Genomic DNA, 130,631 nt, shown 5'->3' with positions numbered 1-130,631 from the left:
AAATTGCCTGCATCTCACAGTTGTATAAATTCAAATGTAAATGTGTAAAAAAAAAAGATTATATTTCCTATATAAGGTAAACATTCTAGGTCATTAGGAGGAATAAAAATGTTTGCTTGGCAATTTTCACACCTATTTTAAAAATTTCAGTTGCCACTCAAAGTGTTAAGAACAATTAATTTATATCTATCATTTAACTGGCGCTGTCCAGAGCCGGCCCTAGCCTAAATGACGCCCTTGGCAAGATTTTGGCTGGTGTCCCCTAGCACCACCACTAGTTCGGCCTCTGACCCTGCTCCCCTTTCCCAGCACCATCAACCCTCATAATAGCAGTCATCATTTTGGTGCTCCTACCCGCAATATTTTAAATAGAAACAGTGCACACATTCGGTGCGCAGCCCAAACAGGGATGTGTTCTTGCTGGGAAGGGGCATGGCCACACAATAGTACCCCCAATTCAAATTATGCCACACAGTAGTGCAACTTTATTCACATTATATCATGCGATGGTGTCCCTTATTCACGTTACATCACACAGTAGTACCACTTTACCTTATATACATTACTCCTCACATTATTCACACTATATCCTTAGAAAAAATATTGAGAAAATATTGTATTTTAAGCACCTCCATGGCCACACTGCAACCCAACCCAGCACAGCACAAAGCAGTGTGTGCTGGGCAGAGGAGAAGAGCTGCAGCTGCTGCAGTCACTTAAGGGAAGGGGGCCCGGGGCCCCCACTGGGCCCTTCCATCAGACTTTGGCCTGGGTATTTTGTACCCCCTACCCCTATCTTTCAGCACCCCTGATAATACCACACAGTAATGCCCCTTACACATGACACACATTATTAATGTCATTATAAACATAATGCCCCTTACACATTATGCCAACCTTTATAAATGCCGTTCATACACATAATGACACACATAATGCCCATTACACATATGTTGCACATTATTAATGCCCTTATACACATGACACACATAATGCCTGTTACACATATGTCGCACATTATGAATGCATTTATACATGACACACTTAATGCCCCTTACACATACAGTATGCCGACCACTATTGCACAATCAACCCACCCACAGACAGCACTCGCACAGCCGCTAACACTGTGACTTCTGCCTCTGCTTGGATACAGATGTTTCCTCATACATCTTGCCTCAATAGGCTCCTGGCCAGTTCTGCTAACATTGGGTGCCTTTTTTGCTGAAAATTTGTCTTTTTGCATTGTTATATGATCAGGACACACAAGGAACTTCTGATGATTAAAATGCAGCATGCCTATATTCTGTGTGCCAAGGAAAAAAGACAAATGGTGTGTGTTGCGCATTCAATAGCCGCTGGTACAGGGTTTGTCAGACCCTAATTTTAAAGCAGAAAAAAGAAAGATGTGTGCCAGCGTTTGCGGTTTCAATAATTACACGGTTCTCTAAAATTGTTATTTAATAAAAATTATATGTTAATTTTTATGTATTTATATGTTAATTTTTATTAAATAATTATTTTAGAGAACCGTGTAATTATTGAAACAGCAAGCGCTGGCACACATCTTTCTATATTCTGTGTGCGACTGTGGCTGTACCTGAATACGGAATGCTATGTTACAGTGATTTCCATGAATACACTATTTCAAATGCAGATCCAGCCTCACTCACACACAGAATATAGGCATGCTGCATATCATTTTAATCAGCAGAAGCTGCTGGTGCCCTTAGTCATTCCAAACACCCTAGGCATTTGCCTAGTTTGCCTATGCCTAGGGCCGGCTCTGGCGCTGTCTATAAAATGACAGTCTGAAGAGGATTGGATGCTATGGACCACTTTTCCACTTTTCTTTTTAAGAAGATTTTATAATTGTATCGAATACCATAGGCCTCTATGGTGCTTTCCCAGTTGTATTGTGGAACCCAGTATGCCATTGAGCTACCTAAGGCATTATTTTATACTATTCTTTTTGTTAAGTGGTTTATCAGGTTTAGTCCAGTGATATAGGAAATCAGGCCTGTCCAACAGAGGCATGCTGGTACCTCCGGGGCATCTTGGGAGGCACACAATCAGTTGTCAATCAGCATTCTCTACCTACCTCCCATCTCCTAACCAGACAGTAAATGGCTGTCGTTCACTGTATGGAATTATGTGGAGATATGGTATTTGAGGAGGAGTAAGTTATGATTTATGATTTTATTTACTCCAGTGAATGGGTAAATAGGGGTCCCAGTGCAAAGCTCTTGCCTAGGACCTACAATGCTGTTAAGAGGGCCCTTTGGTAGCCACAATGAGTAACTGACCCCCAGAATTGGCTGCCACGACTGATTCAGCTCTCTGTCTGTATGGGTACATTCGCACGGTGTGATTTTATCAATGGTTGATTTTGAACATATGATTTCCCCAAAATTCAAAAAAGAATACAGGTGTATAAAGCAGTGCTAGTCTTGAAAAAGAAAGCTTAGCTATCAAAACGCATTGGTTAAGGGGGATGTGCTATATACACCTGTATACTGCTTTCTTGTGGTTAACAGGGCCAGCAGCTTAAGGCCACACACCGCGACCTCAGATAACCATTTTGATTTCCAGTCTTGCACCTCAGGTGTTAATGCACGACTATCCCTTGCTATTTTAAGAAAATACATTTTGTATAATTGAGTGAAACGCCTCCTTTCATCTGTTTTCCATACCACACATTGATTGAGCTGTATGGATACGGAGCAACCACTCTATTGACATATCGAGTAAAAGATACCTTTATGGGGAAGTCCTGTCTCGCAACATCTACCTAGAGAAATTGCTGCTAAGGATATCAGCAAATAATTGTGCCTTCTAAAAACATGGTATCACAAATCCCCAAGGAGAGTCCAAGGGTGTTAGTGGTTGCGATGCCTGACCTTCCCATCATTGTACGAGAAAAGGTGTCTCCTTGCAACATTTGCATGCCTTCGGCATATGCTTGAAGGATTGCCCACAGTACAGTTCCTGAATTTGAGATTGAAGGTGTCAATGTTGTACACCAGGAGGAGGATATTGATGCAGCTGGCGCTGAAGAGGAAGTTGACAAGGAGGATGCTGCTGATGGTGGTTCACTCAAATGAGGCACCGGGTGAGACAGTTGTTGTTCGTGGGATGCAAAAGGTCATTGCCATGCCTGGGGAGAAGACCAAAAAAAACAAGTCTTTGGTCTGGAATTTTTTTTTATTTAGATCCAGACAACAATTGTCTTGCCATATGTAGCTTATGTAAAGCTGCAATAAGCATGGGTAAGGACGTTGTCTGTGGCTATGACCATAAGCAGTCCAGGGACACCTAAATCCCTTGATCCTGTTGTATCCAAATGCCTGAAAACCACACCAGCAAGTCACTCCTCATCAATTTCCTCCTTGATCAGAATCAGAGGTAGTCCTGCACGCCATGTCACTGGCATGGTTGACTCCTGTTCTATCCGGGATTCCTCCATGGGATCTTACAGTGTTATGCCTACTACTGCTGCAGCTGCTGGTAGTCGTTCATCATCTCAGAGGGAAAGTTGGAACACCACTATTTTTTTCACTAAGCAACTGACCGTCCAACAGACGTTTGCGATAAGGATGAAGTACGGCAGCAGTCATCCTATGGAAAAGCGGATAACTCAGGCATTGACAGCTACGTTGGTGTTAGACGTGCGCCGGTGTCCGCCATTAGTGGAGTGGGACTTAGATGACTGATGGAGGTATTGTGTCCCCATCTAGTTTCTACTTCACTAGGCAGGCGAGGTGCAGCAAAAGGCCATCCAAGCCTACACAGCCACCTATGACACATGCAAAGTAGAAGGGATGCACCTGACTCAAGCGCAGTGGAGACTGATATCCGTGTTGTGCAAAGTTCTCCAGCCATTTGAACTTCCCACATGTAAAGTCAGTTCCAACATTGCCAGCTTGAGTCAGGTCATTCCCCTTATCAGGCTGTTGCAGAAGCAGCTGTAGAAAGAGAAGGAGGAGCTAAAGCGTCGCGATTCCCCAAAGCATGTAGGTCTTGAGGATGAAGCCCTTCATACGCTTTGCCAGGATAAGGGTGGTTACTTTATTAAAGTCGGAGGAATACATTCTGGCCAGCATGCTCGATTCTCGGTTTAAAGCATTATGTTGTGTCTCTGTATCTGGCGGACACAAGTCTACAGCAGTTTAAAGACCTGCTGGTCAGGAGATTTGTCTTCTGAAACGGACTGCGACACAGCAAAAACTCCTCCTTTATTTTCTCCCACACCTGTGGCTGCGAGGAAACAACTTAGATTTCCTACCCAATCCGCTATCGGTGATGCAGGGCAGGCAGGAGCGAGTGTAGACATCTGGTCCGGACTACAAGACTTGCCAACAATTGCTGACATGTCTACTGTCACTGCATATGATGCTGTCACCATTAAAAAAAAATGGCGGAGGATTACTTTGGTGACAGCGTCCAAGTAGGCATGTCAGACAGTCCATAACTGTACTGGTGGGAAAAAGAGGCAATTTGGAAGCCCCTGTACAAGCTGGCTGTAGTTTACTTGAGTTCTCCCCCTCCAGTGTGTACTCTGAAAGAGTTTTAGTGAAGCCAGGAACCTGGTCAGTGAGCGGTGTAGGCAGTTGCTTCCACAAAACGTGGAGAAGATGATGTTCATCAAAATGAATTATCAATTCTACAACAAAGACCAGCAATTGCCTCAAGAAACTACAGACCTTGGGCATGAATTAATAATCTGTGATAATCTGAGGATGTACACATTGAAATGGGTGAGGAATCAGAGGATGAGAACAACATATTGCCTCTGTAGAGGAGGTTTGTAGAGGCAGAGATGAATTGCTTCTTTTTTTGTGGGGGCCCAAACAAACCAATCATTTCAGCCACAATTGTGTGGCTGACACCGTCACTGAAATGATTGGTTTGTTAAAGTCTGTCCTATTTATGCAACATAAGGGTGGGTGGGAGGGCCAAAGGACCATTCCATTGTGCACCTATTTTTTCTGGTATTATGAGCTCTTTGGGGCCTAGTTTTTCAAACTGCCATCCTGTCTGCCGCTGCAGTGCCACTCCTAGATGGTGCACGTGTTTGTGCCACCCACTTTTGACTCGGTGCAACCTTTTAGCCTAAACACAACATTGTGACCATTGTGATACAGACCCAAACCACGAAAAGGGTGTTGTTTTGGAACAGATCCAGATCCATAAATACGGGCAGAGATACAGACCCAAAACATGAAACCCGAAAATTGCCTGGTGCACATCCCAAACAATAAACAAGCGGCATAGATAGTGAGGACCAAGGGTTGACCTGTTTATCAGACTGGCTCACCTCTGTTTCTTCCTCTTCCTTCGCTCCTCTGATATCACATTCACATCAGGAGCCAAGTTTTCTAAATGTTTGGGTGTGCCCACAAGCAGCCACAGAGCTGACACGCACATTTTTCTTTGCAAATGTAAAAAAAACCATAATATTTTGTGCTATTAACCACATTATTGGAAACAACTTTCATTTGATTAATTAGATTCCAAGGCAGTGATGGGAACCTGATAAACTTCAGGGGCAGCCGTATAACCCTTCAAAGGAGCAGCACATTTCCTTTAATCTAAGTAATAAATTAAACACATGTAATCATATACAGAGACATTTATCAGTAATAACAGCAGGCATTTTAAATAAACAGTACAAGCAACGAAAGGTACAGGAAGTATAAACTGCGCTAAATAGAGAGAAACAGTGTATAACATAAAAATGTACAGTTTAATATATGAAATACATAAAAATCAAACCAATATCAACAATGAAGCGGTAATGATATAAAATGATTAAAATTACTGCAAATCAACAATCACTCAGTACATTGGACATGAGTGTATGGATAGTCGTCCTTCCTGTGTGGTCCACCAGTACTGGGGGAGTCCTTTTGGATGTGGATTATATTGTCCAGTAAATGGGAAGTGGGGGTCTCTTCCTCTCCTTTGCCAATGTGGAACCGGGTCTATTAGGAGGTGACGTTCCTCCAGAGGTGATGTTGCCGCGGTGAGTTTGGAGAGACAGGCCACTTAGTTCGATAGTTGTAGTATTAGCCTCCACTAGAAAAGGTGGTGCCTGAATGTTAGTGGGCAAAGTGGGTGGTTTATCTAATGATGCAGTACAGGTTTTTAAAGATTCCTACGCGTTTCGCCGCACAAAGCAGCTTTTTCAAGGACAAGCAACGACAAAGTCGTTGCTTGTCAATAAACAAGTAAAGTTGGAGGCTTGGAGGAGGCCCTATAACTGCGCATGTGCAGACGTTTGGTGCAAGCGGGCATGACGAACGGCATGTTCACCATCCTGCTCACACCTAGCAGTGCGGACAGGAGGCGTGGGGTGGCGGCAGGGGGCACAGCCCATGGGCGATCCCATGGTAATGGCCTGGTGATGCGGGTGAGGGGAGCGGGAAAATGATGTCAGCGGATGTCAGCTGCCCGTCCGCCTCCCCACACAAGGCACTCGGAGATCTGAGACACTATAGAGGTTTCTCAGATCTGTGAGCCCTTGAGAAATCATTCGATGGTCGCTGACCATCAAATGATTTCTCGCCCGCACCCAAGGCTGCGAATGGGAGGGGGCAGGCGGCCATGCAGCCAGCAGGCATCGTCTGGGGGATCCGCAAGGCAGCAAAATTCACATGTATTGTATGTGGTTCAGCTGCCCGGGATTGGCGGAGTATCGGATGTGAGGTATTGCATGTGATATCTTGTGCTAGTGGATGGTAGAGTTTCTTGATGGATTTTACCATTAAACACCCACCATCATTTTATTGGAATGTCAATGACCTTAACAATTATTTGAGATTAAAGTACATTTTCTTTGGCATATCAGGGTTTAAAAACAATTGTTACATTCTAAAAATGCAACAAAAAATTAAATTTATATGGGTAATGCACAAATAATTTACTAAACATGTCAAAATGTGACAGCCTAGCAATGACAATATTCCCAGCTCATGGCTGATAAAAGCATTCAGCAGTGATGGGGTTTCATTTAATGTCAGGGCTGGTTAAATGTGAATGATATTAACTTAAAGTGAGGGCTGGATTAGGGGATGGAGGAATATTTATTGAATGTACATGTTAAGGGGTCTACACACGGGGAGATTTCAGGGCATTCTCACTAGATCACTTAGAAAATGCCCCTACATCGCTCTGTATGTAGGAGCCATAGCGTTATTACCTGGCGATTAATATCCAGCATGCTGGATAAATCTAGGCCCTGACAGATCTCTCAGCACACATCGCTTACACATTGCTGTGCAGCGCTGTATGAGAGCGATCTCAGTGTCGCCCTGTGTGTAGGCCCCATTAAAATATTAACTTAATGTGCAGCCTTGTTGTTATTCCAGGTGTTTTTTACTGACTTTATGTCTTTGCTGGTTGGAGAGAGGCTATCGAGAGAGTTCACTTATTGCATAACTTTCCAGTAAGTAAATAGTATCCATTCCTTTTTCAGAATTTGGGTTCTGATTTTTTTGTTAAAAAAGCATAAAAACTGCTAAAATCACAGAATTTTTTTTTTTTTTTTGCTCCTACGCTAGATTAACCTCAATAACATTTATTTCCACTCATTTACAGTCTATTCTGAACACCTCACAATATTGTTTTTAGGGCAAAAGGTTACACAGAGGTACAGTAGCTGGATAACTATGCTAAGCCACACAAGTGTGCGACACAAACACGTGGCTCATGTAAGAGTGGCACTGCAGTGGAAGATATGGCAGTACTAGGCACCAGACAGGTAGATAAGACAGTACTAGGCACCAGACAGTTAGATAAGACAGTACTAGGCACAAGACAGGTAGATACGTCAGCAATACTAGTATTGTGCACCAGCAGAATTTATAATAATGAATTTTATTATTAGGTACTGCTTGGCAGGGGCACTCAGTGGCACACGTCAGTGCACAAGCAGCATGGAATTATTTTTTACAGTCCCACACAGCACAAGTATTATTTTTTTATTAAATTAGATATAGCAGCCTAGTATGTAGTTGTACTACTAGGTAGGTACACTTAGGCAGTAACACTGCCAGTGGCAACAGTGGACTGAGTAAATAATACTGGCAACCTCTATTCACAGTATTCAGTGCAGGCAGCACCAGTGGACTATATATAATTCAATTAATTATTAATAATATAGCAGCCTAGTAGGTAGCACTGCCAGTGGTCACCACAAAAGGTAGTTATTATATTACACACCACCAGTAGCTTTATGCAGTGCACCAGCAGAATTTATATAATAATTAATTTTATATTAGGTACTGCTTGGCAGTGGCACTCAGTGGCACATGTCAGTGCACCAGCAGCATGGAATTATTTTTTACAGTCCCACACAGCACAAGTATTATTTTTTAATTAAATTAGACCTAGTATGTACTAGGTAGGTACACTAGGTAGGCAGTAGCACTTCCAGTGGCAACAGTGGACTGAGTAACTAAATAATACTGGCAGATTCAGTGCAGGCAGCACCAGTGGACTATATATGTAATATAATTAATTAATAATATATAATATAATATTACAGGCACAGCACAGCACCAGAGGTAGGCCCCAGCACAGAGGAGACAGTAGTACTACAGGTACACAGTTAGACTGTTCTCCTAAGCAGAGAGGAGTACACAGCAGCACTGAGGGAGACAGCCCCAGCGAATAAAATAATTAATTACAGCACAGCACACCAGAGGTAGACCGCACAGAGGAGACAGTAGTACTACAAGTACACAGTTAGACTACAAAGCAGCAAAGAAATATCAACCGAGGTTGATTAGGAGCGCTTAGCACCAGCTGTCTCACCAATAACAAAGCGGCTGCTGAAAAGGGAGTAGTCAGCTCCCTCATAAAAAAGCACAAGAAAAAACAGATAAGCAGCGCTGTACAATTATGTCAGTTAGTAACAAGTGAATCCAATTCGGCTAGTATTATATAGCAAAATTTAATGACACATATAAAATATATAAAATAAAATAAACAGTCACTCCAATTGGGAATGAAAGACAATTAAAAAATTGTGTTAAGATCAAGGTGTGGTGGAATTCCACCACACCTTGATCTTAACACATTTTTTTAATTGTCTTTCATTCCCAATTGGAGTGACTGTTTATTTTATTTTATATATTTTATATGTGTCATTAAATTTTGCTATAGACTACAAAGCAGCACTGAGAGACAGCCCCAGCGATTAAAAAATATTGCGTTCAAGGTCAAGCTCAAGTTTAAGCCCCAGCAGCAGCACCAACACACCCTCTCCCAACCCACTACTAGACTGGAGTGAAGATGGCGGGCGCAGCAGCCGCTTTTAAAGCTTCGCGAAATCCGGCGCCGGGAGATGACGTTCTGACCACGCGGACGGACCCGAGTCAGGCGGGAATCTCCCAGCACTGCTCGGAACCGGGCTCGTAATGATGACGTCCGTGGGGGCTCGGATCTCTGGAATCCGAGTCTGCACATCTCTAATTCTAGCTCATGCTGCTCTGATTATGAATGGATAGTTGCATACAACTGACAGAGGGGCATTCAACATGGCTTGAATGTTTGAGTAGTAAAGGAAGCGATTGGAGGGCATCCCATCTTATATGAAAAGGGAAAAGCTGATCCTCACCTCTACAGGGTTTTACACAGGGTTGCCTATTCTCCCGGAATGGCCGATAGGGTCCCGAAAATAGGGTCCCCTCCCGGCTCCCAGGAAAGGTGGGCAACCCTTCTGGATATTGGCGGCACTCCCGACTCTCCCTGGCCAAGGTGTTAAATTACCATGATTCATGGCTTTTTGGGGAGGGGGTGGGGCCAAATATGCAAATCACATCATTTAGCCCCACCTCCTCCTTGGAGACCCGCAAATTGCAGGATTTGCAGTGCTGGGGGTAGATCTTGATGAAATCTAGATCAGGCCCAGCCCCCTGAAGTGCTGCTGACAGTCTCCTCACCAGGCTTCTCCCGAAGAGGAGACTTTAAAAGTAGGCAACCCTGGTTTTACATCAACTGTTTTACTTGATGGCACCCGACAAAGCCATTCAAGTGTTGCTCCATTCAGGCACGCACAGCTGCTGGCAATGACAGAACATTTATGCTGTTCTATCTTTTTTGGTAACTAGTCATTGTATAAAGTAAGACTCTCTTTGTAATCACACAGCTTAAATGTACCATTATTATTATTAGTATTATTATTAGTATCATGAATTTGCAAGATACCACAGTAGTTTGAAGCAACATAGAGTAGGTAAAAACCATAGACACTGAGACAATGGGCTGTATTCAATGCTGCCGGCAAAGGGGTTTCTGCGGCAAGGGTGGCTTGTATTCGGCAAGTTTGACCTATGCTATGTTCCGGGGAAATTCCCCCGAGGGCTAGGGTTGGCGCCAATGCAGTGAGCCTGCTGCATATAGCAGTGGCCCTTGCCTTATTGACAGCCGCAATCACCGTTTCCACCTCGCTGGAAAAACCCTGCAAGGTGAAAACAGTGAGTGCAGGAGGGGTCAGTTGAATACTGACCCATGAGCTGTCATGGCGAGCTACCAGCACTGCCTGCCATCACAGCTCACCAATGGACATTGAATATACCCCAGTGACATAGAGGTAGACAAAATAGAAAACAGTGAGATTCCATTGTAATTGGAGTAGAGATTGATGTAAGGAGGGGAGATTGGTGCAGTGGGGTGCATTAATGTGAGTGGCATAGGTGGGAGTAGGGTTTATTATAAAGATGGTTTTCATAAACTTTTTAAAAATGTGAAGGCTGTGGTGGGCAATCTGATTGGGCATGGTAGGGAATATTGTTGGCATGACATTTGGCCCAACATCAGCGAACACATCCAGGAGTATAGCTGTCATTGACTATATCCTCAGATTAAGCTGCATGTACAGATGATAGAGAACATTGGTAATAACCCGCAGGAGCTTGCATCGTTAGCTATATAGTGCATACACACTGGATGATATGCATGAACTGGTCGTTATTGTGCATAGCATTTAAAAAAAATTGTAGTGTGTATGTAGCTCAGCAATGAAGCTAGGATAGATGGACGAAGGGGCTGCCAGATAGAATGAGATCACAGTAGTCAATGTGTGGAGAGAGTGCATGGAAGTTTTGGTTGGATATCAGGTTAGAATTAAATGTAAAACCGACAAGTAGTGATGTTATCCATTGCAACCAATCCAATTCTAGCTATCATTTCTCTTTTGCTTTGACTTGCACCTGATTGGTTGATACGGGCAACATCGCTACTTGTCTGCTTTAGATTCTTTAGTAAATCTACTACTGTGTGTGACACCATTTGTGACACCATTTGTGACACCAAGGCAGACTTAGGAAATTGTGGTGCTATTGATGGTGAGAGAGTCGAGGTGGGAACTGTAAGAGATGGACAGAAGATTAACTCATGGCCATGGTTGGTCTTAGGTAGCATTGGGACATAGAGCAGAAAGGCAGTTTGCTACACAATATTGCATTGAATGGGAGATGGTCATGGAAAAATATGTAGATTTGTGCATTATCTGCTTAAAGGTATTGCTGGATGAATGAGCACATTAGTCAACCAAGAGGCAGCGTTCGCAGTGAGGAAAACAGAGCATAATGGAACTCCACAATATAGTAGTAGTGGAGGATGGGTGCCAGATGACCCCACAATATAATAGTAGTGGAGGATGGGTGCATATGTTACATCTGCCCCACCTGCAGTGCACATGGTTCTGCCCATTTGAAAAGGAATTTGCTTCTGCGAGTGAACTAGAATAAGGGCTAATGTCTGAGCGTGCAGGGCAAAACTGGGGCATAAAGCAAGGCCACACACCCTCCCCAAAGGGCTAGACCCTTTTCATGTGGCCACACTTTTTTTGACGCAAGCAAAAGAAATGAGTGGGGGCGCAATTTTAATTGTTCGCTTTCGGAGCCAGATAGGCTAGAAATGGCCCTGCACTGAAGATACAGTTCAATAAAAATATGAAGCAAACACAGAAAGAACTGTAGGCCCAAAAGGTGCTGGAGTGAAAGGTGGCATGAGAAGCAGGTGCTCAATTCTGCTGAAAGCAGCGGAGAGGACCAGAAGGATGCATACTGTATGGAGAAATAACCATTACACTTTTTAGATAACTGATCAGTTTGTGTATAACGATAATTGGAAGTGAAAAACCCCACGTGGACCTTTTGACTGTCGACCTTCCCCATGCTGACCTAAAGCTTGTGTCGACATAATGACCCTGTCAACCTAACCTCATGTTGACCGTCAGTCATGCCGACCTTCATGCATGTCGACCTAGTGGTCTTGACCTAATGCTTGTGGACTTAGTTGCTGTTTATCCCACGATCCATGCCCGTTGCACTGCAGGTCGGGCAAATGTACTGTAACATGTGCAGAGGGATTTAGACATTAGAGAGCTCCAAACTAAATTCTAAATTGCAGTGTGAAAATAAAGCTGTCCAGCGTGTGTGGGCTACATGCAAAACAAGACAGTGATAGTAATTGTACATGTTTGCACCTCTTGCACTGCAATAAGGTTTGTCCAGTGCAGTTTTTGTTGCTTTATTTGCTTTGATCCCAACTCAGCGGGAAATTTACTAAGATGGGATTCTATTTCAGATGGGATGTTGCTATGGCATACCCCCCAACTGTCCCGTTTTTGCCGGACCGTCCCATTTTTTGGGATGGTCTCGCAGCCGGCAGTGTTCCATGCCGGGGGAGGGGGAGGGCAGTTGGGAGTCCCCCCAGTCTGAAAGGAATAAATGCTGTGCCCTTCAGAGGGTTCAGGAGTTGGGAGGTATGCTATGGGCAACCAATCAGATACTCACTATTATGTTCTAGAAGGTGCTAAATAATTATGTAGATTCTGATTGGTTGCCCATAGCAACATCCCATATAAGTGAAATAGAACTCCCATCTTATGCCGTGTTATGCGAGTGAGTAAGACACTGCTTTTACCCAGCATTAAAATGCCGGGGACTGCCGCGCTGGATCCCCGTTCTCACTGCACGGCAAATTCCTGGATGAAGAAGTTCTACCCGGGAATTTGCCTTTAAACACAGGTTTTTCGGCAGTGTGAACGTGTCAACCCGTGTCTGCATACCCGGATCTCAGACACGGGTAAAAAGAAGGGTTTTACCCATGTATGAGATCCGGATATGCGACCCGTTCACACTGCCAAAAATCCCATGTTAAAAGGCAAATTCCCGGGTCCACATGCTAGACCTGGGAATTTGGCTGCAGTGAGAATGGGGTATTAGTAAATTTCCCCCTCAGAATCAGCCAAAGAACAAACTCTGAAATTATTTTAATTTTCATCCACCAAAAACAAACAGCAAAAGTAATCATGGTACTTATGTAGTATCTGGGCGTCCGATTTAGAAATCAGATCGGATCGCATCGCATCGCATCGCATGCGACCAAATCGTATGCGATGCGATGGTCAAGATTTTTCCATAGGATTCAATGTTAAAATGGTCTGAGTCCATTTTAACATAGAATTCAATGGGAAAAAGGGGTCCTTTTCCTTTCCCCCCTATCCAAGTGGGCATGGAGTTGGATATAAACCTGTGGCGAGCGTAGCGAGCCACCGAGCCCGAAGCGTGGCGAGCGTAGCGAGCCCCGCGAGGGGACACAGAATACTTTTTAAGAAATATGCGTCCCCTCGCGGGGCTCGCTTCGCTCGCCACGCTTCGGGCTCGGTGGCTCGCTGCGCTCGCCACGCTATATAAAATCAACTCTATGCCCACTTGGATAGTGGGGAAATGAACAGGACCTTCTTAACATTGAATCCTATGCAAAATCACATCGAATCGCATCGCATCGCATCTGATTGTATGCCTTAAGGTAAGGCATACAATCACAAAATCGGCAGCCCAGATACTACATAAGTACCGTAATCATTTTTACAGACGTTACCTAAACAAAAAAGGCATGTGAGCATGCACCTATGTACACACAGGCTAATAGACAGATTTGCACGTAAACTTTTAATTAACCATCTTCATTTTTATATTTATGCAACATAGCAGAAGTAAACACAGGAACATTGCCAAAATCACTGTTTGTTACATCAATGGAAAATCGCCCACATTGTAGACAGCAGATTACTTTGTTAAGAACGCTTGCAGTGCATGATGTTACTGCCTGGATGCTTCTGTCAGTCCCATCGCTGTGTGTGTTGTCAGCTGTCCTATGCAAGGAGGAATCATTTCTGTTTGTTATGAGGAATAAAATTATTCATATTAGCCAGAACAAGGCTTCACACTATGGAGTCTATTAAACCATCACAAACCTCATTAATCCAACCATTGTCATTTCCTAAGGGAAGTCATTCCAGAGCTCTATTACTTTCACTTCACAAGCTCTTTCACGGAGATAGAATCCCATTTAATTTAAGGCACACTTGTTGCAGATCTCTGTACAGAATGATAAATGTCATTCCTTTTCTGAACTGTCTGGTGATGGAACGCTATTGTCTTGTGCTGGCTCCACTGAAACAGGCTGGTATTATGTGTGACACATCAGAGTTGCTGGAATTATGGTTTACATGGTATATATTGCCTGCACCACGGAACCGTTCATCCACTGTATACACGTAGTTTATGGTTTGCAACCTATAATATATACAATGAACCTTTGTATAAATACAGACACGACAGGTTGAATTACCACAATTACTCTGTTTTTATACTAACGGGTACATTTACAAAGATGCGAGTTCTATTAAAGATGGATTTTGCCCAAAGCAACAAATCAGATACAGTCATCATTCATCCATCTTCAACAGAATTCCCATCGTAATAAATTTACCCCATAGTTTTCGTAAGTGTTTTGATTATTATTATTATTATTATTATTATTATTATTATTATTATTATTATTATGTTGAATATGGAAAGCAGAGGTTTCATTACCTTTACTAAGATGGCTGTCAGTTTTAGTCCTATGCATGCACAGTGCCATCTTGATAACTGTGTTGCACCACAACAGTGGGACACAGAAGTCTTCCACTTGGAGCCTAGTGTAGACCTGATCACAGGTCAATTTTGTTCTCAAAATGGGAAAAGCCATGTGCACTGCAGGTGGGGTAATTGTTACATGTGCAGAGAGAGTTAGATTTGGGTGGAGTGTGTACAAATTGAAATCTAAATTGCAGTGTAAAAATAAAATACCCAGTAATACCCTGCACAGAAACAAAGTAACCTACCACAATCTAACTCTCTGCACATGTTACATCTGCCCCACCTGCAGTGCATATAGTTTTGCTCATTGTGAGAGCAAATTTGCACTGCGATACGGTCTGAATTAGGTCATATCTCCTCATAGTTGCCTACCCTCCTGCATTCTGCAGAAGCCTTCCTGAAATAACAGCAATCTCCTCTCTCCCTCAGTCTACCAATCTCCCTCATCTCACCTTGCCCACATTACACTGTTACATTTTGGGGGGAAAAAAGGAATGAGAGACAGATACATTTACATTGAATCTTCAGCACCGTTTTACAGCACTTTAGCAAGTATTGTAACTCTTACTAACTGCTTTGGGGCTCATCTACATTTGGATATAAGTAATTTTAAAAGATTCCTCTCAGATGTAGCACACCCATGATTCTAGGTGCCAAATTCACAATCTCTTTTCACAATCTCTTCATATATGGAACTAGACAAGCCCATTGGGTGGAGCATGACACGCCTCCAGTGGCGTAACAATAGCTCCACAGACCCCGCGGTTGTGGGGAGGCGATGTATAGGTGTGGGCGCCGGGGCCTGCGGGGCTATTGTAATGCCGCTGCCACTGCTGGGAGCTCACCTGTGGTCGGAGCCCGTAACCCGCAGAAGACTTTGCATACAAAAGGCAGTGGTTAGTCTTTTCACATTTCTGGCGCCCAGCCACTGGTGCTTTCCAGATATTTGCAGCCTTTCCAAGGACCACCTCTCCGGATATCAGGTGCCTCTGTCTCCTGTGAATAGACAGTGTGCTGAGAACAGTTAGTGACAGTAAGCCACACAATGGCAAACACTACCACCACCCCAATCTCCCTCCCCTCTACAAGGGATACTGCTGACCTTGGGCGGGAAAGCGGAACAGTCCTAAAGAAATGGGACTTTCTCGCAGAAGTTAGGAGGTATGGCTGAGGTGCTAGCTGCTTCTCCTTCATGTCAGCGGCCATTGCTCTATGTGGTAGAGCTGTGGGAACACCTGAACCATTGGAGCCCTAGGTAACCACTTAGAGTGGCCTAATAGTAGCACCATCCCTAGGTTGTGTTAAAAGAGGATTTTCAGTTTACCAGTTGCTCACACCTCAAAACAATCTGGTCTTACATGCATGGCACAATCTAAGAACATTTACTACAAGCCTATTCTAACTATAACATGAAAAGAATGGGATAATGCAAATGTACAAATCTGCCTGTCAGGAAATATATTGCTCCTGCATAAAAAAAGATGCTATAGTCATATAACTGAGTTGTCAGTGATCCCTACAACCTTACAAAATACGGCTCAATTCAGTGGGAGTTATTGGAAAAAAAGCGAAAATAAATAGTAACCTAAGACAGCCAATCAGCAATAAGTGCTGAACAACTTATTGCTACAAATAATGGAGTCTAGAACAGTAATAGGCAACACAACACACTTATGGGGTCCTATTGAGTGGATTAATGCTCAAAAGAACCGAAAATTCTACTTAATCTTGGTATTTAGTGCAAACAATACATTAAATAAAGAGAAAGGTAACTTTCTGTAATAACATATTAACTTAGCAGGTGTTACATAGTATGAAAAACAAATAATGTAATGCCTGGTACACACCAGGACGACTAGGGCCCGATCCCCTCAATCTAGATCCAATTCCGTCCAATTGGATGTAGATTGTGTGGTGATTGGGCCCTTTTCTGTCCTGGTGTGGACCGATACCGATTCGATGCGCGGTCCCGCGGGTCGGTCGGTCGTTATTCAGATCCTACCTGCTGCAGGTAGGATCTGAATAACGACCATACTGCCGGGTGCGGGTCGCCATTGGATCGGACCCGCTCACGGTGCACATCGTGAGCGGGTCGTGCCCCCCCCCCGCGCATCATCGTGAGCGGGTCTGAAGAAACACTGACGACCCGCTCACAATGTGCATCGTGAGCGGGTCGTCGTGGTGTGTACCCTACATAAGCTAGAGCTGGGTACTACAAGTGAAGGCAGTGGTGGAACTTGTGGGTTGTGGGCCCAGGTACAAAAATATATTTTAGGCCCTCCTCCACTCCAACCCAAGTTCACATTAACTCCTTGCTGGTTTGGGAAGCAGTGGGCCCCTTAGTCATCAGGGTCTCCGGTGCAAAGAACATAAAATGGTAGTTCCGTCACTCAGAGGCCTGTCTTGTGGTAGTCACTAATAGGAATAGGGAGCACTGATGATATCAATATTATTATTAGATTTGTAAGGTGCCCAGTGCCATACAGTAGGCACATATATTTAATAGGCACATACAAGGTCAACAAACTGCTGACATGAAAACGAATGGTAGGGAGGGCCATGCCAATAAGAAAACACATTACATTCTAACAGGAACAGGACATGTGGTCATAGTGAACCATGCATGGTGTTTGGAGAATATGCAGCAATGGTTTACTCAGTGACGGCTTTAGAGGTGGGACTGCAGCACAGTCCAAAGTACATAAAGGGAAGCCATCAACTCCCACTCAAAATATTGCTGCCTGGAACTCACCGGCAGTGGGTTTAAGTCCCCTATTTGAATTTTGGACTGTGCTGCAGTCCCACCTCCGGAGCCTGCACTGGTTTTACTACTTTTTTATGTTTGTTTTACATAACTATGATGCACAATGTAATTGCAAAAGCTACAAAAGTGCCTCATTGCAGCATGTTGTGTTTTCTTCCATGCTGTACATGACTGTATTGTACTATTTCATATGCAGTGCTTTTGTATCTTTAAAACGGGGAAATAATTTTTTAAGAAAATGTATAATAATAGACATTACTGCTGTATATTATATTTTCTTTTGATGATTTTGTTTAAAAATAATTCTGTCATTTATAGTGCATTTAACCATACTTGTTGTAACATATTTTTTTTATACAAGCCCCATTAATTAACATAAAAGGTGGTGACACTACCAACTCGATAGGCAGCAGTGTCAGTGAGGTATAAGCCCAGGTGCAAAGATATAATTTGGGGCCCCCTGCTCCATCCCAAATAAGTTCACAACATGCAACAACCAGTGGGTGACAGGGAGATGCAGAGGTTGACAGGGAGAGGCAGGGGGAGGCAGAGTGTGACAGGGAAAAACATTGGGTGATAGGGATAGGGAGACAAGGGCAGCAGTGAGCCCCTTAGTCCTCAGGGGCCCCGGTGCACTGCACCTATCACACCAATGGTAGTTCTGCCTCTGATAGGCAGCATTCATTAGAGCTGTTTTGGCTCTAACAAAATTCACATTTAAAAGTCATATTATACTGACTGACAGGGCCGCCATTAGGGGGGTGCTGTGGGTACAGCTGTCCCGGGCCCGGCCTGTCTTAGAGAGATGGAAGGGCAGAGGCAGCTCTTTTTGCCCACCGCACTGTCTCAGTACACTGAATGAAGCAGGTCCTGGAGCGCAGGCTTCTTCACCGGAAGTGGTAAGTGAAGTGAGGAGGGAGGAGGAGGAGGGGAGGGGGGCCCGGACTGGAAATCAATCCCGGGACCCAAAATTCCTAATGGCAGCCTTGCTGAATGATAGCCACATAACAATACGAACTTTACCCAAAGTTTCTTATATTATTTCCTTTTCTACTGTGTATTATCCCCCTCCGTTTCCATGTGTACTGTATGTTGCCAGTAGCAAAATAGGCTTTCAATTATAGAAATTATTGAACACATATGAAAAAAGATTTAAGGCATCAAATAAAGGTTGTAATAGATTTCTTTATGCAGATTGTACACAGATGTAAATTCAGCGTATCAACAGCGAAATTGCAGCCGGTATGTTTACAATAACAATACAAACCACAACTGATGAGGTCTCCTTGACTTACATTTGTTTTATATTTGACTCGTTATCCATCTGGGTTTTCATGCTGACTAACAACATGCATTTCAAATAAAAAATGCTGTTGTGCAATGAAGCCCTAAAGTGTGCGTGACTAAAAAAAATACTTGCTGATAAATCTCCATAGAGGTCACCCTTTTTTAGTTCCAGTTCTAATGATAGTTATTATTATCCTTTATTTATATGGTACCACAAGGGATCTACAGCACCCAATTACAGAGTACATAAATAAGCAAAACAAGAAAACAGTGACTTACAGTACAAGACAAAATGGGACAAGTACAGGATATATAAACTAGTGGTCATTTTTTGATGGTGGAAATCTTTGGGACCGGATGAAATACCCTCCCTATAGGGTATCTGTGAGGTCCTGGTTCAGGTCTCTTTAAAGTATTTGGATGGATCCGATAGGTCAGTGGATTAGGGGTCCAAAACTGATGCGTTTCACTGGGCAGACTCCCAGCTTCTTCAAAGGTCTAGTTACCTCATGCAGTACCTATATTTATACCTGGACCAATATGGATACTTAAATGTTACAGCTGGTTCTGATTAAAACAAATGCTTGTAATAATTAAATTTACTTAATAAAAAATAGAAGGCAGACTAAGATACAGCATACATATAATAAACCTCTTTGTAAAAAAACAGTATATTACTGTCATCAGTAGGAATCCCAAAGGATTACCACTCCGAAGAGGACAATGGAAGTGATTCAGGTTGGTTTGCAGAAGCAAACTCCTTCTATAACGGACAAAACCAACTGCATGTGACATGTAACTCTCTCTGCACATGTTACATCAGCCCCACCTGCAATGCACATGGTTTTGTCCATTAAAGAAGGAGTTTGCTTTTGCAAATCATCCTGAATCACGCCTAATATCATTGCCAGCACAGTGCCATTGACCGACAGAACTAAAGGACCCTGTAAATCATGAGTGAGTGTTGCTAACATTTGGGAAACTATAACCTTCATATACTAACTGGGTCCTTTAAAGAGGTCCAGAATAGGAATGGGAGGAGTCAGCATATACTGAGAAGGGGCCCATTGTCTTGAAATGGCCTATAAAAAAAGCGTTATATTTGTTCGCCAATGTTTTTTATGGTGATATACACAGGCTTGGTGATAAATATTTACTTACTAGGTGATTCATCGCGCCCTCCGGGCGCTCTTCACACCGTCGTGAGGGGCTACGCCCCATTAGAAGTAGAAATATATGTGAGTGTGAGATCTAGTGTAATTGAGATAGAGATCGCAGAGAGAGATAGAAAGGGATCACAGAGAGAGAGAGGGATCGCAGAGAGAGAGAGGGATCGCAGAGAGAGATAGAGAGGGGTCGCAGAGAGAGATAGAGAGGGGTCGCAGAGAGAGATAGAGAGGGGTCGCAGAGAGAGAGAGGGGGGTCGCAGAGAGAGAGAGGGGTCGCAGAGAGAGATAGAGAGAGGAATAGTCTCACTTTGCGCTGATAGTACTGTCCCAACAAAATAGGTATGAGTCCACGTAATTTCCAGTAGTTCTCTCCAAAGATTTTTCAATGTGGAAAAAACAGAAGGATAATGCAACAATATTAGGATATATTGCAATAAATGGCAGTCTCTCTCCAATAGTGTGAAGGGGACTATGAGGAATCAGTGCTCCCACAACAGCTCCCAAACGGTCCTGGGGAAATATAGGGTCACCTCACTCGTGAAAAGATAAGCGAATGCTTACATGTATGCTTACATGTGATAATGCAGGTGACTCATATCAAGGTTTCTTTCAACAGATGCGAAGTCTCACCATTTCATTCCAATAAAAACGGTATTTATTCAATATAAAACGGTGTAGGATCACAATTCATACAGCCAATGTACCATACTTGTTGGAACCCGGGTATATATGATGCAAATGATACTGAACGAAAAGTACTCCAAAATCACCGAACAGGATAAAAAGACACTTAATATATTCCTGTATATTTCCTCTTTGAAGAACAATTTCGTCTTAGACGAGTAAACTGTCCTTTAGGGACATTGTTAAGCCAGGTGTTCAGGTGATTACTGGTCTTGGGAATATACGTGTTGCAATCTGTCGGCTTATTGAAAGTGCAAGTTTCTATATTACCATCAATAATCTCTATTTGTAGATCCAAAAAATGGACTGTACTTTGGCTAATGTCAAAACTTAGTACAATATTTGCCTCATTATTGTTGAGATATGTACAAAACTTTTTAAGATCTTCCTCACTCCCCCGCCAAATAAATAAAATATCGTCGATATACCGCCACCAATGCACCAGGTCCGCACTCCAGCCATGCCCCGTCCATACGTGGGACTCCTCCCATCTTGACATGAACAGATTAGCATAGCTGGGCGCGAACCTGGTGCCCATGGCGGTACCGACTAGCTGTTTGTAAAAAGAGCCATCAAAATTAAAATAATTATTTTCTAAAATGAAGGAAATTCCCTCTACAATAAAACCTCTCATATTGGCATCCATATTACTGGTAAACAGGGTTTTTTTGATAGCCTCTATACCCAAATGGTGTAAAATAATAGTATAAAGGGATGAGACATCCGCTGTCACCAAAAAGAAATTGTCACCCCATTGTACTTCTGTAAGACGATTTAAGATATCTTTCGTATCTTGTAGGTGTGATCTTTCTACCGTTACAAAAGGTTGCAGTTGATGATCTATATATGCTGAAAGATTTGCCGTGATGGAATTGGTGGCCGCCACAATCGGCCTCCCTGGTGGCTTTTCAGCATTTTTGTGAATCTTCGGTAGAAGATATAGAACTGGAGCTGAAAAATTCTCATTAATCAAAAATTCTTTAACATTTTTGTTAAATGTTCCTTCTTCAAACCATTTTACAACAAAGTCTTGGTACACTTTGAAGATACTATTAGATGGGTCACTTTTAAGTTTCTTATATGTGACTCCATCATTGAGTCTTCTTTATAAGAAGCCAGATCCATGATTACAATGCTGCCCCCCTTGTCCGCAGGCTTAATTATAATGTCCTTATTTTTTTGTAAGGATAAGAGTGATTCACGTTCTCACTTGGTCAAATTATTAGTGTGGTTAGGGGGCAGCATTTTAATTCTGTTAAGATCCTCCAAGGCACTCTTCTGAAATGTTTCCACACAACACCCTCTGCTGTGTGTGGGATTGAATACTGATTTTTTCTTGAAGGGTTCTGAGATAATTTCATTACCGTTGTCATTAGTATCGTCGAAAAATCTTTTAATAGCCAATTTTCGCACAAATTTCTGTAGATCAATGTATAAATCAAAATGATTTATGTCATTTGTTGGGCAAAATTTCATGCCCTTTTGCAAAACCTTTTGCTCAATCTCATTTAAGACATACGAGCTGAGGTTGAAGATTTTAACACCCTTTTCTTCCTCAGTCTCGAAGGGACTATTATTAACAATAGGATTATCAGAAAACGTTCTTTGCTTCTTTTTCTTTTTATTGTTTTTGTTGCTTCCCCCTCTCTTGCCTCGTTTCGATCTATGTGGGCGGGCCTTAGTTTTTGTTTTTTCTACAACTGTTCTTTCTATTTGTTGATTACTCATTTTATCAAGGTTTAATTGTCCCTTTTTCTGAATCGTCCTCTCTCTAAAAAAGGCTTACGGGTTAGAGGCGTGTTATAACCATCCTCTCTTTGTTCATTGAGGCTCTCGAATCTGTTATATGTCTCAAATGTAGGTCTCGGAGCTTTTTTCCATTTTTCATTGGGGGAATCTGTTCTTACTTCAAAATTACGATTTCTTTGTCTGTTATGAGGAGGAACATAACTATTAAATGATCTATCCCCATCATGCGGTTCTCTCCGCCAACGGGACCGTTGGTTCAGAAAAGGTTCCACACGGTGGAAATTATCTCTTTCATCTCTATTTTTATAATAGTATTTTGAGCCTTGATATTTACCTGGAGGGGGTTTATAAGAACTTGAAAGTGGTGGAGATTCTTTTTCAGCGTTGTGCTGTTTAAATTGTTTGTTCCTAGGGTAATTTCGATTTCTTTTGTTAATAACAACTCGTGGGGTGCTAATTTGTTTAGCCCTATCTTCACATATCCTAGTTTGTACTTCTGGATGATCTCTCCTAAATTTTTTTGATTTTTTTAAGCATGAGGTCTCTCTCATTCTTTTTGATTTTTTTCCACTGTTCCCATCTCTAATTGTTTATAATCCTCCATGTCCACAAAAGGACCCACTAGTTTTTCATACTCATGTATTTGTTTTTCCAATTCCTTTAATTCTGTCCTTCGTTCGACTAGAATTAGGTCTATGAGTGCGAATGAACAATTATTTACAATTTCTTCCCACTTGGTCTTAAACATTGTAGAACCAGTATCAAAGGATGCCTTTTTGTCAATCCTGAGGCCTTTAGGTATAATATTTGCGGCTACATATTTTTTAAGACTAACGATCTCCCACCACGTCTTGTTCTCTTTCAAGAGGACATTCTCTAATTTATTCATAAGTCCCTCTAGAGTGGCATCTTCTAGATCTACATGGTGGGTATCGTCATTGAACGAAAAAGCATCCTTGATCAGTCTGTTTCTATTAACTCTATGTTGGAACATACTGCTGTCTAAGTGAAATAAACGGTGAAAACACAAGATATACAAAAGCAAAAAATTCCACCTTTGGCGCTGTATGACTTATAGCTGCAGGAGACTATAATGTTGGTCACCGGACCACACTAGATAGACAGAAAAATACAAAAGAAATAGTCTCACTTTGCGCTGATAGTACTGATAGTACATTTGCATCACACAGTATATACCCGGGTTCCAACAAGTATGGTACATTGGCTGTATGAATTGTGATCCTACACCGTTTTATATTGAATAAATACCGTTTTTATTGGAATGAAATGGTGAGACTTCGCATCTGTTGAAAGAAACCTTGATATGAGTCACCTGCATTATCACATGTAAGCATACATGTAAGCATTCGCTTATCTTTTCACGAGTGAGGTGACCCTATATTTCCCCAGGACCGTTTGGGAGCTGTTGTGGGAGCACTGTTTCCTCATAGTCCCCTTCACACTATTGGAGAGAGACTGCCATTTATTGCAATATATCCTAATATTGTTGCATTATCCTTCTGTTTTTTCCACATTGAAAAATCTTTGGAGAGAACTACTGGAAATTACGTGGACTCATACCTATTTTGTTGGGACAGTACTATCAGCGCAAAGTGAGACTATTCCTTTTGTATTTTTCTGTCTATCTAGTGTGGTCCGGTGACCAACATTATAGTCTCCTGCAGCTATAAGTCATACAGCGCCAAAGGTGGAATTTTTTGCTTTTGTAGAGATAGAGAGAGGGATCGCAGAGATAGAGAGGGATCGCAGAGAGAGATAGAGAGAGGGATCGCAGAGATAGAGAGAGAGAGGGATCGCAGAGAGAGATAGAGAGGGATCGCAGAGAGAGAAAGAGGGATCACAGAGAGAGAGAGAGGGATCGCAGAGAGAGAGAATCCCTTTCGTGGGCACCCCTCCCCCCACCCGAGACCCCCCTCCCAAAATTCGCGGGCACGCCTCCCCCCACCAGTGACACACACACACCCCAATTCACGGGCACCCCTCCCGTGACACACACACCCCCCAATTTGCGGTCACCCCTCCCCCCACCCGTGACCCCCCTCCCGAAATTTGCGGGCACCCCTCCCCCCACCCGCGACACACACACCCCCCAAAAGCCAGGCACCCTTCCCGAAATTTGCGGGCACCCCTCCCCCCACCCGTGACACACACACACCCCCAATTCGTGGGCACCCCTCCCCCACATGCGACCCCCCTCCCAAAATTGGCGGGCACCCCTCCCCCCATCCGCGACCCCCCCTCCCTAAAATCGCGGGCACACCTCCCCCCACCCACGACCCCCTCCCCCCACCCGCGACCCCCCCCCTCACGAAAGTCGCAGGCACCCCTCCCGAAAATCGCGGGCACTCCACCCGCGACCCCCCCTCCCGAAATTCGCGGGCACCCCTCCCCCACCCGAAATTCGCGGGCACCCCTCCCCCCACCCGCGACCCCCCCTCCCGAAAATCGCGGGCACCCCTCCCCCCACCGCGACCCCCCCTCCCGAAATTCGCGGGCACCCCTCCCCCCACCCGCGACCCCCCTCCCGAAAATCGCAAGCACCCCTCCCCCACCCGCGACCCCCCCTCCCGAAAATCGCGGGCACCCCTCCCCCCACCCGCGACCCCCCCTCCCGAAAATCGCAAGCACCCCTCCCCCACCCGCGACCCCCCCTCCCGAAAATCACGGGCACCTTCAGCAGGGGCTGTACGCTGAGTACAGAAGTACTCACTGTGGATGTCTGACCAGGGAGGAAGGAGCTGGCAGGAGGAGAGTACACATGAGCCACTGCAGCAAAGGCATCCTGGGTCACAGTCAGTGTGCTGGGGTGGAGGGGTTGGTGTTCAGCCGTGGGGCGGGGTTTGGGTGGTATTTGGCCAGACATGGGGAGTGGTGGGAGATTAGGGGGCAGGAGCTTTGTGTAGGACATAGGATGTGTAGAACTTGTAATGCAGGTTCTGCAGTGTGGATAACGGTGGATGGGCCTGTCAATCACCCGTGGAACCCCGCCCACCATTACCTACACTGCTTTTGAGTGACGGATCTGGCTAAATATATAAGAGATTCTTTTTCTCTTTAAGGCCAACTACCCTCTTCTGTTCAGGATTAGGGATCTGGACTTATCTCAGTGGAAGAAATATTATATATGTTGGGTGGCTCACATCAGCAAGTTAAGATTGTTCTAGCTTAACTGTTATACTGCATTTTCCAGCCCGAGTACTTAATACTCTCCATTTCCATTATGGTAAATGTATCTGGAATGATTGGAAGCCCAATATACATAGGGGATATTCTGACTGAGAAGTCTACTGATGGGGTTTTGGGACCTCAACATCTTTCTAATATCAATTTTCGGTACTTGTGTATTATCTGGGCTCCCGATTTTTTCATTGCATGCCACTACTTTTTTTTCCATTGTAAAGACCTGATTTTTAATTGTATAGTCAACCATGAGTGATTTCATACCCCCACTATCCAACTACGCATGGAGTTGATTTTATATAGTGTGGCGAGCGCAGCGAGCCACCGAGCCTGAAGCGTGGCGAGCGCAGCGGGCCCCTCGGATTACTTTACATGTATTCTGCATCCCCTCACGGGCCTTGCTGCGCTCGCCACGCTTCGGGCTCAGTGGCTCGCTGGTCTCGCCACGCTATATAAAATCAACTCCATGCGTAGTTCGATAGTGGGGGTATAAAATCACCCATGGGTGACTACAATTAAAAATCTGGTCTTTACAATGAAAAATCGCATTGCATGAATTGTATGCCACTATATTGCATGCAATGCGATGCAATGCAATGCAATGCAATGCAATGAAAAAATCGGGCGCCCAGATATTACACAAGTACCCAAACTTCTTGACGTATGGCCTTATTCAGACCTGATCGCTGTTGTGCGAATTTGCAGAGGCCTTCAATCAGATAGCCACTGCTCAGAAAGAGCCCCTCACCCCCATGCAAGTTTATGAATGACTTGCAAATAGATTGCTAAACAACTTATCAACTTGCAGCTCACTCATAGAATGATTTTCCCAGTCTGTGCAAGTGTGTGATAGAGACAGGCTTATTGAGGCCAGAGCTGACGTCACAGACCCCCCCCCCCCCCGGCACATCTGCTTTTATCTGACACTCCCAAAAAATGTCCAGTTGCCACCCACAAATGGTAACTTCCTGTTAGTCAAACCGAAAAGATTCATCACAGTTTTTTTGTTCTTTGGTTTCGTATGCGCACTGCGACCTGTAAGCATGTGCGAATTCGCACAACAGAGATCAGTTCTGAATAACCCCCTTAGTCAAATAGTTGCTTGGCACTCTGTAGCGCAGGAGTCGGGAACCTCAGGCCCGAGAGCTGTATGCGGTCCCCATAGCCGGTCTGGGTGGCCCTACCACCCGCCCGTCAGCTTCGCTGGGAGTAAAGTACAGGGGAATTCTTGCGAGAGGTCGGACGTTCTCGCGAGATTCCTCTTAATCAACAGCAACCAGAGACTGGGAGTCCTATTCAGCGGCAGCCGCCGGAGTGTGGGACGGCTGCAGCAGGTCAATTTGTAAGATAAATTTTTACATATGGCCCCCGAAGGATTTTTTTCCCCATACAAATGGCCCTTGGCACAAAAAAGGTTCCCCACCCCTGCTGTAAGGAGAACACTGGGTGGACTTGAAGGTTGATCTCTCTGAGGTGGACTCAGTCTCATTGCTGCAATGGCTGCAATGCATAAATAGACCCGGTTCTGCTTCCTTCATCTCTATGGTTGCACTTACAATATTAACCTGGAACACTTTTATTACATAATATGCCCTTTCTAATTACCCCTCTATTCAAATTACCTTATGGCAGCATCCCTCCTCCCCCCTGGCCAACCTCACCTATCTGGCTGCTGCTGGTGTAACCTGGTTTCAACACATTTTTTAGCAGGTTAATCCCACATTCCTTCTCGTATATACAGGAAGATAAAGAGTTACCCAGTCATTTTTTTATCAATACCTTTAAATTCAGCATTTTGTCAGCTACACTCTACCCTCCCCTGTTTGTCTCCGCAAACCCACACCAATGGAATGAGTTTGCATATACTGGTCCTCTCAAAAGGGTAACATCTATTACTTATATCATTCCATTGACTTTAGATTCCTTGTCCTTAACTGCCCATGAGTTAGTGGGGGAACAAGATTTCGCCTCTCCTCTTGGTAGGGAGAAACCTATGTTTACACCTGGTGGCATTTTGTTCCTGAGCATTACCACCAATTTACCTCAGTTCTGATGACGTGATTTAATGTGGATGTGGTCAAGTCTGCACTTTCTTCCATGTTTGGTGGACTTGTTCACGGATTACATTGTTTTGGTTGATGGTCCAGTCGCTTATCCTTCCTCACACCCGACAACATTGCTTCTGTGTGCCACAGTCCACCAGGCATGTAAGCATGTTAATAAAGTACACTTTCTGCTTGAGCTTAGAGACAACCTGAGTCTCCTTCTCACAGGATATCCTCAACAGGGTCTGGTTTTGTGCAAGATGGGTCTGCATCCCTTCCTGGTTTATCCTGATTAATTATTCCTCTTTCCTTTTTTTCTGGTACCTGCCCCACTTCCTCCTGATCCCCTTTTTCTGTTTATTCTTTTTTTATGCTCTTTTTCACTCCTGGCTCGCAATTTACTTTCTTATTTGCTCATCTCTGTTCATGTGCTCTTTTACTCCCCCCTCTCAACTTTATTTGTCCATCTCTTGTTGTTTAGTATTATGTTTACCTCACAAGCCCCCTATTACCTGGTACAACTTCCTTTCACATTGTAGGACATTCTCACACCATGGGTCTAATTCAGCATGGATGGCTAATCAGAGAGTTTGCAAATCCATCTATTACCAAACAACAGCGCACATGCAGCGTTCGCATCAAGTATGCTTGGGGTCAATTCGCAAAAAAATATCCCTACACATAGAAGTCACAGAGTAGGTGATGCTTTATTGACAGGGAGCTGGTGTTTAGGGGCGGAAACATGGTGTTTACTGGGTGTATTTGTGAAAACATAGGCATGCCCAGGCGTTTTTCGGGTGGGTCTCTGATGTCAACATTGACCACTTTCAACCAGATTTTTGAGCAGATTAGTGATAGCCCTAGACTGGCGCAGATGGAAAAAGCTTTTAGTTGGTTTGGTTAATGAATACATTGCTATTTGCGATGCTTTGGCAATTTTGCATGCGGTGTATTTTCATTCTGTCTCAGTGGTGGTTTTCTGCAATTTCTCTGATTTAGAGATCCATCCTGCATTAGGCCCCTGATCATCTGAGGTTATGGGTTTTGTCCATCCTGGTCACTTCCAGTGGATTGGTGCATTCAGTTTGCTGTCCTTCTTCATGCTTTGGATTCCCTAGCCTACCCAGCCTTAGGTTTTGGTTTTCAACCATGTGTGAATATTTCTTGCTTCTAATTACTTACTGCTGTGCTTATAGGTGTGTTTTCAATTATATCCTTAGTGCACAGGTTCTCAAAGTCGGTCCTCAGGACCCCACACACTGCATGTTTTACAGGTCTCCTCACAGAATCAAGTGAAATAAATAGCTCCACCTGTGGATCTTTTAAAATCTGTCAGCCAGTAATGAGTGCAGTTGTCGGGTGACCTGGAAAACGTGAACTGTGAGGGGTCCTGAGGTCCGAATTTGAGAACCACTGCCATAGTGTATTGTTTTTAATCATTGTACGCTTTCTGTCATATTGATACATCCATAACAAAACTTTATAATTTAAAAAAAGTCCATCCATAGTGTTCTTATATGTAATTGTGGAAAGCACAAACAATTGCTTTGAGATGTATACTTCTTACAATGTCCTACATCAATCTTAGGGAAGCTCTGTAAAATATATCATTTTATTCAGTATGCCTTCTTTCTTCGAAGGCACAGATATGAAGAAATGGAAATAAAGTTAGTGTTTGTAACTTATACATGAATAAGATCGCAAAAGAGATTACAGCCATATATGAATAGAATTCTAGCAATTATCCAAGTAATAATATGGAGTACGCAGCCTTTGTCTCAGAATTTTGACATGAGTGAAGAGGAACCACTCAATGTCAGCATTAGCTGCCATTAGACAAATATATAGCGTGTATGCCTCTTACATCTGTGTACAGATCTTCCATATAATTGTTGATTAGTCTTGTTCACAGGAAACAACAGGTTTGATCCAACCCTCACTCAATATATACATCAGCAGCAAATCGCTGCATTTTCCTGGATCACTTGGGTGAGTCACACATTGTATCCTTCTCCTGGCAGAGAAATAACATGATAAATAGAAAGCACTGTCCATAATTACAACGCACAATTTTCATCCTCTGTACAAATTTGGTCATTGCTGACTCCTGGATCAGAGTTCCTATTGGAAATAGTCACTGTCGGAACTGTGGTACTGTTATCAGTGGACTCAGATGTGGAATTACTTGTATCACCTGTGTGAAGACATGGCAAGCATCTTGTTTCTGTAGACGGCAAACTGGTGTCTTGATTTTGCTCTTGGTAGCATGCATCAGAAACATCTGGACAGGATGAGGCGGTCTTCAGAAGCTCTGTAGCATTTTCCGGGCAGGCCATGTGGCAATGATCACATTTGTCATCTGTCTGGAGTTTCAAGAAGTCAGGTAGAACAAGGTTCTGCTTACACAGCAGCCCACGCTGGTCATCTGCCCGGCTGCTCTGGACTCTGTTAAGCATTTCTACTAATCCTATGGAAATAAAATGCCAGTTAGAGGTTAAAGTTTGGTTGGCTAAAGGCAATCATCCGTTATGTATTGCTTTTAATCCTATAGTATATACATCATATCCAAATTTTTCCTTACATTTAACTTTCATCACTATGCAATATTTTAATCCATAAAGTAATCATTTTAAACATACCCTCAATGTCATAGTTGTTCGGATAAACTTTGTGTTTGACTTGTGGAAGTCTGATAGGCCTGTCATTCACCTTGATAGATTCTGTATGTGTCTGATGCTGAAGGTCTGACCTTGCCATATGTTCTCCAGGTTTTTCATTCACAGATTCTTTCTGTATGAATTTTAGAAGAGGTTGAGTTTGGTTTGGTATATACAGGTTGAGTCTCCCATATTTTGGGGCCAGAAGTATTTTAGATAACAGAAATGTTCAATATTTTGGAATATTTGCATACTGTAATGAGATATCTTCTGGATGGAAGCCAAATCTAACCTCGAAATGCATTTTTTATGTTACATATTACCTTATACACAGAGCCTGAAGGTAATTGTTGTATACAATATTTTTCAACTTTTTTTTGTAGTTACAAATACGCTACCGTTCAAAAGTTTGGGGTCACACAGACAATTTTATGTTTTACATGAAAACTGACTTACAGTATTTATTAACCCCTTCCTGACAGAGCTAGTTTTTGCGTTCCTGACAGAGCCATTTTTTTCAAATCTGACATGTCTCACTTAAGTGGGGATAACTTTTTTTTGCTTTTACTTATCCCAGTGATTTTGAGATTGTTTTCTCGTGACACATTGTACTTCAAGTTAGTGGTAAATTTTCGTCGATACAGTCTGTGTTTTTTTGTGAAAAATACCAAAATGTCGGAAAAAAATGGAAAATTTTGCGATTTGCAAAATGTTAAATTTTCTGCTTGTGAGACAAATAATCTTACCACTCAAAATAGTGAATAACTAACATAGACCATATGTCTACTTTATGTTGACATCATTATTTCAACTTCCTTTTAATTTTTTGGGACTCTAGGAGGCTTACAATATGAATAGCAAATTCTCAAATTTTCAAGAAAATTTCAAACACTGATTTTTTTAGGGACCAGTTCAGTTCTGATGTGACTTTGAGGGACTTGTATGTGAGACACCCCCATAAATGATGCCATTTCAAAAACTGCACCCCTCACAGTATTCAAAACAGCATTTTGGAAGTTTGTTAACCCTTTAGGTGTTTCACAGGAATTAAAACAATGTGTAGGTGAAATTTCAAAATTTCTTTTTTTTTGCAGAGTTTCAATTTTAATACATTTTTCTAACGAATACAGTAGATTTTACTAGAGAAATGTGACTAAAAATTGATTCCCCCAATTCTTTTGTTTTCATAAATATCCTATATGTGGCCCTAGTGTGCACGGTGACCAAACCACAGGCTTCATAATAGAAGGAGCACCTACTTGATTTTGGAGCCTCCTTTTTATGAGATTATTTTTTAGGCACCATGTAGGTTTCTAGGCACCATAAGATGCTAAAAGTTAGGAACCCCCCCACAAGTGACCCCATTTTGCAAACTACACCCCTCAGGGAATTCATCTAGGGGTATAGTGTACATTTCAAACCCCCAGGGGTTTCACCAATTTTGATACAACTGGGCTGTGAAAATGAAAAAAATTAATTTTTCATTTTCACAGCTCAGTTGTATCAAAATTGGTTAAACCCCTGGGGGTTTGAAATGTACACTATACCCCCTGATGAATTCCCTGAAGGGTGTAGTTTGCAAAATGGGGTCACTTGTGGGGGGGTTCCACTGTATAGGTGCTTCAGGGGTCATTCAACCAGAATCTGTGCTGCAAAATCCAAAAATCACTCCTTCCCTTCTGAGTCCTGCCATGCACCCAACTGGTATTTTTTGGTCACATGTGAGGCATTGCCGTACTCGGGAGAAATTGGGGCACAGATTTTGGGGTGCTTTTTCTCCTTCATTCCTTGTGAAAATGAAAAATTTTGAGCCAGATCTGCATTTTTGTGTAAAAAATGTAATTTTTCATTTGCACAGCCCAGTTGTATCAAAATTGGTGAAACCCCTGGGGGTTTGAAATGTACACTATACCCCTAGATAAATTCCCTGAGGGGTGTAGTTTGCAAAATGGGGTGACTTGTGGGGGGGTTCCACTGTATTGGTGCTTCGGGGGTCTTGCTAATGCGACATAGCACCCACCAAAATTCCACCAGAATCTGAGCTGCAAAATACAAAAATCACTCCTTCCCTTCTGAGTCCTGCCATGCACCCAAATGGTATTTTTTGGTCACATGTGAGGCATTGCCGTACTCGGGAGAAATTGGGGCACAGATTTTGGGGTGCTTTGTCTCCTTCATTACTTGTGAAAATGAAAAATTTTGAGCCAGAACTGCATTTTTGTGTAAAAAAATGTAATTTTTCATTTTCACAGCCCAGTTGTACCACAATTGGTGAAACCCCTGGGGGTTTTAAATGTACGCTATACCCCTAGATGAATTCCCTGAGGGGTGTAGTTTGCAAAATGGGGTCACTTGTGGGGGGGTTCCACTGTATTGGTGCTTCGGGGGTCTTGCTAAAGCGACATAGCACCCACCAAAATTCCACCAGAATCTGAGCTGCAAAATCCAAATATCACTCCTTCCCTTCTGAGTCCTGCCATTTTTTGGTCACACATGAAGCATTGCCGTACTCGGGAGAAATTGGGGCACAGATTTTGGGGTGCTTTTTCTCCTTCGTACCTTATGAAAATGAAAAATTTGGAGCCAGAACTGCATTTTTGTGTAAAAAAATGTAATTTTTCATTTTCACTGCCCAGTTGTATCAAAGTTGGTGAAACCCCTGGGGGTTTGAAATGTACACTATACCCCCTGATGAATTCCCTGAAGGGTGTAGTTTGCAAAATGGGGTCCCTTGTGGGGGGGTTCCACTGTATAGGTGCTTCAGGGGTCATTCAACCAGAATCTGTGCTGCAAAATCCAAAAATCACTCCTTCCCTTCTGAGTCCTGCCATGCACCCAACTGGTATTTTTTGGTCACATGTGAGGCATTGCCGTACTCGGGAGAAATTGGGGCACAGATTTTGGGGTGCTTTGTCTCCTTCATTCCTTGTGAAAATGAAAAATTTTGAGCCAGAACTGCATTTTTGTGTAAAAAAATTTAATTTTTTACACAAAAATGCAGTTCTGGCTCAAAATTTTTAATTTTCACAAGGAATGAAGGAGACAAAGCACCCCAAAATCTGTGCCCCAATTTCTCCCGGGTACGGCAATGCCTCACATGTGACCAAAAAATACCAGTTGGGTGCATGGCAGGACTCAGAAGGGAAGGAGTGATTTTTGGTGGTGGAATGAATGGCGGGTGCTATGTCGCATTAGCAAGACCCCCGAAGCACCAATACAGTGGAACCCCCCCACAAGTGACCCCATTTTGGTCACCAGCTTTGGGAGGGGGGCTGGCGCTGCGGCTGGCGGGGGGGTGGGAGGGGTGCTGGCGCTGCGGCAGCCGGGTGGGTGGGAGGGAGGGGGGCTGCCGGGTGGGAGGGGGGGGGGGGGGGCTGGCGATCGGTGCGGTATACGCACACACACACACACACACACACACACACACACATATATATATATATATATATGTGTGTATATATATATATATATACATATATATACATATATATACACACACATATATATATATATATATATGTGTGTGTATATATATATATATATATACACATTTGCCCATTATTTTTTATTTTATTTTATTTTTCACTTTTCCAGCAGCAGCATGATGCTGCTGCTGCTGCTGCTGCTGCTGCGGGGGGGAGGGGGGAGGAGGGGAGCGCAGCGTGCGCTCCGGACGTAGCAGTGGAGCCGCTGGAGCTGCTGCTGCTGCCGGGTGAGTGCCCGGCGGGTGGGAGGGGGGTGCTGCCGCTCGGTGGTGATCGGTGCTGCACCGATCACCACCGTTTTCTGTGTTACCGAGCGGCTTAGCCGCCGGTAACACAGGAAACGCTGTGATTGACTGTTCAGATTTGAACAGCCAATCACAGCGATCGCCGACCGGGGGGGGCACCCCTGCCCCCCCTGGGCGGCGAGGGGGGATGTCTGCTGTCAGGGACAGCAGACATCTCTTAACTGTCACCGCGTCTATAGACGCGGTGACAGTTAGACACCATGACGTACATTTATGCCATGTGTCGGGAAGTACTTCCCGACCATGACGTAAATGTACGTCAAATGTCGGGAAGGGGTTAAATGAGTTGCAAAATGAATATACAGTAACATATAGTCAGGGCTATTTTTCAGTAGGCTCCAGCAGGAACTGAGGCCCTTATTCTAGTTCACTCTTTCTGACAAAATATTTCTTAGATGGACAAAACCATGTGCACTGCAGGTGAGGCAGGTGTAAAACCCCACCCAAATCTAATTATCTCTGCAGAAGTAACACCTGCCTCACCTGCAGTGCACATGGTTTTGTCCATCTAACAAATATTTTGTCAGAAAGAGTGAACTAGAATAAGGGCCTCAGTTCCTGCTGGAGCCTGCTGAAAAATAGCCCTGCATATAGTCAAGACATTAGCAAGGTTAGAAATTCTGGGGGAAATTTAATAGGATGAGAGATTCAGAAAGTGAGAGATTTGGTAAGAAATCTCCAGGTTTTTTTAAATCGGCAATCATTTACACTGCAAAACCAGTGTGAGTTTGCAGTGTAAATGATTGCCGCTTTAAAAAAACTGGAGATTTCTTACCAAATTTCTCACTTTCTGAATCTCTCATCCTATTAAATTTCACCCAATGATTTTTATTTTAAATAGTTTTGTCCTTCAAACTTTAAAGAATGCTCCTTTTGTAGCAATTACAGCATTAAAAACATTTAGCATTCTAGCTGTTAATTTGTTCAGATAATCTGAAGAAATGTTCTCCATGCTTCCAGAATCACCTCCCCCAAGTTGGATAGGGTTGATGGACACTTCTTGCATACCGTATGTTCAAGCTGCTACCAGAAGAAGCCAGTGGGTGACCTCATCATTAACAGCTGCAGACTCTCGCAATCAGTCTTCAGAAGGAACTTGGCTTGCTCTCCACCTTAGAGACAGGGTAAGCTAGGGAAACTGTCCTAACACTGCACATCCCTGGACATATATAAAAACTAGTGTGCTCCAAACAAACAAAACATTCCTAAAAAGGAGTGTAAACATTTTTTGCAATTAAATTGCAATTAAAAAATATAGATCAGTATAGCGGATAACTCTAATTGATTTGAGTGTCAATCCCCAGAGTTTGATATCTATCATTGTTTATGGTCGTGCGATATGATACAATCCTACTGGCTAGAGGTTCAGAGTTATATCAATAATGTCCTAAAGATACCCTTTACCATGACACCCTCCTGGGCTTTGTGGAATATACACCCACAGGACATGCATACTCCCCTCACTCGAGGCAGTAAATGCCTGTTGGCCAAAATCGCAGCTGCCACAAAAAAAAAAAAACCTATTCTTTCTCAGTGGATTCACTCTGACACTATTCCCCTACAACTCATGGTCCCGAGATTAAAATACTTGTTTCAGATGGATTGGATTGAGTGTGTCCTTGACGCAGAATCCAGAGCATCAAAATTCTTTAACACTTGGCTGCCGTATATACACTCCCTTGCTATCCATGAAAAACACCATATCAGACAAGCAGTTCAGCTCACCACTTGGTATAACTTGGCTACTCTGGAAAGGGGACACCCCCCCCCCCCCTTTTAATAAATTGCTCGATGATAGGCCTTCAATGCCTGATTATTATCTATGTACATAGATGTACTTTGTTGATGTACCCACCATCCAGATCTCACCATGCCTCATGCTCAGATCATTGTCAAGCAACATTATATGTTTATTTGGCTTAAGTCCAATGGTCCATGTCACCTTAACACCTGATTGCCACCTAATTGTATGCAGACCTGCCTTGTGGTTGTGTTCCTTACATTAATCATATTGTGCCTCTTTTCGCAAACTACTGTAAAGCACCATATCGTGTCTCTTTGGGCCTTATTTTGGTTCATTCTTTCTGACAAAATCCTTCTTAGATGGACAAAACCATGTGCACTGCAGGGGGGGCAGATGTAACATGTGCAGAGAGAATTAGATTTGGGTGAGTAATTTTGTTTCTGTGCAGGGAAAATACTGACTGCTTTATTTTTACACTGCAATATAGATCTCACTTTGAAGTAAAACCCCACCCAAATCTAATTCTCTCTGCACATGTTACATCTGCCCCACCTGCAGTGCACATGGTTTTGCCCATCTAAGAAGGATTTTGTCAGAAAGAATGAACCAAAATAAGGCCCTTTGTCACACGCTTAATTGTCAAAACCAATGTACCATATGTGAACCATTGTTTTCTCACTTTAATAAAAATATATCTAAAAAAATATATATATAGATCAAGAAAAAAGACGGTTGAGTTTCACATGAAAGTTCTCTGTTTCTGGCCATTTTGAGAGTATCATCGAACCCACAAATGTGATGCTGCAGATACTCAACTAGCACAAAGTAAGTCCATTTTTAAGCTTCTGTAAAGAGCAAACTCATGTTTAGCTGTGCGAACATAATTGCACAAGGGTTGTCAAGGGTTTTCTAATCATCCATTAGTCTTCTATTGCGAATAGCAAACACAATGTACCATTAGAACACTGAAGGGATGGTTGCTGGAAATGGGCCTCTATACACCTATGTATATGTTTCTTTAAGAACCAGACGTTTGCAGCTAGTATAGTCATTTACCACATTGACAATGTATAGAGGCTCTTTCAGATTAATTTAATGTTATCTTCATTGAAAAAAAAACCAGTGCTTTTCTTTAAAAAAGAAGGACATTTATAAGTGACCCCAAACTTTTGAACGGTAGTGTATCTACTGTTAGTGCATACGATCTACCCCTTTGTGGCAACACAAAATTACTGACTCAATTTAGGTCAACATGCATTGGGTCGACCACTTGTTGACCTTAGCCATGTCGACTTGATTCAGGTGTATTTAAGCCCGGTCATCTTTCATTGGTCACCCAATGCATGTCGACCTAAATAGGATTGACCTAGTGACCATATCCCAAATTTACAACAGCAAGGAGGGGTGGCTCAACCCAGTGGTTGGAGGGTGTAAATGCACTGAGTGACAGACACCATGTGATCTCATAACCAGTTTGCTATCATAAGCCTAAGGGACAGATGCACTAAGCTTCAAAAGTGATAAACTGGAGAGTGAGAAACAGCCAGCCAATCAGCTCCTGCCTGACATTTTTCAAACACATTGATGTAGGGGGAAAGGGGGAGGACCATTGCACAGGTTTGGATTTAATCAGTCTAACAAATCCACAATTAGATTGTATGTAGAGAAGGTATTTCCAAACTGCGGCCCTCCAGCTGTTGTGAAACTATACATCCCAGCATGCCTTCCAATCATTTTAGCATTCCTAATAGCAAACATGTGGCAAGGCATGATGGGACTTGTAGTTTCACAACATCCGGAAGGCCATAGTTTGGACATGCCTGATGTAGAGGGAAGAATATTCTCTCTGGTAGTCAAAAATGTGGAGGTGCACCCTTGAGAGTAAGGTAAGTATTTAAGAAAATAGGGAAAAGGACTCTCTTTTTGTTGGGGCACTGTAGGGTCCTTTCTCTCTTTTCCTAAATTTTTTAAGCACAGTCTGTGACATGGCAGGTAGGAGCTGATTGGCTGGCTGTTTATCACTTTTGAATCTATTAGTGCATCTGGCTCTGAATCCTTAATCCATTATAGGCTTGCCCAATGACTAGCATATAAAGTGCTAACTGCACTGTTTTAAAATAAAAATATCTTTATTGAAATCCATGTTTCCAGAAACAATAAGGCATTTATGCTATGAGTCATACATCACTTATGAAGCCCACTGTACTTTACCTTAGTTTGTAGTTCAGCTGTGTTTCCTTCAGTGACTGTAATGTCTTTCATCTCTGCATGTGAAAGGAAAGAAGATTATCGGCCTTTTTCAACTGCAGTGAATTCCTAAATTATGTATGTGTAGTGATTCTTATCCCATTGCTATAAGCTTGCTGGTTGTAACTCTAGGCTAATAAATATCTAATTATAATACCCCGACAATTGTAGATAATATAAACAGTACAAGCAATAAAGAAATTACAGGCAGGCAAAATGTACAGAGTTTTTGTAGCTGAATAGAGAAAATAACATTATGTCAAGAGTGCCAACGTTGCCGTGAGAGATGGGCAAAGTATCTGATAAAAATGCCAGCCTCGCTCACAGCAATTGTTTTTTTGGGGGGTACAATATTTAACGAAACTTCTATGAACTGATCATTTGCCGGCAATAACTAAAGTGATTCATATTCCTTGACACTGGCATTTTTGGCAGATATTTTGCACATCTATCACAGCAATGTTGGCACTTACAGGGTTAAGGACTGAGGGGCCGTTTTATCACCATCTGTATCTGTGGATGCTAATGTGATAAAATTGTCCCAATTAACAATGCGACAATTAATTACCTCATACGGATGTATCAATTATCACTAATGCTGCCAGCGGATTCCCCTCTACTAGTCCCCCTACGCTGCAACCACCTCACTGCTGCTTATACTCACTTACACCAAGAGACCAGCGATAGGTGCTCCAGAAGGGCTGCTGGGGGTCATGCAGTAGCACAGGAAGACCCGATACAGCCCTCACCAGTTGTTAGGTCAACAGCAATTAGGTCGACAGCCAATAGCTTGACATTCACTAGGTCGATATTGACAAAGGGTCCACACAATCAATAGGTCGACACTTGATAAAGTTGACATGAGTTTTTCACAATTTTTTCAGTCAGATAACTTGTTTAAACTACTTTATGATACACAAGGACTATATGTTGGAACGTTAATGTGATAGGTTATTCAATTTCGCTCTCCATGCAAGGGTACGCAATATTTGAAGTAAACTACGGCCTAATATAGTTACATGGTCACAATTCTCCTTGCTAACTTTTAATATCTTTATAATTTAATAGAGGGAATAAATTATATATATTCTATGGCACAGTTTCTTACTCTCCCAGAATGCCTGAGAGACTCCTAAATACTCCTGGACTCGCATCAGCCTAGACTGGCCTCTTGGAGTGATCCATGAGCTTTATGGCACAACAAGTGAGGAATCGCATCCCTACTGTCTGATGCCACAAATCACATCACGGGGGAGGGGGAGGGGCCACCTTCATGTGAGGGACTTTCCCACACATCTGTCAATGCCTTCTCCTGCCCATTCTAAACTCCTAGATGGATTTATTAAGAAGCAAACTCTTGGGATGGATGATCTTACCAGTAAGGGTTTTCTGTAACACAAGCGTCTGTCCTGCCACCTGATTCACAGAGTTGCTTTCATCTATAGCCTGTAATTCGCCCACCTGTTAAAAGAGAAATCATGTTGCAAAATCCTAGATACAATTTGAATTTCTGATTAGACGGCCACACAGATAATCAGCAGATGTAAAATAATACAATTTGTTAGGTGTACATTTTGCAGTTTGTGCTAATGGTGAATATTTGGAGTAGACTGCACAATGTTGACTATATTTTTTTATAGTCAGTTTATATTTGATATACAATGTGTCAAGCACATTGTATGTTACATCCTTAATTATGATTCTTTATAAAGGTATATGAATACTGAAACTGTACAAATATATAGAGGTTCACAGAAGAGAAAGAGAATGAAGGGAAGATAGACTAACTTTAGGTGACATTCTAAGCCTGTTTGCTGTTCCATATGCCTTGCAGTTACTGTTTTACTGATTTTACTGTTATTTTCCATTTATAACGCTGGAGGTGACAAACAGTCCAGTCTTCCAAAAGGGAATTCATCCTTTAAGGGGCTTGCCACCTAGCAACAGCTAGTGAGCATAGGCAACAGGCCTTGGTAGAGGCGCTGTTATTTTTCAAACCAGATATGGCAGATATGAGCTGATTGGCTGGCTGTTTATCTCTCTCCATTTTAACACTTTTGAAGCTTGCTACATCTGGCCCTTATTCAGAGAGGTCAGACATTTACACCCCTCTCGGTACTTATATGTTAGTTGGGCACCCACTAAGCTATTTGCTAAGTTTTCCGCGGGGCCCGCCACGCTCGCCACCTACAGCATGTGCTGTGCTGACTGCAGGCTCAGCATGAGCGTCTCACTGACAGCATGAGAGGTCATGCTGAGCCTGCTGTCAGCAAAGCACATGCTGTAGGTGTGTGCTGCTGCTGCTGAGGGGGATGGGAAGACAATATGAACAATCCCCCTTCGACGTTAGTTTTTTCACCACCTCCAAAACATTTTGGGGGCTTGGTCGAATAGCGCTAGGTGTCACGCTGGAGCCAGCATACCTCTCGGCCCTGACCACATGTACACGCACACATACCTCCCAACTTCTGTGTTGGGGAAATAGGGACACCGCGAGCGCCCGAAAAGGGGGTGGGGCGTATGCAAATGAGGGTACGGTTTATGCTAATTAGCCGCAACCTCATTTTCATACGAGAATAGACGCTGTGCGCATACGCACAGCGTCTATTCTATTAGATTGGGGGGTCTCCCAACTGCCACCCCCGCAGCGGGACAATGCCTGCCGCGGGTGGGAAAGCGGGACAGGACCCGAAAATCGGGACTGTCCCGCTGTAATCGTGACAGTTGGGAGGTATGCGCACACACAGACATTCTAGGGTTAATTTTGTTATGAGCCAATTAACCTACCAATATATTTTTGGATTGTGTTAGGAAACCGGAGTACTGTGTCTTAATTAAAGCAATTTTCAGAGACACATTAATAACTGGTAAAACACTTATTTATGTCATTAATACTAGATAGGCTTACTAAAGCAGGTATTTTGGGGAATGCAACCTGCTTTATAGAATTTCAAAACTTAGTGGACACAATCAATATTGCACGGTCAGAAATTATTTTGCAGATTTTAAAATAAAAACCCAGAAACACAAGCAGCCATTTAACACAGGTGGGACATACGTCCAAATCTTGACTAATGCTGGCCACACATCAGACCAACTTTCTTCCAACAATCCAACTTGTTGGTTGGTTGGACTGAAAATCTGGTACTGTATGGGGGCAAATGCCAATGCTCACAAATTCAGGAAAATGGACAAAAACATTCAATGAAATTGTTTAAATCAAATAGGTCCAACTACAGTCCTGCAGACCTATTGACTGTCAACCTAGACCATGTAGACCTAATGATTGTGTCGACCTAATGACCTGTTGACCTAAAGCCATATCGACCTAGAACCATGTCGACCAACCATGTTGGTCTGATGTGTGGCCAGCATTATGACCTAACTTTAATTCAAGATTCTCCAGAACTCCAAGAGGAGCCACACATGCAGACTGGAACTTCTCGAACAGGTCTCAATCCAGATAACGTTCTCATTCACTTAGTTCTGTCTCCTTTCTCTCAACCTTTAGTGACAGATTACTTAAGGCAAAGAGCTGTATAGAACAGTTCAATTTGGCCTCAGCTTGCCACCAAAACATTTCCATCACCAAAAATGTGTAGTCACAGGTCAGATGAAGCCATAAACATAGTCCTGGAAGGCAAGAAAGACCGTGCAAGCTCTCTGCAGAAAGGTTGGACCAGTCAGATATTTTCCATAAGATGGTTCCTTCAGACCCATGTTATAGTTAAAAGCTTTAAATCTATATCTGGAACCCAAAAGGTTCCACAAGTATAATTTTTTACTTCAGCAGAATAGTTACTACAGTATATAAAACTAGATCTAAAAGATGCTTTCCGAAAACATACAGTAGATCTAAAACACTGTCTCCTGAAAATCACACAGGTTCAGTAAAATCTGTGTGTTTCGGCCATCTGCAGCAGCCCCCATTTTCACTATGAATGTCATAAATAATAAAATCCATTATAAGCTGCAGGATACACTAGTTTATTGGGGCTAAATGGATTGCCAGTGATCAATAATAACAGGTAATTGGAAATCCCTTATTGTATTTTCTCTTATCCAGATCTATCATTTCAAGTATCAAAGCTGTTTCAAAGATGCCTCTCCACGAGCATAAGCATTTGCTGCCATAGAAATAGAACTCACCATAACTAATATATTTCAGTCCTTGGGTAACACAGACCTCTTGGGGATACCACATAATTCCAAAAAGAGCACACCAAGACTTGTCATCTACAGAATTCCTTAGAAGAAATCAATTTCAATAATGATGATGAACAACCGAACCATTGCATAGTAAATTGCCTATTTATCTACCTTTACTTAACTTAGAATATCAGGTAAGATATTAAACTACTGTTCAGAACAAGTAGAAAGCCTTATAACAAAACCCTTAACTATTACAGACTGGGACGAATACTTTTGAAGAACATTAATGAGGTGCAACAGCTACCGAAGCACCTTCTAAATAGTTACCCCTTCATACTATCATGCATGAAGCATGCTATGCTGGTCATTAGTACATACACATACAGTATACAAAATACTACTAGAGAGCAAGATATCAAGACAACACTGAGTTCCTCTGGAGTTATCTCTCATCCTCTAGATTTGACCATGCATGGCTGTGAATTGTCTGTTTATTTGGTCCTGAAGTGGACTGAAATGTTGACCAACCATGAATATGTCTAACTACCTGTGATCAAACCTTCAGTAACTATTATATACTTTGGTGAGTGCCCATTTCTTCGATACTTTATCTTTGGATGTCAATCATCTTTAGTGGAGCACCCTCTGGTTGTGAGTGCAGACACTCTGGATAGATTATATATTCCCCAGTATCCAGCTATTATATTACTATGGGGAAGAGTTATCAAAACTTGGAGAGAGCCAAAAGTATGAGAGACGCCAACCAATCAGCTCCCAACCGTCATTGTTCAAACACAGCCTGCAAAGTGTCAGAAGTTGATTGGCTGATACTGTACAGTGGCCCTTATTCAGATTTGATCACAGTACAAATTTGTTCTCAAAATGGGCAAAACCATGTGCACTGCAGGTGGGGCAGATGTAACATGTATAGAGAGAGTTAGATTTATGTGAGTTATTTTGTTTCTGTGCAGGGTAAATACTGGCTGCATTATTTTTACACTGCAATTTAGATTTCAGTTTCAACACACCCCACCCAGATGTAACTCTCTCTGCACATGTTACATCTGCCCCACCTGCAGTGCACATGGTTTTGCCCATTTTGAGAACAAATTTGTACTGCGATCAGATCTGAATAAGGGCCATTGTCTCTTACAATTTTATCTCTCTTTTTGCTTTGATAAGTACTCCCCCCACCCCCATATATGGCGAATTCATATAGTGAATTCCCATATAGAGACACTATACATATTCTGAGATGGTCATAAGGCTTCATTTGTTATTTTATAGTTTGTGATGGCACTACCTATCTCACCTGCGTAGCTGCAGCCTCCATGACTTGTGACAGCCTGTAGAATAATCCTCCTCCCCTGCCTACAGGACTGTAATGCTCTGATTGGCTGCACTTTGGCCAATGACTACTACATAAGGGTGGAGTTATATTTGATGCTTTCTTACTACATACTACCTTTAATCATAATCCCATGATCCCAAGAATGGATCTCAGAAATCCCCAGATTAATATGTCTAGGATTTCAAAATGTGATTACAATCCTTAGCACAGGGACAGTAGTGCTGCCCACATACGTTTTCTACCAACGTGTCACACTTTAAGTGATGCAGAAAAAACAATGGTATTGAAAGGAATAAATAAGCTAGACCTAGTTTCTATAAAATGATTCACTTTTGCTGAGTTTGTTTTGCCCTTTTTTCCTCCCAACAGTAAATGAGGTGCACAGTATATAAGTCATAACCTCTGCTAGCTACTGACGCAGGTCCTGTCAATGCGGACGCAGGCATCATGCCTGTATTAGTAGGTGTTATGCTGGTAAAGTCTTGTGCGTGGCTGTGGACACTTGCCACAAATTAAGGCCACATGAATATATTGATATATGGCTGGACGCGTCAATTTTTAAATAGGGTGTTATTTTCTGCTAAAGTCAATAACGGACAAAGCAATAATGCCTATTTATACTAAGAACCTCTTAAAGTAATGTCCCCTCCATAATGTGTTATATATGTAAATATTACTCAGCAAACTTCACAGTGATTTCTTCATAAGGTTTACATTAAAATACTTAAACTACAGACCAGACTGCATGTTATATATAATATACAGTACTGTATCTGTTTATACATGGTGTTTGGTATTCCTGTGATGTGATGGAGCCTTTTATCCACAGCTGGCATCTATTCTACTGTACATATCAATTTCAGTTTCACAGATACACTGTTTTACGTGGACTTGAGTAAAATAAGTTAAAAGATTTGAGGGAAACACAGGAGGAGACGATTGGAGAAAAATCAAAAAGAAATGTACAGATGGAAATATTATTGGACTAAAGCCCCCATACAATACTGTGACTTCTACCCTGGAGAAGTCGCAGCCGATTCCCCCATATATCGTATGCGATCCCATTAACAACCGCCGAGAGGCTGTATTAGTCAGTGGTTTGTAAGCAGGTCCGATCTCCAACTCCAATACGCAGAGGACCCCGTATTGGATCGGAGCAGAAGTTAAACACCAGCAATTTGGACATTCTTCGCCCAATTTCTTGTCTCCATTCATCTGAATCGGGTGAAAAGTGGCCAAAGCCGTCAAGTGTAAGGCCAGCTTTAGTGCTAATATTAAGTAAACAAAATGCTGAGCATGAGATATAAGTCCTGGATAAGTCACGTTTTTAAGGTTTTAAGGAGCTGATGTGTCAAAAAAAATAGCCATCAATCATCTGAAAACATTATTACTGCATTAACGAAGTATCTGGGCTATGTAATAAAGGGATTCCCAGAAGAAGATTCTTTGTTTAATTAATCACTGTCATTTTCTTTCTTTTTGCATGTACAGATTTAACAAATACTAATTACTCCATTACACTAGGGGATGCAGTTAACATACTGGTAGTTCTCATTTCAGCAGCCAAAATTCAGGTGCTGGAATCTTGACTGACGAGCAGAACACCAGCGCCAGAATACCAACATTGCTATCAATGCCAATGCCTGAATCCAGGTGTAGGTGTCCTGATCCTAAGTATGTTAGTGATAGGACATGGGGGGGGAAAAGGGGGGGGGGGGGGTCAGTGCCAGATTAAGCCTTAGGGGGGTCCGGGGCACTTTAGACAGGGGGGCTCCCTTGCACTTGTCATTACTGGCCGCAAACTGCATGGGAGAATATTGAATATTACACTGTCAAAACACAGAGTAAAGGCAATATAAACTTGGTCAATGGGTAACTGCAGGGGGGTGTATAATATATATATATATATATATACCGTATATACTCGAGTATAAGTCGACCCGAATATAAGCTGAGGCACCTAATTTTACAACAAAAAACTGGGAAAACTTATTGACTCAAGTGGGACCCTCACTCGAGTATAAGCCGAGGGGGGCTTTTTCAGCATAAAAATTGTTCTGAAAAAGTAGGCTTATATATATGGTATATATATATATATATATATATATATATATATATATATATATATATATATATATATATATATAGATAGATACACACATACATAAATAAATACATACATACATACATACATACCACATGAAAAGCCTGTGTTTGTCCCTCTGCACATTACTCTGTAGGACTGTAGAAGACCTCACAGGCTCAGTGCTGCCTCTGATTAAAAACCCTCCCATGACTAGGTTGCTGCTGCTGCTGTCCTCCATGTGCCTGAGAAGCATGTACTGAGCTCCACCAATCAGAGCTCAGCACAAACCTCTCAGCTCTCCATTCTTGTACAAAGTGTCATGGGACACTCCCAGTAATGTACTGCAGTCAGTGTACCTTGGCACCTGATGCTGAGCACCATTAATCATTGTCACATTGGCAGATAGGTGAAGCTGCAGCCCTACCCCACTCCCATGCACAAAACCTTTAGTTAAAAATATTTTTTGTTTGGCAGCGGAAAGGTGGGGAGAAGAGTTAGATTTAGGTACTAAGGACGAAGTTAGGGTTAGGCTATGGGGGTGGAAGTTACTTATTTGGGATTCTAAGCATAGGGGTGGCACTGTCATTCTTTTGATTCCCAATTGCCAGCCTCTAGTATGTACAGTATTCTGCCACTAGTCTAATATTAAATGTGCCCATTCCAGTACCCATAACTGGTTTTAGCACATATAACAATTGTGAATATATATTTATTGGTTGACTTTATAGATAACCCCAGAGGATCCATATTGATTGTGTGGATTTTTGTGAAACAGAAAAATATCACTAGAACAAAATCTAAATTCTTGGTAATAATTGTATGACCCGAGGTTTTGTGCAAGATCTGTTATAATGCCAATTGAGACTGCACTGTTGGATCCTTATCAAGAATAGATTAAGTCCCTGTCGGCTAGAAACTTGAAGGTCATCCTTTTGTACTGACATTTATTTATCACCATGATATCCTTTTGTACAGATATTTATTTATTATCATAATATTACTGCCCTTATCTGAAGACTTTATGTTGATGGCATTGTCACTACTGAAGTAAAAAAAAAAAACAGCATTTCTCCTTAGACTATAAGTGGACTTTGCAGATTTGTCAGATTTGTTCCTTTTCCTTGCTGACAACACTCACAAGTCCCTAACGGGCTACTAGATTTTTAAGTCAATATAAGAACAATCACCTGGGGGTTAAGCATCTCCGTTAGAATCTGAGCAGGGAACATTACAGTTGTCAAATGGGACTTACTCAGAGTAGCTTGTTCATTCCTTATCTAAACACTACATTACCAGGCCTGGCGACAGGGGGGCAAACGGTACACTAGTAAGGGGCCCCACAGGTCAGAGGGCTCCCAAGAATCACAGACACAATATGAGACAAAAGTTCATATTAATACATTTTGTAGTGTCCGCTCCGCTTGTCAGCTAGTTAATTTTCAAATTAAAAAACGACGATGTTTCTGAGCTATGTGTTTTAGAACTTCGGGAGAATTGTATTGCAAAGGGGTCACTATTAACGGGCCCTCACAGGTCAGAGGGCTCCCAAGGATCAGAGACACAATAGGAGACAACAGTTAATATTAATACATTATATACTCACTTCCTCCACCCCCCCCCCCCCCCACCATATGTCACAGCCAGGGTGGGTGTTAGGGTGAGAATCACGCCTAACCAACCGGGTTTGTGGACTAAACCCAGAATCTGCTGCACCATCCCCAACACCCCACCCAGGTAGAGCACAATACAAATCCATCTCCTAACATTTATGGGTGCTAGGGTGTTCATGGCTCCCCTACAAGCTTTAAATTTATGGCCCATCCCACATACCCATGAAAAGAATAATGTGGGCTACATAATACCACCCCTTATTCAAATTATGCCCCACAGTGCAAAACAACCCAACACCTAAAAGAAATGGAACAGTGCACGCCAAAGAGCATGGCTTTGTGGGAGATGGAACTATGCACACTGTAATGCCCATTATGCATGCCACACACACTGTAAAGCCCATTACCCCATATGCAACACACGGTAATGCCCCTTACATGCTATGCCACATAAGTGACACTTACCTACATGCTCATTGCTAGGGTTTCTTGCTCTATGCCAGGGGCTTTCATGCAGAGTAAGAAATATGGAGTAAGATACAGCGCTCGGGTTTTTCTGAATTTATTACAATATTAAAACATGATTATGAACAATACATTGGCTGCGGGTTCCAGGGGATCCAAAGTGATGTGGAGCAAAAACTGGTCCGGGTGTAGTGTCCTCCGCAATTGCAAGGAGTAAATGGAGATGTGTTGGAGCTGGATGGCTATCCAATGAATGCTGGAGCAGGGGTATGGGCTCAACGCGTTTCAGCGTGTTCACACGCCTTCATCAGGAGCTGGAGGCTCCAATATTGAATGCTAGCAGGCAAACCCCTTTTAATATATTTTTTATCAGCTTTTTCATTTTTTACCTTTGAGAATTCTCATATATAATGTATTGTTCATAATCATGTTTTAATATTGTAATAAATTCAGAAAAACCCGAGCGCTGTATCTTACTCCATATTTCTTACTTTGTATCTTTTGGGAGCCTTACACCCTCCCGATACAGCAGCTATAGTTACATTGGTGGTTACCTTTTCTTTTAGCTTTCATGCAGAGTGCCAGAGGTTACATGCACATGCCCGGGGTAACATGCTCATGCCAGGGGTAACATGTACGGTGCCAGGGGTTACATTACATGTACAGTGCCAGGGGGAAGCATTTGCACTACACTCCCTGTGTCGTAAAGGAGACAGCCGGGCAGAGCAGTGGAAAACCCGTCTGTCTCTCTGAGCATGTCCATCTGCCCGTGTCTCTGCAGTGGGCTATTTAAAATGACGTGCCGGGCCCAACCAATTAGGCAGCAGTGGCTCCTGATTGGCCACCGGGTACCAATCTATGATTGGTTTGCAAGCCGCGAGCCAGGCCCGATGCGTAATAGCAGCACCGCAGAGTTGCAGACGGATGGACCTGCTCTGAGAAAAACAACTGGGTTTCCCACCGCTCTGCTCAGCTGTCTCCTTTATAGCAAAGCAGCCTGCAGCAGGCAGGGACAGACAGCGGGGCAAGGTCAGCTGGCAGAGGCGGAACCATTCTGCCTCCAAATTGGAACTGATGGAACGCTCCATTCCGGCTCACTCTAGTGTATTGGGCCCCAATATTTCTGTTGTGAACCCTTTACAGTACGGGATGCAGTCAGCATGCTGGCAATCGGGATGCCCAACCGCCGGTCTTCCATATGTATTTCTACAGTACAGATAGCTCTCCCTGTTCTACATCTATCCAAATTGCTGAAACTATGTTTACATGAAATAAATTCTGGTTCTATATCTGCACTTGAGTTGAACTGTAGCATTCCTCTACTTGTACTGTTTTATAAACATCTCATTTAGGCCACAAAATAGTCATAAATGAACAGATAATAAATAACAGTAGTGAGTCCCGTTCCCATATGCGACCAATGCACCATGGATGCTGACATTATAAATAACAGATTCCAGCTTATATTACTATGTGACACCATACCCCCTACGGTAATACATGGTTGTCAAGGTCCATTATAAACAAGAAAGGATCTTTTCAACTATGCCACCAGTAAAAAAAATATGCTCATTGTAACGCTGAATAGCATGCTTTCCCATGTTATCTTTTTATTTATTTTTTAATAGTAATGGCTGCAGTTTGTTCTAAACAGTTATTTACTTCTTCGTATTGCAGAGCACTAGATTTGCATTGAATCAGATACTGCTGAATAGAACGGAAGGGATACATATGGCACCTGGCACTTAGCATGCCGTTAATCATAATACCGACCCTGGCATCCTGATAGTGAAAAACTGGACAAGGGCTCCAACGTCTCCCTAACCCTCTCCCTTTCCCCCCCTAACCTTTCCATGTAGTAGCTATCCTAACCCCTCCCCCGCACAGCCTGACCATAACCCTCCATGCTAGTGCCTAACTCCCACGTCAAGCAGCTTGAACCTAACCCCCCCCCCCCCGCCTCCCCTTATCCTAACCCCTGGTCCCCCCACTAATGCCTAAAACTTAAACCACAAACCTACTGATTGGGATACCAGAAGTCGGAATGCCAGGGACGGTATACTGAACTCCTGAAATCCTGATTGCTGGGATTCTGATTGCTTCCCGAATGGAAGACTTGTACAGCACATGTTAGTAACATAACAATTATATTTGTAATACCCCATAGAAAATGTATTTTCTTAGAGTCTTGCTTTGGAGTTGTACAACTGTCTGCAGCAATGATTATACAGAAACTGTGTACCGAGAGCTATAGAGATTTGGGGGGAGGGGACATTACAGCACTGCTAGCAACAAGACTTGTGTGGCATAAATAATACCACCAACAGGTAAAGCTAGCATCATTTTTCACCTCTTAAAATAAATAAGAACATGGCGCTAAATTAAATAATTCCCCAAAAATTCAACATATCCAGCTATATAAACCATGTAGGACTCAGTTCAATCACCTGTGAGCAGGAAACATAAACAGCAGCTGTACTTGCCTCCTCTCATGGCCCTAATTCGTCCCAGGTTCATGGAGTTTTGTATGCAGACAAGTGCAGCAGTACTGTAACTTACATGCACCACTAGAGGACTTGTAGCTATTTGGATTGAGGCCATAGATTTCCACATAGGCAATAATGATGAGTAAATTGTTATATTAATTGTAAATAATACAAGCCGACATACTGTAAGCTATAATAAAATGCTTCTACTAACAGCAATAAATAAAAATAAACAGTGAAACTGAAATGAGTATAAAAGGTGAGTATTTGATAAATAATTGAATGAACTTGTATTTTTGAAGAGTTGAAATAAGGATTTGAGAACAGTATTGAAATGTATGAGACCACCACTTATATATAGGGATGAAAGTATTTGAATGAAAGCTTTTATATTGCAAAAAAACATAATTGTTCCATTCATAATGTATAATGTGTTCCAGCTCACAGGTAACTAACATATCTCAGCACAAATGGTTGTATTAACCACAGCCTCTACAAATACATGTTTAGATGTTCTACACATTATATCCTGAGAGCACCATTAGTAAGGAAAAATGGTTGTATACAGAATGTGGCTGCATCTCGTGATGTCTAGAAAACTGTGCATGGTGCGTCCTAGATACACAACGTAGACAGAGCATGTGCTATTGATTTTGGGCCAGCTGCGCTAAGATCCAAAAAGTGATGGAAAGTAATAAACAACCATCCAATCAGGTCCAGTCATTTTTCAAACACAGCCTGTAAAATGACAGGTAGGAGCTGATTGGCTGGTAGTTGACCACTTTCCAATTTACCGCTTTTTGACACTTAGTAAAGGGGCTTTCACACAAAGGGTGTGTCATGGGCGTATAGACCGAATTGCAACCTATTCTGTACTGACTGAGCATACAGTATGTAGACTTCTGCACAAGCATGGGACAGATGTAAATGCCATTACTAGTGATAACAGATGTTCTACTGGTTGCCTGAGCTGCTTAACACCACAAAGCATCTAGTCATACCTTTTTTAGTACAAAATTCTGGTTATCGAGTCCGTATTTCTTCAAAATGGTCTGGAGAGCCTCTCGGATGGTCTTCGAGGGCTTTGCCACAATACGTAAGCTTTTATTCAGTGGTTCAATCTGTAAACTGAGAATGCACCAAAGAGAAACTGCATAAGGTTTGTGTTTAAACACATTTAATACCCCATAATTCTTCAGCACCCACTAACCTTGAAAGGACTGCAATAGTAGTCACAATTATTTAAGTGAGTGGGACATAGGGGAGATGTATTACAACGGCACAATACATCATTACCGAGGTGAAGCAGGAAGGTACGCCGACGTGTAATATTAACATCTTGACCGCCGGTCCCCCATCCGGTGAATCCCCCTTGAGCACACAGCGCATCTGCTAGCACTACTCACATGAAATATCCTGCTCAGCCTCAAGCCGGGGACAGCGCTTTCCCTACTGTGGAGGTAGTGCAAGTGTCGGAACAGCCAGCACTGCTTACACTGCCCTGTACAGAGGCGAACTAGCATTGGTGCAGCATGTGCAGTACACCTGGGCCCCTGAGGAATAAGGGGCCTACTGCTGTTCCTGTGCCTCTCTGTCACCCACTGTTTTTCCCTGTCACATTCTGCCTCCCCTGCCTTTGCCTATCACGCTCTGCCTCTCCACGTCACCCACTGCCATGTTGCATATTGTGAACTAGGGTTGGGGTGGAGGAGGGGGGCTATCTATTATATAGCTTTGCTGATAGATAGCAGCACCCCTGTCATTTATCAAACATGGGCCCAATCATACAGGGGGATAATCTGTATAAGCACACATAGCTTGATACCACTTCTCCCCCTTAACATACAGTAATACATCTACCCTCTAAGGGCCCGATTCTCTGAACTTCAAAAGTGATAAAATAGAGCGGGATAAACAGCCAGCCAATCAGCTCCTACCTGACATTTTTCAAACACAGTCTGTGACATGGCAGGTAGGAGCTGATTGGCTGGCTGTTTATCACTCTCCATTTTATCACTTTTGAAGCTTAGAGAATCTAGCCCAAAGTCGGTTATGTGCTACATCGCTTGGAGTTAGGGAGGATTAAGGGGGAGATTCTCTAAGGTAAAAATGTGGTAAAAACCCCGTTATCAGGGTTTTTACCGCATTTCGGGATGCACTAAGCATCCCCCGCCGGGTTACCTTGGCGGGGAAGGCATCGCCAGAAAAAACTGGCGATGCCCCATAGAAGCCAATGGGCTTCTAATGTGAACCCACCGCCGCCCCGCACGGACCCCCGCCACCCTGCATCGCCCGCTCACCTGTGTCTGGGCAGCACAGAGCTGTGCTTCCCGGACCTGTGACCTCCTCCCTGCACTGATCCTCTTCCGGGTGCAGGAAGGAGGAGAGCCCGGCGCAGCCGCAGCAGCGCAGGGTGTGGAAGGGAGGGGGGATCCGCCGGGACCTGCTGGGACCCAGCGACTCTCACAGCAAATGACAGCTCTTAACGCAAGAGCTGTCCTTTGCTATAATTATCGCACATGTTAGTGCATATGTGATAATTATGTATGCAAAGAGAGGCGAAGGGGGTGGAGCTGAGCGGCGAATATTAGAGAATCTCACCCAGTTTGTAAATAAGATATTGCAGGTGAATCTCTAAGACTTATTGAGCATTAATACTGTATGTGCTGCCTGTCCTCCTCCTACACTCTCCACAGTGATGCATGATAGAGAGGTTACATCCCATAAATACCTCCCAGCTAGATTTGAAAACATTTTATGGCCAATTTACTTGTGAGCCTCTGCACGAAGCCTCATTACAACAATGCCCAGTGGTCCGCATTGCATGGTATTACTGTAGTTGTGGAACTGGGAGCACTGAAATTCCCATCAGGCTGTGCTTATTGTTATTGGATGGAATTATTGATACTTTTTCACATTTAAAATGTAATTTTTCAACAAATAACTGCGTCATGAAGCCTATAAGAATAAGAAGCAATGGTATGGTTTACATCCAATCTGTAAAAAAATAAATACAAATAAGAATGTTCCCTGTGCAGTTTGTAAATGTTGAAAAGTGGGGCATTTCCAAATATGCATCGTCAATACCTTTGATTTTGATTTAGGGACAGATACCAACTATGATTTCAGTACAATGGGGCAGATGTATTAAGCCTGGCGAAGCAATAAACTGGAGAAAAAGTGGAAGAAGATAACGCACCAGCCAATCAACTTCCAACGGTCATATTTCAAACACTGCTGATTGGCTGGTGCGTTACCTCCTTCCACTTTTTCTCCAGTTTATCTCTTCGCCAGGCTTAATACATCTGCCCCAGTATTACTTAGCCCCTTGATGGCTAACCTTGACACTCCAGCTGTTGTTGAACTACACATCCCAGCATGCTCTGCTTCAGTTTTGCTATTTGGCCATGCTCAATCTGATGCAGAGCATGCCGGGATGTGTAGTTCAACAGCTGGAGTGTCAAGGTTAGCCATCAAGGACTTAGGCAATAGCAATGTGCCAGTATGGGGCACAATGTTATACCAGAACTCATCAGATGTTTTACAGATGGACTGAACGCTGCATAGCTACTCTCTCTTGGTATCATTAAGCACCAATCAGAACAGGTACACAGGCTAGGCACTGTACTATGGTGAGGATAATGTCTATTGCAGAGTTTCCCACACTCGCCATTTCAGTCCAGGTTTTAAGGATATCCATAAAATGAATTCAAATTGACAGAATTGATATTTGGTGAAGAAACTCTACTTACTGAAAACTGATCCTGTTCTCCAGCATCACCTCCTGGTCTGTAAGAACCGTACACTCTTGATCCAGAGCCAGAGCCTTCCGCTGGAGACAGGTCAAGCACAGATCATTATGGATGTTAACAAAAAGGGTACACTACTAAAGACTGTACTCATAAACGATAATGTACATAATAACTGTTCTGAGTCTTGGGTCATGGCAATGTAGGTAGAGATGTAATAGGAGCTGATATTGGTCTGATTTAGTGAAATGTCTACATTTTCCACAAAAGTCGACATTTTGCAAAGTCAGCCAATGTAATAGCATCCAAGTTTATTAAGTTGAATGTTTTTGGCTCCAAATAGCAGTCGTCAAAAAGTCAGACCCAGATGTATTGCCCATGTAAAAGTCAGAAACAAAAGCGGTCTATAAAGTCGTACATAATTAGACCTGTTTTACTGGGGGGGGGGTTGTATTCGGCAATGTTCAAAATCAATTACAATACACAATTACAACGTTAACATAATAATTTGGTATGTAGACAAGGTAGCATACAATGATATGGGGCATGACTATATTCTGTGTGTAATTGCAACTGTATATGCATACCAAATTGTGTTAGTGTTTGGCTGAGCAACACTGTAGCATAACATTTTTTCATGCAGATAGTCACAATAATATATAGAATGCAGGAATTCTGCATATCATTTTAATCAACAGAAGCTGCTTGTGCATGTGAATAAGATTACATTTAGGGCAAAATGTGCAAAAATGACATGCCAAGTATACTTCTTGACCCTTGTCAGCATTTCCTACTTCAGGATGCCGACATTGGCATTCTGGCAACCAGCATCCCCATCTGGTCAAATGTAAGTATCCCATATATGCTTGTGCCTTTTGCTTAAAAAGGAGTAGTAGAATATTGAGATGCTTAGCTCCTTGGAGAACTTAATGGAAATACCAGCGCTAAAATGCTCTTTGCTGCTGTGCCCCCCCCCCCTAATTCTTATCCCACCCAATCCCCCTGTGTGCTCCAAAATAACTGCCATTAACCAGAACCCCAAGCGCTGGGAGGGTAGGCGGGATTATTTGAAAGCCAATCCTCCACTGCATTGTAATTGTAGGTGCTGGAACAAGGAAGAGCGCACACAGCGCCTGTCAGAGAAGTGGTATGAATCACACACCTGATTTTCCCACCCAGTACGGCCATACCATTTACACTACCCTTCTTATGACTCTCAGACACGTGATCTACAAATGTGTGGAGAATCGTTTGTAGGTGCTCAACTCCTTTTGATGATGATGTGGGCCGTAACTGTGTGACAGCAGTGCCTTGTACACAGTGCAAATGCACTGTGGGAACACCGCTGGCACACACCTAGTATGCCGGCTGGGATTAGCACATGCTTATGATTAGCTGATTGTAACTGGCTAATTGTAAATGGCTGATTGTAACCAGACTTAAATCTTTAGTGTGGCTGCTTTTTTATATGAAATTGTGGCCATCTATTCAAATAAGCCTAATGGATATTTTCATTTGGACTGCAACAGGAGAGAAACTTCCAATTCTTAATTTAAAGTAAGACAAATTATTTTGCATCTATACTGTTAATTAGTCATACTTACATGGTAAATACAACATTCATATTTTTTAATAAAACTGTCTCTTTTTTAGCATTGATATAGACATCACCACAGTATCACATTATATTATTTTGGGTACTGTTGCTTTAGTATTTACTACTAACATTTGTCAAAACACATCTCTATTCTTTTGTCACTCCTGGCATAAACATACACCTGGCACATGTGGTACTGTTTTAGAGATGGGCACATCCTGCAATGCATCTGACACAGAAATGTGTCCCTTTTCTATTAAATAAAATGCATTAAGCTTAATGTTCCAGAGCATTGAACATTTAAATAGCAATTTCACAGACACTTGCTGGACAAACGCACCTGCAGAACAAATATTACACACTTTACTCTTTCAAGGTCAGAGAACAAACTACTTTTTTACAGCACATGGCCCCTGGACATCTTACAATATAATAATTATAATGTATTTTCATTTCTCACTTGAAGTCATTGTTAATTTATAGAGCTTCCAGAAAGCACTGATCCTGAGGATAGCACTGGAAAGGTATATTGCTGCTGTGCATTTGGCATCATTACAGCGATGTAATGGGTCGTTCGTATTAGCCGTAATTAATTTGCGAGTACGAATCATCGCGGCACTGGACGCACTTTACGGCAGACTGAATTCATCAAGTGCTCGCTGCACATGAGCAAAATCTGGTGCCATTGCCAGGAATTTAAATGCTGTTAGAATTGAATTGCACACTTCGCAATTATTAGTATCACCACCTCTATGTATGGACTCTAATAGTATGAAATAATTACACTAAAAGATTCATACAGTAGCTGCATAAAAACTTCACTCAGTACATGGACTGTGTTCTATACTGTATAGTTACATTATGTGTAGTTACACTATACTGTATAGTTACATTACCTGTTTATCTGTATTATACTAATACAAATGTATCTTACACTTATAGTTAATGGAACTATACAGTATAGAACGCACTCCATGTGCTGAGTGACATTGTTATGCAGGTACTGTATGAATCTTTTAAATGCCCAATCTATGTTGTATGTGTAATTAAGGACACATAGGGCTCCCTCATGCTCAGTAATGTGCTTGAATAACTCAGGATGGGTGCATACTTTCAGATGCTTTCATAAAAGCCAATGAAATAATTATTCTGGTTAGTCTTCCTATTTTTTTAACAGTTTGCCCGTTGGATGAATTGTCCAGTTCAATGTTGTACAATAATGACCAGATGCGCTGAATTCCTTCTTTTGTTCAATGCATTATATGCAAAACTGTCCACATGTTCTAAAGGTTAATTAAAATACTATTCAACTATGTAATGTCTTTCCTTAGATTTTTTTTATATATTTAAAATACTATACAATTGTCTAATCATCATTGTGTGTGTGAATGTGTAAATGCATACATCAGTGTGTATTATATGTACGGACACATTTTATTAGCATGTATGAAGTATTTTGTATTTAGATCTTAATGTGTAAAAATTCAAACTCAGACCAATAAGGACATCTAGTGGTCAGATCACACATTACAGAATGCTGTCTGTATTCACAAAGGGCCTTATTTTGGTTCATTCTTTCTGACAAAATCCTTCTTAGATGGGCAAAACCATGTGCACTGCAGGTGGGGCAGGTGTTACTTGTGCAGAGAGAATTAGATTTGGGTGGGGTTTTACTTCAAAGTGAGATCTATATTGCAGTGTAAAAATAAAGCAGTCAGTATTTTCCCTGCACAGAAACAAAATTACTCACCCAAATCTAATTCTCTCTGCACATGTTACATCTGCCCCCCTGCAGTGCACATGGTTTTGTCCATCTGAGAAGGATTTTGTCAGAAAGAATAAACCAAAATAAGGCCCAAAGTTACATATATAATCTTCGGTGTAATTGCCTTAAGGTGCGTATACACACACTAGACGATATCTTAAACAATATGCACGATAATGACCAGTCTTAACGACATTTTTCCGTATATCGTTCAGTGTACACACTTGTTGCTAAAGATGTGTGCTCCGCAAGTCATTAGCAATGTCCTCTGTCATCTGCACTTGCAGCTCAGTGTGAGGATTATCGACTGCTATAATCCTGGTTGTGGCCACTGACAGTATTGTTTGTGAACCCCAGGGCCGGCTCTACCACTAGGCAGCTTTAGGCAGCTGCCTAGGGCACCAGGTTCTAGGGGGGCGCCACCAAGTCCGCCTATAAAAAAATCAAGGATGTCTGTGAGGATCCTTGTTGTACTTAATGCAGGTGGTTCAGGTGGAACCTCTACGACCTCACCTCCATACTTTCTCATGAGACATACTTCCTATGTTGCTGCCCTCTCTTCCTGTACTCTGTTGTGGGTGGCAAAGGGGAGGGTGCTGGGGGCCTCCAGAGAAAGCAGGGGTCCTGCCCACCTACATGGGGGGCTGGGAGGACCACTGAATTTTGGGAGGCTCCCTACCATTCCAGGATGTTAGGCAAGCATGCAGTAAGGGGTTGGAAAATGGTTATTGGTGGCAGGATGGGGGGGGGGGGGGGGGGGGCAGTAGGTTGAACCCACTCAGTGTATATACACACATTATAATTTGTCCAGGAGTTTATGGGAGTTCGAGGGAAATCATGAGCGATATTGTATCGTTTGCATTGTCATCTATTGTATACCCAGCATAAAAAAACATCGACAAAGATGCTTAATCTGGAACCCTATAGCAGGACCAAAATAAATGCACTAGACATTTACACAGTAGTTACATTATGTTACATTTCACAGTGTATACTTGTATCAGTTACAGCATTCTTCCTTTTGCTTATAGCATTTGTAGACCATATATTCTCTAAATTCTCCAGGAATCTAAGCACTAGTCACAATATGCTACTACTCCTTTATTAGCACAAGTATATATATATACTTGTCATGGCTCTTAAGAGATTTTTCAGAATGTTCCTCCTTTACCATCCTTCCTATATACAGTTCAGCCAGGGTCCTTTCCCAGGAACTTCACGGCTAACAAAGGCAAGCTTTCATCCTCCCAGACCCGGGAGCAGCAGCATTGTACCAGGCTGCTTTAATGTGTGACCTGTCCATGGTATTATGATGGTGACACATGGCAGACAGTACCTAATGGACACCATATACTACCTTGGACCTCACTGTAAGTGCAGCACTTCTACTACGGACATCTCTTTGCCAGTCCTCACTATTGTACTGGGCCATATGTTGGATAGTGAAAACATTTTAAAAATTAAACAACTCTTATAGGAGAACTTTATTCCTGCAAATCATTTTTTATAGGAACAAATTTGGTGCCCATCTGCCTGTCATTCACAATATTAATTCATATTTTTTATATATAATGAATAATGCCCATAGAGAGAGATGGCGCCATTGATCGTTTTGATCATTAAAGCATTTCCCTTTTGTGATGTATAATTTCATGGTCTCCATTTAATGTTAGGAATACCTGTGGATTTCCTGCTAGGTATACTTTCACATCTGCAGGACTGTACCCTCGCTTCTCACAGACCCCAGCCAGCATCTCCCGGATGGTTATGCCTGCTCTGACAGCTGTGAGCGAGGCAGTGCCATCTGGGAGGTAGACACAGCAGTATTTGATTTGCTTGGTGTCGGCATCATGTTCCATATTACTTAGGCTGCTGCTGTCATTCTGAAAGGAAAAGGACAAAGCATGATAAACTCTTGAAGAACAGTGGGGCAGATTTATTAAGCTCGGTGAAGTGATAAAGTGTCTGGTTTTTATCACCGGCCAATCAGCTCCTAACTGTGAAGTTACAGGCTTGGTTTGAAAAATGACAGGTAGGAGCTGATTGGCCGGTGATAAAAAACAGACATTTTTTCACTTCACCGAGCTTAATACCTTGTAAATCTACCCCTGTATTAGAAAATAGAAATGCCAAATACAGCATGTAAGCATGAGTGTGAGCAGATATCTTACAGTTATTAATAACAGATATACGTGTTGAGTAGCTTCTGTATAGAAAAAGCCCACTGTGTTATAATAGCCCGGTTGGATGACTTCAGCCTCTGCCAGGTGCTAAACATACGGGGCCAAATTTACTAGGGTGTAAGAATCAGAAAGTGAGAGATTTTGGGCGGGATGTATTAATATACATTGCCGCCCTTTGCCTGCCAGCCGCCGCGATGCTACCGCATATGTACTAACATATGCGGCTAGCATCGGGTTGCGGTGATGGAGACCCCCGCGATACCTGTAATGTGGTGTGCAGGGGTCTCCGTCACATCCCGGCGGCTGTCAGTGTCCCCCTGCGTCTCCTCCTCCCCCTGCAGCCGGATGTCCTCCCGCTTGTGACACCTGCTGGGGGAGGAGGAGACAATGGGGGACGGGAGGGGGGGGGGCGTGCGGACGGCGGGCGGCGATAGAAGCCAATAGGCTTCTATAGGGTATCGCCACCCAGAGGGCGAAACCCTGCCCGGCGGAGATGGGACGGGGCGGACGGGTAATGGTATATAGGAAAATGCGGTAAAACCCCTGTTTTACCGCATTTTCCCTTTAGTACATCTCTCCTTTTGGTAGAGTTTTCCCATTTTTTTTGAAAACAGCAATCATTTACATGGAAAATTAGCCTGGCTATTCAGTGTAATAGGAAGCCAATGGCCTGCCAGTCACTTCACCCAATACAATGCAGAACCCACCACATACATTGTAACCTTGACACAACCCCCATCCCAGCACCCTGCTCACTTATTTCTTTCTTTTTCTGTCTCAGGTATTTGTCCTCTTTAATGATCACTGTCTTAAAAAGAGGACAAATACATGAGACAGTTCACAAATCCACCGTCATAGGGTCCACCCGATTAAGGTCATCAGTCAGTAGGTCGACAGGTCATAGGTCGACGCATAGATCAACATGAAAACGGGCGATATGAGTTTCACGACGTGGACACCGTATAAAGGTACCGCCTCCCTCGCATGCTCACCATACTTCAGGCACCATGTCTCACTACGCTCCGCACACCATTATATTCTCCCTCTATGTCCACGTTGATAGTTAAGTATGATATAACACCTGTTCTGGAATGAAAAATCATGAAAAACTCACATCGATCTTTTTCATGTCAACCTAGTGCACGTGTCAACCTTTTGATCATGTCAACATAAGGTATGCAATACCTAAGGTATTTTTCATGCATCAACCTATGGCCTGTCAACCAACAATGGTAGATCTATTGACTGTCATCCGATTTATTGTCCACCTATCTCCAAAATCCCGCCAACTCTAACAGATCAGAAAGCAAGGAATATTTGCCACACACATGGGCACGGTAACATGCTCTATACCTCTTTGCCAGAGAATGAAGAAATTGTGCTTAGGTCCAGGCTAGCTGGGGAGTTCAGTGACCCTTCAGACTTACGGCGAGACCAGAGCTCATTGCTGGCTATGGCGTCTGTGGATATAAACGTAGAAGGGTTATTTATTCTGAGTAGGACATTTATTTTAGAGCGGGAATGGCAATTTATGTTTTTGTCATATCGAGATGTGCAAGCGTACAAATCCTTTGCTCGGCGGGGGGGGGCAAACATTCGGCCTGGCGACATTTACCTGTTCTCTAGGGTGCGAACATATACAGCCTAGCAAACTGGTCTGAATCAGGCCCTGTATATGAAATGCTACAATTCAGTAGTAAGACATGGTGTACATTCTGTTTCTATTAGGATACAGTGCAAGAAGGCAAAAGGTTCCCTACGCCAGTGAAATGTGTTTTATATTAAAGAGTAAAGATAGATAATGTCTCCCTAGTGTAAATGATAACGGCATTACAAGTTACTAAGGAATTCTGTAACCATATAAGGGCACATAGCCGTAGGTCATTTGTGAAAAACTAAATCTGAGGTGAGTATTCATATTCTAAGCTTACGTTAGTGGGTACAGTATTATTAATGGGCAGTACAATTAGCAGTGCTGCCATTCCAACCATTTCTTCAGCACTTTGCTTGTCTTTGCTCCCCCTAGGAGTACTGTAACAAGCTGTGATGTGTATAGTCACACTTCACACTGTACATGGGGGTTATTAAGATGTGATGCTATTTTGCAAGGCGGACGATAATTGAAAGACTACGCATGTGTACAGATCATAGCAAGCGTGAGGCCATTTTGAGAAAAAATCCAACTTCATTTCTGATTCCAAGCCTTTCACAAGTAGATAAACAGGAAGCCAACGTTTGTAGGCAGATGTTTTCTGGGAGGGCGTGTGACGTCAGCTCCGGCCTCGATCAGCCTGATTCTATAGCACATGCAGAGTAGGTTCTGGGTTACGCACAGACTGTACACACTGGAAAAATCATTTGATGGTGAGTGAGTTGCGAATGGATTTGCAGCTATTCGCTGATCAGCATTATTTGTGCAAGCCATTTGCACCCTTGCACAGGGCAGGTTCTCATTGTGATGCGGAGGCTGTTACCGGACGCAGGGCTCTGCTAAATTGCCCACTGCGGACAGGTCTGAATAGTTCATCGCTAATTAAACTGCCCTGTAAGTGTTTTCTGAGTGGTCATCGCACTGGGCATCATTACCTCACCTGTGAGGTGAAAACAATGATTGCAAGACTAGAGTATACACACTGTGAGATATGTTCCAGTTTTCTATTCGACCTTACTTATAGGATCGAATAGAAAATCGAATGGGCATTGAATGGTTTTTCTACATAGTGTAGTGTAAAATCGGTACTTATATGTTAGTTGGGCGCCCACTATAGTTAGTACGCTCATACCCCCACTATCCATGTCCGCATGGAGTTGATTTTATATAGCGAGCCACCGAGCCCGAAGCGTGACGAGCCCTGTGAGGGGACGCAGAAAACTAAGCAAATAGCTTAGTGGGCGCCCAACTAAAAATGTAATGGTAGATAGTACAAATCTAATGGTAGATAGTGCAAATCTAATGTGTTCACTGCAGCATTCGATTCGATGTCCATGTCCTGCCTGAAGCCAGTGATCTAATAGCAAATCTAATAGAACATCGAGTAGAAAAAAACTTCAGAGCAGGTCGAATAGTCCATATCTAAGAGAGATTGACTAGAAAACGGAAGTGAACCTTGTGTACACGCGCCATTAACATTATTTTAGTCAAGGGAGTAGTAACAGCAGAATAGAAACCTCTCCACCGTGCGTAATATTGGTGAGAAAATAAAACTGCCTGACTTCTCCAGCTCTCGGTTATGTGTTTACTCTCTGGGGAAGTGGTTGAATGCAACAAGTGAGAGAACCGGTTATGTGAGTAACTGGAGACCAGATGAAAGATAGAAATTTTAAAGCTGTGTTTATATAAATAAAAGTGTTAATACTGATAGAGCTGTGCCCTTAGAAATATTATAATCTGACACTGAGATATTCATAAGAGGTTTTAATTGCAGCTAATTTACATAAAATGCTACCCAGTCCATGCAGCTAAAGCCCCATACACACAGGGTGAGTTCTGCCTAGACTACATGCTGAGTGATGTAGGCTAAGCAATTTCTTCTGGTCATTCCAATGGCTAGAACGCCCATGCACACATTGTAGCACACATGGTAGCAGCAAGCCCTTATGTATGCAAATCCTATTATACTGCAAGCCACAGGTTCTAAAACACGGTCCTCAGGACCCCACACAGTGCATGTTTTGCATGACTCCTCACAGAATCCCAAGTGAGATAATTAGCTCCAACTGTGGATCTTTTAAAATGTGTCAATGAGTAATGATTGCACCTGTCCGGTGACCTTGAAAACATGAACTGTGTGGGGTCGTGAGGACCGAGTTTGAGAACCCCTGTTATCAGCTTGTTGATAATTAGAATAGGTACTTGTGTACTAGCACGGCGCCCATCGCATCGCAGACCATAAGGCACACGATGGCATGCGATGCGATGCGATGTTACGTGATGGCAGGCGATGTTATACAATTTTAAATTGTATGCCATTGTATCACATATACAATGGTATGCGATTTAAAATTGTATAAGCACCCTAATGGGTTTTTCAATGTTAAAAGTGCCCCCTATAAGATAATTAAACGTGATGGGTGCTTAGTATGTTAAAAGCACCCCCAACTGTTATGATACCTGCCGAGGTACTGAGTGGAACTATAGGAGGGAAAGGTTAGAAGGTCAGGCGTGAGCCCGTAGCTGGGACCGCTGTTCAGGACAGCCACAGCGAAACCTACACTGACTCTGTTGAGTCCCCCGGGCAGATGGAACACCCCTGCAGTTGCTAGGCTTCGCCTGTAGCCGCCGCATCCGAAGGAGCCGGTTAAGCCTGCTCCAACCCCGATGCAGCCAGGAGTTAGGTAAAGACAAGGGGTGAGCGATCGTCAGGGGGTGACTCAAAAGGATATTCTGACTACAGGGCCTAGCTGGAAAAGTACCCCTGACTACAGGCACCAGGCCAAGGACGGGAATAGCGACCCAGTCGCAGACACCAGAGATGGGAATGGGGATAACGGAACTGAGGTACACAAAGGCAAGAGATTCCCCAAAGCAGGGTACAGATAGAAAGGGGTGGACCCCTGCCTAACGGGAACTAGGAAGACAGACAAAGGAAGAACCGGAAAGGATAAAGGAACAGAAGGGACCGGAAAGAACTGCGGACCCACGTAACGAGAGAGAAGCCACGGAGGGATATAGAGGGAAATGCAAAATACCCGGGCTCCACTGGAGGACTTACGTGACCCACGGAAGGATGGAGAAAGTGGATCAACTGCAAGGAAGGCCCAGGAAGGATGGAGCTATCAGCAGCCACGGAAGGATGGGAATGGAAGAAGGTGCAAGCACAGAACTGCAGGGACACAGCTCTTCCAGGAAACAGGAGACCAGGAACGAACTCTCAAGGAGCAGGGGGCTGAGGTGCTGATGACCGAGGACACCAGGGACCGGGAGTTTACAGCAGGAGCTGAGAACTATAACCGGCGCCATGTTGCCTGTGTCCATTCCTTAAGAGGAATGGTGCAGCCAATCATTGCGCCGCCTTGCAGGGCCGGCCTCCGGAAGATGAATCTATCAGGATGGCCGAGGGCGCGATTCCCGGCGTCCCCTGTTGCCAGGCAACCGCTGAGTGGCTGCAGGGGAACGCCGGGAGCTGGGTGCAGTGCATCCTCGCTGGGCGGAAGTTACGTCACCCCGCCTGGCGGAAGTGACGGACGGACGCTCGGCTGAGCCGGGCAGAAGTGCCGTGTGCACCCTCTGTGCACTGGCCCGCGGCAGCCGAGCGTCCGAGACGCTAACAGTACCCCCCCTTGAGGAGGGGTCAACAAACCCCTACCACCGGGCTTGAATGGAAATTCCCGAAAGAATAGCCTCTTAAGATTGGGAGCATGCAGATGCCCATTGGGCACCCAAGACCTCTCTTCTGGACCGAAACCCTTCCAATGTACTAAAAACTGAAGGGAACCTCTCCGAAATTTGGAATCTAATATCCTCTCCGAAATTTGGAATCTAATATCCTCTCCACTTGGAATTCCTGCTGTCCCCGTACCACCACTGGGGCAGACCCAGGGTTAATCCTGCGGGGAAATTTTCGTGAGAAGAACACTGGTTTTAGCAGGGAGGCGTGAAAAGTGTTGGCGATTTTGAGGGACTTGGGCAGCAAAAGTCGAAAGGCCACCGGATTAACCCTCCTGGCAATCCAAAAGGGACCGATGTATCTTGGCCCTAACCTCGCTGAATGTTGGTGAAGTTTGATATTACGGGTGGATAACCACACCCAGTCACCAACTTTAAACTGGCAAGGACGTCTGGACTTGTCAACGAACACTTTCTCTTTAAAGGCTGCTACCTTGAGAGCCTCATGGGTTCTTCTCCAAATCACTCTGAGATGCGAGACGGAGGAAGAAGAGGATCTAGGGGCTTCTGGTTCTAGAGAATTGGCCCGTGGATGAAAACCATACACCACAAAGAAGGGCGAGGCCTTCGACTCTGAATGGTAAGCGTTATTATACGCAAATTCCGCCAATGGTAGGAAGCTCACCCAATCATTCTGTAACTTGGACACAAAACATCGCAAGTACTGCTTAAGGGACTGGTTCAGTCGCTCAGTCTGTCCGTTCGACTGTGGGTGAAAGGCCTAAGTTAAACTGGTCTTTATTTTAAGAGAGGAACAAAAAAGTCTCCAGAATTGTGCCACAAATTGTGGACCTCGATCGGGCACTATGTCGGTGGGCAAACCATGGAGTCGAAACACATGTTGCAGGAATAACCCAGCCAACTCCTTGGCAGAAGGCAACTGCTTAAGAGCCACAAAATGTGCCATCTTAGAAAATCTGTCGATAATGACCCAAATAACTTGGCACTGAGACGATACACAGGTAACCCAACTATGAAATCCATGGCTAAATGCGACCATGGCCTGAAAGGAATGGACAAGGGTACAAGGACCCCAAGGGGTCGAGACCTGGGGACTTTATGTTGGGCGCAAATCGGACAAGACAGAACAAATTCCCTGGCGTCTTGTGCCATTCCTGGCCACCAGACCACCCGGGATAAAAGGTCTAAGGTTTTGGTGACTCCAGGATGACCTGCGATTTTAGAATCATGCAGATCAGACAATACTCTGCGTCGCAGAGACTCAGGTACAAATAGTTGAGTGGCAAGTGTTTGGGTAGGAGCCTGACTCTGGGCTTGACGAATCAGGCCCTCCAAGGTCTGGTTGATTCCTGCATGGATACAGGATGGTGGTAAAATAGGAATCTTACTTGTCCTGATCTCGTGCTGGGGAAGAAAACAGCAAGAAAGAGCGTCAGCTCTACTGTTCTTAGAACCTGGTCTGTATGAGATTAAAAAATTAAACCGCATAAAGAACAAAGCCCAGCGGGCTTGCCGAGCATTGAGCCTTTTGGCAGTTTCGATGTACTGCAGGTTCTTATGATCAGTAAGAACTAAAATTTGATGAACAGCTCCTTCCAACCAGTGACGCCATTCATCGAAGGCCCATTTCACCGCAAGTAACTCTCGATTACCCACGTCATAATTGGCCTCGGCTGGCGAAAATTTCCTCGACATATATGTGCAGGGATGTAACTCCAGGGATTTAGGATCCCTGTGGGACAAAATTGCTCCGGCTCCTACCTCGGAGGCATCCACTTCCACTATGAAGGGGAGATCAGAATCTGGATGTCTCAAAACGGGGGCGGAGATGAAGGCCTGTTTTAGGGCTTGAAATGCCTGCTCAACTTGAGGTGACCAATTAGCTGGGTCGGCTCCTTTCTTTGTTAGTGCAACCAGAGGTGCTACTATAGAAGAAAACGAATGAATGAAGCGTCTATAATAATTAGCAGATCCAAGAAATCGTTGTATTGCCTTCAAGTTGGTGGGCCAAGACCAATCCACAATGGCCTGGAGTTTCTTGGGATCCATTTGGAATCCTTCGGAGGAGATTATGTACCCCAAAAAAGAGACTTGAGACACCTCAAATTCACATTTCTCAAGTTTAGCAAATAACTGGTTTTCTCTTAACTTTTGCAGGACTTGTCTAACTTGGTCCCTATGCGATCTGATATCTCGGGAAAAAATCAGAATGTCGTCTAAATATACGACAACAAATCGGCCCAAAAAATCACGGAGGACGTCATTAATAAGATCTTGAAAAACGGCTGGGGTGTTGGAGAGACCAAAAGGCATTACTAGATATTCATAATGCCCAGACTGAGTACTAAACGCCGTCTTCCATTCATCGCCCTCCTTGATTCGGATGAGATTGTAAGCTCCCCTGAGATCAATTTTAGTGAAGATGGTGGCCGACCGCAATTAATCAAAAATTACTGAAATCAAAGGAAGGGGATATGTATTTTTCACCGTGATTTTATTGAGGGCCCGAAAATCAATACAAGGCCTGAGAGAGCCGTCTTTTTTTTCCACAAAAAAGAAACCGGCACTAAGGGGAGATTTAGAGGGTCGGATGAACCCCTTCTTGAGGCTTTCTTAGACGTATTCATCCATGGCCTTGGTTTCAGGGATAGACAAGGCGTACAATCTTCCCTTGGGCAGAGGAGCATCGGGAATGAGCTTGATGCCACAATTGTAGGAACGATGTGGTGGAAGATTGTCTGCTTTCCCTTTAGAAAACACATCGGAAAAATCTACATACGGGGCAGGAATCTCGGAAATGGACACTGTAGCCTGAACCAACGGGATGTGAACACATTGTTCCGAACAGTAAGGACTCCAACGAGCAATCTCTCCGGTACTTCAGTCAATGACGGGATTGTGTTTTACTAACCAGAGGTGACCTAATACAATAGGAACACCTGGACAGGACGTAAAAAAAAACGTAATTTCTACCGAATGAAACAGCCCTACGGTAAATCGTACCAGGGGAGTTTGAAAGGAGATAGCTCCGTTAGACAGCACATTCCCGTCTAAACCCCTTAGGGTGATAAAACCATTCAGCTTGAGGAAAGGAATACCTAAACTACGGGCTAAGGAAATATCAAGAAAATTTCCTGCAGCACCATTATCAATAAAGGCGGTACTTGAAAAATTATTTTCTTGAAACGAAATACAACAAGGAACTAATAAAGAATCTTGAGAGGAAAAAAGCTGAAGGCCTAAGTGAACCCTCTCCTTGTTCACTTGGCCTGGGCTTTTACTGGCCTGACAGGACAATTACGGAGGAAATGTCCTTTGCCTCCACAGTATAAGCATAAGCCAGCACTGAACCGACGGGCTCTTTCTTCCGAGGAGATGCGGGTCGCCCCTACTTGCATGGGTTCTTCGCTGTCCTCGGGGACCAGGGGAACAAATGGAAGGGGATGTATTTGAGCCCCTCGTTCCGACCTTCGCTCACGGAGGCGGCGGTCAATTCGGATAGCCAATTCCATGAGTTTATCCAGGGAAGTGGGTACTGGGTACTGAATTAGGCTATCTTTAATGGCGTCAGAAAGCCCACAACGGAATTGGCTCTGTAGAGCGGAGTCATTCCAGCCGCAGTCATTCGACCAACGGCGAAACTCCGTACAGTAAGCCTCTGCTGGGTCCCTTCCCTGTTTTAAGGCCCGGAGGTGGGTTTCTGCAGAGGCTTCCCTGTCGGGATCATCATAGAGGAGACCTAGGGAGGAAAATAAATTCTCCACTGATGACAAGACTGGACTGTCGGCAGGGAGACCAAATGCCCAGGTCTGAGGGTCTCCTTGCAGGAGTGACATTACTAATCCCACTCGCTGAGACTCAGAACCGGAAGACCGAGGCCTAAGTCGAAAATACAGTTTGCAGCTTTCACGGAAGTTAAAAAAAGCCCTCCGATCTCCTGAAAAACGATCAGGCAAATTCACTTTTGGTTCCTGAACCACTGGCTCTGGAGATCGAACCCTTTGCTCTTGTGAGGCAACTTTTAGAGACAATTCTCGAACCATTTGTGTCAACCCCTGGACCTGATCTGCAAAAGTCTGAGGTGTGGGATTCATCTCCACACTCAGCCTGAATTTTGCTATATAAATAAAAATTTATATAACCTGTATGCCCGGTTATAATGTTATTATACCTGCCGAGGTACTGAGTGGAACTATAGGAGGGAAAGGTTAGAAGGTCAGGCGTGAGCCCGTAGCTGGGACCGCTGTTCAGGACGGCCACAACGAAACCTATGCTGACTCTGTTGAGTCCCCCGGGCAGATGGAACACCCCTGCAGGTGCTAGGCTTCGCCTGTAGCCGCCGCGTCCGAAGGAGCCGGTTAAGCCTGCTCCAACCCCGATGCAGCCAGGAGTTAGGTAAAGACAAGGGGTGAGCGATCGTCAGGGGGTGACTCAAAAGGATATTCTGACTACAGGGCCTAGCTGGAAAAGTACTACAGGCACCAGGCCAAGGACGGGAATAGCGACCCAGTCGCAGACACCAGAGATGGGAATGGGGATAACGGAACTGAGGTACACAAAGGCAAGAGATTCCCCAAAGCAGGGTACAGATAGAAAGGGGTGGAACTAGGAAGACAGACAAAGAAAGAACCGGAAAGGATAAAGGAACAGAAGGGACCGGAAAGAACTGCGGACCCACGAAACGAGAGAGAAGCCACGGAGGGCAAAATACCCGGGCTCCACTGGAGGACTTACGTGACCCACGGAAGGATGGAGAAAGTGGATCAACTGCAAGGAAGGCCCAGGAAGGATGGAGCTATCAGCAGCCACGGAAGGATGGGAATGGAAGAAGGTGCAAGCACAGAACTGCAGGGACACAGCTCTTCCAGGAAACAGGAGACCAAGAACGAACTCTCAAGGAGCAGGGGGCTGAGGTGCTGATGACCGAGGATACCAGGGACCGGGAGTTTACAGCAGGAGCTGAGAACTATAACCGGCGCCATGTTGCCTGTGTCCATTCCTTAAGAGGAATGGTGCAGCCAATCATGGCGCCGCCTTGCAGGGCCGGCCTCCGGAAGATGAATCTATCAGGATGGCCGAGCGTGCGATTCTCGGCATCCCCTGTTGCCAGGCAACCGCTGAGCGGCTGCAGGGGAACGCCGGGAGCTGGGTGCAGTGCGTCCTCGCCGGGCGTAAGTTACGTCATCCCGCCTGGCGGAAGTGACGGACGGACGCTCGGCTGAGCTGGGCGGAAGTGCCGTGTGCACCCTCTGTGCACCGGCCCGCTGCAGCCGAGCGTCCGAGACGCTAACACCAACGGCACCCCCACTATCAATGACAACCCGAAGCGTGGCGAGCGCAGCGGTACGCGTCCTCCGACCTTTTCATACCCCCACTATCCACGTCGGCGTGGAGTTGATTTTATACAGTGTTGAGAGTGCAGCGAGCGGACGCGGAATACATGTAAAGTAAAACGCGTCCCCTCGCAGGGCTCACTGCGCTCGTCACACTTCGGGCTCGGTGGTTCGCTGCGCTCGCCACACTATATAAAATCAACTCCACGCCGACGTGGATAGTGGGGGTATGAAAAAGTCGGAGGACGCGTACCGCCGCCCCTCGCGGGCTCGCTGCGCTCGCCATGCATCGGGTTGGCGTTCATAGTGGGGGTGGCGTGAGGGTGCATTTAACATTGTACGCCCCCATTAGGGTGCTTATACAATTAAAAATCGTATAGGGGCTTATACAATTTAAAATCGCATCGCATCGCTGTGCATCGGGTGTATGGCATGCGATGGCATGTGATGCGATTATATGTCGTACGACTTAATATCGTGGGCGCCATGATAATTCACAAGTACCTTAGAATATATTAATTTTAAAGCTATTTCCTTTCGAATACAGTTAGGGCAAGGACATTCACCTGTGATGTTTCCTTTCTTATCCTTCTTCTTGAAAGATCTCCTATTGGGTTTGGTGCCATCCGTCAAGTTGTCTATTCCAGTTGCCTCAACTCCAATGGGCAGAGACTTCCCTGATCTCAGCTTCTTTTTCTTAAGAGAAATACGCTTCATTATGATTATAGCACAGAACTACATTATTGAGTATCTTTCAGACATGTAAAGTGTCAATTTTAGATTGTTTGAAATAGAAGAATAAATAAACCTGAGAATTGATTGCATGTAATTTATTACTGAGATATAGCATAGTTTTTCAAATTTCCTCCTCGGACCACAGTGCATACCTTTCAGGTCTCCTCACAGAGGGGGTTATTTTGGTTCACTCTTTCTGACAAATTCCTTCTTAGATGGACAAAACCATGAGCACTGCACAGGGGCAAACGCAGGATTTTCAGAAGTGGGTTTCCAGAGGGGCGGAGCAAAGCACGGAGATGGACACTTGGCCGGGTCAGTTAAAGTATTATAGGTAGACCAAATATATTTAAATAATAATAATAATAATAAAAGAATTATATATATATATATATATATATATATATATATATAAAAACGGTAGTGGGTGGGAGTAGCACTCCATACGACTTAAAAAATAAACTCTTAGTAGACTGCTTGCAGACAACGTTTCATCGATCTTTAATGATCAATTTCCTCATTCAAGATCGATGAAACGTTGTCTGCAAGCAGTCTACTAAGAGTGTATTTTTTACGTTGTATGGAGTGCTACTCCCACCCACTACCGTTTGTATCTTCTATCTATGGAGCGGGCACCCAGCGCAGCTAAAGACTAACAGTGAGAGCCGGATCCCCACCCTTCTTGTATATATATATATATATATATATATATACATATATACACATACATACATACACACACACACACACACACATATATATATACATATATACATATATATATACATACAGGGGCGTCAACATCAGTGTAGACCCCTGGGCATAGCAATGCATTGGGGACCCTACCGATCCTCCAGCGGTAGGGGTAGGGGAAGCTTTGATGTCCCGCGGGTGGTAGGAGGTATTATATCAACCGCTGAGCGTGTAGGGCCTGGATCAGTAATTTCCACTAATTACCCCTTTACCGCACAGATGGTGGGAGATGGGGTGGGAGAAGGGGGCATTGGGATGAATGAAGGGGCCCTGATACATAACTTCCAGGGTGGTAGAAGATGTTTAATACGCAGAGGAGGGGTGTATAGTGGAGTGGGCTTATTATTCATAATTTTCTGGTGGGAGGACAGCTTGCTTGACTGCAGATATCTACAGTTCCTGGAAATAGATTTCTTAGATTTGGTACTTGTTTCCTAGCACGGCCACACCGATTTGCATCGGGGTGATCGTGTCGGAAAAATCGCGTCGGTCGCATCGTATGCGACCGACCCGATTTTTACATTGAATCAAATGTGAATAGAGCCCCTGGGACCCTATTTTACATTGGATTCAATGTAAAGTATTCCCCAGACCCCCAATTTTACCCCTCAACGCCACCCCACGATTGACGCCAACCCGAAGCAGGTCGAGTGCAGCGAGCCCGCGAGGGGCGGCGGTGCGCGTCCTCCGACCTTTTCATACCCCTACTATCCATGTCGGCGTGGAGTTGAGAATATAAAGTGTGGCGAGTGCAGCAAGCCACCGAGCCCGAAGCGTGGCGAGCGCAGCGAGCCCCGCGAGGGGACGCGTATAACTTCACGCCGACGTGGATAGTAGGGGTATGAAAAGGTCGGAGGACGCGCACCGCCGCCCCTCGTGGGCTCGCTGCGCTCGCCACGCTTCGGGTTGGCATCAATCGTGGGGTGACGCTCACAATGGGGTTGCGTAACCCATGACGGGGCCATATACAGTACAATGTGAAATGGGTCATATTGGCCCATTTCACATTGTTTCCTATGTAAAATGGACTTAATCAAGTCCATCTCATCTTGTGCCATTATAGTGGCACAAGACCGACGCGATGCTCCCCATTTCAATGTTAAAAATATTTTAACATTGAAGCCTATGGCAAAATCGGGGGCATTGCGTCGGTCGCGTCGGGGGCCATGTTAATGCACGCGACCGACGCGATGCCCCTGATTTTGCCTTTGCCGGCAAAGTGGACCTGATTTCAAAGGAAATCGGGTCCATCGCGTCCATCGTGTACCTTAACTTTAAGGTACACCTGATTTCAGGCCCGTGATTGTGGCCGTGCTAGGAAACAAGTACCTTAGATTTTAATGGAATTAAAAACTAGAGAATCCCACCTACCAAATGGTACTGGGGACTATGGGATCAGAGTTGAGTAGGCAGAGCAATCTGCCAATGAGTATATAAACTACATACCAGGTGTGTGGAGCTGGAGCAGTAACCAGCTGCTGGAAGGCTGATATCTCTGTTTCTGGGAAAAGTAGAGACAAGCTACTAGTGTCCATCAAAGAGGGAGAGTCCCAGCTTTTGGAATATACCCTCAGAAAAACTCAAAGTCAGACAGAACCTGAAATATCTAGGCTTGGATGGGGACCACTGCTTTGAAGTCAGATATCTTCGGTTCCCAAGGGCCGATTTTTAAAATTCTTGTACCCATGGAAAGAGGGGACCCTCAGCTTTCAGACTAGGACCCTTAGACTCCTGTGGGGTTTCTGGGTACTCAGAACCCCCCCTGCGTGCGCTACTGCTGCAGGGGGGGCAGATATAAAATGTGCAGAGAGAATTAGATTTGGGTGAGTTATTTTGTTTCTGTGCAGGGAAAATATGGACTGCTTTATTTTTACACTGCAATATAGATCTCACTTCAAAGTAAAACCCCACCCAAATCTAATTCTCTCTGCACAAGTAACATCTGCCCCCCCTGCAGTACACACGGTTTTGTCCATCTAAGAAGGATTTTGAAAGAGTTCAAGAAAGAGTGAACTAGAATAAGGCCCAGAATCACAAGTGAAATAATTAGCTTGCTATCTGATAAACATAAACAGCTCATTTTTGTCACATTGTGTTATGTTCAATAAGGGGCAATATTGATTAATACAAAACAATAGGGGCAGGTGCTTCATTACTGTGCACACCAAAAACAATATTGATTAATACATCTATGGTTACTCTCTGTACTATTACAACTTATAAAATGATCTGACCAAATTTGCGTTAAAATTATAAAATATTCAAACATACAAAAGGGGCTAAGGGGTGATTCTGGTTAGCTGGAGCGCCTGTAACGCAGCCCCATCAAATGTCCCCCCCGCCACTGAATACCCACGTTAATATGCAAGGGGATGAGTGTAACAAAGACACAGCCCCTCGCATGTCTCCGGTACAGGAGAAATCATTCAATGGTCGCTGACCATGAAATGATTTCTCCTAGCTTCGCAAATAAGTTACTGGGAACTGACTTTATTTGGCGAGTGCTGGGCTGAAGATGGGGCGGTTAGCAGAAATCCTGTGACGTCAGCCACCCACCACCGGCAGACATTGTCCCACCCACTTAGCCATGGGAATGCCCAGCGTTTTCATGGAGACATTCATAAACCACAGGCTCGTTCCTAATGGGCGATCCCTGTCCCTGCCGCCATTCTCCCCGCCCAAATGTATGCAAATGGCTCGGCGACTGTGCAAGTCACTGAAGCCATTCGCTAAAGGGGCCTGCATATGCGCATAATAGACCATTCGCATTCACAGTCCCTCACCAACAGAATTACCCCCTAAGTACTCTCATTGACCTGCACATTAATTATATCGTTTAGGCTTCCAACCATATCCATCTAATAAAAATGGCCTAACAAAAAGGTGAGTAAATGAGTTAAACTAATATAATTATGTAGTAGACAATAGCAACAGTCCATTTGACATTGCTTCCTTCTTACCCTCACTGCTCCAGTGGTTACAGCAGAACAGCTGGAGCTCCAACCTGTAGGATCGGAGGTAAGGCTTGGCAAAGGGCGTCCCTCCACCTCTGACATCATGCATTCTTGATATAGAGGGGACTTTACAAAGCGAGCATAGCTGTCAAACTTCATTAGGTTGTATATCTAATGGGATAAAATTATAGCGTGAGCATTCACACAATTTTATTTGCATTTCAAACAGACATGTATCTACCGTATGTCCCGTTTATACATCTGCACATTAGAGACTGTGTGATGCAGTGATAAGAAGAAAGTGAGCCAGAGGAGAAGTGGTCTATTGGCAACCAATCAGCGGCTCTATATAATTTTATATTATGTAAATTATAGATGTTACTTCAGTGCTGATTGGTTACCATGGGCCACTTCTCCTCTGGCTCACTTCTCCTCTATTATCACTGCTTCATACATCTACCCCTGAATTCTCAAGGGGCAAAGACAGATTATTAAATTCACTTCACATCATGGTGTAATGATAACCTAATGTATACACAATTTACTAGTGATGTGGGTGTGGGCATGACCAGTGGTGTGGTTCAATCACCTCAAACCATACTTTGTAATTTGACTTTCCGGGAGAAGCCCGGAGAAGACAACCAAATCTCCTGGTCAGGGGGCGGGGACAAGACTGAAGACTCAAAGCTCTGCCCCAATCCACCCAAACGCCACGATTTGCTGCTAAAATTATGCAATTTGCATAATTTTTTCACCGCCTGTTCTGTGTCCCATGCAGCAACTTATGGAGATCTCTGAAAAGGGCTCCAAATATGAGAAAATATAAAGAAGAAAATAAAAATTGTGTCGGGGATCCCAGGGGCAATTCTTCTTTTCTTTCTCCTGAGGCTCACAGAGCCTCTGGCCCATGCCCCTACAGCGTCAAACCGGGGCGTGGCCTCACAGGAAGTTGCCTGTATAGGCCACACACCCTTTCTGGCTAGCCACGCCCAATAATTTTGGGCGCGCACCTGTGTCCGTATTCAATGAACATGAAAGTTAGGAGGTATGCACTAGACCTGGGGTAGCCAACCCTAGACCTCGAGAGCTACCAACAGTGCATGTTTTGCAGGTCTCCTCACAGAATCACAAGTGAGCTAATTAGCTCCATCTGTGTATCTTTTAAAATGTGTCAGTGATTAATGAGTGCAGCTGCAGCTAGGTTGTCTGAAAAATGTGAAATGTTGGTATCTCTCGAGGGCTAGGGTTGGCTACCACTGCACTAGACATTTTATATATATATTTTATATATATATATATATATATATATATATATATATATATATATAGACTGCTTAAGCAGGCATGACTGAACACGTGACCCTGATGTACAGTATCTGTAACATATCTATTGTGGTGTCATAGAAATGAAGATACAGCATTGTAACCTGTAGTTGTTGTGCTTTAAAAAGATTAGGAGATGGATTTTCCAGCATCTCAGCCGTGATAAGGGCCTGATGATCCACATTGACTGGACACAAAGAGCTACTTGAGAGATATTCATTGTAGATCTGCCGAGACTCCTGCAAAAGCTAACACACAACAGGTGTATATCAACATGGGATTTCTATGACCTGCTTTTATAGTCTACAACATAATGTTACTGCTAATCACACAGTGCTATTTAATATAGTGGGGTGAAGAAAAAGGAGCCTGTTATGTTGTTTAATAACCTGTCATTTAAATATATCCCTGTTAGGACCATCTGTTATTCAGCAGAGCGATATACAGTAATAGTGTGTCTAGGTGTAAGATACTGTAATTGGAGAAAGAGTCAACATTCTTGGTACCGCACTGGCAATGTAGCAGTGGCCAAAGCCATAGAGGACAACTCAGTTGTGGTTATCGTACCTATGGGCTGCAGGCCCCAGGCAGGGCCGCCGATAGGGGGGTGCTATGAGGACAACTGTCCCGGGCGCTCTGACAGAGGGGTAGGGCCTGGCCTGGCCCGCTGTATCCCCGCAGAACCCCCTGCTTCTTCACTACAAAGCTGCCGCTCGCCGCCAGGTCCTTCCCTTTGGTTGGCGGCCGCCATTCCCCCTCATAGCGGCAGGCCACAGTTTGTCTGCAGCCCGCCGGAGGACACGCTATCCTTAGGACACCCGCCCCATGTCAGAGACCCGGGATACCAGGCGGCGCCAATCAGGACATCCCAGCAGTTCCCAACCAGCAGGGGCATAACTAGATATTCATAAGCCCATAGCAAAAGTTTGTAAGGGCCCCCTATTTGGCAATTGATAAATCATGTCCACTACATCCAACTGGTCTGATAAGGAGGTATGTGAGCTCCTGCAAATCAGGGCAGATGAGGAATTTCGGCTTTAGATGACCGGCACCGTTCGGGACGTGGTGGTGTATTGCAAAATTGCGGAGTTACTGGAACCCAGAGATATCCATTGCACACAACAGCAGGTTGTGAATAAACTGAAATCTCTCTGGAAGCAGTTCACCAAAGTGAATGACCAGAAGCGCAATAAAAGCGGTGCAGCTAGGCCCAATTGGGTGCACTATGACCTGTGCTACAGTGCATTTGGAAACACGGCACTCTGCAACCCAGTAGCCCTGTCCTCCTCCATTGTACCGCATTGCAGCCAGATGGACAGTAGCCAGGACAGCCATGACGTAACGACTAGCCAGGCTTCCCAGCTGTCCCCATCATTGTCACCGGCTTCTGAAGCCACGCAGATGACAGCACACATGAGCCCGGCTTCACCGCTGCTGTTTGGTGATGATGATGGATTCTTTGATGCATTCTGACAGTGTCCAAACAGCCATAGATGATGTCGTGGAAGCAAACAGTCAGAAGGCGCACCCCAATCAAAGCACTCCATTACGCTCGAATTGTAAGTAGACATTTTTTATAATTACACCCATTTCCCATAGTAAAATAAAATACAACCTGTGGTTGGGGTGGGATGGGATGAGGCCCATTATCTGTTGCAGAATGGGTACTCTTTACCTAGTAGGGCGCCCACGATTTTGATCGTGGGCATCGTTAGTAAAAAATCGCGGCCATCGCGGGCATCGCATGCACTAAAAAATCGCATGCGATGCGACCGACGCGATGCCCGCGATTTCCCATAGGGAACAATGTTAAATGTCCCAATTGACCCGATTTTCCTGTTCAATGTCTCAATTGACCCGATTTTTCCATAGGAAACAATGTTAAATGGCCCAGAGAGGCCAATTAGGCACCCTGAAGTGTGAAATGGCCCCCACAATTGTTAACGCCACCCCACGATCAACGTGAACCCGAAGCGTGGCGAGCGCAGCGAGCCCGCGAGGGGCGGCGGTACGCGTCCTACGACCTTTTCATACCCCCACTATCCACGTCAGCGTGGAGTTGAGAATAGAAATTGAGAAATTGAGCCCGAAGCGTGGCGAGCCCCGCGAGGGGACGCGGACAGCTGTGAAGCCCGCGAGGGGACGCGTATACCTGTGAAGGTGTCCGCTGCGCTCGCCAAGCTTCGGGCTCGGTGGCTCGCTGCGCTCGCCACACTTTCTATTCTCAACTCCACGCCGACGTGGATAGTGGGGGTATGAAAAGGTCGTAGGACGCGTACCGCCGCCGCTCGCCACGCTTCGGGTTCACGTTGATCGTGGGGTGGCGTTAACAATTGTGGGGGCCATTTCACACTTCAGGGGGACTATTAGGGCTCTGTGGCCCATTTAACATTGTTTCCTATGGAAAAATCGGGTCAATTGAGACATTGAACAGGAAAATCGGGTCAATTGGGACATTTAACATTGTTCCCTATGGGAAATCGCGGGCATCGCGTCGGTCGCATCGCATGCAATTTTTTAGTGCATGCGATGCCCGCGATGGCCGCCCTTCTAGGTAAAGAGTACCGCAGAATGTTGCTAGCATGCAGGTGGAAGAAGGCCACTAGCACATTTAGGCAAACAATACTGCTATTTTTATATAACACTTGGCATGGAAGTGTCTAATGCGATTGTTTTTTTTTGGGCACAAAGTTTTACAATTGTTCTCTTTTCTCAGTTGGACTCTCACATCTTTGTCTTTCATTATGAATAACATCTATATAAAAAGATGTCAAATGTATGTACAGTTTGGTGCATTTTCATTTTAATAAAGCAAACAACTGGAAGATGAATAACTGCTTTTTATTTCAAATCATTGAGGGAAGGTTTGCTGCAATGGTGGCCCTGATTCTTTCTGCACTGTAATCATGCTCACCATCATAATCTGCTGCTTCAGGTCTTTTGTATTTCACAAATGTTATGTAGAATACAGCAGGTTGCAACTACGCGGGGCATCAATTGTAGGTCCACATAGTTCCTCTTCATCAGGCAACGCCAATGTCCTTTTAAACGGCCAAAGGCGTTTTCCACTGCCATACGAGCAGAAGTTAGGGTGTGGGTGCAGGTGATCTTTTCTGTGGACAACTCAACATTTTGTGTGTATCCCTTCACGAGCCAATGTAGTAGAGGGTATGCAGCTCATCTATGAAAACTGATTTCTATAAAAAAAAAATAGAGATTGTCACTATTAATACAAAGGAGCCTTAAGTGTATAGTTACGATAAGCAATATATCACGTCTAAACCACACTAGAATAATTGCACTTTCCAAAAATACATGGGTCCATCACATACTTGCCTACCTGACCCTCTCCACGTATGATTGCCATCACCTGTAGTGAGCTAATTGTAAATGCTAAAAAAGGTGTTTTACCACAGGTGAAGGCAATCATACATGGAGACAACCAGGCAGGCAAGTCTGGTCCATCAGAGAAAAAAAAATGTGTACAATATATTTTTACCTGTCTAGGGAACAGCCATCACCCATGCTTGTCCTCAGCAATCTCATACAGCTGAGAGTTAGCAAACACTCTAGCATCATGTGCACATCCAGGCCAGCCAATAAAGACATCTGTAAAACAAATAAAAAATTTTTTAATTGTTATAGCTAAAAAAATACATTTACAAAGGTTCCTAATAAGCAAACAGTAAATATGTCCTTACCAGTATTGGTGGTCCACAACAGCCTGAAGTATAACAGAATGCCACCCCTTTCTGTTATAGTAGTCCGCGAGGTTGTCACGTGGAGCAATGATGGGGATATGGGTCCCATCTATAGCACCTGCACACTGCGGGTAACCACGCCTCTGGAAGCCTTGGATGGTGGGTGCTGTCCTTCCGGCAAACAGATGAACTGCTGGTACAGGGTATCCACAAAGGCCTGTGTCACCTGGTAAATGATCCTGCAGACCTTGCCAATCCTGACTCCAAACAAACAGGAGAGTGTGCAGTACTCTCCAGGGGTAGCATACCACCAAAGGGCAATGGCTACAATGGCATTGGGGTGATGGGCTGACAGTAGTGGGTGGTCTGCATTGTCAGGACTGGTCCAAGTAGATCCAATATATAATAAAAGGTAGCACGTGACATCCTGAAGTGGGCCATCCACTGCTCCTCCTAAAAAGATTCCACGGTCTGCATGAAAGCATCTCCGTGGCACCGGTCTCTGACCCAGATCCTGCAATCCCGCATGGTTGTCAGCCTCAAAAAGGAGGTAAGGCTAGATGATATCAGCGCTCTCGTACGGCACAAATATTGGCGGTCGAAATCTAGACCTCTCAGCCAAGAATTGTGCTCTCCTCCTCCAAGTCTGCAGCAGGTAGCACAGTGTGAGAAGCGGCTTCAAACTTTCTATTGCTGAAAAGTACAGCACTAAGTGAAACACAGCTACTCCGTCTGCCATCTTTGCTGTAATGCTGGGAGCAGACCCCACCTCCTACCTTTTCCCTTTCTTGTGACCTCATCTCAAACAGCCCAAAAGGGCATTACACGGGAATAACCCGGATTGAAATACAGTGTAAATGGGGTCTGAGGCAGGGCATGCCCTGGCAATTTCCTGTGTTCAATTTCCCTGGTCCTACCCAGCATTCTGGTGTAAAAGTGGTATACGCTGTATTGGATATACAATATTTCATATGCTGATATCATCTGCGGTTGTGTGAACCGCCACATGCGGTACGTTATACCCGCTCCTATGTATTCCAGCTTGGATTTTTAAGTATTAAAGCAATTTTATAAAGTGATTACTACACCATGGAGCGCTCCTTTTTCTTGTTGTTAAAAAAATATATATATATGTGTGTATTTATATATATGTATATATGTGTTAGACAAAGGCAGAGGAGCGCTTCATAGTGTAAAACTGTATTTAATAAAACATAACACATTGTGACAGCACATATGGTTAATATAGACTCGTACCGGATAGGTAACTGCTGTGGGCTGGTTACCACAAGTTTCAATATTGATAGCCCCGGGCAACACTCCTACCACCATCCAGACGCCGCAGGAACACGGAAACACGCTGACTACACAAGCAGTGAGAGTGGCTTGCCGAAGACTCCAAGCAAGGATAGACGCGGTTGGGAGAGCCGGGCACAGGTAGAGCTGACGTCACCAACCCCGCTCTAGCACGTTTCATATCAAACTTCGTCCTCTGTTCTCTGCCTAAGTGAAGCCAGATGCAGTCTGTGAGATTGCTCTGGCTTCACTGTGACTGGCAGTGACGTCCTATTGGAAGTCCGACCTGCCAGTCACTCAAGGACATCCCATTGGGAGGTGTTCCCTTCCCCCGGGATGCCTCTCTATGAGCCACTGTGGGGCAACCCCAAAAATGGGTTCTGCGCATGCGCAGTACCATGGGATACTGCGCATGGATGATACTGCAGGGATTCATTTGCGATGGTGACAGCGGCCAGAAGCACAGAAGCAGCGGCAGCAGATGGGGGGGGACACATTGTGGCAGCTCCCCTCCTCCACAGAACCCTTTTAAATCTAGAAGCACAGTCGCACCCGGGATTTTGTACCCAACTCTAACCCGGTAGCGACCCAGCTTGCGACACCTAATGCCAGAAAAGAGACATTACCGAAGGCAGGTCATGAGCATCTCCCAGCACCCTCTATTGCAATGAACAGTACCTGGGTCCAGCCCTGCTTACTAGAATTTACAGCTAAGTAGTGTAGTAATAAAGTGAGAAAAATATATAGGCATCACAAACTTAACCAGAAAAAAAAATCAAAAACATCAATTTGTACCATCAGCCTTTTGAGCAGGTCTGTGTTGTCTCAGACTTTGCGTCTCACCTAAGACACCCGACCCTCTCATGTAGGGGTGAGCAGGTTTGAATTTCCGAAATCCAAATACACCCGGACAGAGTACATACCCGAGCACTGTTCAGGTATTCCGTTAAAGTCCAGTGGTACTGCCATTAAAGCCCAGTCCAGTGGTTCTGCCTTAAAGTCCAGTCCAGTGGTACTTCTGTATAAATCCAGTCCAGTGATACTGCTGTATAATTCCAGTCCAGTGATACTGCTGCATAAGTCCAGTCCAGTGACACTGCTGCACAAATTGAGTCCAGTGGTACTGCTGTAATAGTCCATTGTTTCTGCCATTAAAGTCCAGTCCAGCGAAACTGCTGTATACTTCCAGTGGTGCTGCCATGTGTTGTATATAATTCAGGAGTGCTGCCATATAATTCCAGGGGTGCCTCATGTGTGCCGTATAATTCCAGGGGTACTGTCATGTGTTGTATATCATTCCAGGGGTGCTGCCATACGTCATATATAATTCCAGGGGTGCTGCCAAGTGTTGTGTATAATTCCAGGGGTGCCCCATGTGTGCCATAGAATTCCAAGGTTGCTGCCATGTATCATGTATAATTCAAGGGGTGAGCCAAGTGTATCATATAATTCATAGGGTGCTTCCCTATCAGTAAAGAGGAGCTTCCCTTTTTTTATTAACCCCTTCCCGACAATTGACGTACATTTACGTCATGGTCGGGAAGTACTTCCCGACACATGGCGTAAATGTACATCATGGCATTTAACTGTCACCGCGTCTATAGACGCGGTGACAGTTTCAACATGTCTGCTGTCCCTGACAGCAGACATGTCCGTGCATGCCCAGGGGGGGCTGCGATGCCGCCCCCCCGTCGGCGATCGCTGTGATTGGCTGTTCAGTGTGAACAGCCAATTATAGCGTTTTCTGTGTCACCGGCGAATAACGTTCGCCGGTGACACGCGATCGGAGGTGATTGGTGCTGTAAAGTACAGCACCAATCACCGCGGGGTGTAAGGGTGACACTGGTGTCACCCCACCTCACCCCGCCCGCCCCCAAAGGCCGTGATTGGTCCGTCGGACCGACGGACCAATCACAGCCATGGAGGGGGGTTTAAACTAACGGTGACTGCACTGCAGACGCCATTCCGGTCTGGAATTGCGTGCAGTGCGGTCACCGTGCCTAGCTGCCGCGATATACTGACCAGAACCTTGCAAAATACTTACCTGATCCTTGCAAATATCTTGCCTGCTTCATCACTGCTTGTAGTGTGCTGGATGCTTCCTGGATCCTGTTACTTGTGACTTCCTGTGTTGTGAACTTGTGCTGCTGCAGTGTAATAGCGTTAGTTAGATAGAGAGAGATAGAGAGAGATAGTGTCAGAGAGTGCTATATTTTGTGCTGCTGCAGTGTGATATAGTTATAGAGAGAGAGATAGAGAGAGATAGAGAGAGATAGAGAGAGATAGAGAGAGATAGAGAGAGATAGAGAGAGAGAGATAGAGGCCTAGTGACAGAGAGTGCTATATTTTGTGCTGCTGCAGTGTGATAGTTATAGATAGAGAGATAGAGAGAGATAGAGAGAGAGAGATAGAGATAGTGACAGATTGTGCTATATATTTTTTATATAACTGACTGCTGCCCCCCCTTTTGTGCTGATCAGTATAAATTAACTGATCAGCAACTTTTTGGGGGCGCAGGTTTTTTTTTATATATATATATACCTGTCACTGCTGCTGCTGCAGTGTCATAGAGTGTTAGATAGTGAGAGATAGAGAGATAGAGAGAGATAGTGACAGAGAGTGATAGAGAGTGCTAAATTTTGTGTCTGCTGCCCCCGCCTTTTGTGCTGATCACTATATCTGAGGTGATCAGCAACTTTTTGGGGGTGCAGAGGTTTTTTTTTTTTATATATACCTGCCAGTTGCACTGTCAGTTGCACCAAAGGTTGTGCACCTGCTGCCCCTCACTGGTAATCAGTGTCGCATCACTGATCACCTTTTTTTTTTTTGTGTGTGCTGTGGGGTCTTTTTTAAATTTTTTTTTTTACACACACTGTGATTTTGTGGGTGTCCTGTGGCCGCTGTGCGCTGATCAGTGACGTACATCACTGATCATCTTTTTCGGCACAGGTTTGATCTATTTTTTTTTTTTTTGATCAAATTCCTGTTGCCTTTGAGCGCTGTTCAGTGACGGACGTTACTGACCAACATCTGTGCTCAATTTTTGGCGCAGGACCTTTTTTTTTTTTTTTTTTTAACCCCTTCAAATTTTTTTTTTAACCCCTTCAATTTTTTTTTTAACCCCTTCAATTTTTTTTTTTTTTTAACCCCTTCAATTTTTTTTTTTTGTATAAAGTATTTTTTTTTTCTGCACTACATACACACTACACACTACATACCCCCCGGGTTGAAATAAAGTTTGTACCCCCCCCTACACTATACACGTGTTGAAACATTTCACTACCAGTAACACAAAAATAAAAATGGCATCCCAAATGTCATCCCAAATGTCATCCCAGTCATCCAGAAGAATTTATTCAGCGGAGGAGGCATATGCCATGCTTGCTTCTGACTCTGACACAGCCAGTAATGCAAGCGGGGAATTTGAAGGATTCGCCTTAAGCTCCTCTTCCTCCTCTGGTGATGAGGGACCCCCTCAAAGACGCCCCCGTAGAGCAGCTGAGACCCCCCCCCCAATAATTGATCTCGTATGGACCCCACCACCAGACAATTTTGAGCCCCAGGTTCCTGAGTTTTTGGCCATGCCAGGAATCCAATTTGATTCCACAGGTCTCAGAGAAATTGACTTTTTCAAATTATTTTTCTCTGATGATTTTATAAATTTAATGGTGGACCAAACTAATTTATATGCCCAGCAGTTTATTGCTCAAAACCCCACGTCATCATTTGCTAGGTGGACCCCTGTAGATGCAGTAGAGATGATGACGTTTTGGGGTCTGGTGTTTCATATGGGCATAGTAAAAAAGCCAGAAATTAGGCAATATTGGAGTACAGATGTTCTGTACAGCACCCCATTTTACCGTATGGCCATGCCCTGGGCTCGATTTGAGACGATCCTTAAATTTTTGCATTACAACGATAATGCACAGTGCCCACCCAGAGATAATCCCACCTTTGACCGGCTATTCAAAGTCAGGCCGGTCATTGATCATTTCAGTGCCAAATTTGAAGACATGTACATCCCAGATAAATTCATTTGCATAGACGAGTCCCTTATACATTTTAAAGGAAGGGTTAAATTCCGCCAGTACCTTCCCAGTAAGAGGGCAAGGTATGGCATAAAAATGTATAAGCTGTGTGAAAGCACCTCAGGGTACACTCACAGGTTTAGGGTATATGAAGGGAAGGATTCAAGAATTGAACCGCCAGAATGCCCCCCCTCCCTCGTAGGTGTTAGTGGAAAAATTGTCTGGGATTTAGTGCACCTCTTCCTGGATAAAGGTTATCACCTATATGTGGATAACTTTTACACCAGCATCCCCCTGTTTAAGGCCCTTGGTTCAAGAGGTAAAGCAGCTTGCGGTACTGTGCGCAAGAACCAAAGAGGCCTCCCAAAAACGCACATTGCCCAAGTAATGAGAAGGGGTGAAAGCAGGGGAATATGCACCGAAAATATGTTGTTGGTCAAATATAAGGACAAGAGGGATGTCCTTATACTGACAACAATTCACGGAGACAGTACCACCTCCGTCCCTGTACGAGGTACCAGTACCCACACCTCAAAACCTAATTGTATCCTGGATTACAATAGGTACATGGGTGGAGTGGATCTTTCAGATCAGGTACTGAAGCCGTACAGTGCCCTGCGGAAAACAAAAATCTGGTACAAGAAGCTGGCCGTGTATATCATCCAGATGGCACTGTATAACGCTTACGTGCTATTCCGTTCTACCGGCCAGAGGGGGACATTTATGCACTTTCAAGAGGAAGTCATAAAGGGCCTAATATTTGGGAACCAGCAGGCAGAGGGCCCCAGTACTTCTAGTACTGGCCCCCGTATTGTACCAGGGCAGCATTTTCCTGATGAAATCCCCTCCACTGGAAAAAAGGGCAGGACACAAAAAAGGTGCAAAGTTTGCTATAAAAAGGGAATAAGAAAGCAAACTATTTTCCAGTGTGACACTTGCCCCGACAAACCCGGCCTATGTATAAAGGAGTGTTTTAAAATATACCACACATCTATGGATTATTAGGTTCATAATTTCACCGTGCTTCGGGGGTCTTGCTAATGCCACATAGCACCCACCATTCATTCCACCAGAATCTGAGCCGCAAAATCCAAAAATCACTCCTTCCCTTCTGAGTCCTGCCATGCACCCAACTGGTATTTTTTGGTCACATGTGAGGCATTGCCGTACTCGGGAGAAATTGGGGCACAGATTTTGGGGTGCTTTTTCGGTACTCTTTACCTAGAACGGCGCCCACGATTGAAATCGCGGGCATCGCGGGTAAAATCGCGGTAATCGCGGGCATCGCGGGTAAATCGCGGGTACATCAAAATCGGGTACCCGCGATTACCGCGATTTTCCCATAGAGAACAATTTTAAAAAGCCTGATTGACCGCGATTTTAGCGTTAAATGCCTCAATGCCCGCGATTTTCCCATAGGAATCAATGTTAAATGGGCTACAGAGCCCAAATAGCCCCAATTAACCCTTAAATGTCCCCCCAATTTTTGTACGCCACCCCACGATCCACGCCAACCCGAAGCGTGGCGAGCGCAGCGAGCCCGCGAGGGGCGGCGGTACGCGTCCTACGACCTTTTCATGCCCTACTATCCACGTCGGCGTGGAGTTGAGAATAGAATAGTGTGGCGAGCGCAGCGAGCCACCGAGCCCGAAGCGTGGCGAGCGCAGCGAGCCCCGCGAGGGGACGCGGATACCTTCACAGTTATACGCGTCCCCTCGCGGGCTTCACAGGTGTCCGCGTGGCCACGGACACCTGTGAAGCCCGCGAGGGGACGCGCTTACCTGTGAAGGTATCCGCGTCCCCTCGCGGGGCTCGCTGCGCTCGCCACGCTTCGGGCTCGGTGGCTCGCTGCGCTCGCCACACTATTCTATTCTCACACCACGCCGACGTGGATAGTAGGGCATGAAAAGGTCGGAGGACGCGTACCGCCGCCCCTCGCGGGCTCGCTGCGCTCGCCACGCTTCGGGTTGGCGTTGATCGTGGGGTGGCGTTAAAAATTTGGGGGGACATTTAAGGGTTAATGGGCTCTGTAGCCCATTTAACATTGATTCCTATGGCCAAATCGGGTGGATTGAGGCATTTAACACTAAAATCGGGTCCATCGCGGCTTTTAACATTGCTTCCTATGGGAAATCGGGAGCATCGCGTCGCGGGCATCGCGGGTACGTTTATGGCCGGCCGCGACGCGACCGACGCGATTTTTCAGGTTTAACATGGTTTTCAATGGGAAAATCGCGGGCATCGCGTCGGTCGCGTCGCGGGCAGGCATAAATGTACCCGCGATGCCCGCGACGGGCGCCGTTCTAGGTAAAGAGTACCGCTTTTTCTCCTTCATACCTTCTGAAAATGAAAAATTTTGAGCCAGAACTGCATTTTTGTGTAAAAAAATGTAATTTTTCATTTTCACTGCCCACTTGTATCAAAATTGGTGAAACCCCTGGGGGTTTGAAATGTACACTATACCCCTAGATGAATTCCCTGAGGGGTGTAGTTTGCAAAATGGGGTCACTTGTGGGGGGGTTCCACTGTATTGGTGCTTTGGGGGTCTTGCTAATGCGACATAGCACCCACCATCATTCCACCAGAATTTGTGCTGCAAAATCCAAATATCACTCCTTCCCTTCTGAGTCCTGCCACTTTTTGGTCACACATGAGGCATTGCCGTACTCGGGAGAAATTGGGGCACAGATTTTGGGGTGCTTTGTCTCCTTCATTCCTTCTGAAAAAGAAAAATTTTGAGCCAGAACTGCATTTTTGTGTAAAAAAATGTAATTTTTCATTTTCACTGCCCACTTGTATCAAAATTGGTGAAACCCCTGGGGGTTTGAAATGTACACTATACCCCTAGATGAATTCCCTGAGGGGTGTACTTTGCAAAATGGGGTGACTTGTGGGGGGGTTCCACTGTATTGGTGCAACTTAGCACCCACCATTCATTCCACCAAAATCTGTGCTGCAAAATCCAAAAATCACTCCTTCCCTTCTGAGTCCTGCCATGCACCCAACTGGTATTTTTTGGTCACGTGAGGCATTGCCGTACTCGGGAGAAATTGGGGCACAGATTTTGGGGTGCTTTTTCTCCTTCATACCTTCTGAAAATGAAAAATTTTGAGCCAGAACTGCATTTTTGTGTAAAAAAAATGTAATTTTTCATTTTCACTGCCCAGTTGTATCAAAATTGGTGAAACCCCTGGGGGTTTGAAATGTACACTATACCCCTAGATGAATTCCCTGAGGGGTGTAGTTTGCAAAATGGGGTCACTTGTGGGGGGGTTCCACTGTATTGGTGCTTGGGGGGTCTTGCTAATGCGACATAGCACCCACCAAAATTCCACCAGAATCTGAGCTGCAAAATCCAAAAATCACTCCTTCCCTTCTGAGTCCTGCCATGCACCCAAATGGTATTTTTTGGTCACATGTGAGGCATTGCCGTACTCGGGAGAAATTGGGGCACAGATTTTGGGGTGCTTTTTCTCCTTCATACCTTCTGAAAATGAAAAATTGTGAGCCAGAACTGCATTTTTGTGTAAAAAATTTAATTTTTCATTTTCACTGCCCACTTGTATCAAAATTGGTGAAACCCCTGGGGGTTTGAAATGTACACTATACCCCTAGATGAATTCCCTGAGGGGTGTAGTTTGCAAAATGGGGTCACTTGTGGGGGGGTTCCACTGTATTGGTGCTTGGGGGGTCTTGCTAATGCGACATAGCACCCACCAAAATTCCACCAGAATCTGAGCTGCAAAATCCAAATATCACTCCTTCCCTTCTGAGTCCTGCCATGCACCCAAATGGTATTTTTTGGTCACATGTGAGGCATTGCCGTACTCGGGAGAAATTGGGGCACAGATTTTGGGGTGCTTTTTCTCCTTCATACCTTCTGAAAATGAAAAATTTTGAGCCAGAACTGCATTTTTGTGTAAAAAAATGTAATTTTTCATTTTCACTGCCCACTTGTATCAAAATTGGTGAAACCCCTGGGGGTTTGAAATGTACACTATACCCCTAGATGAATTCCCTGAGGGGTGTACTTTGCAAAATGGGGTGACTTGTGGGGGGGTTCCACTGTATTGGTGCAACATAGCACCCACCATTCATTCCACCAAAATCTGTGCTGCAAAATCCAAAAATCACTCCTTCCCTTCTGAGTCCTGCCATGCACCCAACTGGTATTTTTTGGTCACATGTGAGGCATTGCCGTACTCGGGAGAAATTGGGGCACAGATTTTGGGGTGCTTTTTCTCCTTCATACCTTCTGAAAATGAAACATTTTGAGCCAGAACTGCATTTTTGTGTAAAAAAATGTAATTTTTCATTTTCACTGCCCAGTTGTATCAAAATTGGTGAAACCCCTGGGGGTTTGAAATGTACACTATACCCCTAGATGAATTCCCTGAGGGGTGTAGTTTGCAAAATGGGGTCACTTGTGGGGGGGTTCCACTGTATTGGTGCTTGGGGGGTCTTGCTAATGCGACATAGCACCCACCAAAATTCCACCAGAATCTGAGCTGCAAAATCCAAAAATCACTCCTTCCCTTCTGAGTCCTGCCATGCACCCAAATGGTATTTTTTGGTCACATGTGAGGCATTGACGTACTCGGGAGAAATTGGGGCACAGATTTTGGGGTGCTTTTTCGGTACTCTTTACTTAGAAGGGCGCCCACGATTTTGATCGTGGGCATCGTTAGTAAAAAATCTCGGGCATCTCGGGCATTGAATGCACTAAAAAATCGGGTGCGATCAACCGACGAGATGCCCGAGATTTCCCATAGGGAACAATGTTAAATGTCTCAATTGACCCAATTTTCCTGTTCAATGCCTCAATTGACCCGATTTTTTCATAGGAAACAATGTTAAAAGGGCCACAGAGGCCAAATAGGCACCCTGAAGTGTATAATGGTCACCCGAATTGTTAACGCCACCCCACGATCAACGTCAACCCGATGCGTGGCGTGCGCAGCGAGCCCGCGAGGGGCGGCGGTATGTGTCCTACGACCTTTCATACCCCCACTATCCACGTCGGCGTGGAGTTGAGAATAGAAAGTGTGGCGAGCGCAGCGAGCCACCGAGCCCGAAGCGTGGCGAGCGCAGCGAGCCCCGCGAGGGTACGCAGACAGCTGTGAAGCCCGCGAGGGGACGCGGATACCTGTGAAGGGTGGCCATTATTCACTTCAGGGTGCCTATTTGGCCTCTGTGGCCCATTTAACATTGTTTCCTATGGAAAAATTGGGTCAATTGAGGCATTGAACAGGAAAATCGGGTCAATTGAGACATTTAACATTGTTCCCTATGGGAAATCTCGGGCATCTCGTCTGTCGCATCGCACCTGATTTTTTAGTGCATTCAATGCCCGAGATGGCCGAGATGGGCGCCCTTCTAAGTAAAGAGTACCGCTTTTTCTCCTTCATACCTTCTGAAAATGAAAAATTTTGAGCCAGAACTGCATTTTTGTGTAAAAAATGTAATTTTTCATTTTCACTGCCCAGTTGTATCAAAATTGGTGAAACCCCTGGGGGTTTGAAATGTACACTATACCCCTAGATGAATTCCCTGAGGGGTGTAGTTTGCAAAATGGGGTCACTTGTGGGGGGTTTCCACTGTATTGGTGCTTGGGGGGTCTTGCTAATGCGACATAGCACCCACCAAAATTCCACCAGAATCTGAGCTGCAAAATCCAAAAATCACTCCTTCCCTTCTGAGTCCTGCCATGCACCCAAATGGTATTTTTTGGTCACATGTGAGGCATTGCCGTACTCGGGAGAAATTGGTGCACAGATTTTGGGGTGCTTTGTCTCCTTCATACCTTCTGAAAATGACAAATTTGGAGCCAGAACTGCATTTTTGTGTAAAAAAAATAATTTTTCATTTTCACTGCCCAGTTGTACCACAATTGGTGAAACCCCTGGGGGTTTGAAATGTACACTATACCCCTAGATGAATTCCCTGAGGGGTGTAGTTTGCAAAATGGGGTCACTTGTGGGGGGGTTCCTAACTTTTAGCATCTTATGGTGCCTAGAAACCTACATAGTGCCTAAAAAATAATCTCATAAAAAGGAGGCTCCAAAATCAAGTAGGTGCTCCTTCTATTATGAAGCCTGTGGTTTGGTCAACGTGCACACTAGGGCCACATATAGGATATTTATGAAAACAAAAGAATTGGGGGAATCAATTTTTAGTCACATTTCTCTAGTAAAATGTACTGTGTTCCTTAGAAAAATGTATTAAAATTGCAAATCTGCAAAAAAAATGAAATTTTGAAATTTCACCTACACTTTGTTTTAATTCCTGTGAAACACCTAAAGGGTTAACAAACTTCCAAAATGCTGTTTTGAATACTGTGAGGGGTGCAGTTTTTGAAATGGTATCATTTATGGGGGTGTCTCACATACAAGTCCCTCAAAGTCACATCAGAACTGAACTGGTCCCTAAAAAAATCAGTGTTTGAAATTTTCTTGAAAATTTGAGAATTTGCTATTCATATTGTAAGCCTCCTAGTGTCCAAAAAAATTAAAAGGAAGTTGAAATAATGATGGAAACATAAAGTAGACATATGGTCTATGTTAGTTATTAACTATTTTGAGTGGTATGATTATTTGTCTCACAATCAGAAAATTTAACATTTTGCAAATTGCTAAATTTTCCATTTTTTTACGACATTTTGGTATTTTTCACAAAAAAACACAGACTGTATCGACCCAAATTTACCACTAATTTGAAGTACTATGTGTCACGAAAAAACAATCTCAAAATCACTGGGATAAGTAAAAGCAAAAAAAAGTTATCCCCACTTAAGTGAGACATGTCAGATTTGAAAAAAAGGGCTCTGTCAGGAACGCAAAAACTGGCTCTGTCAGGAAGGGGTTAAAAGAATAGAAAAGTTTGTTTTTATTTTTACTGCAGGAGTGTCGCCATGTGTACTGCCATGTGTATCATATCAGTCCAGGGGTACCACCATCTGTGCCATATAATTCCTGGGGTGAGCCAAGTCTGCTGAATAATTCCTGGGGTGAGCCATGTCTGCTGTATAATTCATGGGGTGCTGCCAAATGTGCCGTATCAATCCGTATAATTTCTATAGGCTTTGAAATGTGTGTGGGCCTGGTACACTCTCCTGTGCCGCTTGCATATAATAAATAACCCCAAAATAAAAAGGTTATTTTAATTAGAATAATGTTTTCAGACTTTGCCATGTGTGTGTAGTACACTCTCTTGTGCCGCCCGCATATAATAAATTAAATAATAATAAAAGGGTTATTTTTAATCCGTCTAATTTTTTCAGGCTTGGCCAGTGATGCAGGGCAGGCAGGAGCGAATTTGGAAATCCGATCCGGACTGAAGGACCTGCCAATGATTGCTGAAACATCTACTGTCATTGCATACCATGCTGTCACTATTGAAAAATGGTGGAGGATTACTTTGGTGACAGCATCCAAGTAGACATGTCTAGACCAGGGTTGCCGACCCTCCCGGAATTTACGGGAGTCTCCCGAAAATCGGGTCCTTCCTCCCGGCCCCCGGAAGGGTGGGCAACCCTCCCGGAATCAGGGGGACCCCCACTGAGCCCCCCGATCGCGGCATTTATATGCCGCAATCCGCGGGTCTCAGGGCAGGGGGCGGAACTAAAACGGCACAATCATGTCGTTTTAGCCCCGCCCCCTCCAGGGATATCAGTTATTTAGGCTATTTCCCGTAATGGGGGCGGGGCTTAATGACGTCACGGTTAAGCCCCTCCCCCCAAAATTCATACTGAAAGATTCCTCTCCGGGCTTCTCCCGGAGAGGATTTTTTGAAAGTCGGCAACCCTGGTCTAGACCTGTACTAGCAGAAAAATAAGGCAATTTGGAGGCCCCTTTACAATCTGGCTGAATTTTACCTGAGTTGTCCCCCCTCCAGTGTGTACTCCTAAAGAGTTTTTAGTGCAGCCGGTAACCTGGTCAGCGTGCAGCATAAGAGGTTGCTTCCACAAAATGTGGAGAAGATTATGTTCATCAAAATTAATTATCACTTCTTCAATGAACACCAGCAAATGCCTCCAGAGACTACAGAGGGACCTGTAATGTTGGATTCCAGCAGGACAAATTGAGAATCTGTGAGGATAAGTATGTACGTATTGAAGGGGATGAGGAATTGGAGGATGAGGATGACATCTTGCTCTGTAGAGCCGGTTTGTACAGGGAGAGATGAATTGCTTATTTTTTTGTGGGGGCCCACACAAACCAATCATTTCAACCACAGTCGTCTGGCAGACCCTGTTGCTGAAATTATTGGTTTGTTAAATTGTGCATGTCCTATATACATAACATAAGGGTGGGTGGGCGGGCCCAAGGACAATTCCATCTTGCACCTCTTTTGTAGGCATTATGTGCTCTTTGGGGTCTAGTTTTTCAAACTGCCATCCGGTCTGCCGCTGCACTACCACTCCTAGATGGGCCACGTGTTTGTGCTGCTTAGTATAGTCATCCAGCTAGCTTGGTGCAACCTTTTAGCCTAAAAACAACATTGTGAGGTGTGAGGTATTCAGAATTGACTGTAAATGAATGTTATTGAGGTTAATAATAGCGTTGGGAGCAAAAAAAAACCCTCAAATTCTGCAAATTTTATGTTTTTTTCAAATAAAATACAGATCCAAAACATGAAACAATAAACACTGAAGGGTGATGTTTTGGAACAGATCCAGATCCAAAACACTGCTGGAGATACAGATCCAAAACACGTTTCACAAAACACTAAAAGTGGTCGGTGCACATCCCGAATAAATACAAGTCCATTGAATAATCACCATTAAATAATTTGGGAGCTAAATAATTAATAATCTTGCATTCACTATGTATACCAGTATCACCATGTTAAGAATGCCCAGATTATAAAATTCTGCATACAAACTCATCTAGTATTAAATAAGACAAAAGTCTTTGCTCAAAGACTTCTGTACCTTATGTAATTGTGCACATCCTGTTTTATGAAATACAGCCACTTCCTCTACTGTATTAGATACGTTATGTAAAACTTGACACTAATGAAATAAACATATTACTGCTGCAAACATACAGTAGTTCTCTCTTGTCCACTGTTCAGCGTGCCATTAAATACAAAATCTTACTTTATACCTTTTCTCATTGAGAATATGCAATATAACCATTCAATGTGACCTTGGTATAAAGTTGGTGAATGCAAAGTACAGCAAAGCAAAGTCAGGAAACAAAGCAGATATGACAAATGTAAAAAAAAGCTTCTACAGTATGCCCCTTGTAGGTTCATTCACCCAGGGCAATCACACATGCGCCTACCAAATAAAATGAGACATACAGTGTGCAAAAGTCAACAATAACATCTGATGGCCCCTATCTACTACAGTCTGCAAAGGGGTCATTAACCCTTTGAGTGGCAAGTGAATTTGCCAAAATAGGTGTAAAAAATTGACAAGCAAACATTTTTATTTACCTTATATAGGTATAATATAGATATAATACAAAAATTTCATATTTTAATTTATATAACAAATGTGAGCAACGCTGGCATTGTCAGCAGATATTTTACACATCTTTTTACAGAGATGTTGCACTCAAAGGGTTAAACTAGTATAACATCCTTTGAAGACCTTTTGTATTGAGTATTGTTGAATGAATGTGCCTGTATTATTTCCCACCATCCTTTACTTCTACATGTCATATTAGTGTCCAAGAAGTGAGCAAACCTTAAGGGCTGTTTCACACAGTACGGTTCCTGCCGCACGGTGAAATCCCGTACGGCCAGGGAGCCGTGCCGCACTCAGCAGTTGTGAATGGACACTATTGTGTCCATTCACACGGGACGGCCACGGCCCGGCCGCACGGCTGCAGCCGGATCCCCCCACTGGAAGGGACGGCTGCCGGGCTGTGGCCATCCCTGCCATTATAAAATTCTGAGTGCGGCGCGGCTCCCTGACCGTACGGGATTTCACCGTGCGGCAGGAACCGTACTGTGTGAAACAGCCCTAAGTCTTAGTTATAGGATGACACAGTGGACACAAACACACTATACTGGTGTGCTGTAATGATGAATGTCTATATTAATTTGTAATTGTATCCTCGTAAATTGTGGCTACAGTAATGTCAATAGCCTCTCCTCCCCACCTTTGCACCAGGTAATGTCCAGCGCCGAGCTTCATATTCGATAAAAAATGGAGTATTAGGCGGGTATTCAATCCTGGGTCACGAGTGTCGGGATGTCCCGGTGGTCGTGATCCTGTCCAATTCTTGGCCCGATCGACATCAAATAGGCATGCAAGATTCAATGTGCCGCCCTCCGAGTGACAAAAAGGGGGGGTGGCCACGAGAAACGGCCATGGATGATACTTTTTGAATAAGGTACAAGGCATAAATTTCCTCTCATACATACATAATGGAGAAGTTCTGGGGTTGAGTCTTATAGTAAAACGCACTTATATTATAACTTTATAAGGTACTTGTATACTATCACGGCTCCCACGATGGGCATCGTACAGGAAAAAATGGTGATGCCATTTTTCACAGAAATCATGGACATGTGTTCAAATCGTGGAGTTGAGTATAGAAAGTGTGGCGAGCGCAGCGAGCCACCGAGCCCGAAGCGTGGCGATCACAGCGAGCTCCGCCAGGGGACGCGGATACCTGTGAAGCCCGCGAGGGGACACGGATACCTGTGAAGGTATCTGCGTCCCCTCGCTGGGCTCGGTGGCTCGCTGCGCTCGCCACACTTTCTATTCTCAACTCCACGCCGACGTGGATAGTGGGGGTATGAAAAGGTCGTAGGACGCATACCGCCGCCCCACACGGGCTCGCTGCGCTCGCCACACTTCGGGTTGGTGTTGATAGTGGGGGTGGTACAGTGTGAAAAATGACAATTGGGGTGCATTTTACTTGATTTGAACACATGTCCATGATTTATGTGAAAAATGGCATCGCATCGCATGCGATCACATGCGATCGCATGCGATGGCATGCGATTTTTGCACAAATCCATTAAAAGCCCAGTAAAATCGCATGCCATCGCATGCCATTACATATGGCATGCGATGGGAGCCGTGATAGTATACAAGTACCCTTTATAAGTATATGTACTGGATCTGCCAGGTCCTGCATTGTCATCTCAGACATTAGGACATCACTCTTTCTACAGGCATCCGGTTAGTAGTATCCATAGTATACATACTAATTTATAGTGGTCTACTAATGTTCTGTAACATCCAAACTCAAAGTACTATTTTAATTCAGGTAGATACAAATGTATTGGTCTCAAATTACCTGCTCAGAATCATCTGGTGGAATGGCCTGGAACTTTTCACAAGATATCCAGAAATAGATATTCTCAGCACTGTATTCTTTCTTTAGGAAATCCTGCAACAGAAAAGTAATTTGAATGAGAACACGAGCATTTCGGATAAGGGATTTTTACTGATGGTCCCACAGTGTCCTCAGCGTCCTCCGGGGTCCGCAGCGGCCTTCGGGATATTCTTCAGTGGTCCCAGGGTGCATTGCACAAGTTTGCAGGCGATGTCACCGGCGCGCCCGCGCACCCATGCAATGCCTTCCTGGGACCACTGAAGACGCTGAAGAATATCCTGAAGGCCGCCGTGGACATCGGGGGACTTGGTAAGTATGAAAAAAGGGGGCAGGGGGGGAATTCGAAATATTCTATAAAAACACGGTTTTTAGAATATTTCGGATAAGAGATCTCCGGATACGGGAGACTCTGCCTGTATATGTAAAACACAAAGGTAACAAAATGTAGACTGTCTACAATTGATAATTAAATTGAAAGTAACATAAGGATGGGTATTTTCATGCGTACTCTCACTTACGCTAGTGTAAGAGGGAAAATATGTGTAAAGGTATCGTTACAGTTGTCCAGGATTCACCACGTGCTGAACCAAATACTTAGGAATGGCTGCATACCATACTCCCTTTGTGAGTGGACTGTAACATACACATAAAGGTATCTTTTGAAGGATTTCAAAGGTCTTCAAAGATATTGGTCATACCAGTGAGCATAAAAAATGGAAGAGAAAGTCCTCTTTCAGTAAAAATCCAAACATAACTTTAATGAAAAAAAGAAAAGTACTTGTTTCCTAGCACGGCGCCCCCAATTTTGATTGTATTACATCTTATACAATCGCATCTCATCGCATGCAATATAGCGGCATGCGATGCAATCCGATTTTTAATTGCACAAGCAACCACATGGGTGCTTTTAATGTTAAATGCACCCCCATTGGCAACGCCACCCCCACTATCAATGCCAACCCGAAGCGTGGCGAGAACGCGAGGGGCAGCAGTATGCATCCTCCGACCTTTTCATACCACCACTATCCACGTCGGCGTGGAGTTGATTGTAGAAAGTGTGCCAAGCTTCGTGCTCGGGCACTATCTAAAATCAACTCCACGCTGATGAAGATAGTGGGGGTATGAAAAGGTCTGAGGACGCATACCGTCACCCCTCACGGGGTCGCTGCGCTCGCCACGCTTCGGGTTCGCGTTGATCTTGGGGGTGGCGTTGACTATGGGGGGGCCATTTAACATTGTAAGGACCCATCAGGGTGCTTGTACAATCAAAAATCATATACGATCGCATCACAGTACCTGAATGTGCGGAAAATGGCCCTATACCGCACAGTCGGTACCGGAGGGTAACACAATCACGGTATAAAACATAAGCTCCTCTCCTGCCAATGCAATAACCTATCTTTATCAAGGCCTGGAGAGGAGTGGGTAATAGAGGAGATATGTTTATCTCTCTAGGACAGCATAATTGATTGTATGATGGCTGAAAATTAGGTGCCTCACTTCCGCCGAAAGTGGAATTCCGGCACTCAATTAAATCCTAAATTTATGTTTAAATAACATATATACACACATTTATAATTAATATCTCCCTCTTCAGGAATTATCTTTGTGTGCGCCCCTATGTGTATAGACGGCAGCGTTTTTCATGGAATGCACCGCAATAAGCTTTGGAAGGCACAGCATCACTTCCGGCTTTCAGAGGCGGTGTTTGTTCCTAAGTTGGAATGCACCACCATTTTATTTTGGTGCTGGAACACAAGCCGTGTGATTGCTGGTATTTCTTGAATACTTAAGGGGATGCCTTATCGTTATTATAGGCTGCCAGTGGAACACAGTTTAATTATAATGGAGCGCACAGCCATATATTATAAAGGCTGCTGATGGAACGCATTTTAGTTATAATGAAGTGCGCTGCCGTATTATTAAAGGCTGTCGGTGTAACACAAACTTATTGTAATGGAGCGCACAGCCATATTAAATGTGGGCACATGTTAATGATAGATATTCAATTAAACTATCATTTAAAATGAGGCGCTCAACTATATATATATATATATATATATATATATATATATATATATATATATATATATTTCAAAATAGTCCCCAGAATAGTAAATAATCCCAAATTGGCGATCTATCAAAGAAAAATGATATACAAAAGAAGATTATTTTAAAATTGACCTTTTATTGGTATAAACGAAAAGGTTTTATTACGTGAATTTTTGAGATCTCATATGAAAAGAAGTATTAAATTATATGTATATGTATCAGTTTCCAGGCGGCAAGGCGGCGGGAACCCTGTCCATCTCCGCTTCAGGGAGACGGACAGGGTTAGGGGAGGCGGCGGGGGGAGCGGGGAGGCGGTGGGGACACGCACACATCTCGTGCGTGCGCGTCCCCTTTCGAAGATCAGATGGCGGCTGGCGATTCTGCCGCCATCCCCTGCAAAGACCAGGCCGGCTTCATCTGTATATATATATTACTGCACATATTGAACTTACTGTATAATAGTGCAAAATAAAATAGACTATATTAGTGCCTTCAGTGTATACTGCACTTTTACATTTATAAAGTGCTGGGTGCATATATGTAAAGTGCTGTCAATTGCACAAATATCTCCCTATTCTACATAGAGAAACAAAAATTACAACAAGAATAAGATCATATATATAAAATTTGTTAAAGGAACCATTTAAATTCAAAATCTGAGTTTAACCCTCGAAGGGACAGGGAATCTATGTCAAATATCCACCTCATTTCTTTTTTACCTAAAATTACATCTTTGTTTTTATGGCGCCAGTCTACTCATGCACCCCAGTTTTGTCTATAGTATACTATACCCCAATTTCTGTATATACCAGTGGTCGAAGTGGGGGGTACAGAAAATGTAATGGGATTTACAAGCGCGTGGTGGGAAAAAGGGTTGTGGCTATCCAAAAGTAGGCGTGTCCCTAAGAGGAAAGCTAATCTTACTTATTTGAAAAATCTACTACTTTTGAGACTATTTACTAATTTATCAGGGAAAAGGGGAACTGCCTGAACCAAATAATTAACATGAGAAGAACAAAGGAGAGAGTTATTACTAACACATTTATTGGAGAAAATAATGGCCCTATATAATACCCCATTCACACCGCACTTGATAAATGGTATATTGCCATTTTTTTTTTCATTTCAACACATTTAAGGCTGCAGTGGGAAAGCCGGTTAAAGATAACCGGTATTTCAAAACGTTTAAAAAGCAGAGTCCTACACGTTTCGGAGCCGGTTTTTATGCAGTGAGAATGGCTCTGAAACGGTATTTAGTAAAAATAACAGATTACAGACCTGTGATAGGCTGTCCCCTGCATTCTGCCTTGAAACGTGTTCAGGGGATTAAACTGGTTGTCTGATGTGAATGGTATTTAAACGGTATTTAAAATGGTAATCTACTGCAATGTGAAGGCTCAGACCCGTTTTAAATACCATTTAAAAATAACGGTTTTTAAAACGTTTAGGCAGTGTGAAAGTGGTATAAGAGACTGCAAAATCAAGTGATACATATGCAGAATTGTCAAAATCTCTGCAATGTGTCCAATTTTGAAACAATTACAATAACACAGTGCAACATTGTAACTGAGTAACAGTGGCACAAACTGAACAGATAATTTGTTTTGAATACAGCACAAGGATGCCTATCATTCTCTCACGTTGGTCTAGTTTTGCAACATTTACAATAAAAATTGAAACAACACAGTGTAATGTTGCAATAAAGAAATTGTGGCACAAACTGTGAACGGAGAATCCACCTGAAACCAGCATAAGGACACTCCAATATACGGAATATGGGCTTCAAGTGGTAACATAACCAATACAACTCCATATTCTACCAAGTCCTTTGTGCCACATACTATTCTGTGCTTATCAGACAAACTCATTTTTCTTCCTGGTTTTTCCTTGTGGTTTCGGTCCTAGTGCGATTTGTCTTTCTCTCTTCCTCATAGGCCACCAATAAGAAAGCAAAAAATCAAAAGAAGCAACACACAGCCATACATATACATATAATTTAATACTTCTTTTAATAAGAGATCTCAAAAATTCACGTAATAAAACCTTCTCGTTTATACCAATAAAAGGTCAATTTTAAAATAATCTTCTTTCGTATATCATTTTTCTTTGATAGATCGCCAATTTGGGATTATTTACTATTCTGGGGACTATTTTGAAATAAAAATGTTTTATAGTTTAATATTATTACAGTATAGTAGGTTAAGGTGAGGGTTAGGCTGCAGGGGGTGGGAAGATTGTTCGACATAGGTTGCAATGGGGTTAGGTATAGAGAGACTGTAAGAGTCAGGCTAAGGGGAGGGGCAAGATCCTTTAGCCCACTTGAATTAAAACTCAACCATGTTAAATCACAGCCCACCTTTTATTACTTTCTTTCTTTTTTTTTATGATGGCTGTGCCTGCTTCCTAGGTCTCCTCTCCTCCTCGAAAATCTGCACCACTGGTTGGCTGGATCAGTCAGCAGGACCCTGGACTAGGAGGCGCCAGTTGACACTGGAGAAAGGCAGCTGCATTGTAAACAGACAGCCGGCAGCCGTGCGAGATGGCCCCCCTACAGCCATTATTACCCTCTCAGGGCCTGCTAATCTTTCACCCACTGCATATCTGATTTCCTGCTTCCACCACTAAGCCCCTGCACCTCTTATACCCCTTTCATACCTCTTTCAGACATACTCCAGAATCCCAGGTTTTTGCACATGAACGCGCATCAACACAGGATTTTGGTATGTCTGAAAGGGTCAACCCGAGTGTTAAAATCCGGGTCTCCAACACTTTTTATCTGGGTTGAGGACCTAGGATTTACTACCTGGGTTGACCCTTTCAGACATAAGGAAAATCTGGGTTTTTCAGCAAATTACCAGGAAGAACTGCTTCACCTGGTAATTTGGTGCTGTAAGTGTGAAAGGGTGCAGGCTGCACCCAGGAAAATGACCCAGCAGTCAAAATGGCAGGTAATTCCAGGGTATAATGTCTAAAAGGGGAATTAGGTACACTAACTGGACCTGGGTTTAACACCCGGGTTAAACCTTTCAGGCATACCAAAATCCCGGGTTGATGCAGGTTCATGTGCAAAAACCTGAGATTTTGGAGTGTGTCTGAAAGGGGCATAACTCTTTCCATCCCTCCTGCTACACTAACTAGGGTTTATTTACAAAGATGGAAGTTTTATTGAAGATGGGATGTTGCTATGGGCAACCAATTAGAATGTAATTCTTATTTGGCACCTTCTAGAAGATAAAAGATTGAATCTGATTGGTTGCCCATAGCAACATCCCATTTTCAATAGATCGCTCATCTTAGTAAATAAACCCCTCAATGTCTGCTTCCCTCATATCCACTGCACCTCTTATTCTCTCCATCCCTTGGTCACTCCTTGTTCTAAGAAAACTCTCTCTCTCATCGCTCTTGTATGCAGTACAGCCTGTTTTAGCGTCATTCAATCTGACTGAACATGACACCCCCCCCCCCCCTACACACACATCCTGAATACAGAGGAGGGAATACTGTGCTCTGCATGTGAACTCTATAATCTGTCGAACGCTATAATCAGGAGCAGAGAAAGTCGGCTCCTGATTGGCCGCTAGGCGGCCAATTGAATCATTCAGGGGAGAGGTGCGGAAGATGAAACATCTATGCGCCTCTTTTCAGTCCGATGCGGGGAGCTACCCGAATCGCCGGCATGTGCCAGAAGACCAGGACTACGTCGGATCAAGAGGACAGATCTTCGCAGGAGGACCTGGGTGAGTTGGATTTCCTTCCACAGGTCCCCCATGGATTACTTCGGAGCCAGACCTGGACGCCGACACAGACGCCGCCGACATGGACCTGGAAGTTGCGGTGGGGACGCCGCAGGTACCTCTCAGACCACGAGGACCCCCCTGCTGCATATAGCACCCACGCCTGATAGTGCCGCAGGGACCCCTCAGATAGCATGGACCCCCCTGATGCATATAGGGAGAGGGGCAGTTCACCTCTGCTCACCTTTGCTCACTCCATCGGGGGGACTTGGGGGACATGGCTGCTCCGAACTGCCGCCCTCCAGTAGCCGGCGCCCTAGGCAAATGCCCTGCATAAGTATTTTCCTTGTATTTATTATATTAATCATTAATGACAGCGGAGGCACTGCCTCCTCTGACTGCACATCCCTGTAAGAGGATCAGGAGAACAAGTACCATCTCCTGGGGTAGATGGTAAGGTGTAGCAGCTGAGAGATCACAAATCACTGCAGTATTTTGATGCAACTGGCCTCAGCCAGTTTTATTAGTGAATCCAACAATACATCAAAACAAATCCTTGCTGTCTGGCTCTAACTAATACACAGGATAATCTCCTTACTCTCTAGAAAACATTATCAGATGCATACCAGTCACAGATTGTCTCCAACATAGAGCACTGCACAGTCTCCTTTCCCCAGACAGAGAGACCTCTCAAACTAGCAGCCTTTTCACAAAACTCCCACAAGTGGAGGTACTGATTAGCCTTCTGTGTGGCTAAAAGCCCAAAGACCCGAACTGGGCCTGGATGGAGAACCCTCTCTCTCTGCAACCATCCGCCCCAGGCCCTTATACCGGTTCATATAAAGAGCCCAATATCTCACAGCAGAACCATCAAATCTCCTAGGGTTTTAAAACACATATGTCGGAAACCTGGGGGAAATATACCTGCCCCCTGTCACAGTATAGAATCAGCCAGTCAGCTGCACACTGTCATGCTGTAGGCCGGGTCTCTATACTGATCACTGCTCTTCCAGCATGACCCAGGTACTGTCAACAGTTACCTCTTTTACGCCAAAATCTCTGGTCGGACCCTGGACTTCGAACATGGGAGTTTCCAGGGTCAGGCACGGGTTCTTAACCCTCCCATTTTCACATTGCAAACCCGGATCCAACGGGGAATTTACAACCCGGCTCCCACCCGGGTCAGACCCTTTTAATTGCACCTTTGACCCGGGCTATTGCCGGGTTGGCACCTTTTCAGTCATCCCTGGTCAGCCATTAAAACACCATGTATGTCATTTTAAATTAAATATTTTTGGGTTCAGAAAGATGACAAAGTCAGAAGGGGACAAAAGGAGAGGGTAGGGCCAGCTCACACACAGCACTGCAATAATTATGGCTGACAGAGCACAAGGCTGGAGCCGTCACTTCATGCTTGCTTCTACTTCAGCCAGTGAGAGCTATTTGAGGAGGAGGAGGTTACATCATGATTACCTACCTGACCCACTCCTTCAGGGAGAAAATGCTCTGTTCCTGGACTTCCCTGGTAATGTATGATTACCATCACCTGTGGTGAAACACCTTTCTTATCTGTGGATCAGATGTTTGAGCCCATGGTGTCTTCTCTAGTAGTTGGTGGACATTCAATCATGGTAGTGGAGTGAACAGGGGGACCGGAGGATGAGGCTGATTGGTAGCTCTCCTTAACACCAACGTGTCTTGCTGTCCTTCCCACAGCTTTTTCAAATGTGAAAAACCCCATGTTAACCTTTTGACTGTCAACCTATCACATGTCGACCAAAGCCCATGTTGACCCCAAGGTAGAGTCGACACTGTATGACAGTGTCGTATCAGGGCGCTGTGTGACAGAGCATTGTGGAATAAGCTTCTGCCATCACATATTCAGCAGAGAAAACAAGGTGATTACACCTGTGATTTCCACCTGCAGAGTCTCCTGCCTGTTACATCCGGCATCTTCTGAGAACTCCATAGGACGTGTAAGGGAACCCGGCGTCTGTGAGAGAGACGCTACCCCATAACATCAATAGCAGCACGGGTCTGGAGGGTAAGAGCGGGGACCAGTCACAACATCCATCTAGTCCACTCCCCACCTGCTACCGTTCCGGTGGGACACTCAGATCCAAAAGCCAGAAGCGCACAGAGGCGCAGGTGAGAGACGCGACACCACGCGTCCATATATACAAGTCTGTATCTATTTGCATTTTGAAAACAGTAACTGTATCTAAACCAACTAAAAGTGATAACTGCGAATGGAGACAGGACTAATTTCATTTAATTATGGACTTCTATTTGCAAATTTAAGGTGCACATTAAATACCTTTTAAAGCTAAAAATAATATGCATATTTTTATCCGATTGCATTCTATATAATGTGTATTAATGTGTTTTTTTATATATGTGTATAGGTGGCCACCTAAATAGTATATAAATATTTTTTTTTATTCTATCTCTAAATAAATATGATTATATACATTTAATCAATATAAAAATAACTATTTGTGTAAGTGTGTTTTTCCATGGTGCTTGATATATATTAATTAGCGCGGCTATCCAATTCTTTTTCGACCCCAAGGTAGTCAACATCCGGCATGCTAAAGGCCATGGAACTATACATCCCAGCAAACCTGGCCTGCTGTTATTTCAAAACAGTGATAGGGCATGCTGGAATGTTCAGTTGCACAGCAGCTTGAGTGCACTCCTAATTATATGCATGCAAAATAAAAAATGTTACACAGAACCTGTGATATAGATAGATAGATAGATAGATAGATAGATAGATAGATAGATAGATAGATAGATAGATAGATAGATAGATAGATAGATAGATAGATTTATATATTTTTCCCCAGCTTGAGTGGCACCATATGCCTATAAAGATACATGCGTAATGGCAAACATTTCAGACACAAACACACATGTACACGCACATACTCAATTGAAAATATTTTAGTATGATTTAAAAATACACTATATCTCATTTTGCATTTGATTACACTGTGCTGTCTAAGTTTAACATACCGTAAAATACTCAATTCCAAGTCTGTCTTTAAGAAGTCTGTCAAACGATACTGCCCAGCTGGCGACTGATCTCTCTGACACAAGTCCAGCACTCCGGACACTGGGTAAGCTGTTCAGACTTTGATCACTGCCCCGACCGTCTAAATCAGCCTTATTCAATTCTACAAAATAAATTGGAATGTATCACAGGACACATATTACAGCTATGCTCTCATTTCTATCTAAATATTTGAAATTTATAACATTGCTAAGGACACAGAGGTATGATCTCTTACCTGCCACTAGCTATGATCTCTTACCTACCTGTGTTCTTCTGGTGACTGTGGCTAAAGTTAGTTTCCAGAAACCCACAAAACACATAAGAGAGGATGGCATCATGGTTCTACTATTGATCAAATATAATAGATGTCATCCATTATTCTAGTAGCAGCTTGCAGAAACAAGCAACCATACAGTCCATTTTCAGTTGACCCACAGACATCTCACATCTGAGAAGGGCCTGTTTGTTACTGCTTATCTCCAAAACACTGTCAGGACAATGGCAGAGAGAAGAGTGTCTGTGCTTTCTGTGAGTTGGCTAGTAAGAATGTCACCTTAGACAGTAAAAGGGCCAGATGCACTAAGCTTCAAAAGTGATAAAATGGAGAGTGATATACAGCCAGCCAATCATCTCCTACCTGACAGTTTTAAACACAGTCTGTGGCATGGCAGGTAGGAGCTGATTGGCTCGCTGTTTTTTCCCTTTTGAAGCTTAGTGTAACTGGCCCAAAGGGTATTCAATCCCCGCCATAATTTCTTGACGGGGGAAATAGCAACGGCCCGTTTTGCCGTTAACAGTCGTGAATTGTTGCGATCACGGCCGAATCTTGTAAATCCTTGGCCGTTTATGCAGACAAGCCCCCATTCTCCAGAAAGGGGGGCAAGTCCCTTGCATTTGCGCCAGTCTCCGTCGAACCCCCCTTGGCAAATTGAGTCATTGTAGTCCCACCCACCACTGTGCAATGCCTGTAATACCGGCATTGCAGGACGGGAGGCATGATCACAATGACGCAATAATGCTGGCCATGCCCCCAAACAATACGTTTCTCATAGTTCCGCCGCAGCTCCCCATTTACGTCACGCTGGCGGCCCTGTTCCCTGCCTTAAGGAGCTGACTGCCCTCTCCAAGTGAGGGCAGTCAGAAAGTAGGCAACCCTGCCCTGCACCCTATAGTCTTACCCCTACAGTATTCATCCCATCTCCTCCTATTCTTACCTCTGTTCATCCTGTCTTCCCCAATTCTTCCCCCATTCCTCTCATCTTTCCTATCCCACCTATCTCCCCCTATTTCTCCCATCTTCCCCTATTCTTCCCACTACTTCTCCTATCTCCACAATACCACCTTATTCCTCCGGTCTTCCTTTATTATTCCCCCTATTCCTCCTGTCTTGACCTATTATTACCCCCACCCCCACCCCCATTCTTACCACTATTCCTCATGTTTCTCCCTATATCAGGTTTACTATATATCAAATTATATATTGTATTTTAATATCAAGGTTGTGACTCACCTCCATCAGACACAGCCAGCACCTGAAACAGGAAAATAACCGATTTAAAATAAATAAATATATAAACCATTGTCAGGGGCAAACACAGGAGTTTTCCGGAGTGTGGTTCTAAATAAATAAATAAACAAACAAACAAACCCCAAATGTTTCTATGGATGCTGCTAAGCAGTTGAGTTTACCAAGCTCTGCATGTGATAGGTGAGAGTATAGTAGTCTATACCTTTACCCAGCTCTGCATGTGATAGGTGAGCCTAAAGTAGCCAATGTTTACCAAGCTCTGCATGTGATAGGTGACCCTATAGTACAGTAGCCTATGGGATTACCAAGCTCTGCATGTGATAGGTGAGAGTATAGTAGCCTATGGGTTACAAAGCTCTGCATGTGATAGGTGAGCCTATAGTAGCCCATACACTATGACCTCCAGTTTGCAAATATTGATTATCATGAAGCTGAGCTGTAACCTTGGGCCTTATTCTAGTTCACTCTTAGAGGCCAATTCCTTCTTAGCTGGACAAAACCATGTGCACTGCAGGTGGGGCAGATGTAACTGGTGCAGAGTGAATTAGATTTGGGTGGGGTTTTTCTTCAAAGTGAGATCTATTTTGCAGTGTAAAAATAAAGCAGTCAGTATTTTCCCTGCACATGCATAAGAGTGAACTAGAATAAGGCCCCTTGTGTCAGCAGCATACATTACAGACATACAATAGTGACAAATCCTAAGTGATAGGATTCACTTACCAATCTGCCATTGGGAACTTCAAGAGATTTCATTTTCGCCAGCACCCACTCATACCCAATCTGCAATGGTTCCCATTTCTGAAGCGTTGCTGGGGCTTGGTGAAAATTGCTCCACCCAACTGAGCCCAGAACATCCTCAAAAGCCGCACTACCTCTTTCCATCAAAGCCACAGGAAGTGTCGCTATTGAAACCGACCACAGCAGGAAGTCGTGTTCTCACATGAAAAAGATATTCTTTTTTTTCATGAATAACAAAATCTAAGCTATGTGTAAAAGCAGCGTGTGCTCATGAATGTGGGCACAAGAGCAGCAGCTGCTGGTCTACTACGCCCATTGTGCATCTCACTTACTCTTGCATTAAGGTTTCAGGTGGATAGTAGTTGTACATTGGTGCTTTTGCGCAGCACCATATTATGGTCTATGTATAATTTGTTGCACTGCACATATACAGCCACTTACATAAGTCATAATGATTAATAAAAAAAAATCACCAGTCTCCTCTGGCTTTGTGCCCCCTTTGTTTCTGTTCTTGTAGGAGAAACTGGAGGGAGTGATCGCTATCACTATATATCACATCATACTGATGCAATATATAGCTGCTCTCAGTAGAAATTCGCTAATACTTACTTTGTCAAGTCAGAGGCGTAAGTTCGAGTTTAGTGCCCCCTCCTCTTAAGAAAAGGTGTGACAAGGGCTTGTAGTTCACGGTCAGATTCACAAGATTCACAGAGCATGTCATACCACCTGGCAACAAGCAAGTAATTCCCTTTTGGCAATAAGCATTTCACTTTTCCCCTAGCAATGAGAATGCAACTCCCCCTGGCAATGAGCATGCATCCCTCTGACAACAAGCATGTAACTTCCCACTAGCAACAAGCATGCAACTCCCCAGCAACGAGCAAGAAATCCCCGGCAAGGAGCATGTAACCCCTGTCTGTGAGCATAAAGGTAAAAAATCTATAATTATTGTACGGGGTAGAAGCCTTACTGTGAGGCATCATTTGTAAGGGGCATTTTGTGTGTGGGACACAAAATGGTGTCAGCAGCATAACTGTGTATGGCATAATATATAAATAAATAGGAATTACTATGTGGGGCATAATGTGTAATGGACATTTATGTTTGTGTGGCATAATGTGCAATGTGCATAACAGTTTGTGTGGTATACAGGATTACCTACCTGACCCTCTCCTTCAGGGAGAAAATGCTCTGTTCCTGGGCTTCCTTGGTAATGTATGATTGCCATCACCTGTGGGGAGCTAGGTCATTGATAAGAAAGGTGTTTCACCACAGGTGATGGCAATCATATATTACCAGGGAAAGCCAGGAGCAAAGCATTTTCTCCCTGAAGGAGAGGGTCAGGTAGGCAACCCTGGTGGTAAAATGTGCAAGGGCCATTACGGATTGTGTGGTATAATGTGCAATGGGGGATTTGTTTAGCTTATCGTGTTAGGGGCATTACGGTGCGTGGCATAATGTAGTGTGTTGCATTATGTGTAAGGGACATTACTATAAGAAGGAAAATTGGAGGGGGAGGGAAGCAAAACATACCCTTGCTTTAGGTACCATGTCACCTAGCTACACCTCTGAACAGGCAAAACACGTCTTTTCCCCTATTGCAGGTTTCAGCAGGGCACTTGGGACAGATAGAGAGCAGCCAAAAAATCTGTGATACTGGATTCTAGCACTGGTCACACTCCTCACATCACTAATCACACCCCCAGCAGCGGCACACAATAGACCCTTCATAGATTTCAGCGCTGGGCCTATGTGCTTCTTAATCCGGCACTGTTTGTGTGCTGCTTACAATCAGACCCATTAACCTCTTACAGTAATATGTGTAATACAAAACAAAATCAAATCAAGTTCTTCATAACTTGCACAACCGCAGTTGCTGCACAATTCTTGCTATATTAGCAGCAATTGTGGCTTTTTTAGTGAACACATTTTATGCCATCAATTTGCCACTCTACTACCCTTAACACTGCATCAGCCATTGAGTAGTTAATAACCATTAAATACACAGTAAGAAACAGTACTGATTAATCCATAGTCATAGTCTGGCCAGCCCCTGCAGCCCTGCGTGTGTCTATAAGAATTCTAACATGTGCATAACTCCCAAATGTCCTGCTTCTCGCAGGAACATCCTGTTTTTTTGGGACGTTCCCGCGTCCCTCCTGAGGTCGGCAGTGTCCCGAAGTGGGGGGGGGGGGGGCAGTTGGGAGTCCCCACCTGTCATCTGTGAATAGATGCTTCCATAGGGGCTGGGGGCATAGCCAGCAGCTCACGGAGATGCTTAGCATGCCCCCACAGAGGCGACAACGGGGTGTGGCCTCACGGCAGCATCGCGAGTGCAGGCCATGCCTATTTACGGTAGGCCATGCCCCTAAAATGTCCCTCTTGGCTTTCATCAAATGTTAGGAGGTATGCATGTGTCTAATGTTCATTTAGAAAGAAGAAACAGTGTGAGGACACACATACCAGCCTGTGATATCACGCAGATATAACGTTACAGCTTAATATGTTTACATAACTTGTGGTCTCTGATATTACTTACTGAGTACAAAGATCCTGAATGATTACATTCTAAGCAACGCAATATTTGTTTTACCAGAGCGATAGCTTGCAAACATTTGGACCTATTTACAACCTGCTTCTGCAATAATAAAAACATAGGTGATGCAACCTCCTGGAAATATCAGACATAAGTGGCCTGTACATCCTCAATCACACAAAAATATGGACAGATTCTGGGTGACATTCTATGGGATGAGATAATTAGACTTTGGCGAGTTGTTTCGCAAAAACGTCCGAAATCACAAGTCCCAGCATGCGGGGCATTAAAGGGCCCGCTGGCACTTGTAGTTCTACAGTACAAAAAATAGTTAAATAAAACACACTGACACCCTGAAAAATAAAAGTTTAATACACACATAACACACACACTGATACTTACCTACCTTGAGCCCGTAGGTCGGTCCCTGGATCCTGGGTCCGGGGTCCGGGGCTCCTGGACAGAAGAGTCCGGTTCCGGGGCCTTGGTCCTGGTTCCGGGGCTGGTCCGGGGTCCTGGGCTCCAGGGCTGATGTCTCCAGGGTCCAGGATCCGAAGTAGTCCAAAAGGGGTTCCTAAGGAAGGAAATCCTACTCACCTGGACCCCGGAGACATCAGCCCTGGAGCCCAGGACCCCGGACCAGCCCCGGAACCAGGACCAAGGCCCCGGAACCGGACTCTTCAGCCCTGGAGCCCCGGAACCCGGACCAGCCCCGGAACCAGGACCAAGGCCCCGGAACCGGACTCTTCAGCCCAGGAGCCAGGACCCCGGACCCCGGAACCAGGGACCGACCCACGGGCTCAAGGTAGGTAAGTATCAGTATGTGTGGGCTGTGGATGTATTAAACGTTTATTTTTCTGGGTGTCAGTGTGTGTTTTATTTAACTATTTCTTGTACTGTGGAACTACAAGTGCCAGCGGGCCCTTTAATGCCCCGCATGCTGGGACTTGTGGTTCTCCAAGTCCCAGCATGCGGGGTAGGCTTGCTGGGACTCATAGTTCTACAGTATAAGACAATAGTTTTTATTCTTTTTTTACACTTTTCATCAGCCCGATGCCCACCGCCCAGGGGCATCGGGGACAGCCCCGGACTTTCAGCATGGGCTGGTAAGTCCTGGAGGGGGGGGACCCCTTCTTTGGGGGGTCCCCACTTCCCCAGGACCCCTGCCCATGCTGGCCAGCCATGGGGATAATGCTTTGGCCGCGGGACCTTATATAATAAGTGTTCCCCTGCTGTGGCATTACCCTGCTGGCTGGTTGGGTCTGGTGCTGGTTCTTGAAATGCGGGGGACCCCTAGTCATTTTGTCCCCCGTATTTTGGGAACCAGCGCCGGACCTTGAGCCTGGTGCTTGTTTCATTAAATCAAGGGGACCCCTATTTGTCGGGGACCGTGATTTTATGTCACCAGCACCGGCTCAATGAGCCCGGGGCTGGTTATGCTCTGGCGGGGGACCCCGTGCAGTTGTTTCTTTTTATTTTTTATTGCGATTTCCTGCAAATGTGCGATTTTCAGACCTGAAAATCGCACATTTTCAGGATTAAAGAAATCGCATCAAATCGCACCTATTCGCACTATTTGGGCCGTTTTTCACATCTCATTAAATATGCGAAAAACGGCCCAATCTTGCGATTTTCAAAAGTGCGATTAGGTGCGGTAAAAATCATGCGTTTTTTACCGCTACACATAGAATGTCACCCTATGTGTGGGAAAATGTTCTAAATATTATCCTTATTAATGCAGCAGAAGCAGACAACCACCTCAATGTACAAAAAAACACTCGGTCAGTCGCGTCACAACGCAGGAGCAGGGGTGACACCAACAGTTTGATATTCTCCTGCACACCTGGCTCCTGTCACAGATGAAGAGCCAGGGATACACACGGCCCATTCTCTGGGAGCAGTTAGCATCTCCATTAATAAGGGACACGCCCTCAAAGTGATGGAAGAAAGATGAGAGGCCACGACCCGTTATCAAAGACCACATCCCCTTTCAACGCCCTGTTTCAGAAACACTTACAAATACCTCCCAACTTTGGACAGGAGGCAGGAGGGCCACTTGTGCATTCCGCAGTTTTTTGCTTTTGCTCTTGATGCAGAAAGAGTGACTTCATATCTAAAATATATGAAATTACCGTGCCTCCTTCATCTACAGAATTAATAGATTACCCCAGTGGTTCACAAAGTATGTGCCTAGACACCCTGGGGAGGCTTCAGTCATTTGCATGGGTGCCCTACGTTGCTGGTCCTGGCCCAATGAAAATTATTTATAGTGAATGTAATAGGAAAAAACTGTGCTTGTGGGTACCAATCGTAAATTATGTACACAAACAGAAGCAAGTGCTGTCCCTCATCACATAACTAAAGGGTGATATATAAACACAATTTACTGGATTAATATAAATCATTTGGCCTAGAGGTTCCCTCAAAAAAGTCTGATACTCTAGGGAGCCCTGATTCAAAAAGGGTTGGAAACCACTGGATTACCCTTTTACTATGTAGAGTGCAGATCAAACGCCTCTTGGTATTGAGTTCTCACCTCCCTCTTCTCCAATGAGCGGTTGATATAGAACGATTTAGAAGCTTTGAACTTTTTTCTCAACGTGGAGAGACGACTTTTCGTGTTTCTGACCTCCCAGAAAGAGAACTCCAAAAACTGAAGCGATCTCTACATATGAGAAAAGGGACATCGTTAGGATTATTGTCAGAGATATCACAATTATTATTATATACATTATTACTAGCAGTGCCTTACCATCATGGCCAAGTGATTATTAAAGTGATTATTAATTGTATTCATGATGCCAAGTGATTATTAATTTTATTCAATGATACATTTTTTTCTTTCCCATTATTATTAAGTTCATTAGTCTGTCTTTATATCGTCTTGTTATTTATTACAGTAGTGTATATTTAAACAACTAGCTGACCCACCCGGCGTTGCCCGAGATAACCTTGGGGTTTTTTTCATTACCAAAATTGCTGTCAAATGTAATCTTATTCATACTCAATACTAGTAATGAAATCAATTGTGGTGTTCTTCCTTCGTCATCTATTTCCTTGATCGTTGATTTTTATTTCAGATCATGAATCAAGGTAAAACACCTCAGTGTTTTTTAAATTTCTAAATGATATTTCCCAAATACGGCTTTGAGGTGCACACCATCGGGTACAGAGGTACCTTGTTGCTGAATTTGCTAGCTCTGAGTGCCACGGTGTGCCCGCAATGTGACAGACACGCACGCATATACTTCAACTTATTATATAGATTCTAACAACTAGCTGACCCACCCGGCATTGCCCAAGATAACTTTGGGGGTTTATTAATTTCCAAAATTGCTGTAAAATGTAATCTTATTCTTTGCCAAAGGCCCAAGACTGTAATTTTTTAAAGCCTACACCATAACGTTAAAATGCGTTTGCATTCATACTCAATACCAGTAATGAAATCAGATGTTCTTCCTTCATCATCTGTTTCATAGATCGTTGATTTTTTTTCAGATCATGAATCAAGGTAAATTGAACCTCAGTGTTTTAAAAATTTCTAAATCTACGCAGGGCTGCCATGGGGATGACTACGCTGACAACGTAGCGTAGCATGCTGCCTTGAAACTTCACAAGTACCTTTTTTGTCTGCTGCCCGGCTTCCCCTGCCCAGCTCCCTGGTTCCCTCAGCTGCCCTCTCTGCACCCACCGCCCATCTCTCTGGTCGCCTGCTGCCGCCTCCCACTCCCTGAGCCCCTCGCCGATGTCTGCTGCCCCCTGCTCCCTCTGCCTGCACCTCCCTGGGAGTTGCATGTGATAAATCGCATGCGATTTATCACATGCAGAACGTGGCACATGAAGTGCCTAATCGCATGTGACCCCTCCTGGGCAGCTGCCGGGGTCATCATGTCCGACTTGTGGTTAGGACAAGTCGGACTAATGTATAAATGCAGCACCAGCTACACTATCTATCAATAATGTTTTAGATCTGCTTCTTTCCAGCAACACTTATCAGTATTCTTATGAATAACAAGTGACATGTGAATTACCATACTGCTGTGTAATCCGGGAGGATGCCCCTGAATCCGGGAGGGTTGCCCACCTTTCCGGGGTGCCGGGAGGTGGACCCCCGGCCATTCCGGGAGGGTAGGCAACCATGAGATAAAAGGGACAAAGATATAGTAAATATTAACCAGCTCTTAACTTTCATTTTTCAAACACAGTCTGTAACGGGATCGGTATGAAATCCTGGCGGTCGGAATCCCGGCCGCCGAAATCCCGGAGGGAGAAAGTGTCGGGATTTCGGCGTCAGGATTTTGAACGCCGGGATTCCGACCACCGGGATTTCAACTGCATCCCCCTGTAATGTTGCAGTTAGGAGTTGGCTGGTTGATACTTTATCCCTGTTAGTTTATGTTCATGCAAGGCTTAGTAAATAGACTCCTTAGACATTCTTATGAAAATTAAGGTGCTTAGATGGCCTAAGGCCCCCATACACGCTGTACAATGCGATGAGTTATCTGCTGTATCGCATCGCAACGCATGTAATTTGCATGCGCTGCGATCCGCGGGCAGTACAAAGGTATGTGCAGCACATACTTATTGTACTGTGCGATGCCATGCCTGTGGGAGCGTGCATCGCATTGCGTGCCGCTATCACAGCATGTATGGAGGCCTTAACACTGCTGGAGCAGAGATTTTATGATTTGATGATGACTTTTCTTCTTTTCTTTCTTTTTTTTTTTACTCTTAAAGCATCAACGGATTCATACCATTGATAGTAAGATCAATTGTACCATTGGTTGCGATTATCAATGGTTAAGCAATGGTGGACATCTATCTTTTGTGATTCAGTAATAAATATCCTTCAATATTTTCATTGTATTGCACCCAGAAACTCCCCCTAATGGGCAGTTTTTCTTCTGAGACACACACAAGTTTTATTTACGTTTCCACACTGGTGAAGCCTGCCCCTGGGAACCCAGCCACATTCCGTTGGAAATGTGTAATTTTGCTCTGCTTCCTGTGCCCGTGAATCACAGCACTCACCCACTTCTGGGAGAACTTGAATATTTTCAGGGGAGTGGGGACAGTTGGGGGGAATAGGTGGTCACGGCTGCTCAGCTTGTGCAGAGAGGGAAGCTGAGAGCTGCTCAAGCAGCGTTGGACGTGTTGAGTGCGTGGTAGTATGGTAGTAGTTGCCACATACAACGTATGCATGCATATGCAATATGCAAACTGTATCCTGGAGTTTGACCCTTTTAGTCCATTGTAGGCTATGGGCCAGGGCTACATTGAATTATAAAAAACTACTACCAGGAAAGGGGCATTCACCATTAGAACATGCACAGTAGTGCACCCAGCTACTGAAGGGATCATGGATATTTTTGTGTCCAATATCCCGAACACAATTGCATATGCCCCAATATGTTTAGTATCTGGAGTAAAAGCGTAATAGCACACTTACTGTACATTTTGATGTTACATAACAAATATTTATTTAAATAATGTTTATATTTTCTTGGTGCTTTTGATATAATCTTGCCGGTGCTAGGCACCGGAGCGCTGCTACAGGGGGGGTGGATGATGCGGTTGCTCCACGGGTGGGTGCTGCCGCTGCATCGGGTGCGATGCTGCCACTGCGTCACTTCATACCAGTGTTGGGGTGGCGGGCGGGAGCAATGAGGCGGCAGCCGCCGAGTTTGCTGGGGGTGGGGGGAGCCACTCTCCTGCCGGGTGCCATATTGCTCCACAGCGGCATTGGCCGGGTGTGAAGTGATTCCATGGGGGGGAGGGGGCGATGCGGCGGTAGCCACCAAGGTTGCTGGGTGTGGGGGGGGGGGGGAGCCGCTTAGCCGCTTAGCTGCTCACCTGCATCCAGGGGGGTTCCTGGATTGAGGTTGCTGGGGCGGAGTGACAGGCAGCCAATCACCTCCATCCAGGGGGTTCCCTGCTCCCGACTACTGCCCTCCAGTGGCCGTCGCCCTAGGCAAATGCCTAAACTTGCCTAGTGGTGGCACCGGCTCTGGCCGCATCCACAAATGCAATCCATAGAGACTATGGGGTTAATTTATTAAAGCTTCCAAAATTTAACAGATTTGATGTTGCCCATAGCAACCAATCGGATCCTGTCATTGCTCTATTGCATCCTAGAAAAAGACAGAGAGAATCTGATTGGTTGCTATGGGCAACATCACCTCTTTTCATTTTTAGAAGCTTCATTAAATATACCCCTAAAGTAAGCTAAATATCCTCCTGATCAGCAGACCCAATGTACATTGGGGCCGATTCAGACCCGTTCGTAACTGGGCAAATTTGGCCCCGTCCCTGAAGGTTAGGGTTTCCGCAAGCGCAAGCCCCGGAAGTGAGCGACTTTGGAGAGTTTCACACCAGGAGGGACGGGAAGGGGGAGAAAGCAGGGGAAGCCCAGCGGTTTTTGGGCGTGCCCCTAAAAATGCTGGAGGTACCCCTGCAGACGCAGGTGTTTATATGCCTGCTTGCATCACATGACATTAGCACCCACCCCAAATTTTCCAATCTGCAGCCATAATAAAAGTCAGTCTAGACTGACATTTATTAGCAAACAGGTGAAAAATGATTTGATGGTTATGATTTTTCACCCGTGCGGCTGCATGCGAGGGGTTGTGTAAAGGGGCCCATACACTAGTAAGATTTATCTTCAGATCTGGCTGGTTGGGACAAAAACATGGTTATGGATGAGTGACAGTTTGTCAGTTTTCCAGCATTTCCAAGCAAATGGTCAGCTGTCATTTGCTCTCAACCATAACCAAGTTTTTGTTCCAACCACATACCCTCCAACATGACCCATTCCATTAGGTACAAAATGCTCTCTTCCTGGACTTCCCTGCCAGTGGCAGTTACAGATGTGAGCCTGCAGCACAGTCCAATATTCAAAAAGGGGAGCCACACCAAACCTCACTGTCCTGGACTCACTGACCGTTGATGTGACCACCCCTCTTTGAATATTGGACTGTGCTGGAGCCCCACCTCTGTAACTGCTACTGGCAGGAAAGTCCAGGAACAGAGCATTTTGTACCTAATGGAATGGGTCATGTTGGAGGGTATGCAACCAGCCAGATCTGAAGATAAATCTGCGTGTGTATGGCCACCTTTAGTGTACACATCCCCTCGCATGTTAAAGAGGGGATTCAATTGACTGGGGGGTTTCAGTTGGTGGGGCAGTGGGCGGCGTTTCATGGCCCTTAGTAATGTTTACATTAGAACTGATTTTATGGTGTATGGACAGCTGCTTTACATACATACAAATGTCCTCATTATATTCAGCAGTATCTTCAGACCTCCGAATATTTGCTACAATATTTATTAAAATAACTATAACAGCAGCCATCCAGCTGAGCCGTTTAATACTTCCTGTGACAGATAAACAGAGTCCAAGCAGATTGTCCAATATTTGCACAGGAAAGTTGCCATGACTACCCCGTCTTCCACATATCACGTCAGTGCATGACACCAGGGCCCTCAGCCATCTCTTAGTGACGGCCACATGGAAACCAACCATTGACAGGACATTGATATACTACAAGGGAGAACATGAGAAGCTTTGTGTCTGAATGTCTTAGTATATGGATCACAAGTATGCAAGTGATCTGTTAGGAATTCCTTCTATGCCGGGAATTAAGGATCAATGCTTAACATGGGCCACAAACACATTTGTCAGGAACGTATTATGTTTTATGTAAACTGTTATGCTAAGTAGTAGCATTCTTGTCTCAAAAATTGTATGGGACATTTATCAAACCTTCTAAAAAGAGAAGCACACATGTGGCTCATATCAACCAATCAGATGCGAGCTATCATCTATTAGTAAAGTCTATAAATTGACAGCTAGAATCTGATTGGTTGTTATCATCAATGGCTGGATTCCTCTTTTTTGAAAGTTTGATACCCCCCCATAAATATACCTATTATTAAACGATGTTGTTGTTGTTATTATAATTATTACACATGGGAAAAATAAACTTGCAAACCGTCTGATTTCTCGACAGGGCATCGGTTTTTGAAATTGCCTAATTATAAGACTGAATGCCCTTATTCTGTTTTTGACTACGTACTATAAATCACTAGAATTTATAGTATTGCAGCAATGAGTTTAAAGGCCCCCATACACTTTGCAATTATGGCCAGGGGCGGATTTTGGGATGACAGCGCCCCTAGGCACAACAATAACGCCGCCCCCCACCCCCTGTCTATTATTTTTATTGTTTACTTATAAGCCCTCATTTGATAATAGACAATATAATGGAGTTATAAAAAAAGCCACTAATTGACATGTTCTTTTATTATGTATACATATTTACTAAGTAGGACAGTTACAGGGGCAGTATCTGCATGTCCTATCCATTTACACTCTATTTTAGATGGAATATAGTACAGTACAGTGGATATTTTGCAGTTATTGGTACATTTTGGGCTGACAGTACTATCACAGGCCTACAAGTGCCGCCCCCAAACATGTGCCGCCCCTAGGCACGTGCCTCACGTGCCTAATGGGAAATTCGGCCCTGATTATGGCACGATTTCACCCGATTCAGAAATTGGCCCAAATCGCATCCTGTCCAACTTGATTTGCTAAAACTTATGTGCAGCCCAGAGCCGGGTGGGGGATGGCAGCGGGCGGAGGATGCCAGCGACCAGAGATCCGGGCTGAAGGAGCAGGAGGGCGACGGAGGCCGGGCAGTATGCACACACACACACACACACACACACACAAAACCATACAAATGAATGGGAAGCCACTGATTGGCTGAGACCTCTTAATTGGCTGAGAGAGGTCTCAGCAAATCAATGGCTGCCCATTCATTTGTATAGGCTTTTTTTTGGTACTTGTATAGTTTCACGGCAGCAGTTACATAGTCAGCGTAGTGTTCCTGTCAGCATCGCAGCCAGTGTAGTCAGCATAGTCAGCGCCCCATTCAGCATCAGCGTCGTGTTCCCACAGCCAGCGTAGTCGCGTAGTCAGCTTGTATCTGTGACTGTGTGTACATTCGCGGCTAAACTGAGCTTACACAGCGTAGTCAGTCAGCATTACACAGTTATCGTAGTCAGTCAGCGTTACGCAGTTAGCGTAGTCAGTCAGCGTTATGCAGTTAGCGTAGTCAGTCAGTGTTATGCAGTTAGCATAGTCAGTCAGTGTTTTGTCAGCGCTTATTACATTGGGGCAGATGTATTAAGCTTTAACAAGAGATAAATCCAAGTATGATAAGGAGAGATAAACATCCAGCCAATCACCTGCTAACTGCCATGTTACAGCCTGTGTTTTAAAAAAGTCAGTAAGGAGCTGATTGGCTGGACGTTTATCTCTCCTTATCACCCTTGCATTTAACTCTTGTTAAGGCTTAATACATCTGCCCCATGTGTGGGAACCATTGACCATTTTTAACCTGCCTAACATGACAGGTATGAATGTGTTCCTGAAACACCCCCACTATCCACATCAGGCCAAAGCGTGGCGAGCGCAATGAGCCCCGCGAGGGGATGTGGTACGCGTCCTCCCGACCTGTTCATAACCCCACTATCCACATCGGCGTGGATTTTATAAAGTGTGGCAAGCACAGCGAGCCACCAACACCGAAGCGTGGTGAGCACAGCGAGCCACACGAGGGGATGTGTAAAACAAGCGAGCAGACGCAGAATATTTCACATGTATTTCACATCTCCTTGGGCTCGGTGGCTCGCTGTGCTCGCCACACTTTATAAAATCACTATCAATATAGTGGGCGAATGAACAGATGGGGAGGACGTGTACCGCGTCCCCTCACAGGGCTCGCCATGCTTCGGGCTGGCGTGGATAGTGGGGGTTTGAAATGGAGGCATTTGCCAGTATGTAACATGGAGCACTGGCAAATGCATCCTTTATTGTGCATGAGACACACTTGCACACGCACCCCCCCCCCCTTTGTGCACGAGACGCACACGTGACCGAACCCCTAACCCTGACCGTCTCCCTAAAGCGGACACAGGCAGGGTTGTCGTACCCTGCCGCACAAATTACTGAGACACTCTTGCGTATGAGACGCTCGTGTGTCACAGGCAGATGGAGCGCCTCTCCGCCGGTGCCCGCATGATCGCCTCTCTGCTGTCAGGGGATCTGATGGTTACCCGCGCTGTGTGAGAGGTGCTCACTAGGCTTGCCAGGGATGCCGGGGACAGAGCTGCAGCTCGTGGGGACAGTATGGTGACTACGCTGCCTGACGGGGACACTACACTAACTACGCAGGGCTGCCGCAGGGATGACTACGCTGACAACGTATCATAGCATGCCGCCGTGAAACTACACAAGTACCTTTTTTTAAGTGCGTCTGCTACCCGGCTTCCCCTGCCGGCTCCCTGGTTCCCACAACTGCCCTCCCTGCTCCCTCCGCCCATCTCTCTGGTCGCCTGCTGCCATCCCCCACTCCCTGAGCCCCTCGCCGGCATCCCCCACCCCCTGTTTCCTCTGCCTGCAGCTCTCCGGGAGTTGCATGCATAGGCGAGCACACATAGAGTGTTAGGGGTGCACAGGCACCCCCTAATGCTGTGCCCTCACTTATATACTTTTGCTTTTTAGAACTGGTATTCCACTAAAACAAGCGCCCATCAATCAAGTATGTGTGTTTTGCATTGTTAATTGGAATAGACCATTGTCATATCACTACATACCTGCATCATTCATGTATGTTTATGACTTTATTTGCATTTACTGTTACGCAGAGTAATTAGAAGATTAAAACTGAACTAGGCAGAAGATTATGGTGCGGCTGAGAGATGTTTTATATTGTAGAGAGTGCGAATAGCTGATGGTAGACACGTCTGATTGGTGGTGTTAGACACACCCAATGGGCGTGTAAGACATCCCTTAATGAAAAGTACACCCCCTAATGAAATGTGCTGCGCACGCCTATGGTTGCATGTGATAAATCGCATGCGATTTATCACATGCAGAACGTGGTACATGAAGTGTCTCATTCATGTGACCCCTCCCGGGCAGCTGCCGGGGACATCATGTCCGACAAGTCGGACTGATGTATAAATGCAGCACCAGCTACACTATCTATCACTAATGTTTTTGTTCTGCTTCTTTCCAGCAACACTTATCAGTAATCTTATGCCCTAGTTAACAAGTGTCATATGAATTACCATACTGCTGTGTAAAATGCTGCTACCCTAGTGGAGGATACCACCTTGCTTCAGACAGTGATTTGGGGGTCTATTACTAGGTCTGGGAAGAAGATAAAGCACGGTTGTCGACTTTAAGAATTTCCTCTCCAGGGAGGAAGCCTGGAGAGGAGAATTTCAGCAGCAGTTCTGGGGGCGGGGCTTGAGTGTGGTGTCAATAAGCTCCACCCCCAGTATGTAAAATAGGCACATTCACAGATCTGTGTGAAGGGGGACAGGCTAAAATGACACAATTGTGACATTTTTGCTCCGCCCCCTCCTCTGAGACCCACGGATTGCGGCATTTAAATGCCGACATCGTGGGGGAAGACGACCGCAATCAGGGTGCGCAGTGGGAGACTTCCGGCCATTCCGGGAGGGTAGGCAACCCTGACATAAAGGGGACAAAGATATAGTAGATATTAACCAGCTCTTAACTTTCATTTTTGAAACACAGCCTGTAACATTGCAGTTAGGAGTTGGCTGGTTGATACTTTATTCTTGTAGACTCCATTGACATTCTTATGAAAATTAAGGTGCTTAGATGGCCTAAAGGCCCCCATACACACGCTGTGCAATGCGATGAGTTATCGGCTGTATCGCATCGCAACACATGCATTTTGCATGTGATTTGCATGTGCTGCGATCCGGGGGCAGTACAAAAATGATGTGCAGCACATACTTTTTGTACTGTGCGATGCGATGCCAGCTGGAGCGTGCATCGCATCACACTCCGCTATCACAGCATGTATGGAGGCCTTAACAATGCTGTAGCAGGGATTTTAAGATCTGATGATGACTTGTCTTTTCTTTTTTTTTTTTACTCTTAAAGCATCAACAGATTCATACCATTGATAGTAAGATCAATTGTACCATTGGTTGCGATCATCAATGGTTAAGCAATGGTGGACATCCATGTTTTGTGATTCATTAATATATATCCTTCAATAATTTAATTGAATTGCACCCAGAAACTCCCCCTAATGGACAGTTTTTCTTCTGAGACACACACACGTTTTTCCGTCTCTACACTGGTGGAGCCTGCAACTGGGGCCCCAGCCACATTCCGTGGGAAATGTGTCATTTTGCTCTGCTTCCTGTGCCCGTGAATCACAGCACTCACCCACTTTCGGGAGAAATTGAATATTTTCAGGGGCGTGGAGACAGTTGGGGGGAACAGGTGGTCACTGCTGCTCAGCTTTTGCAGAGAGGGAAGCTGAGAGCTGCTCAAGCAGCGTTGGACATGCCCCCAAAAATAATGAAAAATGTGGGGTCTCGTCACCAAGCCCGCCCCCTGGGCAAGTAGCTCTGCCCCTCCGACCAAAGCCCTGCTCCTTTTTGGGCTAGGTCTCGCTAGCCTTACATTGAAAGTTGGGAGGTATGATATACTGGGCCTTATTCTAGTTCACTCTTTCTGACATAATCCTTCTTAGATGGACAAAACCATGTGCACTGCTGGGGGGCAGATGTAAAATCTGCAGAGAGAATTAGATTTGGGTGAGTTATTTTGTTTCTGTGCAGGGTAAATACTGGTTGCTTAATTTTTACACTGCAATATAGATCTCACTTTGAAGTAAAACCCCACCCAAATCTAATTCTCTCTGCACAAGTTACATCTGCCCCCCTGCAGTGCACATGGCTTTGTCCATCTAAAAAGGATTTTGTCAGAAAGTGTGAACTAGAATCTACATCTACATATCCAAGTATAGAAGAAAAACCTCACAGCGTTTTCAATTAGAGATTGCAGGTGCTGAGTCACATAGTAATTATATATTGCATTTTTCCAAAAGGACAAGAGATCAGCACAACACACATTTTGAATTTTGAATTTTATATTAAAGTGCATTCAAAAGAAAGCAATGGTATACATAGCAGCATTTTGGAATCAACATGGCTACAAGTACTTATCATAGGTAGATCAGATGGTAAAAAGACAATAGGTAGCCAGCCTGATCTTTTTATCATAAAAATAATGGAAGAATACTCTTGTATTTATGACAATTACATTATTATACTGGATCCAAATAGGGTAAAAGTAAAACATAATTCCCACTAATTGCAGACTGTCCCTCCCGCGGTACACAGTGTCCCATGGGCAGGTGGGGGATGGGGGAGTTGAGGGGAGCCAGAGATCACTGCTGCTCTGAGATCCTCAGTGTGGAGAGGAAGCCCGGAGCTGCCCAGCCACACGGGGAGTGCTGGGCACATCCCCAAACTGCAGAGAACGGGGGTTGCTAGACCATGCCCCGTTATCAGAGACAATAGCCACTTGCCTTGAAGCCCCACCCCTTCTCAGGTTGAGCCTGCCTTCAGTGCAGCAGATCCCAGTTTCTAAAATACAAAGGTTTTTAGCATTTACACTATCAAGCTGCATATCTATTCTAACTCAGTGCTCTCTCCATGCCATCCTCAGGGCCATAACTTGGGTGGTGCGAAGTGTGTACGGGGCACGGTTTATGGCACGGGTCAATTTTCTGTATTAATCATTTTCAATTTTAGCATCCCTCCTCTCTGAAGTCCAGCATCTCCTGACCTCTCACTAATATATATATACACATCATCCATGTTCATACTTAACTTGAGAGCTGTTATTCAATCTGTTCTTTGTTACATTATAAAATGCTGCCATACCTGGGATTTAGACCCACAGTCTGTGGCATTGCAGTCAGACACTATTTATTGAGCTATCGAACCCTCCACAGCACTCTAGAGAATTCTAAGTATTTGAAGCTCACTTTGGGCGGGATTCTCTAAAATCCGCAGCCCTCTTCGCCGGCCACCGCATTTCTAATGACCGCATATTCTCTAAAATATGCGGTCATTAAAGCAAGGGACAGCTCTTGCGATAAGAGCTGTCCCTTGCGATGCGGCGCCGTTGCTGGGCTTCCGGGTCTATGACCCGGGAGTCCGTCTGCGCATGCGCAGACTGACGCGCCGGCCGCAGGGCATGCTGGGAGGGATCCGTGACGGATCCCTCACACACCGCTGCGGTAAGAAGCCCATAGGCTTCTGCAGGGAACCGCCAGCTTTTGCTGGCGATTCCCTCCGCAGCGGTGACACTGCGGAGGGGGGTTAGAGAATACAGAAATGCGGTACAAACCCTGATAACGGGGTTTTTACTGCATTTCTGTAATAGAGAATCTCGCCCTTTGTATCTTGTGAAATAAATAATCATAATTTTAGCTGAACAGATCTATGTAGTGTGTGATTGCCCAGCATTGGGTGTGTGGCTGAACAATACTAAAGGTACCCATAGACGGTCCGTTCCCGGACCGTCCGTTTTGTACTATGCGATGCGCGCTCCCGCGCATCACATAGTACGGTACAAAAAGTATGTGCTGCACATACTTTTTGTACTAGCTAAACATCGTATCGGATCGCATTGCATGCACTAGGCATGCACTAGGCATGCGATCCGATACGATGCATGCTAATTAAGACCCAAACGGATCCGTTTAACAGACCGTGTATGGGCCCCTATAGATCTGCTGAATTTCAGTGCTGTTAGAAATGTTATAGTTGTTGTCATGCAAGATCAAATCCCTCAGTGAGTAATGTGTTTGACTGGAATGCAACAGTTATAGTATATAATGTGGGAAGGGGCTTTCTCTGGGATCAGTTTTGTCATGAAAAGGGGTAGGGGCATGCCATTTCTCCTTCTGGAACAGGGCATCAAAAAAAGTCTAGTTACAGTTCTGAGTAAGTTGAGATATATACTTTCTACAGCTGACATTTGTCAGACACAGATGTTACTGTTATTGAGCTGACACATTTATATGTAAATACTTTTTTCTTCTTGTTTTTTTTTTTCCCAGCAGAGGCTCTGAGCACATACAGTATGTGTCCAGCTGTAAATGAGTCCTAAAGTACAGACGGCGTCTAATCACAAAAGCATATCTGGTGCTGTATGACATCAGAGCACCAGGTCAGTGTGCTCATAGGGTAAAACAATTGAGTGACACTTGGGGCATTCAATTGTGAGCAAGATTTAGCAGGGTAAAATACCCTTGCTTACCTCCCAGCCAGTTTTGGATAACCACAGGTAATCAGGCCCCCAATATCCAAGTTATCAATAAAAAAAAATGGTTGTGTGGTATTCGGCACTGAAAATCTTGCAGCACATAAAATAGGTTATAAAAAGAATGCTCACCTCTCTGGGGGTCTGCACTGGTCTCTGTGACTCCCGGTGGTCTCCCTCAATTTTCCAACTGAGGAGGGAACTGCTGTGAGTCCTGGGGGCTGCTGGGAGACTCAGGAGCTGCAGGGAGGTGCAAGGGCTCCTGGGAGAGGAAGTTCTGGGAAGGGTCACATACAAGGGGGTGATCACACATACTGGAGTCACATACACGGGTGTAGCTTATTAGATAGACAGTGTCTAGATAGACATTCAAATCACTGGGACAAATCACTTCACCTGCCTTACCTCACTGAACGTCACTGTAAGACATAACTCCCAACTGGCCTGATTTTCACGGGACAGTAGGGTGACCAACTCATCCCTTTAATCTGGGACACATATTAATTACACAGGTTCTGTGGCTGGCTTTCACCTGGTTTTAAACTGCCACACCTCAAGACTCCATTTCACCTGGTTTTAAACTGCCACATAACCTGTGTAATTAATATGTGTCCTGGATTAAAGGGATGAGTTGGTCACCCTACGGGACAGTCACAAATTTTTGTGACTGTCCTGCATCCCAACCGCGAACAGCAGTGCCCCGTGATGGGGGGGGGGGGGGGCAGCAGTTGGGAGACCCTCTGTCCTGTTTTGCTCTGCTGTTGAGCACTGGTGAATAGATGCACATCTATTAGGGCAACTAATATGGTGCATGGCCTACATCACAAAATGTACCAGGAAAGACTAAAATATATCAATATGTATACTTTAGAGCAGAGAAGGGAAAGGGGGGACATGATAGAAACGTTCAAATATATCAATGGTTTTAACAAGGTACAGGTGGGAGACATTCTTCACAGGAAGAGGAGCAACAGAACACGAGGACATGCACTGAAACTAGAGGGAGGAAGATTCAGGGGAAATGTGAGGAAGAATTACTTCACAGAAAGAGTAGTAGATAAGTGGAATAGCCTCTCATCAGAGGTGGTAGAGGCAAATACAGTAGTACAATTTAAACATGCTTGGGATTGGCATATTGATATCCTTACAAAAAAATAAGGATCAAATATGGTTTGAGGTAACATGTTTAAAAAAGGGGCAGACTAGATGGCCCAAGTGGTTCTTATCTGCCGTCAAATTCTATGTTTCTATGTTTTAATATATATTTAATTTTTTTTTTACACAGAGCAGCCAGCAGGGGGCCGGGAGCCGAGAGCCTCTCATTAGATATTCATATATTCACTGCACCCGATCATTACATATGCACGATCGGGTGCAGTGAATACCTGGTCCCCTGCTGGCTCTCCCGGGGGGCAGCCTGTGCTGCCTGGCTCCCGGGGAGCCCACCTCCCCCCCATATACTGCTCTGATCTTTTGCACAGCACTATCAGCACTTTTCTAAAGCACACGTCCTGAGGAAAAAGCCGACACGGCTTTGAAACGTCGACCATTCTTTGACTGCCTTGTATCACCATTTAACCCTTTATAAAATTGGATACAACCAACGCCCGTGAGTGCCGCCTGTCTGTTATAGGGGTCACACACTCCTGGGACAGCTGCCTACATACTACTTTGAGGAAGGCACCGGGGCACTTTAAACTATCGACGAGAGTGCCGGACAATCCATCCCCTTATATATATATATATATATATATATATATATATATATATATATACATATATATACATACACACACTAGCTAAGCCCGCTCGAAGAAAAAGCCTTGAAAGCTAATCTGCTACCTTGTGATTGCCTCTGTGTTTCTGTATGTGTGAAAGAGATGTAGTTTCACTCACTGCCAGCAGATGGCAGTGTTTCGGTTACAAACGGGCACTAGACATGTATATATGTCTAGTGTCCGTTTGTAACCGAAACACTGCCATCTGTTGGCAGTGAGTGAAACTACATCTCTTTCATACATATAGAAAAACGGAGGCAATCACACATACAGAAACACAGATCACAAGGTAGCAGACTAGCTTTTAAAGCTTTTGCATCGAGCAGGCTTAGGTTATATATATATATATATATATATATATATATATATATATATATATATATTAGTGGTGGGCAACGCGATTAATCTCGATTAATCTCATGACATTTTTGCGATTAACTGCGATTAATCGCGCTGATAGGCACATAAGTGCCGCTTACCTAAAATCTCCTTGCCAGGGGTTCCATGCTCGTTGCCAAGGGGGATTGTCACAGTGCCAAATACACATATGCCCCCACAGTGCCAGATATGCCCCCACAGTGCCAGAGACACATATGCCCCCCACAGTGCCAGAGACACATATGCCCCCCACAGTGCCAGAGACACATATGCCCCCCACAGTGCCAGAGACACATATGCCCCCACAGTGCCAGAGACACATATGCCCCCACAGTGCCAGATATTCCCCCACAGTGCCAGATACACATATGCCCCCACAGTGCCAGAGATTCCCCCACAGTGCCAGAGATGCCCCCACAGTGCCAGAGATGCCCCCACAGTGCCAGAGACACATATGCCCCCACAGTGCCAGAGGAGACACACATGCCCCCACAGTGCCAGAGGAGACACACATGCCCCCACAGTGCCAGAGACGACACACATGCCCCCACAGTGCCAGAGGAGACACACATGCCCCCACAGTGCCAGAGGAGACACACATGCCCCCACAGTGCCAGAGGAGACACACATGCCCCCACAGTGCCAGAGGAGACACACATGCCCCCACCAGCAACTCACCATTGTTGCTGGGCTGGGGGGTCCGGGACAGACAGCCCTCCTGCTCCCGCGGGCCGCTTAGCCAGTCACTGGCTACTGGCCGCGCTGGATCACCATCCACCTCCTCCAGGCCGCCCTCCTGCGCTGGCCGCGGCTTCCAGAGCACGGCCGCGGCTACAGGAAGATGGCCGCCGGCCTCCTGCACTGAGGATATGTACTCAGTGCAGGGGGCCGGCGGCCATTTTCCTGTAGCCGCGGCCGTGTTCTGGAAGCCGCGGCCAGCGCAGGAGGGCTGCCTGTGCCTGGAGGAGGTGGATGGTGACCAGCGTGGCCTGCAGCCAGTGACTGGCTAAGCGGCCCGGGGGCACATGGCACCCTGCCCCCCCTGCCCAGCCCGCCCCTGCCCGTCCGTTTCCCGGTACCCCAGCCCCGTTCCCCACTCCCTGCCGCTGCAGTGATTTCCCCCCCCCCCCTCACCCCGCGCGTTAACTGCGTTAATTTTTTTAATCTCAGTTAATGTGCTGACGCGTTAACGTGCCCAACACTAATATATATATATATATATATATATGCAAACAGGAAATCATCACCACTATAGCATATGCTAAAAGCCATCTAGTAATATATTTGCCCTGATAGAGAGGTACTGCATTCATTACAGAACACAGAGACTAGGGGGAAAACCTGAGGAATATGTTTTACCTTTCTCTCTGGCTCTGAGAACATCCTGGAAGTGACCTGTACAGGAGCTGGAGGAGGAGAAGTTGATCATCAGGATAGGAGCTGATAGAAGAATAAAGAGGGAGAGACTTCTGAACTATGGAAAAAATCCTCACAAATGCTGACGTCGGTAAGAAGCGTGCAAGCTCTCACTGTCAGGAAAGTAAACAACACTGTGATTATGGAAAGAAAGTACATTGGACCAAAACAAGCAGCAAGCATGTGCTAATGCAACGGGTCCTGTCAAGTGTTCTCTGAGTGCTGGGCTCTGCTGGGGAAACAGCCTTCTCCAGATAACAGTGATGCCTCATACACGGCATATGGAAATCTTGTAATAGTGGCAATTATTTTGAAAGATACAGTAGATAACTCATTATATATGAAATAAAAAGGTTTTCTTTTATTTTTCTATTTGTGTTGCTATTCCCTGGATCTGCTTATATAACGTTATTATAACTTTATTCCTTAATCCATGTACGGAGTGGTGGCCACACTGTGGCACAATATAAGAGAAAGATTATAACAATTCAGGCTGATCGAATCAAGCACTGACGTCCCACACTCTCCCTTAAATGCTTTGGCCAGTCTACGTTTTTTCAGAAACTCCTAGAAAACTGCAGGTGTCCACTCACTTCCTGTTCGTCAAATTGCTAAGGGAGCGCGATGAGATATTTTGGCTCACGTATGCACGCAATGATCTGTACGCATGCGCATTCATTCCATAATCTATAGGTTTGCGAAACCGCACAATAGCAATTTGGTCTGAATAACTCTGAATATTCCCTATCACAGGTGCTAAACAAACCATACATCGAGATCTACTAACAGTTCCCATTTTCCAGATAACCAAGCTGGTGCCCAGGTGTAGTCGTTACTAACTCACATTTTCAAACATGTGCTCAATTCATTCCTATCCGACACTATCAACTGTAGTAGATCTCGAAGACCAGTTTGGCCACCCCAGTCCTATCACATGGACACAAATACACACCAGAGATAATTCTTTGTACCTGCATCTATTGAATTGTGTGTGTTTGTGTGTGTGTGTGTGATTGTAGTGTGTAATAAACGTATTTACTATTCGTGTGTGTTTTTTTTTTTACTATTTGCATTGTTGCAGAGTTACAAGTACCAGCAGGCCCTTTAATGCCCCACATGCTGGAACTTGTGGTTCACCAAGTCCCTGCATGCAGCGCAGGCTTGCTGGGACTTTTACTTCCACAACAATGTACAATACGGCCGTATTTCATCATCTTACTAAATTTCCCCCATTGTGTCATTCAAAACAAGTCTAAGGCAACAATGCAATGGAAGCAGGACACACTGGAAGTGCTGGAGGGAGGTTATATTGCCAGCAGTTGGCCCTTCTGGTTGAGTTATGCAGAATTTCCCAAGTTAGAATCTCTGCATTCCGGGTAAGCATGTCCACCTCAAAAGGTTACCAAGGCACTGTAACGGTTAATTAAAATGTCATATATATATTATATTTTACATAAATTGTATTGCTGTTTGTGTAGTTGTTTTATTGAGCCAAGGAAAGCTGCAGGCTCCAGATGAAGTGTTGCCATCTGCCTTAAAGACCTGTGCTTGCCCCCATCTTCACCAGGATTTTTAACACCTCACTGGAGATGTGCAAGGTTCTCTCCTGCTATAAATGCTCAACAATTATCCTGGTTCCCAAGAACTCAACTGCAAAAGACTATGAATGTCTAATTTTTAATAAAACCAGTTGACAATGAGATAGTTACGCTGCTTCCATTACCTTAAAACTGAACGATCGTTAC

At 44.4% G+C, this 130,631-nt stretch overlaps 1 protein-coding gene across 2 annotated transcripts; it reads right to left on the bottom strand.

The window, feature by feature from the left end:
* Positions 1 to 29,439: 29,439 nt before the first annotated feature.
* Positions 29,440 to 128,990, bottom strand: RGS14 (regulator of G protein signaling 14). Of its 2 annotated transcripts, XM_083182072.1 has the most exons (16): positions 128,830 to 128,990; positions 112,676 to 112,804; positions 106,848 to 106,869; positions 105,298 to 105,458; positions 96,455 to 96,547; positions 76,273 to 76,416; positions 74,852 to 75,016; positions 70,970 to 71,099; positions 61,077 to 61,183; positions 59,220 to 59,423; positions 54,182 to 54,261; positions 51,431 to 51,557; positions 39,656 to 39,740; positions 38,244 to 38,296; positions 30,481 to 30,631; positions 29,440 to 30,308 (listed from the first exon to the last, which is right to left on the bottom strand). In XM_083182072.1, exons 1-16 carry the CDS (start codon positions 128,851 to 128,853, stop codon positions 29,899 to 29,901), a joined length of 2,085 nt encoding a protein of 694 aa, XP_083038198.1. In that variant the 5' UTR covers positions 128,854 to 128,990; the 3' UTR covers positions 29,440 to 29,898. The 2 variants fall into 2 exon arrangements, with proteins under 2 accessions (XP_083038198.1, XP_083038199.1); XM_083182073.1 differs by lacking the exons at positions 112,676 to 112,804; positions 128,830 to 128,990 and adding an exon at positions 107,586 to 107,697.
* Between the last annotated feature and the right edge of the window lie 1,641 nt (positions 128,991 to 130,631).

Source organism: Crinia signifera, chromosome 4 (genome assembly GCF_055691185.1).
Source record: "Crinia signifera chromosome 4, ASM5569118v1, whole genome shotgun sequence".
Taxonomy (NCBI): Eukaryota; Metazoa; Chordata; class Amphibia; order Anura; family Myobatrachidae; genus Crinia; species Crinia signifera.
Note: the sequence above shows the minus strand (reverse complement) of the source record. Positions and strands in the feature narration are given on the sequence as shown.

Excerpts from the sequence above, each read along its gene's own strand:
- RGS14 (XM_083182072.1), bottom strand. The coding sequence starts at position 128,853 with ATGTTCTCAGAGCCAGAGAGAAAG. Across the intron at positions 76,417-96,454 it reads CACCAGATGATTCTGAGCAG|CTTTTGCAGGAGTCTCGGCA; the intron begins GTAATTTGAGAC and ends GTTGTGTGTTAG. Across the intron at positions 59,424-61,076 it reads CTTCATTCTCTGGCAAAGAG|AATGACAGCAGCAGCCTAAG; the intron begins GTATAGAGCATG and ends TTTTCCTTTCAG.